Below are 121,896 nucleotides of genomic sequence, written 5' to 3' on the forward strand. Positions count from 1 at the left end.
GTTTTGATAGCCGACCAGTTTTGAAAGACTCAATTGTGACCTTTTCTAAGTCACAAAGAGCCTTGAGGCTGAATGATGCAGTGTAGTCATTCCTCGCCCATTCTTGGAAGACTCGTTGTTGCTCTGAAGAACTGGAGGTTTCTGAAGAATGTCTTGAAGATTTCAACCTCGTCTCAAGCCGCCCGAGTGCTTCAAAAAGTTTGGGCAACTTAGCAGGGTTTGAGGATGGAAAAGGAGGAGGATCCTGCACTGCAGCTTCCTCTAATGGAGCAATGCCCACTGGGGGGCAATCTCTGTCTGCCTGATCTTCTCAATTCCAGAAGGGGGAATCTCTGTACCTCCAGAAGATAAATGAGGACGAGAGCGCTTTGACTTACGGACCAAACGAGGGGGGAAGTCTCTTTCAGGACTTGCTGCGAAAAGCCAAAAGGACCAGGTCAAGACAAGAATACAGTTTGAGGCAAAAAGAGGCTTTGGAAAGAAGAAATGTACCTGACTTAGCCCTAGGGTTTCACCAGGAAGAGTACTAAATCCTCGTTGAGGGGAAGACTTTCCACCACCAGCAAGAGAAGAAGGAGGTTCATCAATATCAACTATCGGGCAAGCAGGCACCCGTGAGACTATTACCTTTGAGGTTACAGGAATCTCAGGGACTATGGGTTCATTATCTGATACCACTGATGGAGGGGGTGGCTCATATACTGGATAAGGCTGCAGAAAACGTGAGTAGGAGTTAATTTGGAAGCAATATACAGGAATTCAATTCGGGAATAATGGCTCACCAAGTTACTGCCCTCATCCACGAAGTGCAACATAACTCCTGTAGAAGGATCAAACTGAGAGGAATGAGTTGCATCCAGGGCAGGAGAAGAAATCACAAACTTCAGAGGAGGGCCATGACTAGGCAAGGAGGCAGATGCCCCAGCCTAAATACAGATAGAAGAAGAAGAAAGATTCAGGCATTAAGTCCAGAAACTATAGAGTTACCTAAGGGTTGAAAAAGGAAGAAAAGGTACCTCTGAAGGGTTGACCTGATGAGGAGAAAGGCTGGTTTCTCGGGCAAGTGATGGGGAGGCCTCGGGCGGAAGAAGCTTTTCCTCTCTTGCAGCCTGATTCGAATAATCAGATTTTGAGTTCTGTGAAAGCAAGAAGGGGTGTACAGATAAAAAATATAAATCATACCTCGAGTTCTTTAAGGGCGGTATTTTGCAGTTCTTCAGCCTTTTTGTGCATGGCAGCTCTTAACGGTTCCTCCTTAGAAGCAATGATTGGTCTCTTAGATGCTTGAGGTCCTGTTTTTCGAGGAAAACAAGAAGCAATTAGATAAAGGAGAAAGGTAGCAGTTTGGTAAAGAAGAACAGAAACTTACTTGAAGATTGTTGCTTCTTTCTGCCTGCCTCGAGGACTGGAGCAGATGGGGCTGATGACTTAGAAGGAGCGACAGTTCTTGCTCTCTTACTCTTTCTAGTAAGAGTTGGTCGTGTGGTTTTGGGTAGAAGTGCAGGATCAGGATCTGAAGCCTCGATCACAGCCGCTTTCTTTCGCTTGGGTGCTTTAATAATTGCCTCGGGTGTTTCTTCAGCTCCTGAATTTCCAAAGGATTCCGAAACATCCACACCTTCCCCAGCTTCTCGTCTTTCAGCCTCTGTTGTAGCTCCATGGAGAACTGCAGCATCAGCTGAGTCATCCTCGGACTCAATGGTTTCTGATTCAACATCCACTAGGGCTGCAGGGTCAAGCAAAAGTAAGGTTAGAAGGATTTCAGAAGGGAAACAGAATCAGGTTAAAAAGAGAAGTACCTATCAGAAGTGACCGATTCTTCTCTTGGATCATCTCCTTCCAATTTTCAAGCTCGCCCGAGCCGGGGTATGACTTAAGAGAAAGTTGACTGAAAAGGCGGTCATGAGTCTCTTTCAAATCTCCTCCATACTTCTTGGTCCATCTGTCTTTCCACCAAGAAGAGAAGAGCAAAGTACATTCAAAGTTGAGGATGATGGACTTTCGGGAAGCCTGACTCATTACGTCAAGACTGCGTCGGGCAGCTCGGAAGATCACCTCAGAGGGAGTTGGTAGTCAAAATGAAGTGCCACAATGGATAGAATCGAAGAACGGGACGAGAATAGCCTGCCTGAATCCTAACTGCCTGCTGCAAAAGTTAGGATGATACACCTTCAAACCTCGGTCATATCTATTACCCCGAACTCCCCAGCCCAGGTCTCTCGGTTGAATGCAGCTAATGAATTTCTCCCTGCAAGAGGGGGTAGCATCTTCACCAGGAGCATCTTGAAAGACTTGGTCAGAAAACCAAGGGTATCTCCTCAAGACCGACGCACCCCATTCTAAATCTGATCGAGTCCTACAAACTTTGAAGAAGTAGAAGCAGGCAAAGGTGGAGTGATCTATAGGGGCAACTTCAACCAAGATTCGGGCAGGGGCCACACCCTCTGGGAACTCCAAATTGGCAGCCCGAAACTCTGGGAAGTACCATTGAAGCCAGGTTTGTATCATCCAGATAGGCCCATTCAGGTTGGTCTCAAATGGCTCGCCTTGAGTCATTTCGAAAAGGAGATGATAAAGATGAGAAATGAGGAATGAGCCTGTAGCTACATCATTGAAATTATGAAGAGCTTCTACTAAGGGGATCCATTCAACCCTCACCCCTTTAGACTTGTTGGGGAAGATATGTTTGTTAAGCCAGTATAAGAGGAAATACATGTGTTCTTGATCTTTATTAACCCGAGGAGAGCTTGCCCCAAAATTCTCCTTTACGAAAGGAATGAAGCCTTTGAAGGAGGTCCCATAACTCTTGAAAGTTGCAGAGTTATAGTTCAAAGAAAGGAAAGTAGTGGATGAACCTGAGCTTCCAGTGGTAGAGGAAGGAACCAAGTCTTGTGTGACGTCCACTATCCTGCCTGATGGCCTTAACCCGAAGACCTGGGCCATGTCAAGAATGGTTGGTGACATGGGGCCCATGCGGAAGTCGAAAGTATTCGTGCCCGAATTCCAGAAAAGGAGGGCAGAAGCAAGCAATTCGGGCTTGGGAGTAATGGAAATTTTCGAGAGCATGATTAATTCGTAAATACCATTACTCATCCATTTCTTCTTAAATGTGGGCTCTAATTCATCAATCCACTGAGCCCAAGCAGGATCGTTCATTAGAGGAAAGCCTCGATGGTATGACGACCATTTGGATGAAGATATGCCCGACCTAGCCAAAAAGGGATTCGGGGAAAACCAATTATCCCTGGGCATGTTGCTTTCTACCACTGAAAGGACCCGAGAGATCCATGCGGGACCCAATGATTGTGCCCCATGCACCTCAAAGAAGAGATCGGAATGCAAACCTGCCCGAGGGCGATGCAGCCCGTTGAGTAGACCACGCAGAGTGGCGATTCCTTCGCCAGATACGTAGGATGGTTGGGTTGATGAAGTTTGAGAGGGGGATACCAAAGAAGATGACGATGGTGAAAGATATCGAGCAAAAAAGTGAAAAAAAATCTGAAAGATTTAAGAGAAGAGAAATAGCTGGGAGAATTAGGAATTTTTTAAATTATAGAGGGATTTCTTGCCGTGAACATAGGGGATTGGAGGGTTCGAATGCAAGGGATTTGTGGGTTTTAATAAGGAGCTTTTCAATCAATATTGGCGCCTGGAATTCTAGGCTAAATATCAATTGAAGGGGGCACTGTTTGGATCAAAACTAGAACTTTGGGCTCAGGAAAGGGGCTGGCCCAAAAGGATGCCTAAAGGAAGAGTCGGCCTAAGCCCAGCCAAAACCCAGAAAGCAGAAAAAGGGCTTTTCTGACTTGGTGCAGCTCATGAAAACCACTTGCTCACCTACCCAAAGGCCAAGTGGTATAGACTGACCAGCTATACAGTCCATAAAGTACTTTATAATGGCAGGACAAGTAAAATAGCTGATGAGTCACTGCATCTCAAGTTGCATTCGGGCAAGGCTGCTGCCACAAGAGGCCAAGCTGAGTTGTCTATAAAAGAAGAAAGAGAAATCAGGAATAAGGACACTCAATCAAACAAACAAATGCAAGCACAAACTCTGCTCAAAGCCAGATTTGCCTTCAAAACAAAGTTGTAGTCAGCCCAAGCCTTCATCCCTCTCGGGACAAGCCTTCACTCAAACCTTTGTAATAACTCTGCTACCCTGTTCAACCTTGCTGTAGTATCGATTTCTCTTTGTAAACTCCTCTCCTTACCTCTCTCTAAAGCTCTCAAACCCTTGATAAGCCACAAAGATAGGGACCTGCAAGACGACCAGGCTTGCCCGACAAGGTTAAACCTTGCCCGACCTTCTTTGTTTTTGTCTTTTCATTCATTAGCCTAGCAATATGTTGTATACTTCCAGCTGTATTCAAGTTATTTCTAGTAAGATGACTATTAAAAGAATCTCTCAGTAATTGGATCCGATTTGAATATATCTTCATTGTTCAAACCAGATCTAAGTTCTAAACCCTCGGGCATGTAAATTTGATCAGTTGAAAGTTCTTGGACTCAAGGCATAAAAAAGAACCTCATGTGGACTTAACCCATCCACGATAGTCCTTGATAAACAAGAAGTCCGAAGTTACTTGGGGCGCAAGTAATCGACCTACCCCTTAGTTTTATTTCTATTATATTGTGATTATCATAGAACGCTTAAGCATGTAATGGATTCTGATGGGAAGCCTCAAGGCCTACACCTAAGGCCCTACAAAGGCACCTATTTGGATTCATTCCGTTCCGTGGTCTAGAACGTTTGAATATAAAGAACGAATTCTGATGGGAAGCCTCAAGGCCTACACCTAAGGCCCCACAAAGGCACCTATTTGGGTTCGTTCTATCTTTCGGATTCGAGTAATCAGAAGTATAATAGTTGTAAGACTCCTGCAATCAATGGAACAAATATTATGTGTTCGAGCACTGGTTTAGTTATTGATGGGAAGCCTCAAGGCCTACACCTAAGGCCCCCACAAAGGCACCTGTTATAACTAACATGGTTTCTCAGGCATATATATATATATATATATATATATATATATATATATATATATACAACTAAAACTCGACATCCATTTTACATCTGCCATGCTAAAGATGGCAGTGGCACGCCTGAGTACTTAGAAGTTAACCTTGATTGTGAGCCTCAAGGCCTACAACTAAGGCCCCACAAAGACACCTCTCAAAGTTAACGCTGTCCTTCTCTTCCAGCCTTGCCTGACGAGTCTTGCCCGACAAGCCTTGCCTGACGAGTCTTGCCCGATGAGCCTTGCCCGACAAAGCCCGACAGTGAAGCAGAAGCTCGACAGCAGCCCTCAACCGGCGCCAACCTCCCGGGGAGCTGTGTGCTCGTCGGCTAGGAAACGTCCCCGACGGAAATTCCTGACGCGAACATCTTCTTTCCTTCTTCTTCACATTTATATTTCGTGCTTATTTGACTCAATTTCTCGAAAAACAAACTTAATTCTGCACATTTCAGCTTACTTACGTATTTTTAAATTATTATTTTGATTCTGTTTTTGAATAACTTATTACTCCTAAAATCAATCCATAATTCGTGAAACAAGTAATCAAACAAGTTTTCATTTTATTCAAATAACATACTATTTAAAAAAAAATCAACTTCTCATGCATAACTATTAACTATAATTTTTTAATTGGAAGCACACTAGAAAATTTGTGCACATGACCTTGATGAATATCACCGGTCCTATTTTTATAATGTATGTTCTCAATTTGTGTATCTGTGCAGGGAGTGTGATCAATCTTTAATTTCGTGTTTTAAATTAATGAGTGCAAAATTCTGATTCATTTCCCTTCAATCTAATACCTGTATTTTTTCTCATATGGCGCAACATCGAATTATGTTCCCCAGCTTCCTACTACAGTTGACTCATTTTGAGTGTAAATTTAAATCTAATTATGTGAAGAAAATGCCAGCAATTTATAAAGGACATTCAAACTGTTGAATCAGGTCTACCTTGATTCTTTACTGAAACTGGCTACTCTATGGTTCTCAGACATACGAGGAGTGAGATTTAGGCATGAGATTCATTTGATTGGTTGGACCTGTGTTCAACTTGTTTGAATATTGTAGTTATTCAAGGGTTGCTTTTGATTATTTATAAGTCCTTTACAACATTTCTAGCAATTAATTGTATTGAGTTCCAGATGTTTTAGTCATTAAAGTTTTCCTTTTAATTTGTAGTTAGTTGGGAAATTAGAATTCCAGCATTTTCCATTTGAACATTTCGAGCAATTTAATGCATTGAGTTCCAGATTTGAAACTATATTCTAAGTTGCCATTTGTTCTTCAGTAATTTGTTGCCTTTTACACTTTTGAACTGTGCCTCGTTTTTATTGCAGCAATATCTGAAACAAAACGATTATTGGAAGAGCAGATGAAAAATTCGAAGGGTCAAGTATGCTTGCTAAGTTTGGAAAAGCAGAGAAAGATAGCTTCTTTGGAGTCTGATTCGTCCTCCCTTATCCTGGTAGCCTTTGTGTGTTTGTGTGGCTCTGCTGGTGCATGATAATTAAGATGAGGTTAAAACTTAAGCAATCAACTTGGCACTAAACATATGGAAGTTGTGAGGTGTGCAAATTGTTGTAATAATCAATCAATTTTCATAAAATAAACAGGGAAAAATGTAAAAACATCTTAGATCCAAGTGACAGCTGCATCATCTTTCTCGTGTCTTCTGTTTTAACTTTTGAAAAAGTCATTTTCTTCCTTATGTCTGCTGTTTAAGATGGAATTTCTAATTGCCCACCAAACACGTGGCTTAAAATTTACTTGAGATAAAACACCTTGACCTGTTTTGAGTTGCTTCACATCAATGGTATGACTATCTTCTCATCCAATAGCAGCCTGTTTGATATTACGCTTGTGTAGGTGTTCCATTAGGTCAATACCTGGACTTCGGTCATTTTTTTATTCTTAAGTTTTGTTTACGTGCTTAACTCATAATCAGAAGCCCTTTATTCTCTATAATAGTATAATGTCAGGTAGCCTTGCTTATATTCAAGTGCGTATAAGCTATGCATTTCTGTACATTTTGTTAATACCATGTAGATAAGTTTTTTAATCTATTTTCCGGCCATGCATGTCTGATTTGCTGTAAGAAGTTAAGAACGCAAGGAGCATCTAACAAGTTAAAATTCGAAGTTCCGATGTTGACATTTGTATTTTGCTGATTACACTTCATTTGTGAGTCCGAGTTATCAGTTTTGTATAAGACAAAATTTGTTTCATAAAAATATTTCTTTTGAATCTTTAATGGAATAGTAAAGGGAAGTTGAATCATAGGTAGTGCTTATCATTTCACATCCCTGACTAGTATTCATTTTTACTTTTGACGAGAAATGAATAAGTTTATCGTATGTTTAATTGCTCAAGACAATAAATATTTTGATACCTATGTAGGCTCTGGAGCTTATAGATCAAGAAAGAATCAATTTATCTTCCTAGCTTATAGAAAAGAGGTAATTCAACACGCAAGCTGATTTGATAAACATGAAGCTGATATTGAATACCAACTTATTCCCAACAATGACACACATAAATCCAGAAAAAATACTTATCAACTTTCCATGTTTGTCATAACAGCACTTACTACATTAAGGTTAGGGAGGATGTCAATGCCAAATTGCAGCAGCAACAGGTTTGATTGGAGTCACCTTCATTTATATTATGCTCTATCTTCATTGCATTTATAGGTCCCTTTTTGAATTTTGGTTAGGATTGGGTCTATTCTCACTGCACTCACATGGAACTGGGAGAGCATGGAATGGCACAACTTCATATTTTCTTTTCGTCTTTCCTTATTTACATATATGATAGCTTGTTCAATGCTGTTGAATATCTTTCGAGTTTACTGTAATATGTATGTATACAATTGCCTCACTTCTTTGACTTGATGTCTTGACTTTTTATTGAAGAAAGGGTAATGTTTGTGCAATGGAGGTGGGACTCCTATGGGTAATGAGAAGCTTAAAAAATGAAGCCCAATTCTTTGAAATCCCACTATAGTAATGGAATAGATTTTAAGGGGGAGGCAGTACTGAACCGGAACCCCATAATAACGCATGAATCTGTGTTTCCAACTGTCCACTACATGTGGCGAGTCATTTTCCCCTTTTCTTCATCAAAAGCCCCTTATATCTCCAGACTTAGGCTAAATAAAAAATTTGGATTTTTGGAGATATGAAACTCATGCATAATTATGTGATTCCTGCTGGGTCTTTTGTATCTTTCTTGCTTTGCTTTTGATATAAATTTTAAAGCAATGCGGATAGAAGTTAATTGTGTCACAGGACTGATTAGAATTTATGCAGGTTAAGGATAGATCTGGTGAGAAAAGAGGTGAGTTTCAAGGTCCATCCCTAGACTTCTTAACCATACGCTCTTCTGGGTTTGGGGTCTCTATCATCAAGTTTATGTTGTGTATTTAATAGATGGCAATGAGAGCAAATAAAATGTGATCTGTTAGCAAAGTTATTTATGCCTTCTAAAGTGAAGTCCTGAAAGAAAGCTGTGATTTAGAAACCATTGCATTGAAATTGTTACTACTTTGCAACACAGTTGAACCTAAAAGCATCATGCTGGAATTGATGGGACCTCTTTATGTGTGCTGCCTTTGCACCCTACCTTCTAAATGAAAATATGTAATAATCTTTCCGTTTAAGAAAGAAGCAAAGCCTTCCTAGCCAAAAGAAATTTATCAATTATATTATGATGGGTTTTTTGTTTTAAAGTAGCATATAAATTGCGGTCTATAAAATGGGTTGTGAACAAGCTGTGCCACTACCAAATTAGGTATTGTAAGAGCAACTGGGCTCTGTTATACGCCAGTAAGGAAAATATATCAGGCTCTATATGATGCGAGCAAGGTGTCTTGTAATGCAAGACATGCCTCTGATACATAGTAAGTATATCTTGCCAGAAAGTTTGACATGCTACGTTATTAGACAGTCAATTTGGGTGATAATTAGACAACCTAAACAATAGTCTAGGCTTGCAGTGGCCACATCACATGTGAGAGTCTGACAAGTGAAATCTCTCTCTCTCAACATGTATATGTAGGAAAACATTCTCTGGAAGGCAGTATGATATACTTTGTCGCCAGATTGTTTGAACCTTTATTTAGATGGATTCTTGTTCTATGTATGATTCAGAATGACACTCTGGCAACAGAATATTTTATACTATTTGTTGATTAGAGTGGATCATGGTTGCACAAAGTTTGCTTTGTTTGGTTTTCTGTTTTTTCTTTTTTATTTGGTATGTTCAGGCTTAAGTATTTAGCTAAAACTGACAATGTATTTTCATGAGAACCTACGGTTATGATATACAATTTGACTTGAAAGGAATCATATTAAGTTTATTCCGCATCTCACATCACATCCTGCAGAAAAAACTTTCCTTTCCTTTGTTAAATTAATGTTGCAACTATTCGACATCTCTTTGAGATCTGCTTCACAGTTTGAGTTGTGATTGTTTCTTATGCTGCTTTCTTGTACCGATTCAGACGAAGCAGGCTATTGAGCAAGTAAATTTGAGGGAAAATGATTTTAAGGTCAGTTGTTTTGCTAATACAAATAGGTTGATGTCTTTGTGGTATACATGCATGCACGGGTGCTTTCAGTCAGATGCAGATAGTAATATATAAGCACATAGGATGTTAAAGTTCCATGCTAAGATATGCTCTGGGAAGTTGGGCTCACATGATTACTTTATTTTCTACTAGTGTGTGTCCTTGGTTTTACTGTCCAGAATATGGAGTTTTGATGGATTTTGAATTGAGTGAACTAATTTTCATTTCTCTTCTCATTACAGGTGATTCCAGCCAGAGCTAAGGGAAATGGACATAAAGAGGCTGGAAGAAGAATTCAACGCTCGTCTATCAGATAAAGCTGGAGAAACTGAGTACTTGAAGACTCTGCAGGACCAAATTGTGAAACTGAAGGTAAACTGTTTATCAGGTTTTTCCTTGGTGTTTAAAGATGTACATGGTTGCTACTTAGTACTATAGTCCAGTGGTATTCCTCTTCACTTGCAAATGAGAGATCTTAGGTTCGATTCTCGCTAAAAGCGAATTTGAACCACATTATTACTAGTCTATTGTGAGGCTAGCGCACCCTCTCCCCTTAGTGTAGAAAATATCGTTTGTTAAAAAAAAAAAAAAAAAAAAAAAAAGAGGTGTACAGGTTTTTCCTTGTGCCTTGTTCCCATGGAAATTTGATGGTTTTGAAATGTAGGATAATTGAAGTACATGGTCAGTGCACATATTTTCTGGAAAGAAAATGATTTTCTTTAAAAAAGTAAAAATAAAATTTGTGTCCCCTTGCCTTGATTGAAACTATGCTTATTACAGGGAATATCTCATGTGGTAAAATGTGCTTGCGGAGTGGAATTGGACATTTGTGCATAAAAAAACTTGAAACACACGAATGGATTGGGCAAGATGGAAGTCTGGGAAACGAAATCATCAGTTGGCTAATGGCCACAGCCTAGAATACTTGGCTTGCTTTTCTGGTAACTGTTCAAACAAGAATCGAAACCAAATCTAGTACCTTTCTTGCAACAGGTTTGGTACAGTGCAAGTTGAAATTAATTTGTCATTTTGTGCATAAACGTTGGTTGAAGTTGTACAAATTTCGGTCACAAGTGAGAAGTAAATCACCTAGATAAACAGTCTATCTGCTATTTACTCGCCACATGCACGTGTCTTGAATGTCTAGTAGACAGCAGTAATGAAATTAAAAGATATAGAGGGTAGCCTGGTAGGGTGGAAACGGAAACTTGAGTTATTTTATATGTATATGCTTGCTTGCACAAAGCGAAATTACTTGCAAGTGGTTGAGATGTATATTCCCTTTATGTGTGGCACTCAGACTTTTGCTTGAGTTGTCGAAATATACTCCCCATATAGACAAGTGAAGGAGAAATAATGGAAAAAACTAAAATCCCTTGATCCCACGTGCTTCAAGTGCCGCTGAGATGTCATGGGCTTGATAGCTCTCCACAAGGGCAATGTTAGGGCTATCTTGTGGGACTACATCTTCTCTTTTGAAACTATCTTCACCGTGAATAAGCTTCTCACTGCCATACTCAACAGAACCTCTTAGAACAAGGGTCTTGTGGAGGCCGGCCAGCAGGTCTTCAATGTCTGTATCTCCTTTTTCCCCAACAAGTACAACCACTTTTGACAGATCAATGGCCCACCTGACGGAAAGATATCTACATAGGAGAACAGAAGAGTAACTTAGTAATACCTCAATATTCTGATGGCTTTCATGAGTGTAGTGTTGCATAATAATAATGTAGTAAGTGAATGAGACCCAACCTTAGTGCTTGTACTCTTGATGCAACCAGGGGTACAACATTTAACCTTGATGCTACACGAGTGTAGACAAGGTTGCATCGGAAGCCTCTCATCCGCAGCCGTTGGCGCAGGTTGTCGACCCGCCGAGTCTACAATTGATACAGCAGATCATAGAAAAAAAAAATTATGAAACTACAAATATGTCTTAAGGAACCACTTTCCATTGAGGTTAGTAGTTTTTCTACACTATAGCAAGTTTCTCACCTTGGCTCCTGGCTTCACACTATAAGAGTAGCACCTAGAGCTACTTGATCCAGCATACTCCACGATATCATCGTCAGCCCCAACTTCTAGCCTGGCAAGCCTTGGAACCATGGACCTCACATTCTCGCCAGGCCATCTGTACTCAATATGGGTTTCATAATCTGCGTCAGCTGCCAAATCCCTCCACGGGTAGTACATTTCACTCCCACTTTTGCAGACCAACGCGTCAAAATCTTCAATGTTTACTTGGCAGCCTTTAAACGCTTTGACGATATCTTGTAAGCTGGAACCAGTTAACAACACAATGCCTACTCGACCCTGGCCATAGCCTAAGCTTGCTACTTTCTTTACATTCACTACAACTTCTTGAAATACTTCGGTGCCGTCTCCGTTCCGGTCATAACAATCCATGGCTATTACAAATAGCCTCTGCCTTCTGCCAGGACCATAAGTAGCACCGACATTGCTACTGGACGAAGACATTCTAGTTATGGCTTCAATCAGTTCCCTCTGTCTAGTTGCTGTATCGAGCTCTCCATTATGCTTGAAGTCTCCTTCTACAGAGAACCTCAAAGAAAGGTCTTCCACATCTTTTAGAGAGTCACTCAATGGTTCTTCAGGAATTGGCGTGATCTGAAGGCGGGTAGTGGGGTGACGGTTTCGGGAATGTTCAACATGGGAGAGGTAGTTCCGGCAGTGTTCCGGCCACGAAAAGCGGTGGATGTTCTTTAGGCCGTTCTTTCTGCATTCAAGCCACAGGTTTTTGTCTCCTACAAGCTTTAGCAGTGCCTCTTCTATGGCTTTCTGGTCATGTGGGTCAACTAGGAGGCCGTTGTTTAGTGCCTGGTAATACAGAGTCAGCTATCTGTTAGTTCATTAGGCACAAATCAGTACTACTTATTCCACCTCTCTGATAGTTGTGAAAACCACTAATACAAGTGTGCTCCACCTCTATTTGTGGAAACAATGTGGTATAAATAACATACTTACCTTCAGAATATCCACAGGTCCTCCATTTTTGGTGGCGACCACTGGTAAACCGTAAGCAGCTGCCTGGAAACGAAACCACAAGAACATTATATACATTTTTTGCAGTGAGGAATTTAGGACAAATAATTAGCGTCTCATAAGATTCTCTGCACCAGAGGCTAGAGCCTAGAAGTGAAGCAGAAGACGGTGAAAGGCTCACCTCTATAATTGTGAGCCCGAAAGGTTCCACGAGAGCTGGGTTGATGAAAACTCCCTTCAATAAATCCCCGTAAAATGTTACCCTTAGAAATTTAAGCGTTGAAAATGACCTTGTGAAGCCAACCAGGGCTCATTTTTAAAGACATAATTGAAGCCTGTATCATACAGTATGTATGTACCTTTGTTTTTGCAGCTAGACGATATATGTCAGGTACATCTGATTGCTTGTGATGCTTAGGATAGGCCACTTGCCCATACAGATCATACTTGTCAATGAGCTTGAGCACGGTTGTAAGAACAACCGAGCTACTATTTGACATTTCTTCAATGTCATCTCTGTTGCCAAGTATTAGTGTCTTCATAAGCAACAGGTGTAACCCAGTATTAGTGTCCGGTATAAGAATATATGATCCAGTTATCGGAGATCAAAGTATGAACTGTACCAAGTTGGCTAGCTCCCGAAGAGCTCGGCATTCCCCAAAGGCCTTGAGCAAGGTAGTAACATTTTTCTTGGGGTCAGGACGAGACAATGCAAGTATAGTGGGCTTGTGAGGGTTCGTAAAAAATCGCATTACCTGCATTACAACAAACAAAATCAGCCGAAAACACTACTACAGTATCGCCATATCCTTTTTGGTATCAGCAGGCATTAACATGCCTATTGTAAGTCGGTTTTAGTTTATTTATAAGAAGATCTTCATTCACTCTTTCCCTGGAGGAACGGACATGCTATGGAGGAGATGGGAGATTGTTTCATTTTCGGTGGACGAAATGCATATACCTGTATAACCAATTGAAGGGGATGGGAATATGTGAAAGGAGAAAATAGGTGGAAGAATTTGCAACCTCAGACCATATCGGAGGCAGATGCCTTTTGCTTTGACCTCTATCAGAGCCAATCAAGGATTTGAGATCTCCATCTCCTTCGGAATCATGGGCAGTAACATAGCTGAAGTCCATGCCTGGCGGTATAACCTAAATGTTGTCATCACATAGTGATTAGTCCGTACAAGACTTTGGGAACAAAAGAATGAAATCTGAGACATGACGTTGTTAAGTCATTAATCTTTCAGTTGGAAATCCACAATCAATGACAGTGAGAAGGAGAAGAGAATGTGAAGTATTGCTTACCACCATTCTTGGCATGTATCGCCCAAGGCAACTAACTCCACGACGTCTCCTAACCCTAAGCTTCCTCTCCAACTTGAGGTCAAAGCCATCGTAGAGTCCCCATTGCTCTTCGATCTCTTGCCTAGTGCTGGTGACCACCATTTCAGCAGAATCCAATCCCAGCTCCTCACCTTCGATCCTCCTCATGATCTTGTAGGTTGCGTTGATATCCTCCTTTGTCAACCTCCCTTGTTTGAGCAATTGTTCAAACTTGTTTCGGCCTAACGAATGCCCAGTTAGCACCATTGGCACGTTCAAAGCCCCAGACAAGTGAGCAGCCACATCCCCTGCATCAGCATAGTGACCATGAATCACATAAGGCCATGTGGGTTTCCCCCCATTGACTTCTTCACCAAGAGCTCTTGCCATGTTCACAATGTGGCCGAGAGCGCCATCGACGAATTCAGGTATGTGCGGCCAAAGTGACTCTTTGGGTATGTACCTGCAGGCAGCATGCCTCAATCAAATTAATATTCACATCTGGATTTGGACTAGGTCAGTAGACACTAGGGCAGTAGGATTAAGAAAAAAAAAATAGAAGAGTATTACTTATCGCGGGGTCCACAGGGGAGGCGGACAATGTAGGCTCCACAGCTGCCACTTCCATCAGGCGGACATATGAGCATCTCATTTGGTTCACCGTAGCTGGAGTCTACCTCCGGTGAAGTAATTTGTCTCGTTAGCAGATCAACTCGGTAGACACCCTTTGTATTTGCGAGAGCACGAGCAAGTTCCACCACATACTTCACCTGAATAAAGCAGGTACCATACGTAAATCCGTATACATTTCATTAGCATTAATTTCATACATGATATTACTTCTTGATGATCTTAGTCATTTAGTGTATTATCTTTCTTAATCAGTAGATCATTGTTCTTACCTGACCGCCTGTATCGGAATCTCTTCCGAGTTCCATGTTTTCTCCACGCACCAACCCATGCACGCTACAACATGTCAAGAACAAGAAACACACTATGAAAAATTACACAAGCTGATCAAATTGTATGACACATTTTGACTTTTAACTGCATATGTAAAAATATATACGTACCTGATTAGGACAATGTAAAGATGCCTAGACTTGTTAACATCATCGGACCATACAGGCATGTCGGATTTAGTTCTTAAAATATCCTTGACACTTGGTTCTGCAGAACTCATGTCCCCTTTTTCCTTCTCGCCTTCAGACAGCTCGGAAAGGTCATCCTCCGCGTCATTGCGCCCTTGCTCCCGCTCCAGGCGTCGTTTGACTAGCCTTTGAGCGTCATCCCATGCTATCTGCACTCATTCATCCACACACCAATAAGAACCAGATTCTTTTTTTTCCTTTGTTAAGTAGCTAGCTTTAGTTGTTCACTCACCTGCTTCTTTTTACGGGCGAGGTGCCAAATGCGCCAGCACATATTCTCAAGCCTATTGCTGCTTTCGCGGGTATTCCTTGTAGCTATTACCTGCACCAAGTTTACACAACCCCACCAGAACCGTTAATTTAATACTTCTCACACTAATTAAACTTTTAAACATAAGTTAATTAGCTAGTTAGTTTCTTCTTTTTTTTCTTTTTTTTGAAATGAGTTTCTTAATTAGCTAATTAGTTTTTTTTTATCAACACTAAACAAACACACAACAACTTTTAGGACTGGACCCGAGAACATATTTACTTATATTTATGGGCGCCAAAAAGTATACAGAAAAACCATTTGTTAATCATGGGTCTACTAAACTTTGGAGAATATCAGTGTAAAACACATATGTGGCCCCCACATACCTCAAATATGTGCTCATCGCTCATCGCTCATCGCATCCCCGTCCTATTTTGGAACCATTTTTGTGAATCAGGTTCTCTCTATTTTTATTTCCACAAGTGCTTTATATCTCATTCAATTTACTAAATCGGGAGAATTATATATATATATATATATATATATATATATATATATATGTATGTATGTATGTATGTGTATATATATATGTGAAATAATTAATTCACTGCCTTTCTTCATTTCTTTGTGGAAATGCATTGTTTTGAAGGACACGTGAAAGTTTGAGGGCCACAAAAAATGAACGTTAACTAAAGTTAGCACGGGAGGGGTATGAGCTTATGAAAAGCAGCCTGAACTGCAAAACCTTGATTACTGAATTAATTAGTATTAATTTTACATAAAATTAAAAACTTAGTACCTTAACCCATGTCCTGTGGAGTTCAGACTCATCAAAGCTATTGACTACTTCTTCCACAAAGTACTTGGTCGGACTGAACAACTTCTCAGCCTTTACTTGCTCTTCAAACTTTGCAATTTTCTGCCTCCCGTCGTTCCTCTTCCTTGTGTTATTTCCTGCATCCAAAATTGCTTCTAAATAACCATTTAGCCAGTCGTTTCCCGCCATCTCCCTCCCTCCCTCCCTCCCTCTCTCCTTTCTCTCTGCTTTGAGACGGTGGACGACTAGTATTGATTCGAGCTTCTGGTATGTGAAATAAGGGACGTTTGATGGTATATATATATATATATATATATATATTTCAGTTCATGCTACTAAAAGCAATGAGAACTAAGAATAAATATACTTGTAAAGTTTAATTCTTGGAATCTTGTAACTATGCAATAAGAGAAAATAGAATACTGCATATATTGGATTACAATATATATGTATGTATAATTCTATAGAATATATATAGTTTGATGCTGTCTTGAAATATATGCTCTATAGTCTAGAGAGAGAGAGAGAGAGAGAGAGAGAGAGATGGTTTCAAAGAAACTAAAACTTTTTGAAACCATCTTGGGTAAAGAAGCAAGGCTCCTTATAAAGGCTTCGCCTTACAACTTGGCACTAATTAATTTTCAGAAAGCATATATCTACATATATGTCAATATGGATTGGGTGGATTTTGGTTCTCACATTTGCTTGCAGATGGTTCACACAAACATCCACATTTCTTTTATTATTTTCTCCTAAACACTCAAAAATCATACTAAGAAATGTTATTTAAATTTACCAAGTTAATCCGGTTTCATTTATACAATAATACATTTACATCCTCCAATCCAATTTGAATTCAAGATGGGGGTTTAGTATAAAATTGAAATTGAAAAACCAAAAGATCGAAGGAAAAGAATTTAAGGTCTAAGGATGGGACCAGGATCCTCTCCTGAGCTAAGGATGAGGATCCTCCTCATCAAGGGATGTGGGCCGTTGGATGAAAATCCAACGGCTACAATTATTATAATTTTAAAGGGACCCCCCCTGTTTGTAACCGTTGGATTTTCATCCAACGGCCCACACCAATTGATGAGGAGGATCCTCATCCTTAGCTCAGGAGAGGATCCTGGTCCCTAAGGATGGGGAGATTTTAATTTGGTGACTTATTTAACATTGAGAAGCGAAATATTACAATACCAACAAGAAGTTAGTCAAAGATCAATAGTCTATATAAGCAATTTACTTTGACGCTAACAAATTTTTGCATATACACTAGAAACCAAATGTCCATATATATGTTAGTGTATGGAGGGCGTGAAGTTAATGTCCTATATTGAAGAATTAAGCAACCTTGCGTAGAGTTTCTGTTGAATATTTAAGGCTAGTGGGTCATGGCTATGTAGAAGAAAGTATGATAAAAGATTGTTTAAAGGCATGTACATGAAAGTGGTGGATTGTCTTAGTAGTTAGGTTATTCCTCTTCAATCTACTGTGTCTCGAGTTCAAAGTCTTCTTCTCCTCCTTAGTGTAGATTAATGTAGGGTATCATTTGTACTTAAAAAGGCATGTACATTATTATGCCATTTTGTAGGCTTAATTCGCCCCCACAATTTACGTGCAACAGGGAGTTGTGATTTAGCTTTATGGATGCAATGAAGCTTGGTTAAAGTTTTGCACAGTCCTAATACAAAACCTACACAAAGATAACAAGAACACTCAAGGTTAAACCAAGAACAAAAATTGCAGAATTTTGCTCTTGGTGCTTTTGGATTTCAATGAAAAGTTGGAGAGAATTAAAAGCTTTTTCTTATAGCACTTTTATTTTATATGATTTTGTACGGAAGTAAATGAATAAAAACTCAAAATCTGTCCTCTATTTGATGAGGTTTAAGTGTCCATTTCTAAAATGTTTTAACAATCATTCCAAGCCATATACCTCTTGGTTTGCACCCTTTCAAATAAGAGGCATCACGTCATGTGGAACATGTCTATTCATATATATGAATTTGATCTATAGCTTGTCGAATATGTTTCTAAAGTGTATTTTATATTTAAATACAGGGTATCAAAGTTTAAAATCGAATGAACAAATCTTTACCTTCAGAAGGGTATATGAAGAATTTTGAATTTCAAAGCAGAACCATAGTTCGACACCTCTGACCGATCGATTAGATTAGAGAACCCCTTGTAAGTTTTTTTGTTGTTTAGCTGGTAGGTCGACTTGATTATCCGATAGCACCTGTTACTTTTCTCAAAATCCGATTTCTGCTTCACTCATTTCAAATTAGTTTTGAGGTGTGGAATCTCATCTTTTATGATATTAGAGCAAGTTTGTCCATACACAAAGCCTATCAACCACATATACCCCATGCCCTCCAGTTAAATTGTTCACATGTTAGGACTCAAAAATTCGTCACACCTGAAAGGTGGGAGAATGTCACGTTAAAATCTATAGGGAATTAAGAAACTTTGCCGGGACTTATAATGAGTTGGACTATTCCTTAAATGAGATCGTGTAAAAATGTTAGTTAACGGCCTGCTACATCGAAGATTTAAGATACATTGCATGAACTTATAATGAATTAACTACCTGTTGGCCTAAAAATTACAAAGCCTACGTGACGCACATGCTGAATAAGTATTGCGCTAACTATGTCTTTTTGGTGAATACAGGCGTGACACCTTGGGAAAAAGCGCAGTCGGGCAAGTAGAATATATATGGTGGTAGTGGTGTAGAATGAGCTGCTGACTGCTACGCCTAAGCGACTACGTCCGAGGAAGGAATACCTCTCGGCTTAGGGTTCTAGAACCTGAAAACAAGGTTGCTTAATTCACTCGAAGTTCAAAATCTTGTGCACCGGTTCAGCTGCTTTAACTATATTTGTGAGAATAAAAGTGCGCCAAATCGGTATTAGGTTGTAGGAACAGAGGTACTCAAAGGAGATGAGTGTCTTCATAATGAACGTGGTTCAACCGTCTGAATGCTGAATTGTGAAATGCACCTGAGAGTAATGAACATAGAACACTTCACTTACCCAAGAAGCTAATAAAGTGATGTCTTTAGGTGAAAAAATTGAGAACTCTTCGTCGGTCGAGCCTTGGATAGATAACCAACCGACCATAAGTAGTGTTGTTTGAAGGTGCTTTTGAATCGTCTGTGTTGAGAATGAATCCCACATTGATGGGAAGAGGGACCTTGTATGGGCTTATAAGTAAGTTGGGTTACTCCCTACATTGCCAATTAGTTTTATGGTGTAATCTCAACTTTCTTCATGGTATTAGAGCAGGTTATCCCGTGTGTGAAGTCAAACGGCCACACGTGCTCCACGTCACCTTGTTGTGTTGTCCACATATTAGGCTTGAAAATTCGCCACACATGGGAGGGGGCTTGTTGAGAATGAATCTCACATTGATGGGAAGAGGGACCTTGCATATGCTTATAAGTAAGTTGGGCTACTCCCCATGTTACCAATTGGTTTTATGGTAGAACCTCAACTTTTTTTAGTTTGATTCTACAATTCCAATGTTGTTTACTTATCCAAACTAAAGATGTCGCCGGTTGTCAACACAATGTTGCTTACCTTATCCAAACTAAATGTGTGTTGACGGGAGAGTTAGAATAGTTAATGTTTTTCTTAGGGCTGTGAGAAGGGTTTTGCATAGAGTATTTTTGAGTTGTTTGTTGAGTTGTAGGGGCCTCTACGTGGCAAATCCTATTGTATTGATAGGGATGACTTCTGTGATACCCAACTCTATCAAATGTTATAATTATGATAATTTTTCGGGATATTCTCTTAATATATTTGGAATTATTCTCGGCCGAAATTCTATTGCCGCCAAATATCGCCACTTCGACCAAGACTTCGACCCTGGATTGGTTATGTCATTGATTCAACCTTTATCAGAAAACTAATCATGAACCTTAATATTTCTATCATCCAACAACTTTAGTGCAAAATCGGGTCCAAACAATACTCCCGTATTACCAATTAACTTTGAACTGAAACCTCAACTTCCATCTCACTTAACTTAATTCCAAACAAACAAATTACACATCCACACAATATATATATATATATGTCGTGTTAAAAATGAATTTATTGTATTTGGGTCACATATATCATGTCACGTAACATGTTTAACAATCATCTAAGTCCGAAAAGAAATTGACACAATAAGTGATCATGTCTTAGTCTAATTAGTTTCTTTAATTAGAAGATGGATAAAAAGGAAGGAAAGAAGGAAAAGAAAGATGAATTGTCTACAAGATGAATTGTCTACCTACACTGCACTAGAGGCAAAATAGTAGAGTAAGAGAATAATTTCCGAGTTTGCTTTACATGCACAATTTTGCGTTGTTGGTCTGTCTGTCAATTTTTTTTTGGCATGAGAAGACAAAAGAGAGGCACCGTCCTTAAGTTTCTTTTGTCTTATTCCGCACGACAGAACAGACAGTTGTTTCCAATCTCTATTGTTTGTCCGGTTCTAATGCCATATGCGTTGCATTGCATCCCTTCCTTTTGCAATCACAGCACTCACTAATCAAACGTTACACTGCAGAGTGCAGAGTATACAACATTCGTTATATACTTGCGGGCTTTTCCAACCACCCACTAGCTAGCTAGTGTTATATATGACATCATCACTAACGATGCAGGGACACAATGATATTCTTTCATTTCTTTGTATCGTGTCATATTCTTTTGTGATCATACACTGATTATTCTTGTTAATTTGACGTATTTCCATGTCATGTTGTGTCGTGTTCTCATGTCCGTGTTCTTGTCATGCATCGTAGATCATCACACAGCAATATACTACTCTTAGTGTTGTCTTTCCATGGTACATTGAAGCATGGTAGTGCATGCAGTTGCATGATCCCAGCTTATTGGTCAAACTAGAATAATGCTACTTTAACACACAAAATTGATGTATTGTTAACACACTTTTTAATATAAACTCGTATGTATTAGTAGGGGCTCATTGCTCACTTATATTATGAAGTTATAGTTTTGTGTGTCTAAATAGTATTATTATTTTTATATAAAATTAAAAAAATAAAGTAAAATTTAATTGTATGATATTCTAACACTTCATAGAAGATTTTTGCTATTTTAACCAATTTACTGACCACATTATTAATCATCTTTAGAATAAGGGTACAAATTAAATACAACAATGATCAATAGGACTAGACCAAAATAAAATAGATCACTATGTATAGCTTTTCTCTTTGGCGCTCAAAAGGACTGAAAAAAAAACTTAATTGCAAGAGGACAGTTGTGTGATGTATGATTAGTTAAACTCAATATGTCTTTTACGTATTTAATAAAAGTCCTAATACATAAAATACATACATTGGCAATATGTTACTATTTAATATAAAAATGTAATGTTCGTAGCATTATTCTCTATAGAATCATATTGTTTGGGTTAAATATTTGAACTTTGGGTTGAAGGAAGAGAAGCCCGAAAAAGAAGCCCAGAAGGCATGACTCTGCCCCGAAAGCCCAGCATCAATCCCATTCACCCAGCCTAAGGCAAAATGATGATTCCACATTAATGCAAGAGCAAGTAGGAGTAAATGGCCTACATGGAAGTGACACTTGATGGAAATCAACCTACTCTCAGCCCAAAAACACTTTTTGAATGGCAGAGTACGTAAATTGCTAATGAGTCACTACCCCTCATGTTGCTTTCGGGCAGGAACCAAGCTGCAAGCAGTTAGGCTAACTCGCTTATAAAAGGAGGAAGAGGGCCCAGAGAAAAGGACACTCAACCAATCAAACAAACAAATACACAAACTTTGCTCAAGCCAGATTTGCATATGAAGCTATAGTCAGCCCCCAACCTCAATCCTTTTCAGGACTAGCCCTCATAAAAGCCATCTTTTGTCTAGTTTAATAGCTCTGCTACTCACCAGTAGTATCGATTCTCTTGTGTAAATTTATTTGTCATCCATCCTCTTTTAAAGTCCTCAGATCCCTGTAGTTGCAAAGAAAAGAAACGACGAAAGGTCCAACCTTGCCCGGCAAGGTTCAATCTTGCCCGATTCCCTTTTTGATTTGGTGTTGTAATGAATTCCTTAGTATGTATTCAAATCATTTTAGGTCTTTTAATGATCCAAAGTTTAGCTCACTCTCAGACCTGGTTTTAGTTAAATGGTTTTACTATCTTAAGAGTGAATCCACTTAATGCCTTGATTAGTTCCGAACCTCTGCCCTTTTACCATACAAGATAAACAAAAGTCCTTGATCTTAAGGCATAGAAAAGAATCTAATGTGGACTTAACTCATCCACGACAATCCTTTGATAATGAGAAGTCAGAGTAACTTGGGGCGCAAGTAATCGGCTTAAATCTACTCAGTTTACATCTGCCATACTGAGATAGCAGTGGCATGCCTCAACACTTAAGTTGGTTTTGATTACGAGCCTCACGACCTATGTTTGAGGCCAAACAAAGACACATTTCAGAATTAACTCTATCATCTTTTTACAGCCAGACGAACAAAGCGAGAACCCGACAGTTAACCAAGGTGCCAACTCCGCAGGGAGCTATGTGCTCGAGCCAGGAACGCCCACCAGCGACATTCTTGCCCGAACATAGTTTTGGCACGCCCGGTGGGATCAAATCTTGTATGTCGAGAAGATAATGGAAGGAACAAACCTTCGAGTAAGGATCAATGTAAAGATTGCCCCACTCACACTAAGATCCAGCATGACAAATCTCCCCGAAGATTTACAATGACCTATCTTGATAGAAAGCCCGACCCCTTCTGAGAAATCAAATGAGAGGGTTACAAAAGAAGATCTACAGGCTACCCTGATGGCTATCTTGAAAAGCCTGGAAAGAAGTTCTCTAAATATGGAGAGAAACTTTGGGGGAGCTAAAGAAGAAATGGACAAAGGTTGTTCCATGAATCCACAAAAAGGGTCAGATCTGAAGCACTTTACTCCATAAAATGATAATGTTGGAAGGGCAGCAAACCAGACTAACCCTACGAAGGAACCAGTTGTTTCCTTGTTCCCTTTACTAACAGAGGAAGGGGATAAGGAAAATAATAAGGAAGAAGCCGAAGCCAGGCCAGTTAGCTTTGAATGAGATCAAGAAGCCCAAGTTGTCTGACCCCTTGTCGTTCTCATTGAATAATAGGGGGTAATACGGGCTAGAAATAACGCAAACATTGGGAGAATCTCAAACTAATGCAGTAACATGTGCTGATCCTTTTCTACAAGCCCCCGTAAACATGATCAATTTAACGTGGGCATCGAAAGGGAAAGAAAAAGCTACCGAGGAAGTAAGAGCTGAAAGGTGACAAATTGATAGGTTGACAGAATGAGCTATCAAGTTACCTAAAAAGCCCAAGGCAGCAATAATCAAAGGGGGTGGTTTTGTGCAATAAATGTCAATGTGAGTGCGAGCTGGAAGTACCAACTGCAAGAGCTATCCTCGATCAGGAATTGATCAAGAGAAGAGGAAAAGAAGAGCAGGAATCCCGCAGAGATATCATGCGGGCAGCCGACAAGGAAACCTCTCGGAGCGTCTTCCAGAGGTTGGGAGGAGACTCTCAACCAAAGAACTTGTTAGAAGTATTCAGAAATTATGAAGCTTCAGAAGAAGTAGAGGATAAGAAGGTCGAGACACCAAGGTGGGTAGACGTAAAGCCACATCAACCAAGTTATGCCAGTGATGTTAGAATAAAAGGAAAGACAGTGAACTTAGTCACTAAAAAAATGATGCCCGACTCGGGCGGAGATGGTATATAGTTGGAAGGGACGGAAAGCCTGTTAAAGAGATGGGAGTTTCCATGATCAGGAGAGTCCAAAGGCAACATAAAGCCCACATGAACTCATTGAAAGTCTCCACCATCTCAGAAACCTCTAAAAATTGAGAGGTAAACAAGGTACCTAATAAAGGAAATAATCAAATCTGATGGAAAACCAAGAAGGAGGAAGAGAAAGCCAATAGCAAGACTGAAGGGGAAGATATGGTAATGATACCAACACCTAGGTGGAGCCCAGGAAAATATGGTATCCTAAGAAGAGCTCAGGAAAATATAAGATCCGAAGAAGAGCTCAGGAAGATATGGTAATGATACCAACACCTAGGTGGAGCCTAGAACCAAGCTGTTTCGGAACAATCTCGTCCGAGAGAGGGATACCCTTACCATTGTTGGTTGATACACTCTGTAAAAGCCTAGTGTAGGTACAGAACTTCGGCATAACTCGAGAGGAGGCGGTGCCTGAATTAATATTGCCAGAAAAAGAACAAGCCTAGATAGATGGGTTTATAAACCACATAGGGGGCAAGGAGGAAGATGTACTTGGACCTAGTGACTTCCACCTAAACATGTTATATGTTTTATCAGCCATGTTTCACGCTGAGCATGATCAACCTCCCATCATGGAATGTGATTACTTGGCAACAGAACCCATGATGGCGCATGTTAGTGTTGAAGATACAGGACAATGAGAACCTAACCAAACTGGATTGCCTGAACCATTAATAAGGAAGCCTGAAAAGATATACTCAGACAAAATGGTTTTTGTCTGCCCGAGTTCAAACCTGGCCAACCATCTCAAGTCCATATATGTAACTGCACACCTGGAAGGAGTACCCTTCAAGAGGGTCTTGATCGACGGTGGGGCCGCAGTTAATGTGCTGCCATACAAGCAGGTGAAGAAGATGTATAGGAGTGAAGGGGATCTTATTCCCACCGATCTTACAGTTTCTAGTTTCTCTGGAGCTATCACCAAGACGCATGGGATACTGCCGTTAGAGGTGGATTTAGGATCAAAACAAATTATGTTGGCCTTTTTTGTTGTGGACATCACTTCCACTTATGGAGCTTTACTAGGCCGAATCAATACCATTTCTCCCTATAGCCAACGTTGCAGAAGCCAATTTCTATAATCCCAATATCGGGATTCTTCAATGTTCAGGAACTGATAAGAATGGCCACCCCGACTAAGGTGACGACCCAAAAGCTTTTAGAACAAGGGCTAGCTCTTATAAGGGAAGAATGGGATCGGCCCTATATCATCCCGACTCCCCAACACCTTTAAATGTCAAAGTAGAAAAGGAAGGACTAAGTGATTGCAGTCAGGTCCTTGATAAAAAGACTATTGGTATATGGGAGAGAGAAAAAACAGGAAAGGGAAAGCTCAAACAAAGAAGAAAATGACTGGAGCAGAGAAGCCTCAAGTGGCCAGATGACTAAAGATGATTGTTTTGGGAAAGAGCTAGAAGCGGCCATCCAAATGGCTGAGTGTATATATGACTTGGACGGCCCAGAAGATTTACTAGAAAGTCCAGAGCTGGTTGAGTTTTTTTGTGCAGAGCCTGATAAACCAGCCCTAGAGGTGCAAGAACCCTTGGAGACCATTGATAGGGACGGAGGAAGATCCAAGACCTATATAGATAGGTGGTTTGTTGAAAACTGAAGATCGGGTAGGGATTGTCAACCTTCTGCATGAATTCAAAGATTGTTTTGCTTGACATTACACTGAAATGCCAAGTTTAGACCTAACCTTAGTAGAACACATGATGCCTATTAAGGAGGGGTTTAAACCTGTCAAGCAAGCACCACGGAGAATGTCAAAAGCGATCGAGGAGAAGGTTAAAGAAGAGATCGAAAGACTGGTAAAGGCCGGATTTAGTAGGCCTGCCAAATATGTTGAGTGGTTGGCCAACATTGTTCCTGTATTAAAAGCCATAACTAATGCAGTTAGGTGTTGTGTTGACTATAGAAACATTAATGGAGCCACGCCTAAAGATGAATATCCCATGCTAATGGCCGACTTATCTATAAATGCAGTAGCCAAACACAAAGTTGTGTCTTTCATAGACGGAAATGCAGGATATAATCAGATAAAAATGGCTAAAGAAGATATACATAAAACAACTTTTAGATGTACAGGTCATGTCGGAGCATATGAATATGTGGTGATGCCATTCGGTCTAAAAAATGCTGGTGTCACTTATCAAAGAGCAATGAATGCCATTTTTCACGACTTAATCGGCCATAGCATGAAAGTATATATTGACGATATTGTGGTGAAATCCAAGAATGATGAACAGCATCTGGTAGATTTCAAACAAACCTTAACAAGAATGAGGATTCACAAGTTAAAGATGAATCCAAAGAAGTGCGCTTTTGGAGTAAGGTCAGGCAACTTTTTGGGATTCCTCGTTCATCATAGAGGAGTGGAGGTTGATGAAAACAAAGCTCGGGCAATAGTGGAATCACATTCACCCACCAATAAGGTACAACTACAAAGGCTGCTAGGAAAAGTCAACTTTCTAAGGAGATTTATTGTTAATTTAGCGGGCAAGATTCAGCCGCTAACTCTTTTGTTGAGACTAAAGGATAAGGAAGATTTTGAATGGGGCCCGCAACATCAAGAAGCTTTCAACAACATAAAAGCTTACTTAGCCTCTCCACCAGTGTTCATGCCACCTCAGAGGGGAAAGCCATTAAAACTTTACATCTCTAGCTCGGAGAGATCAATTGGAAGCTTGCTGGCCCAAAACAACGAAAGCGGAAATGAACAAGCCGTATACTACCTCAATAGAATCCTTACTGAGGTGGAGACAAGATATACCTCAGTGGAGAAACTATGTTTAACTTAGTACCTTACTGCTTGCAAGTTAAGGCATTACATGTTAACTTGCCATATCCACATCATCGCCAAGACCGACGTGATCAAATACATGCTGGCGAAACCTATATTAACAGGAAGAATTGGGAAGCGGATTCTGGCATTGTCTGAATTCAGTTTTCAGTATGTACCTCAGAGGGCAGGCAATTGCAGACTTTTTAGCCGAGCATCAAGAGTCCCGGGAAGAAATAATCAACATCTCATGAACCTTGGAGGTGGCTAACATCTTGATCCCACCAAACAAAGCTATCTCGGGCAGAAATGAGTGGATTCAGCAGGAGGTAGAAATGATATCCAACCTTTGGGTTACCCCCTGGAAGTAGTATTTTGATGGATCTTGTACCCAAAATGTTGTTAGAGCTGGGATCGTTATTATTGATCCTAGAGGTATTCACCATGGTTATTCATTCTTCCTGGATTATTAAGAAACTACCAACAATCGGGCAGAGTATGAAGCCTTGATAATTGGCCTAGAAATCTTGATAGAATTGGGGGCAACTGAAGTTGAAGTGTTTAGTGACTCAGAATTGGTAATCAATCAGTTAAATGTGGAGTATAGATGCAGACACATCACTATGGCCAGTCATTACTTGGCAGCCACCCAATTATTGAGCTATTAGGGTTCAAAAATATTAGCTAGCTATACACCTAGAGAAGCAAATACGATTGCCAATGAGATGGCACAATTGGCCTCGGGAGTACATATCCAAGAAAGGAAGTTTGAGAGAGACAAAGAAGTCCAGAGAAGAGATCTCTCCTCCATCATGGATAGGGGATTTAGCCTAGATGTAATGATTGAAAAAGTGGAAGCCGAAGACTGGAGGACACATGTCTTTCGGTATTTAAAAGATCTTTCATTCCCTACAAGGACACCTGCCAGAGTCCTACTTCTGTATACCACTTGTTTATAGCCAAAAGGAACTTTAAAGCTTGGACACCAAGTGAGGCAACAAAGAACAAGTTATGGAAGATTTAGGGAATAAAACTTATTGGATTTGGGGTAATATGATAGTAGTATTAATGATTGTTATGAGGAATTCATCTGGTTAATGCATATGTAATTGTTTCAACCATGAGGAATATAGCTGCTTAATTTGTAGCTAGCTATAGTATTGGTTTGAATTCTCTAATTTTATCTTCTTGCAAGTCCGATAGTGCTTTGAAGTATGGATGGTTTTTCTTGTTTTATTTGGTAAGTTAAAAAAACAGATGAAGTATGACTAAATATTTGTTCATGCGAAATGTGGAATTCTTATTACAAGTTTTAACAAGGCATGAATCTTGGCAAAGTATGCCAATGTATGTCAGTCCTTACTTAATAATACTTGGTTTACAGATCGTGACCCATATGTGCAATATGTGTAAAGTCTGTAAACTGGAATGTGCAATATGTGCAATATTTTTTCAAACTGCAATCTGTGATTTTTTCCATACTGGAATCTGTGTAAAGTCTGTAAACATGAATGTGCAGTTTTTTCATCTTCATTCGGCTTTTCAAACTGCAATCTGTGCTACTGCAGTTTTTTTTTTTTGCACAGATAATGTGCAGCAAACATGAAAATAAGTATCTCAAGAAAATAATAGTAGTCAAGTAATAAAATTGATAAGAAGCAAAGCATCAAACTTATTAGTAATCATTCTTACTGCATGTACATAATCAAATATTTCTGCTACCGTAAACTCTGTTATACCATTCATAGTGTACGTTTTCCCATTGCTTGTTTGACCATATGCAGTTTTTTCATCTTCATTCCACTTTTCAAACTGCAATATGTGCTACTGCAGTTTTTTTTTTTTTTTTGCACAGATTTTGTGCAGCAAACATTTTTAAACAGCAAAAAAATAAAAAGGACCCGTGTACCCGGACCGACCGGCCCGTTTCAAGTAGGCCTGGTAAGGTCCGATTCCTATTTTCAGAATTGTAATGTCCGGCCCGGCCCACCCCGTCTCCTTTAATTTAGGGTCCGGTCCGGTCCCTTAAAAAATGGGCCCGGCCCAGCCCGTGCCCAGCCCTAGCATGAGGGAATCTGTGGAGCTCATCAAGCTGGAACCAAGATGAGGTGGCTACTTAGGAGATATGGTTATTTTTTGCCCAAGATGGAGAAAGATTGCAAAGATTATGCCCGAGGATGTGAAGAATGCCAAAGACATGGGCCACTCCAACATGTGCCTTCGATGCCTTTGAACCCTGTGGTCAAACCTTGGCCCGTTAGAGGATGGGCAATGGACTTCGTTGGGCATATTCATCCAGCTTTTAGTAAAGGACACACATTCATAATCGTGGCCACATATTACTTCACCAAATGGGTGGATGCTTCAGCTGTCAAGAATATTACTTCAGCCACGGTTAAAAAGTTCATTGAAACCAAAATTTTGCACAGATTTGGGGTGCTCAAGGTAATTGTCACAGATCGTGGACCATCTTTTATTTCAAAAGAAGTATAAGAGTTTGCCGACAAGTTTAGAATAAAGATGATTCAATCTAGTCCTTATTACCCTTAGTCAAACGGGCAAGCAGAGGCCAGTAATAAAATTCTGGTGAGTATCATCAAAAGAACGGTAGCCAAGAACCTAGAAAAATGGCATGAGAGGTTGGGGGAAACTTTGTGGGAATATAGGACGTCGAAAAGGACGGCAACTGGAACAACCCCTTACCCTTTGACTTTCAGGCAAGATGTTGTGATTCCCATAGAGATTAATGTGAGTTCGGTCAGAATTCAGAATCAGTTCGGGTTACACATTGAAGAGTATGTACGAGCTATGTGTCAAGAGATTTAAGATCTTGATGTAGCTAGAATTGAAGCTTTAAACAAGATTCGAGAAGGAAAAGAAGTTGCCCGAGCATACAATAAAAGGGTAAATTGAAGAATTTCAAAGAATGACAGTTAGTCTGGAAAGCAATCCTCCCTTTAGGAGCACAAGTTAGGGGCTTCGAGAAATGGAGCCCGACTTGGGAAGGCCCTTTTATTGTTAATCAGGTATTGGGCAAGGGTGGATATTACTTGGCAAATGTGGAGTGAGTATTACAAAAGCATCCAATCAATGTTAAGTTCTTAAAAAGATATCATCTGACCTTATGGGATGTTAAAGATTGCTACATAGAAGAAGAATAAGCAAAGCCTAGGGTGTAAGAGGTCAGTTTTTACATTCATCATACGTAAACTTCAAGAAAAATACAAGATAAAGCAATCTAAGAAAATCTTATTCATTTGAGCGAAAAATAAAGGTTACATCAGATCTAGCTCAATGGCTTCATACTAGTACAGATCCCAGAAAATGGGTTTTACATTTTTGCTCAACCCTTTCCAAATAATGTTCCAACTCTTGTGATTCTCCTGCATCTTCATCCACAAAACCCGATCAAGTTGTGCGGCCAATAAAAGCTTGATGACTAGGCCCGGAACATACCCCCATAGAGGTGATGGTGAAGTCTGACTTGTGGGGGCAGCAGGTAAAGTGGTGATTACTTGACTAGCCTGCAAGGTTTCAACAGGCTTAATGCGAGTAGAGCACCTGACGGAAGTTGTTAATCTCAGTGATTGTTCCTTAGGCACATTGTTTCTAACAGAAATGAAGGTTAGAGAATACCATGTCGATCCTAAGGGATACAATCCACCATCTTTAGAAGAAAATTTAGAAAAAAAAAGGTTACCCGAGGACGATGAAGACCATCAAGAGGGAATGACTTAATAGCAATCCCTTCAATAAACATGGAAGAATGAATTAGGCTCATAGAGCTTCGAATATCATGGTGAAAAATTAAAGGAAGAAAGGATCAGGAGAAATTGAGAGTGATCACAGAACAAGTTGGGAAATATTCGAAGGCTTTGAGGGGTTTTTCTCGAGGAAATTCTAGGAATATGAAGAATCAATGAGTTTTAAAAACCCAGAAACTGAAATTCAGCCAGATTTTATAAAGGGGACTAGTTGACGATTGGAATTCGCGGGAAGATGAAGGGACCCAAGTTTGCATTAACTACGTCAAAAAATGCGAGTTCCGAGTGAAGTGTGCGAAGGTATAACGGCTATTCAAATCATTATTGGCGCCTAAAGCTTGAAGGCTTAACAATGATTGAAGGGGGCACTATTTGGGTTAAATATTTGAACTTTGGGTTGAAGGAAGAGAAGCCCGAAAAAGAAGCCCAGAAGGCATAACTCTGCCCCGAAAGCCCAGCATCAAACCCATTCACCCAGCTCAAGGCAAAATGATGATTCCACATTAATGCAAGAGCAAGTAGGAGTAAGTGGCCTACATGGAAGTGACACTTGATGGAAATCAACCTACTCTCAGCCCAAAAGCACTTTCTGAATAACAGAGTACGTAAATTGCTAATGAGTCACTATCCCTCATATTGCTTTCGGGCAGGAACCAAGCTGCAAGCAGTTACGCTAACTCGCCTATAAAAGGAGGAAGAGGGCCCAGAGACAAGGAAACTCAACCAATCAAACAAACAAATACACAAACTCTGCTCAAGCCAGATTTGCATACGAAGCTGTAGTCAGCCCCCAACCTCAATCCTTTTCAGGATCAGCCCTCACAAAAGCCATATTTGTCTAGTTTAATAGCTCTGTTGCTCACCAGTAGTATCGATTCTCTTGTGTAAATTTATTTGTCATCCATCCTCTTTTAAAGTCCTCAGATCCCTGTAGTTGTAAATAAAAGAAACGGCGAAAGTTCCAGCCTTGCCCGACAAAGTTCAATCTTGCCCAATTCCCTTTGTTTTATCTTTTGGTTAATAGATATGGTGTTGTAATGAATCCCCTAGTATGTATTCAAATCATTTTAGGTCTTTTAATGATCCAAAGTTTAGCTTACTCTCAGATCTGGTTTTAGTTATATGGTTTTACTATCTTAAGAGTGAATCCACTTAATGCCTTAACTAGATCTGGACCTCTGCCCTTTTACCATACAAGATAAACAAAAGTCCTTGATCTCAAGGCATAGAAAAGAATCTAATGTGGACTTAACCCATCCACAACAATCCTTTGATAATGAGAAGTCAGAGTAACTTGGGGCGCAAGTAATCAGCTTAAATCTACTCATTTTACATCTGCCATACTGAGATGGCAGTGGCACGCCTCAGCACTAAAGTTGGTTTTGATTGCGAGCCTCACGGCCTATGCTTAAGGCTCGACAAAGACACATTTCAGAATTTACTCTGTCCTCTTCTTGCAGCCCGACAGTCAACCAAAGTGCTAACTCTGCGAGAAGCTGTGTGCTCGAGCTAGAACGCCCACCAGCGACATTCTTGCCCGAACACATATGTAACACATGTATTGGGCACGATTTCTCCTTTTGTATAAGAATTTTGTTTGGGTTGAGTCAAGTCCATCATACATGCACGAGTCATGACTAGTAGTTATCCACCTCACAACTTACTTTCATGTATTCGCATATAAGTGAGTTTATTCGGTTTATTCATTAATAATGAAGCTCATTAGTTAAGTTAGATATCGATATTAATGAAGCCCCATCATTGGATTCTTGATGTTTTTGTTCATTGAGAGAAGAATGAAGGGAGCGAAAAGGAAAACAGAGAAAACAAAAATTAAAAGTGCATCTGATCATGATACTACTCGACTTTGAGCATGCATGCTTCATATCAAGTCACTATATATATATAGAATAAAAAGTTAAAAGGATTGAGAATGCTATCGCTTTTCCTCTCCTTTATTACTCTCGTTTCACTTCAATGAAAAACGTAGAAAGATAGAATTAATTTGCATTCATTCAAATAATTAAGAATCTTATACTCTACACCACAATCGTTATCGTTAGGAATAAATTTCTCTATCAAGTTGCTTAATTTACTTGTATCATGTATGGTTTCTATGAGATCTCAACTTTATGTTTTTCTTTTTCTCAAATGTTGTAACGCGAACATTCGATAAAAACTATTCATTACATATATAATGTATTTTTTTAATATAAACTAGCAATTGGCACATACAAAGTGTGTGAGAAAAAATTTTACTTTTGTTTTTGAAATAGAAGGAGAGAGGAAGAGAGTGATAGAGAATGTGGGAGTGGAAAGTTTATTTTTTTATTTTTTTAATTAAAGATATGTTAGGATTACATGTATGGGAGGCTTTGAAAGAAAAAAGCAAAATTTGGTTGTGTGAAATTACATTTCTGCCCTATATTTATTATTCATGTTCTGTTTTAATTAGAGTGTTAAACTGATAATTTCATAGAGTTTTAGTTGACAATGAGTGTTTTATTAATTAGTAGAGATACGAAGGCTTAGCAAATTTACTATTCAATGAGCTGAGGAAATGGTGGAGGGGTGTGTGTGTATAAACCCTGCCAACTTTTTATCTTATGGGTTCCACATGGTTTTTGCTTAAATATTGAGTTATAATATATTGGCCTAAAGGAAAATTTCAATTGAATATCAGAGTGCGCAATGAACAAGACTAACAAATAATAAGAATATTATTAAACAAACTGAGAATGCCAAAACGGCTACAAAACCCTAAGAGACTACATTGTGGCTAATTTATTGATTGAAACTAACTCATACAAGCACTACTATATATAGTGAAAACTAAAGCAAAATCCTAATCCTTAAAGGATATAGAAAACTCTAATAAACCCTAAATCCTAACCCTTAAAGGATATAGAAAATTCTAATATCCTTGTCCCACAAGAAAACCATAAACAAAAATAAACTAATAACTAATTTTCCAACACTCCCTGTCAAACTCATGGCGGAACACAGACGAGTTTGCCAAAGTAGATGTGGATGCAAGACTCCAAATTCCAGTGCTAATGTCAATGCCGATGCCGATACCGATGCCGATATCGATGCTGATGCTGATGCCGATGCCGATGCAAATTCCAACTTCCAAACAAACTTGAACAAAAAACAAAAAATCCAACTTTCGTAACGTCACTCGAATGATCACCAGTCCAAGCACTCGAGCGATCGTCGCGGTAAGAATGACAGACAAACCAAACAAATCATATTTCTTTCTCACCCGTGTGGGCCTAAGCCTCAAACAATCAACCAATTTTTTCTTTTTCCTTTTTCTTGTTTCTTCCTTTTTTTTTTACTCCCCCTTTAAATAGCACATCTTCTTCTTTTCCATTTTCATGTATCCTTCTTCCTATATCCTCTTCTATTTTCTTATTTTTGCAGAAACATTACTCTGCGATCTGACAAACACGACATAGAAAACGAACACAGATTGACTAGAACAAAAGCGGACAACTTTCATAAAACTCACCTAATTCAGACCCCAAAAAAACCAATAATAATCAATCTTGAGGAACCTAACAGATAACGGAGGCAATAGAGAAACGGATATCAAACAAGCAGATTAGATCCCGAAGGATCAAACCTGCTCTGATACCAAGTTGAATATCAGAGTGTACAACAAACAAGACTAACAAATAATAAATATATTATTAAACAAACTGCGAATGCCGAAATAGCTACAAAACCCTAAGAGACTACATTGTGGCTAACTTATTGATTGAAACTAACTAATACAAGCACTACTATATATAGTGAAAACTAAAGCAAAATCCTAATCCTTAAAGGATATAGAAAACTCTAATAAACCCTAAATCCTAACCCTTAAAGGATATAGAAAATTCTAATATCCTTGTCCCACAAGAAAACCATAAACAAAAATAAACTAATAACTAATTTTCCAACATTTTCAAGACTTAAAAACCTAAATTCTAAACCTTTACGATCATCCTAAACCTTTAAAGTAAATAGATTGTGTTCGGATGGAATCAAAGTCGAAATAATAACATGTTGGTCGACCCGAAACTTAATCATTCAAGTCCGCAAAAGAATGGATTACATTTATATGTGCTATTTTTTTTAATAGAAAATTTCATTCTAATTCTTGTCAAATATGACTTTTAGACTAAAATAATGAGTAAGATCACAGTCTAATTTTAGTCCTTGATACATTAATCACCTAATTTATTAATTATATTTTGATGTTTTAAGTATTTCTTCTTTTTCTTCCAAATTTTAATGTATTAATTTCATTTCAATATAATCATAATTTTCATTTCATTCATCGTAATATATTTTGTTGCAAAATTTAGATAAACTAATTTTTATTACACAATATATTTCGATATACTTGGTCTTTTTCATTTAGGTACATTAAATTCATTATAATACAATTCAGTGCATACATTTAGGTACACACATTTCGGTACATACGATACAAACATTTAGGTACATTAATTCAATATAATACATTTTGGTGCATACATTTCGGTACACACATTTATGTATATTAATTCAATATAATACACTTCGGTGCATACATTTTGGTATATACATTTCAGTACTAATATTTCGGTACATTAATTCAATATAATACATTTCGGAACTAACATTTAGGTATATTAATTTAGTATTTCAAGTTTGAAGAATGTTAAATAAAATTAATAAATTAATAAAAAAATTGTGATTAAAAAATAAATTGACATGTATTAGTAAATTTAAATATTATAATGGGAGACATTAAATAAAACACACATTAATTAATTTGAATTAAGGACACATCAAGATACTATAATCAATATGTAATCTAACACCAGATTTTTATTAAATTTCTATCTTCTTCAAGAATTAAAGTTAGAAAACCTTTTTTTTAGGAATGTGCTATCAATACACCTTTTTCTTTTTTTTTATACAACTTTTAAATACCCTTTCCCACTATTCCAAGATGTAAATTTGCATGAATAGTTGAGCGAAGTAGGTATTCTTGTTAGGCATCAGATACCGTAAAGAAGGCAATAGGCATCAAAGGCATGCACACTCCACTTACTAGCGTCGATGAGGCTTTTTTTGTTTTTGTTTTTTTTGAAAAAAAAAATTAAAAAAATGAGATAACTGGTGGCAAATCACGGCTATCCACTTTTTTTAAAGGCCGAAAAAACTCACAAAAACATTTTAGTTTCTCTCTACCTACTTGCTAGTGTCGAGCCTAGCTAGGCTCAAAATCGCCACCCTCTTGCTGAAAAATGATTCAATTAATTTTAATTGTAGGCAAAAGAAGAAATAAATCTATTGGTAAATTAAATTTTTTAGGTCCACATGTAATATTATTTTGTTATATCTTAGACGCCTGTAAAAAAGTTGAATTAACTGTAGCAGTTAGATAGTTTAACTTTCACAAAAGACTAGATTAATAGTAAACCTCCCAACATAAATTGTATATTATTTTATTATATGCCCCACATATAAACTTTATTCTCTAATGTCTATCACCGTGACTATCTTAAGAGAGCGCAAGAGAAAGAAAAAGAAAAAGAATGTGTATATATAAGGCCGATTGAAGGAAAGAAACAAAAGAAAATTAGAGGTTACTGAAAGAGTTGTATAGCATATGAAGATAGGAATTAGAAAAATTACATGAAAAGGATAAAGAGATGATGGAAGTGGAAAAATATGTGCATGAAACGATGAGCATAAAGGCCATATGGGATTATGGGGCTCAAAACCGATGGAAAGGAAAAACCCCTTTAGAACTTGGAATTTTTGGATATTACAAAGAATATACGATGTCTTTACGACCCTATCATATTTCTTGCCATTCAATTCTTCCCTTGTTTTGTCTTTTGTTATCTTCCTTCCCATCCCATGACAACATCTAACCAACTTGCACTTATTGACATTACAGCTGCTTAATAATTAGGCTTCAGTTCTATGATTTGTGTGGATTATGTTCGGTGATATCTCGCCTTCTTTTTCTTTCTTTTTTTGTTAGTGGAGAAGAAAGAGATTTGATTTTAGAAACTTCGGTTGAGATCATCGTGACCGCTACTATCCAAGATTAGAGATTGCATAAGTATTTTGCTTAGCTATCAGCTCTGTTTAATTTAATCGGAGCAACAACTAGCAAAGAGAAAACAACATAATTAACTCAACTGGCATACCTCTCAATATCTCCCTAGTAACAACTTTTAAGCAACCAAGTTTAAGAAACTAAAGTTGAACAAAAGGGGACTTGCGCCATAACCATCCAGCAGTAAAGGTAAGTCTTCCATATAACTAAACTAATCTAAACTAAGGGGCTGGCCAAGATAACTTCTGCAATTCTTAACCTGCCTCTCATTGGCTGGTGTCCACCACGGAAATCGACCTGACATACTCCAACCAAACATATAAGACTTCATATCACTACATGATTGGGGTTTGGGCTTGGGGGTGCTTGGAGGGCTTGGGTGCGGGGCAATTAACCTGGAGATGGACATTTAGGGTGCGTTTATTGCATCGGATTATTTCAGACTATTAGTTTTAAAGACTAAACGGGATTAGCTTGGAATGGACTAAGGGCTAGTTTGGTATTGTTGTGCTTTGAAAAAAAACTGCTTCTGCTGTGCTGTGAGAATAAGCGGTTGTGAAATAAAACTGTAGAGTGTTTGGTAAACTTTTTTGTAAAAATGCTTTTGAAAAAAAAAAAAAGTAGTATTATAGTGTTTGGTAAACTTTTATGTAAAACAAATGTGAAAAAAAGCCGGTTTTTCAAAGCTGGGTTTTGCAGCTTCTTGTTTTTGGCTTTTTTTCATCCAAAACTGTGAAAAAAAGCTGAAGCTGAATGTTTACTAAACACAAAAAAGCTGAGCTTTTTTCAGAATCACCTCATTACCAAACCAGGCCTAAGTAGTATAAGAATAATGAAGCGTTTGATCCAGTGTCGGATTAAATTTCAAATTAAATTATTTCTAAAATTTAGATTTTTTTTTTTTGGTTTTTTTAGCTCTCTCCTATCTCTACCGTTCTCTCTCGTCGCACCAGAAAAAACTTCTCAAATTTTCTCGAATTCTCATAAACTAGACTAAACCAATTGTTCATCTATCTTCGCACCAGACAAAACTTCTCAATTTTTCTCCAATTCTTAGAAACCAGACTAAACCATGCCCAACGAAAAAAATCAAGGGGATGAGTAGTGCAAAGAAAAGAAGAATCGCAAGAGGGAATTGAGATTTCCTGTGGGCGCCGGTATTCGACGGCGACAGAGGATAAGTATTCGACAGAGGCACGATTTCTTCCCACTGGATGATCCATTGCTGCTTGACTTTCTCTCTTATCTATCTTCCCACTCTGAATTTTGAGACTTAGGTGGTGGGGGCTGCTTATGGCCGTACAGGCATGAGTGGGGATCGGAGTTGCAAACAACACGGTGTGGGGATCGAAGATGTACATGGCGCGCAGTCGTGCATGACAAAGACGAGGACATGGCGGAAAGACCGTATTAGCTACTCCCAAGGTATTTGGGGGGTCTCGCTAGGGCCGGCTCAGTAAGGTTTTAGTCAGAACGAGTGAATGTTAGTTCTACTAAAGTTAGCTCCTTGCGGGTAACAAATATGAGACTGGGCTAAACTTTAGTCTGTTGGAGAATAATTCAGAAATAAACAAAAATAACATAAATTCTAATATTTTATTAACCAAAATATACTTGCTATACAAAACGAAAATTACATAATAAATACAGAAATTAATGTTACTAACTTGATTACATAAGGTAGAGGCTAGCGTAAAAGCTATGTCCTTCGAACAATATTTTCATCCCACTCATGTGCTTGTGGTTCTATAACGTCTGCTCGACCAGGATTCAACTACCTAATTCTACAATCCGCACCAGATTCTAGAACTGTAGCGAATTTGCTTTTTGTGTGTTTACTCTCTAGAAAATTCGTACAGAAGGAAAGAGCAAGAAAAGATGATCCATTTGGAAACTGTGATTGCAGATATATAGGCCACCCTTTCAAATACACTGAGGGTACACAACTCTTTCTAAGAGCTGTGTCTTTGAATCAAAACGTTTTTAATTAATAAATTAATTAAAAACTTAATCCAAAAATTAAAATAAATGAATCAAATTAATTAATATTAATTGTATTTAGGCTATATTAATTAAGCCTAATCCACACAACCATAAGGCCTAAGCCTTCAATCCATTTCCAAACGGCCCATGTTGTAATTACTAGACTAAAGCATTAAATCTATATAAAGGCTCTTGGGAATCTTGTTTTCCCCAATGTGGGACAAGAGTCTCAAAACTTCCAACATAGTCTAGTTTAGTCCAGTGAGAGTTAGTGAGAAAAACAAATATTCTCTAAGGCCATCTCCAACTGAATGGTCCAGAGAGCCAAAGGACCGAAAATAGCCCGAAAACCTTCTCCAACCGAGGGCTTGGCCAGAGGGCTTTGGAATCTGAGAGGGCCCCACGGAATCGAAGAGGGCTGAAGGGCTTGAGGGCTGGCTGGCTGGCTATTATTTTTTTTAATGTTTTGTTATTTCTGTCGATTATAACCGACATAATTTCTTAAGAAAAAATTCAAATGCAACTGCTAGTAGCCATTGCATTTGTTTTTTTTTTTTTTTTACAGTTTTATTATTATTTTTTATTTACAAAATTTTTCATATAACTTCTATTTTTTCCTATAACTTCTATTTCACAAAATTTATTTCATTATTTTTTTAAATTCCATTTTTTTTTCCTATAACTTCTATTTCACAAAATTTGTTTCATATTTTTTTTAAATTCCATTTTTTTCCTATAACTTCTATTTCACAAAATTTGTTTCATATTTTTTTTAAATTCTATTTGTTTTGCTATAAATTCCTAAGCCATTATACAACATTAAATTAAATTATGTTTGGCTCTTTGGCCCTCGGTTAGAGACGGTTTTTTGTGAAATGGCTAAAACGAACCCTCTGGCCCTCTTGCCCTCGGTTGGAGAATGAGGCAAATATGGTCCTGTATTGTTCATTAAAATATTAATCTCTTGGAGAATCTTGGAGGGCCAGAGGGCTAAAACGAGCCCTCTGGCCAGCCATCGGTTGGAGATGGCCTAAGATCTCAGCACCAGCAGGTCTTTATCTGGATCTTTGGATCTTAGGTTGTCAAAGACGAATTTGAATCACATTAAAAGAAACATAAAAGAAAATCCTAATTAACTAGAGAAATGGAAACATAATCCTTATGGGACAAGAAAATATAAAATTAGTCAATACTTATAAACCCGAATATTCCGATGGTTGTAGCGATGGGATTTGGATCCTCTCCTGAGCTAATGGAGAGGATCTTCCTGACCAATCATCGTGGACCGTTGGATTTTTATCCAACAGCTATAATTATTATAACTTTAAAGGGATCCCCTATTTGTAACCGTTGGATTTTTATCCAACGGCCCACGATGATTGATCAAGAGATCCTCTCCATTAGCTCAGGAGAGGATCCAAATCCGTAGCGATGGTTGAACATGAATTTTCTTTCTTGCGTGGCCTCTTGCCAGCCGTCCATCGTTGTATTTTATGTAATTTTAGCCACTTTAATCGACCCCTATTTTGTCCTACATTAGCCTCTCCCACTTGTAAAAAAGTCGTCAAACAAGATTGAAAGCACGAAAACTTTAACATGATCCCTTTGAGCACTGGCATCTTGATACACACCAAGCCACAATCTCTGGAAAGCACGAAAACTTTAACATCATCCCTTTGAGCACTGGCATCTTGATACTCACACTTCAAAGTCGGCATAATTTTCTTCTTGCATTACAAGCTCGCATGAATGGTTAACCTTGAAACACACCAAGCTACACAATCTCTGGAACCCACCACAGATTGAAATAAAACTTAAAAAGTTTAATTGATATAATCTGAAATCTCAAAGTTACAGCAGAGAAGTAGACTTTATATATTCTAATAGATCTAATAAAGTACAAAAATCAACTTTTATTCCTCCACAACAATAAAAAACGCCAACACTTCCAATCTGAATCCCTTCTCTTCAGAATAGTACCTGAAACAAAATTTTCATATTTCACATCCAACAAGATTTTGAGTACAATACACCTACCTTCTTTTGAGAAAATAAAACTACAACAGCAATTTTGATTGTTGAATTAAATGCTCAATGAATCTTGGACAATAAATCACATCCGTGGTTTCAATAACAGTTTTCAACTTAGTTTTTCTGAGACACAAGCTATTAATGATAAACTTCAGAAAAGTGTAAATATGCACCGCAGTGGCTCGGTGTTGAACTTATCTGAATACCAAAAAAATGAAAATTTCAATCAAACAACTTATATTGAAGACAAAGTACCAACTGCAGCAGATCTATCAATAGAAATATCGCGTAAAAAACTACCAGAAAAATTTATCAAAGATATCATAGGTATTGAAACAACTGAATGCATGATTGTCAATATAAATGCTGAAAGAGAAAAAAATTTAAAGGAAACATCAGGAGCATAACATCATTTATTTTTATTTTTATATCAATCTACTAACAGGAGTCCAGGACTACCATTTCTCATCATGAAAGTAGAAGTAGTTATGAGTCTCTCACAAAGGCAGCATGCTATGGCAACTAGTCCTTGCCAACTGTTTTTGGTGTGTGGAATAACAAGGGACAATGGATATCAAAATTTAATGTGTACAAACAAACAAACATAATCATAAAACAGAAACACAAAAGACCAAATCACACATCACATATACAAGAAATTACTTATTAATCATGGGAAAAATATGAGAAATATGAAAGCAGACACAAAGGTGAGGACAAAAGGAAGAAGAATACATAAAATTAAGTTTAAAATCTACTATTCCCTTTTATTTTTTTACATTAAAACTTTACTTTTTTGTATTTTATTCTTCTTCTCTCCTCTTTCTATTACCATCTCCATCTTCCATTTCCTCTATCTGCTAATTAGAACAAAAGCACAAGCATAACTAACAAACAGGCTCCTAGAAACTGAATCCACTCAATCAAGGCATTAATAAGAATGCTTTGCCCTACATCTCTTTACTACCATCAAGAAGAGTCAAGTATACTAACCTCTCTCATCTCCTGGTTTTATCAAGAACCTCTATGTATCTCTTTGGGATTCCATATTGTTCAATCATATGCTTTGCCAGATCATCAATCACGCCACCTTGAACCAGAACCTCATGCCCTTTCTTACCTGAAAAGAGAAACATGTGTTCATAAGAAAACCAAGGAAGGAATCCTTGAAACATCACAACAAAATACTATTTCCAGACAACCAAAACTGGCAACAGGATTTATTACCGTTGGAGAAAGGTTATAAGAACTTTAAACAGTAAGCAGCAGTATTCATTCATTAAGACTAACGTTGCCAGGCTACTAGAAAATTTTGAGGGAAGAAGAGAAAAGAATACACATCACTAATATCAATTCAATTAACACAACAAAACGCTGCACCTGGTAGTTCAGACACCGTTGTGCTGCAAGCAAACTTCTTCTGTAGCTCTGATGCCAAAGCTTCAGGATCCACCAAAAAGGATTCCAGACCTGATAATTTGGTCACTTTCTTGTTACCTTGCCGCCTTTCTGTCATTATCTGTATTGTTTTCAGACCACCTTTACGAACAACCGACTCACTTCCCCTCGTCACAACGTGATGGGCTTGCATCCTGTTTACAAATGCTGCTCCTAAATCTCTCTTATGAATTTCTGTTGGGTACATTGCACCTTTTTTTATGGCTCCCTTGAATAGTGCATCACATAATATTGGATCCAACACCACAATGGATTTATCTAAGGGCTTAACCAGGTTTTCTTTTTCAACATATGTAAACACAATATCTGTGGCATCTGAAGCACTGTAAAGCTTTCCTGTGTCGGCCCCAACAGAAGCTAGTATGGGATTGACATGTACACTTGATTTATAGATCTCAGCCACTTCAAGCATTTTGAGTGACCGCCCTTCACTGACAGTAGCAACACCAGTTTGAACAGTTTTCTCCACTTCTCGTTTCTCAGGCTTAAAAGATGAGTAATCTGAATGCTTGCGGTTAACCGATAACAATACAGACTCCTTTTTGTATTTATCTTCTTTCACTGAAATCTGCATGTTTTGGAGCCAACATAGTGCAAACAAAGAGAATACAGATTAATCTCAGAAAACTGAACTGCTAAAAAGCACAGAGTACAGGAACACCAAAACTTAATCACTTGCTTGTTTTAAATTTCCTACAAAAAGGTTACATCTCTTTCCGAATGCACTAGAGTTTCTGTTTTTATTTTGGAAGCAAAACTTTTTTATTTTTTTTCACACACCAAGGGGCATATCGCCCACGTACGCACTGTATATAGCAATTGAAATAGAAACAGAACAAGACTAAGAGCAATCACCATACAATGCTGAAACCCAATAAAGAAAGACTATATAACCGATTTACTGAAATTCAAGTTTTCCTTTTATGCTAATTGTGTATTGATTTTGCCGAGAGCTCATAGAAACCTAGGATAAAAATATAAGTCTCTCTTCCACTTGATAATGGAAATTCCGATAAACAGAGCTGAAACAAATAATGCCAATGCTCAAAATCATTTTAACACATGTGAATAGATCTGAAAACATTTAAACTTACTGCTTCATCTATACCCTGAATACAATAATGCAACATCATTTATGCATCCTATTCAATACGATCACTCGTTCCACTTCATGGATCATACAGCACCTCTTAGAAGTTTAAAACTCGGTGGTTTGCATAACAAGCTCCCAAAAGTGACAAGGTTAAAACACACAAGGGTTCTCTTTCAAAAAGAAGAAAATGAAAGAATTACGCACCAAGCCTGTAGAAGATTTAGCTTGTAACCACTTTGATAATTTCTTGTATGATGATTTCTTGATGTCGAGTGTGATGCCTGAAGGCCTACAAGGTAGAACGTGGTTTGACCTGCAGAAAGCAGAAAGCAAATGAGGAAATTTCTATAAATAGGGCATTTGCCCCAGAGAGAGCATGGAGACCAAATATCATATAACATATTATACCACAGTGTGCTGCCAGGCATAGGAAGGTCTTTATCCTTAATAGTTGTATGCAATGCTTGCAAAAGGCATTTTTCCAGAAGCATATCCACATCCTCAGTGGAAAGAGGATGTTGATCCTCCCCATTAGACTGATCAGCAGAATGATTATCTGTTACCTTCAGATCACCTACATGTGCAGTTATTTCTTTAGCAATCTCGTCCCCAACCTCGATCTGTGCCTCTGAAGTGGAACTAGGTTCAGAGTGCACGTCCACATCAACAGGTTGTCCAATTTCTTTTTCATTACTTCCATTCTCTTGGTCATTTGAACCTTCAGTTGTGCTAGCATAAGATTCAGAAATTTGCGATGATGACAAGGTAGGATCCTCAAACACAACATCTTCATAAAAGCCTGCATTTGGAACATAAGGGCCCTCAACTGATTCCCTGGAAAGAAAGAAAAAAAATCTAAAAACATTACTTATAGAAAACTTTAATTATTGACCAATCATTTAGTCAGTAACCCCCAATACTTGCCAAAGTAAGTCACGATAATAGTGAGTAATCTTTAAAGCCTTTCCTCGCAACCCGGCTTTTAACGCTTCAGTGCTGCTCATAGTGGTAGTCCCCACCTGTAGTGGTTTTCAAAATAAGAAAGTCCCTATCTTTATTTGAATAAATAAATGAAGTGAAGGTTTGTCCGACAATCTATGAGGAAGCTTACAGCGATGGGAGCTGGGTTTCCTGGAACTTTTACTGCCCAGGTTTCTCCTGCTGTAAAAGAAGGTAGACCTTCAGCAGGTATGCTGATACCAGGGAACATCAAATCCGCCCCTCCAATGATATATCGGGAAACCTCACCCCCTTTCAGCATGAAAGAAGGCAAGAGCTCAGGGACCTTCCAGAGTGCATAAACTGAAACGGGAAACCATCAACCAAAAAATTGTGAATATCTTGCATAAAACCTGAGCATAGCGTATTTTTCATGATTGACCATTGTCTACCACAGACTCCTCCAATTTTTTATTAGTCCAATTACAAAGTTAAAAATCAAGGTCAGGGGTTTAAACTTTTGAGGTTCCTATATTCTTTAGAAGTCATTGCTAAACATACGGCAAATTTCTTTACTCCTATTATTCCAAACTGAATTAGGGGGCAAACTTCTCAGCTATTTTCTTTTATTTCCTTTATTAGTGTGCAGGTGTGGTGCATTCCGAAAAATCTTTGAGATACAAACCCACATAAGATTGATTCCCAATCAAGCATCAACACTTTGTTAAAAGTTAAAACTACGCAAAGATTCAATTATTGGAAACTTTACAATCATGGAAGACTTTTGAACGCTACAACTTAACATCCAACCTCAAAAACCATGAAAACAAGCCATCCTATTTCTAAAGAGAAATAAAATATAGTTCTTTGAATAACAAAAATTACACTTTCGAACTTCAATACAATAGTTTATTTAAGAATGTCAGAAATAGGTTTCACTAATGGAAATAGGGAACTCCAGTAGTAAATGCGACTGCACAAAAAGCAGTGACATCAAATTCATTTGCAACAAGTTTACCCAAATAAAACCTAAACTAAGCACGATGTAATGTCGGACAATTAAACTTTCAAAACTTACAACAAGAAAGAATATATGTTACATTAATTGATTTGTTTGATTACATCATGTATTGAGAATGATTACAAAATCAAATTAGTGTGTCTGCTACCCATGCTTGTCTCAAGAAGGAAATTATCAATTATACTGTAGATACTTCATTAGTGTCAAACTAACATCATATTCATTCGAGAGAGCGCTACGTAGTCAGGTGCGGTACATACTAGAAAGAAATATGAAAACCCAGAAACCAAACTGCAGTTTAAAGAAGGAATAATTGAAAAAGATGATACCTGTGGGAAAAATGTCTGTGCCGCGCCCATCAATATCAAAAAATATAGGAAAGCCCCCCTCCACCCCATATACATGAACACGATTTTGAAACTTTGAAACTGATATCTCCACCTAGAGAAATTTAATAAAAAATATTCAGTTGTCGGTAGCTAATAAGATTTTATCGTGAGTTGAAGCACTCGCTGCAAATGGCAATAACTAGTAGTAAGAAAGTCAGATTTCAATTGAGAATGACAATAACCAGTCCAATACGAATGACAATAAAAACAATCCGAAAAGAAGTCTAGAGTCTGCAAAACACATAGAAGAGCTAATCTCGGAATAATCTAAATCCGAATGAGAGTGATTTCGTTATCAATTAATAGAAACCACTGCAAGTATTGAAATTGGATCGAAATTAATCAACTGTACAGTCTACAACTCAAGGCAGCCGTAGCACACAAACATTAAACGGGTCATTTGTAAAATATAAATACCCAATTAATCGACAAACAAAATACAAAACCACCAATTTAAAGGGACCTTGGGAGGGAGTAAAGAATCGATATCGGAGTCGGAAGCTCGGGGAAATTTGTCTTTGAGATTCCTCTTGAGCTTCTTCCTGTCAGCCCCTGAGAGTCTTTGGTGTGACCTTGCTTCAACTGCCTTCTTGAACATCTTCCTTTCCTTCTCTCTGAATTCTTCAAAGAGTGGGCGGTTATTGTTTCTGTGTTTTCACAATCGACTTTAGCAAACAGTAGCCAGTCCCCCAAAAGTAAGTTTGTTTATTGGGGAGTGGAAGGTACTGGAAATTTAGGGCGGTACATTGGCTTGCTATTAAATTATTAATCACCGCCCCAGCCCAATTCAGGGAAACCTATTTAACCTGTTTACGATTCTGTCAAAATGGTACGTGTGACGGACGGCACGTAACGCAGTGTGACGGAACGGGCTGATCCCACCTTTGGGGTGCGTTTGGTACGTGGGATGGAACGGGACGGAACGGAACGGGACGAGTCGTTCCGTCTCGCGTTTGGTGTGCCTAAACGAGTGGGACGAGGCGTTCCATAGGACAAGTTTTGGATGATTTTTGGTTCCACCTCCCCCCCGGATCAGATTCCACGTCCATGGGACAGAAATTTTTAACGTTTTAGGACAAAAATGCCCCTTGTCTTTTTCAAAATTTACAGCATCAAAATCATGTAACAAACCCTAAAAACTATTTCTCTTCTTCTCAGCCGCTGACACTCTTCGCAACCTTCCTCCTCATCTTCTTCGCATCTCCCCTTCGCAACTCTTCCGTGTAGCAGCTCTGCATCTCCCCTTCGCAACTCTTCCGTGTAGCAGCTCTGCGATCCTCTTCCGTGTAGCATCTTCAGATCTGCATCTCCGTTCCAGGTTCGATTTATTTTTGTGTACCTCTCGGTCTCTCTTTCTTTGTAAAAAAATTTCTTTGTAATTTGATGGCATTACAGTGAAAACCAATTGTTCAAATGTTTTTTATTTGTTCTTTGTTTACCCTATACGTAATACGGTAAGTTCTTTGTTTACCCAATTGTTCAGATCTGCATCTCCCTATCCGGCCGCCATTGAAGCTCTCTCTTTGTTCACCCTATACGTAATACGGTAAGTTCTCCTCAACATACCTCCATCCATCTTCGTAATACCATAGAGAAAATTGAATCTGATTTTTTTGTGCATAAATCTTTGAATTTCTCTTCCGATTCTCATATGTATATGCGTGTGTGTATGTGTATGTTTATATGTGTGTGTGTGTCTGATTCCTTGTGATGTTTGGATGGGCAGAGATGAAGGTTGTTGCTGCATACTTGCTCGCTGTTTTGGGAGGGAAGGCGAGCCCCTCAGCTAGCTGCTGACTTGAAGGACATTCTTGGATCAGGTAACTTTTATATTAAAAAAAATTCTTTGTTGCTTCAACGACGTGCGATTCAAGTTAAAATTGTTATTATTGTCATTGTATTGTTTGTGTTAAATTGGGATTTCCGTTTGTGGGCTTTTCTTGGTTTATTTAAATTTATGTTTGATGGATTTTTTCGGTTTGTTATACGGATGCTGATAATTAGTATATGTAGTCTTTTATATACAGGTTTCCTAGTCATGTTAGTCCTCTTAGCTTGAATTTGTTTTGAACTCTTAACCCCTACACCATTGGCAAGGGTTTGCATGTGGAACACAACATATACCTATTAAAATTTGGACCAAGAAAAACAAATAATGGATAATAGTGTTCAAATTTGAACCAAAAAAAAAAAAAAAAACTGTCCTGTTCCGTCCATGCGTTACCAAACGCAGAACGGAACATGGGTATTTTAGTCATTTTAATCTTTTGGTTCCATTCCGTCCATGCGCTACCAAACGCAGAACGGAACAACTGGCCTGTTCCGTCCTGCGCGTACCAAACACAACACAGAACATCCGTCCCGTCCCGTTTCGTCTCGTCCCGTCTGCGTACCAAACGCTACCTTGATGCACCAAAAATAATTCAACAAAACGAATTTTGAATAAATTTCAATTTCATCTCCGACTCATTTCACCCCGTGAAACACAATATAAAATTTTAAAACAAAAACACCCCTTATCTTTTACAATATTTACATCATCCAAATAATAAAACAAACCCTAAATCATCTTCTTTCCATCTCTGCCGCTGCCTTTTCCCGTAGCCGGAACCTCATCCACCCTCATCATCCTCATCCTTCCTCCTCATCCTCATCCTCTCCTCATCCTCTCCCGTAGCCTTGCTCCTCATCTTCTTTCCATCCCTCCCGTCTGCACCCATCCAGCAAGCAGCAGCACGGAGCCACTTCATTGTGTGCGACTACGATTGACCCAGGTATCTATCTTTTCTTAATTCTTTATTTTTCTTCTTTCTAAGGTCAGAATCAGGCTTTAATGCCTTAATTTGAAGATTTTGGTATTGTAATTAGATTCAATTTGGAAAATTAAATTAGAAATTGGGGGTTTTAGTGTTAAATCGAATTTTAGGGTTAGGAATTAGGAGCATATATTTCAGCGTGATTCCTCTGTAAATACGAGCAGTCTCATCTTCTACTCACAGAGGTCTATATGCTATATTTTCTCCTCTGTAGAATACTATCTTGTTTGTTGGCAGACCTTCCTTTATTTGTTTTTCCATTGCCTTCGTTTTTGTTTTTTTATTCTTCTAGCTATTTGCTGCATCATGGTGTATGATTACCAGTACTTTCTCGAAACTTGTAGAAGAAAAATTCAAGCATACAAAGCGTTAAGTAAAAAAGGAAAACCATAATACGCATTTGCCATTTGACAATAGTCAAGAAACATGAATATCAAATTGATCATTCATTAATAATAGTCCAAGTCCAAAGTTTTCGTAAACTTACGATTAGCAAAGTCCAACTGTCCAATGTTCTTACAATGCAAACCCTTATGTTCAACTTTTTTTCACAAGAAAGAATCTTTTATTAACAACTGAAAGATTTATGAAAGTTGGATATGATATCCGCCAACTAAAAACAAACCTATAGTACCACACCAGACCTCTCAAAAATGACTCATTATTACAACAAAACTTACAGCTGCTAGCACATCAATCATTAAGAAGAATGAGAATAATCCCTGAACTCATTCAAAACCCAGGGCTGCCCAGTATATAACTCTATCCAATAGTTTATCTATTCCCACTTTGTTATAATCCTCAAAATTCTTCTATTACGCTCCAACAAATGCTCAACTTTTAAATAATTGACGTATAATGCCCATATATAAGTTGGAGGCATTCACATTAAGCTAACTCCACAAGAATCTCCATAGGAACCTTAATAAATCTACAAAATCCCACAAGAACCTGTAAGCTTCCAGTAGTAAATATTTTCTAATATAGTTAATACTCCATAATTGGGAGCAGCCTCTCCATAAATGGGGGTAAGGCTAGCCGACATTCACCTCTCCCAGACCCTGCGTAAAGCGGGAGCCTTGTGCACTGGGTACGACCTTTTTTTTTTTTTTTTATAGTTAATACTCCATAAACCAACTAACGTATGCGATATTAAGCCAGCAGTCATAAAAAATATATACAAATAGTTATGAAAATGACTTAATGATTGATGTGCTGTAAGTTTTGTTTTATAAATGAGTCCTTTTTGAGGGGTTTGGTGTAGTACTATAGGTTTGTTTTTAGTTGGCGGATATCATAACCAACTTTCATAAATCTTTTAGTTGTTAATAAAAGATTTTTTCTTGTGAAGAAAAGTTGAGCATAAGGGTTTGCATTGTAAGAACATTGGACTTTGCTAATCGTAAGTTTAGAAACACTTGGACTATTATTAATGAATGATGAATTTGATATTCCTGTTTTTGTTAATCAATAAGAGATTCTAAATGTTTAAGACTTAAAGGTTACAAGTGAAAAATGAATTTGAGATTCGCTTTAGTGTTTAGACTTGAATTTTTACAAGTTATGAATTTGAGATTCTTTTTAAGAGTCAAATGTCCCACCCATATTGTTTCTTCCATAAGTTCTAAATCTCTTACTGTAAGCTCCTAATACCCGTGTCTTGGTCGTCCCTTAGGGTACACCCGTGTCTTGGTCGTCCCTTAGGGTACACCCGTGTCTTGGTCTTCCCTTAGGGAACTTTCTACCAAGTTGAGCTCCGTTCCTTCTTTAGACATTCCCAAGGGCTGAAGAAGCCAAGAATCACTGCTACTGAAAGTTTCCTAAAATCCCAAAAAAAGTATGGAAGGATTAGAACTATTGAAGGAACTGGCAGTACAATGGAAGAAACAGGCAGAGCAATGGTCGTCTCACGCCCTTCAATACTTTCATCAGGTTCCGCCCGAGCAGATTTATGCTGCTATAGCGATTTTGCTATTCACCTCATTCTTACTCTTGTTGGGTATGTAATCTTGTAATTTGTTTATTTTTTTATATAGCCGACCCCACTTAGTGGGAAAAGGCTTTGTTGTTGTTGTTTTATTTTCAAAAGAGTGTAATATTTATATTCTTTATCTCTGTGTTGTAGTAAGGTTGTTTAAACGCCCAAAAGCTAATACCATACTGCTGAGTGGGCTTAGTGGCAGTGGGAAGACTGTTCTTTTCTATCAAGTAAGCGCTGAGATTATTGGATTTTGTTTTTCTAAACATCATATGAATCACTGCTTTGTAGACTCAATAGTTGATCTAATTTTCTAAATCATTCATTAGAGTGACTAATGTCATACTTAGTCTTGAATATGTAATGCAAACGAAATTTATCTAGACCTTATGACTCTGGTTATTTTCTCTATGTCAATTAGAAACTTGATTGGGTTGGTCCTGTGCTGATGTTGTATCCCTATCTTTTTTCTGATATAATTTGGAAGTCTACGTCTGTTTGAGACAATTTGTTGTTTAATGCTTGGAAAATAATATATATATAGAAATTCTAAATGCCTTTTATTAAGTATGTCCATCTTTCCCTGTTTCAAGTTACTTTGGTGATCTATTTATGCCTTAGAAATGTTCATCTAACCTTTTATGCCATGATTTGATGCGCATGCCAGCTTCGGGATGGCTCTTCACATCAAGGTACTGTCACTTCCATGGAACCAAATGATGGATATTTTGTGCTCCATTCGGAAAAATCAAAGGTATATTTCAGCCTCTTGTGCTCATATGCAAATAACTATGTTCAAACAGTATTGCTTGTCTTGTTAAATGAGGGCAGAGTTTAACTTCTCTGTTTGCTTTTGATATGTAGAAGACATTAGCCGCATCATTTTCTTCCCTTTCTTTTGTACTGTTGTTTTTGTTGATTGTCAACTTGATCATGCTCACCCGTCCATTGGTTTTTAATGACAGGGTGGAAAGGCAAATCCTGTTCATCTTATCGATGTTCCTGGGCATTCTCGCCTTAGAGCCCAACTAGATGATTTTCTGCCTCAAGCAGCTGGGATAGTATTTGTGGTTGATGCTTTGGAGTTCTTACCTAATTGCCGTGCTGCTTCTGAGTGAGATTTCCTCTTTTCAGTATAAAAGCTACAATATGATATTGAAAATTGGCTACTCTGTTTCTATATGCTTACATCCATTCTAGAGTAATAAAAATGCTAGTAACAAATGGAGGACCCTGAATTTGGGATATGTGCATCTAGATGGATGATTTGCATGCAACCTAAGGTTTTCACCTGCAAAGGCTGACCCGTGGCACTTTATTTGCTAAAGGTACCTATATGATATTTTGACTAAGGCGACTGTGGTGAGGAAGAAACTTCCAGTTCTTATTCTCTGCAACAAGACAGACAAAGTAACAGCACATAGCAAGGAATTTATTCGGAAACAACTGGAGAAAGAAATGTAAGATTTAAACTCTTGTAAATTATAGGTTTCTTTACTCTGATTGATTATAATGTTTTACTCAAAATTTTCAATTTCGTATGGGACTAAATTAACTGGTAGTTATATGCACTCATAAATCATTTCCTGCATCTTCATTCTTTTTATGAGAAATATCCACTGTCTTCATGGTTTCCGAGGAAGATAATTTCTTCTGATCAACATCTATGATTTCCATAAGTACATTGGTTGGACTTTAAACTGTTTTGCTGTGATTTTCTAACTTTCATCCATGATGCATTCAAGACAATTTTCCATACAATTCTCTGTTGGTTTTGTTTTGTAAAGTGTTCATTCGCCGACAGAGCTCTATGATATGGTGATTTGCATTCATTATTCTGTTTCTACTTCATAAATCTATTTCATTGTTCATTGTTCTGATACATTTGACATATAACATCCTACAGTGAGAAGTTACGGGCATCAAGAAGTGCAATATCAGCAGCTGATATTGCAAACGACTTTACCCTTGGAGTACCTGGCGAAGTATTTTCGTTCTCTCATTGCCAGAACAAAGTTACAGTTGCAGAAGCGTCTGGTCTAACGGGTGAATATTCTCAGGTGGAGCAGTTTGTGAGGGAGCATGTGAAATCTTAGGATGTGTCATCTCCCCCATTTGATGAATTTGTGATACTTTTTCTTTGAGGTTGGTTGAACATTGTCTCTTGATGATTGAAAAAACTGACTAGATGTGCAAAATGGGTTCAACTTTTTTTCCAAGGAAAGTGAAGGGAGGATGGAAGGAATTCAACAACAGAAAGGAAGAGAGAGCAATGACCAAATAGATTCTTGAGACGTAATACCGACGACTGTTTATGGTTGATTTATTGTGCTTAAATTGATTGATTATGATGCACGGCTCAACTTGTGCTTAAATTGTTTCGTTGATTTTCATACTGTATTTGCACGTTGTCGAAATCAGCTCAGCTCGTCGGAAATACAGCATAGTTTTGCCTTTGCTGTTGTTTCCGACCACCATTTCACTGTTTCGGATTTCCAAAGAGCCATTGATATGTGTTATGCGTTCATTTTAAACCATACACGGGTGAGTATAATAAGGATTTTAGCTGGTGAGCCACTTTGAAGAATGAACAGAAAGAACCCCAAAAGTGTCGATAAACTCTTACAGTATTTTCTCCGGTCCTTTAACTTATCCCCAAGTTGCACGAATGAAGTTTGCCTTATGTTCTATCGAATCCCTCACTCGTATGGAAAGGACTACTCGTGCAACGCCAAATCCCTCATCCTCCCAGAATTCAAATACCTCGTACATCTAAGGAGTTCAATTCTTCCAATTCAGGAGTTGGATTTCTTATTTCGCGTGGGCACCATCACTTTCTTGATTTCTTCAAAGTTAATAAACGCTTTACTACTTTGTTATCAGAATTTAACTCTTTGTTTCAATTCTGATTACATAAACTCATCATAAAAGTTTAGGGATGAAAGCTAAACTCGGGTAAAGTTTAATCAGAATTTTTTTTTAGTACAACGATATATTTTACATTAAGGGGATGGGGAGTTCGGCTAACCATACAATAGGCAACCTAATTTCGTATCAAATTCGTCATCTACGAGATTCGAACCTAAGACCTCTCACTTGCTAATGAAGAGAAATATCACTAGATCGTAGTACTTTTCAATATGCATTGCTTAAAGTACATTTCAGTATGTATTCAAGTCTCACTTGTCCCAATCTCTTTGTTTGTTCTCTAAATTAATAGATATATTGCTTAAAGTACTTTTCAGTATGTATTCAAGTCATTGCCACCTGTTTTGCTATTTTGAGAGTCTCGTTTGCATCTGAATCTGGTTAACTTAATGGATATGTTTTCATTAAAAGCAATTTGGAACTAAACAAATGATTTAAGAGGCTCTGGACTCCCTCCATTTGAACATACAAGATCATGAACTAAAAGTCCTTGTTTACAAGGCAAGAAAAAGAACTTAATGTGGATTTAACCCATCCATAACAATCCTTTGATAACAAGAAATTTGAGTAACTTGGGGCACAAGTAATCGACTTAAAACACACTTGTTCTACATCTACTATACCAAGATAGTAGTGGCACGTTTAGCACTTTGTTAGTTTTGATTGTGAGCCTCAAGGCCTACTCCTAAGGCCCTACAAAGACACATTTCAGTACTAACTTTGTCATCTTCTTGTAGCACATCAACAAGCAAGAGTCCGACTATCAATCATCAAAATGCCAATCCCTTGGGGAACTGTGCTGAGGTCCAAAAGCCTTCTCCAAAAAAATCTTTGCCCGAACACTGTGGAAGCTACTCATTCTTCCACTCTTTCTGTCCAAACCCATAGCCATCTCCTCTCACCATTTGAGGTTTTTGAACCACCATTCCAACCCACGAACATGTTGTTCACAAAGATCCGCCACTTTTGGTAGCACTTCTCTCACACTTCTCTAATTTGAATTCTCATCTCTGAGCCCTCTAAATAGCTCTCAACCAACGGACTATTCTTGAATTTACTGCTCGTCTTGGACAAAAACTGCCCTCCACAATCTTAACGTCTTCAGAATCTCAGCCTCATCATTTCCCAGTGTACATTCTTCTATCTCCATCTGGGTTTTTGAATTTTGGGTCATTTTATTTTATTTTTCCCAATTTGGGTATTGCAGGTTATCAAGATTGCAGCAATACCTTATTATTTTGGTGCAATGTCTACATCCGCTCCCATGACGTGGCTATTCAAACATGAACTAAACCTTTCTGATTTCAATCCAAGAATTCTATTTGTGATTTCATTGCTTCATAATTGGGAATGGGGTTTTGGTAATGAACCGCTAAACTGATCGATTAGTTATTAGGAAGCTAAACTGATCAATGAAATGACTATCTTACCTTTACACTAACGGATGAATAACAGAAGTTTCAATTTTGGGCATAGATCCTAACAGACTTCACCACAAGAGTTTAAATTCGAATTTTTTTAGCACATAGGCTATCTTCCGAATACCTTTTAACCACGAAGACCATTTATCCGATTTGGCGTATATAGAAATAGAATATACACTCTTTTAATTTTTTTAGAGAATTATCTCTGAAATTGTTTATGCAATTTGGCTGTATAAACCAAATAAATGAAAGGTTAATAATGACCATGCCACTTGTTAACTGTTATCAAAATCATCACTTTGTTCGACATATATAGAGGCCTAAATTATGTTCCCATGGTGAAACTACATTAATCTAAAGGCGAAGCTAGAAATTCAACTAAAAGATAGCATTTTAAAATTTAAGCCCATTTTTTCTAAGACCATCTCCAACTCTTGTGTGTAAATTTAAAATTTTTAACCCAATAACAATTTTCTGCTCCAACTTTTTTGATTAACTTTTTAGCCCTAAATTTTAAAGAATGAATTTAGGATAATTTTTTTCTTCTTAAAGTAACTATTTAAAAATAAAAAAATTATGTAGACTATCCTAATTTAATTTTATGAACATTTTAACCTAAAAATATTTAAATTCCAATAAATATGAAAAAATCACTAAACCGACACCATGAAACTCATGAAACACTATGAAAAAATATGAAACACATGAAAAAAAAAATAATTTTAATTACTTTAGCCGTTGGATTTAAATATGGACGGTTAAATTTTTTTCTTTTACCGTTAAATTTGATTATATTAAATCTTAGTCGTTGAATTCAATAAATTTATAAATATAAAACTTAAAAAAATAGACTTATATGATGGACCAGCCTACTAACCCAACCCAGGAGAATCTTGGCCCAAATTTGTCTCATAAATGAGTTTTTTCCCAAGGAACCTAAAATTTGAGTTTTAATAAAAAAAATTGCAGTAGGTCAAGCTAATTTTTATAAATGAAAATAATATTTAATTCAAATACCTAATTTTGTTAATCTATTTTCTAATTTTCTCTTTAATTGTTGTAATAAGAATTTGATACTCAATTGTAATAAACAAAATTTATGCAACTTAACAAGATTAAACATGAGAGCGAGTGACAAACAAGGAAGACAACTTAATCGATGTCGTTCCTTTGTGTTTGACTAGTGAGATTGGTCCGTCCGGTTTCAAATTCAGAAATTCCAATATCCAGCCCGGTTTGTTCAGTGGCATCTTAAAACAAATCTAGTCCGCTCCCTTTGAATTGGGGCCTGACCTGGACCGTGCCCAATGGCATGTTGACAACACGTACGGATGTATTAGCAATTTTGCTGCTCACCTTTGATTAAGAAAAGGACTTGCATTGTTTCAATTCCGTTTCAAACAGCAGCTGCTTTCAAAAATGCCATTGAACCGCATACAAGTATAAGCAACTAGAAGCTTTTTTCTTTGGTCAAACTAGAGGCTTTTAAATTTTTAATTGGTCCTTTTTTGATTCTTCGGTTTGACTTTGACCGATGAATGCCATTTTATCAGTTGATACAATTTTTCCCTTCCCACCAATATTATATTTGTGACTTTTGATTTTGTTCAAACGCTCTAGTATGCAGAAACTCTCTATGTACATTTTTAAGAGTGAACAGTTAATATTTAATTAAATGTGCTTTAGTTAAATCTCAGACTTTCACTCGAGAAAAAAAATGTTCAAGAGAACAAGGCTCTACTAACTTGTATTTTTATACCAAAGGAGGCCGTTTTGATTAAGAATATACACTTTTACAATTTGAAATCATGTGTTGGAGTTTTTCTTCCTCCATTGCCATTTCTCTTCGGTAAAAGTTGAGTGGTGGTGGAGCACCTTAAAAATTAAATGGTTGTGAGTTTGTGACTTATGAGTTACGAGGTTGGTTACTACATAATCATCTAAACTTGTCGCAGCCCATAATGTTGAATGGCTCATTTTCTAATTTTCTAATAGAGCAATGCATAACCAACCTTTTAGGTAGTATTAGTAATACGTTTTCTCATAAGTTTATTATAAGTACCGATCCACTATATATTAAAAATCCCAAGGAAACTTTCATATTCAAGATTATAAGGTTTATAGTTGCTATTTTTTTTTTCATCAACAAACTGTTTCATTATAAAGTTATGCAATCAAATGGGTTTTATAAAAACAAAACATTTTGAAAGCAGTTATCTCGTGATATCATTTTTACAAGAGCTTTATAAAGCTACTTTCGTAACAAGCGAAGTTTGAAAGAAATCACTTCCTTTACCCATAAAAGAGTGAAAGAGAGAAAATAAGGAGGTCCTTAAATCATTTCTATTTGTTTCCATATACTAGAAAAAGATCAAAATAATATTAAAGAGACGAGTCAAGCTGCAGCTTGTCTAGTATAACGAGGAGACGAATCTAACAAAATACAATCCAAGACTAACTGATACCCACAATTAAGTAGGATTTTAGATATCCCTTCCACTAAAATCCTCTTGAAACTAACACATTTAGCATGAAAAGTGCCTTAATAAGAGCGACAACTTTAGCCATGAAAGTATTCATATGGCACAACGACACTTGTAATGATAAGACAACTAACATGATTTTTGATGATGACTCCTGCTGCGGCCAAAGTATCACGAACAGAGCCCATCAAAGTTAAACTTCAGAGTGTCTTTATAAGCATTTTTCAGTGAATGTAAAGGTTTGCACTCGGTCAAATAACCTTTGACTGAACCAACTGAACCAACTGAACCAAGGCCACTGGTAGAAGGTGAAAACTTTCAAAACTTGGCTGCAGTCTTGGATCACTTTCAATGGGTGAGGGATGATACTTTTATAGACAAGGTAATTTCTAGCCCCCAATCATGTCAACACAAAATAAAAATCTTACACAACATAATTTGACAATAGAAGGGGGGAGGAGGAGACCAAGAATAAAGCGTTAACAACGGGTAGAGGGGTAGGGACTAGGGAGTCAATCAATAAAATTACAATCTAAAAACAATAATATTTTTTTTATTTAAATTCTTAACCTATCTTAATTCTAATCCATTACTCTCACTGTTTAAGTTTAGGGTAAAATATTGTTTACTACCCTCATGTTTCGTGGTTTTCAACATTTAGTACACCAATTTTTTTTCGTCCCAGACTCATACCTAAAGTGTAAATTTTGGGACAGTCTCATACATCCGTTAGTCAAACTGTTAACTCTGCCGTTAAATGATGACGTGGCGCCCACGCGGACAATGATTAGGCGCCACGTGTCATTAATTTTTAAAAAAAAAATTAAACTATTAAAAAAATTAATTAAATAAAAGTTATAAATAAATTTTTAAAAAAAATCTTCAGATTCTCTCTTCCCTACCCGATCCCCCTCCCTTCTCCCTCTGCACATCTGCACATCCTTCCCCCTGTGGACCTTTGCTCATCCATCCTTCCCCAAGTCCCTCTGCACCTCCATCCTTCCCAGAACCCCTTCGTCTTCCGCGACACACACACCCACAACCCTTCGTCTTCTTCCACGGCTCCACCCCTCCACCTCCTCCTCGTCTTCCTCCACGGCTCCACCCCCTCCACAACCCCAGCGTGGGCTCGCCCTCCAGCCGCAGTGAGTAGACCACTGCACCTCCTCCTCGTCTACTCACTGCGGCTGGAGGGTGAGCCCACGCTGGGGTTGTGGAGGGGGTGGAGCCGTGGAGGAAGATGAGGAGGAGGTAGAGGGGTGGAGCCGTGGAGCTGTGGAGGAAGATGAAGGGTTGTGGGCGTGTGTGTTGCGGAAGGCGAAGGCGTTCTGGGAAGGATGGAGGTGCAGAGGGACCTGGGGAAGGATGGATGAGCAGAGGTCCACAGGGGGAAGAATGTGCAGAGGTGCAGAGGTGCAATGGGAGAAAGGAGGGGGATCGGGGTGGGGAAGAGAGAATTTGGGGAATTTTTTTTAAAATTTATATATAACTTTTATTTAATTAATTATTTTAATAGTTTAATTTTTTTATATTTTTTTAATGACACGTGGCACCCAGTCATTGTCCGCGTGGGCGCCACGTCATCATTTAACGGTAGAGTTAACAATTTGACTAACGTATGTATGAGACTGTCCCAAAATTTACACTTTAAGTATGAGTCTGGGATGAAAAAAAATTGATGTACTAAATATTGAAAATCACGAAACATGAGGGTAGTAAACAGTCTTTTACCCTTAAGTTTAATACAAAAACTATCACTTAGTAATCTAGTGATATTCCTCTTTGTTTGTAAGTGAGATGTCGTATGTTCGAATCTCATCAAAAATGAATTTGAACAGTTATTATGGCTAGTTCATTGTGAAGTTTAGTCCACTCCTCCATCAATTTAGTGTAGATATTATCGTTCGTTAAAAAGAAAAGTTTAATACAAAGACTAAAACACGTAATTTTAGGGAATTGTAGACAAATCTCATTTTGCACTCCAAACTTTCTATAATTAGAAAAAAAAATACACTTAAGAAAAGTGTGAAATGAGATTTTTGGAGTGTTAATAACAGTTTCATAATTTTATCATATTTTAAGTTTTTTAAAGAAACAAGTTATGTGATAATTGATGTGTAATCTATATATATAATAGTAATTAATGTCATAAGTACATCTGACGTGATAATGTGGTCACAAATAAGATTAAGATACCTATTACTCAAAATTCCTTTTAAAAAGGGAAATTGAAAAGAGAAGGCTTGAAATTTGAGGGGAAAAAAGAAACAACAGACAGAAAATAGTGGAAGCAAAATCATATTAGAAAAAGAGTTTTATTTTTATTTTTATTTTTTTAATAAATGATATTATATTCAGTTTACTAAGGACAGACTAAAGAGGGTGAACTTAGCCTTATAATGAGTTAGCAATAATATGATTCAAACTCGTCTTCATCAAGAATCGAACCTAAAACCCCTAATTTATAAGAAAAAAGTTTTAAAAATTGAAAAAATTAAAAGGAAACGGGTACCCAGCCCCACCCAGCTACAAACATTCAAAATAAAAGAAAGAGGAGAGAGAGAATGGCGAGAGGAGTCTGAGATTTCAAAACGCAAGAGAGAGAAAGTTGGAAGAAAGAAATAGATAGAGAGACAGAGTCTAGAGAGAGAAAGCGAGCTTCTCCCACATTTCCTCTTTCTTTGTCTTCCTTCGCTCGCAGTTTCTTTCTGAATCCCCCAATTTCAGTTTCCCTCAGGTGGAAACCAACGATAGAGAGAGCGAAGAGAGACACACCCACACCAGACGAGATCGATCGTTTTGGTTCCCGAATTCCCAATTCCTAGGGTTTGAATCAGATCCGTCGGTCTCCCCCTCAGATCTTTGATCCTCAATCCTCTGCTGCGATGGAGGCGATCGAGGAGTTGTTGCAGCTATCAGACTCGATGCGGCAAGGCGCCGCTATACTTGCCGACGAAGATGTTGACGAGAACACAACCTCCTCTCGCAGGGTTTCCAGTTTCCTTAACGTCGTCGCTCTCGGCAATGTTGTAAGTCAACCAATCCTCTTTCGATTCCATTCTTTCGCAGTTTGATCTCTTTGAATCGGCTTGCTCTGACGCAATCGGAGATCTTTGAATCTACGTAGGGTGTTTTGATCTTCTTAATTCGTATTTCTTATTTGATGTGGGTTAGCCTGAATACTCTGTTTGTTTGTCTCGCTAACTGATAACTGGAAACCATGTCTCCCAGAAAACAGGATATATTGAATCTGATATTGAAATGGTCAATGGAGTTTGATTTGAAGAATGACCACCAAACACGATAATGATATTAAATTTTCGGGCAGTTCTTGGCAATCTGCATCTACTTTGCGTCCATGACTCGCCTTACTTTGTTGCACTGCATTAACTGAAGAAAGTTACGTTCAGCAGTTTTCACTGCTGCTGCTATTGTAATTTGTTACAGTTTCCTTATGAATAGGGAATAAACTCTCTGTTATTTGACTTGTTCTCTTGCTGTGCTTATAGTGTGCATTGTCATGCGTGTGTGGATATGTGCATTCTGCATGTGTGTCTGCATACGATTTTATTTCCATGGCTTATAAGCTACGATAACAGCTTGAAGATGAATTTACATTTTGAAAAACAGTATGTTTGAATATCATTGTTCTTTATGTTTGGAATTAATCTTCTACTTGTCCATACTGAGCTCACTATCTGGAGATCCTGATATATTTTTCTTTTTCTCATGGTTGTTATTGTCAGGGTGCGGGTAAATCAGCAGTTTTGAACAGTTTGATTGGACATCCTGTTTTGGTAAGTAGGATATAATAGATAAGTTTTGCGTGGTATGTGACAAAATAAAAGCTCTATTTTATTCTAAAGTATGTTTCTCTTCTCCTTCCAGCCAACCGGTGAAAATGGTGCTACTCGAGCTCCCATTAGCATTGATTTGCAGAGGGATGGTTCTTTGAGCAGCAAATCTATTATACTGCAGATTGACAATAAATCTCAACAAGTTTCTGCAAGTCAGTAACTACATTTTTGTGTTCTTACATTAGTTCAAATTCATGTTTAACTGTTGCTTGTTTTTGGATATCTTTGGTCAACATTAGGAATCCCCTTTTGAATGGCCTCTTAACTCATGCAGGGCTTATACTCAGTTGAAGCCTATGTGATATTAGGAATACCTCATGATGTATTGGATGCATAATGTGTCATAACCATGATAATCTCATTCTTATTCTGTCAACTTTAAACTTTAATGTGCTTGTTGTTCTGCAGGTGCTTTACGGCATTCACTGCAAGGTAGGCTGGGTAACGCTACAGGAAAAACCCGAGATGAAATTAATTTGAAACTGCGGACAAGTACAGGTTAGTTCAATTAATACCTAGCTTCCAGTCTCTTCACTCAGTAATTAATGATACGTGGTTGGTTGAAATTTAATGGTTACTAACATGATTTTTATTGCAGCCCCACCCCTCAAATTGATTGATTTACCTGGGCTTGATCAACGGATTATGGATGAGTCTATGGTATGTAATTGTTTGCAGTTTTAGACCGTTAGTTGCACTAGGACTTTTGTTTAGGATTACTTGATACTGAATTTAAACTTGGTACTGAAAATGAAATTGTTTAACTTTTGTAGATTGGTGAATATGCTGAGCACAATGATTCAATTTTGCTTGTTATAATACCTGCATCTCAAGCACCTGAAGTTGCTTCATCTCGAGCCCTCAGAGTTGTCAAGGAGTACGATGCAGATGGTAAAAACATTGCTATTTAGTTTGTAAGACCCTTTTTCCCTACTCTAGGGAGTGGGTTGCTGAAATGTTGCTTTTATTCTTTGATCTCTAAATGTTTTAATAATTATCAGGTCCTGTTGGTAATGCTGCATGTTAGAGTTCCTGTACATTAATTGAACCCCCTCCAATATCATTCCTTCAACCCCACCCACCCCCACCCCCAACAAATTATTTTATTATGTTCTGTTTTGTTGTTTGAAGTGATTGAACAGACGATCAAATGTGGATTACAGGTACCAGAACCGTTGGTGTTATTAGCAAGATAGACCAAGCTGCTTCAGATCAGAAAGCACTTGCTGCAGTCCAGGCACTTCTGTTAAATCAAGGGCCATCAAGGGCATCTGATATTCCTTGGGTTGCTTTGATAGGTCAATCGGTTTCAATAGCTTCTGCACAGTCTGGAGGTTCTGAAAGTTCCCTAGAAACTGCCTGGAGGGCTGAAAGTGAAAGTCTGAAGTCTATTTTGACCGGAGCTCCTCAAAGTAAGCTAGGCAGAATAGCCTTGGTGGATGCTCTGGCACAGCAGATTCGTAGCCGTATGAAAGTTAGACTTCCAAACCTCCTTTCTGGGTAATTTTTCTCGAATTCTGTTTATCTTGTTTTATAATATTCTTATACATATCTCATATTATTCAAAACACACAACTTTAGGATATGTTTGGTCCATTTCACAAAATGGTCTCTTCTGAACTGGCTGTTGTCGAAGTATCAGAGACTTGAACCTAGCTTCCACAAGAAGAAAAATCCCTGGCATCTTTAAAAATGAAGAAAAACTTAGCCCACCTACCAATTGCCACCCGTTCCCCTCTCTGTCCACTTCCAGGGAGATGGGCCCAGTCATTATCATATCATACCTCCTATTATTTCACTGTGTGTAGATTTTTTGCTGCTGTTTGGTCAGGGTTATTTTCTTCTTGTTACCTCGCTCTCTTTTTTGGGATATATCCGGAGTTGTGGATCCGTTTTTCTACTGATCGACTCCCTCCCAGATGCTTTGTGGGGATATTTTCTAGTACCTTTACTAATTATGAGATCTCACTTGGCCATTCCACTTGCATTGACCTAATAAAATTAGCTCAATCTACACTTTAATATATCTGTAAGTGTAGGACATGAAAACCTACTGATCAAACTACTACCTTGAATAATATCGTTCCCTGCTTCAACTGTGGTAATTTCTTTTCCTTCCATATTAATTCGTCAGTTTCAACTTAATAGTTCTTGTTACTCTTTTTCCAGGTTACAAGGGAAGTCTCAAATAGTTCAGGATGAATTAGTGAAGCTTGGTGCGTCTATGGTGCAGAGTGCTGAGGGCACCAGATCTCTAGCTTTGGAGCTTTGCCGTGAGTTTGAGGATAAGTTTCTCCAACACATTACATCTGGTGAGGTGAGTTCTTTTAGTTAAATGGTTGACTTGTGCATGCCAAGTATTTTTGTGATATATACCTTTTTATTTCCTTCAAATTATTGATTACAAAAAATTAAAAAAAGGAATTAAATAGTTCATAACCCCCTATAAGAAAGGTAGATGAATGACAACAAGATAAAATTCCTCTGAAGCTAAAGCCCCACCTTAAAAGTGTGTATTTATTTTAAAATCTTGTCTGATCATTGTCGGACTTTGAGACCTTCTTGAAGGTAGGCTTCAAATCTCATAATTTACTCCTTTCTTTGGGTTTATAGATGCAGTCCCTATCAGTTGGTCATTCAATTTGTTTTTTTTTTTCCATTGAAATGGATCATAAATTCCATTAGGTTCAATTTTTTTTTCTTTCAGGTTAAACTGGTCTGTTTGTTAATACTTTAGGTGGTTTATCACATTTCATTACGAATTTGTGAGTAGTTGAATCTTTTAGGGTATATAGTACTTTTTAGTTTCCTATTATGAAATATGTTTCTGGTTTATGAAATAGAATGTTTCTGGATTATTAGTTCATGTGGTTTTAAAACTTTTTATGCAGGGTTCTGGATGGAAAATTGTTGCAAGTTTTGAAGGAAATTTTCCAAATAGAATAAAACAACTCCCATTAGACCGACATTTTGATATCAATAATGTGAAGAGGGTATGTTTTGTCATGGTCTTGTTTTTCTGAGGTTTAAAGTTTCTTAACTTCACATGACCTTTTGCTATCATTCTATATCAGATTGTGTTGGAAGCAGATGGTTATCAACCATATCTCATATCCCCTGAAAAGGGGTTGAGATCTTTAATAAAGGGGGTCTTAGAGCTTGCAAAAGAACCATCACGTCTTTGTGTGGATGAGGTATCCTAGCTATGTCTCTGCTTCTGCACTTGTTTGAATTCCATGTACCTTTTCTGTTTTCGAGTGTACAGAAGGCTAATCTTTCCCTTCATTCTTTCCTTCGCTTCTTATTGAGTTAATTATAATTTGATTTTCTGTGGCAGGAGCCATTGAAATGATGAAATCTTTTATGTTGACCCCGTTTTTTGTCTTTAAGATTGTATTTACAGTATGCTTTCTGTTGTAGACATCATTCGCTCCAAACTTGGGTTTTTTCTGATATCAAATAATAATGATGACACCTGTCTTTTATAATTTGATATGAATGATTGGAGGGCCTACAACTAAAATCATCCTTCACTGCTGTTTGATCATATGGACAATTGTCTGCCATGTCTCCAGTAAATGATTGATGATGAGTTCTTTGCTGATTGATTAAACAGGTACACCGTGTCCTGGTAGATATAGTTTCTGCTGCTGCAAATGCTACACCAGGTCTTGGAAGATACCCTCCTTTCAAGAGGGAGGTATGCTACCTTAAATATTGTGCAGTCTTTTGGCGTATAGCTCTGTATTTTACACAATGATTAATACAGTGAATAAATTCTGTACTGCTTAATTTCTTTTCATCAATTTCTTTCAAGGTTGTGGCCATTGCAAGTACTGCATTGGATGCCTTTAAGAATGAATCAAAGAAAATGGTGGTTGCACTGGTAGATATGGAGCGTGCTTTTGTGCCTCCTCAACACTTCATCCGCTTGGTGCAAAGGAGGTAGTCTTTATTTTTTTGTTAGACTGTTGATACATAATACCAGTTTCAGGCACAAACTGTTTTAAGCTTCTTGCATGTGCGGTCAATTCCTTTTAATTGCAGTGTTATGGCATGTTTAGTAGATTTTTGCATGTGCAGATGGATAATCAAAGTGGACACCCTAATGTCGTACAGTTTTTAAGAGTTCATAGAAAGTCTGGCCGCTCATGTTGGCACACACATCATGTCCCCATGGACTAGTTTATTAAAATTGTTTGTTTTTAGTCAGTATTGTGATGTCTATTTATGCAGCTTGTTATATAATATATTTATTCTTGGTCTATTACAGGATGGAGAGGCAGCGTAGAGAGGAAGAAGTGAAAAATCGATCTTCAAAGAAAGGACAAGACGCAGAGCAAGCAATAATGAATCGGGTATGGGACCGACTCTTTGTATTATGTAAACTGCCATTAATGAAATGAAAATATTAAGTAGACATGAATTTCGTTTACATATAGAGTGCTAATTTCTCAACCTTGAATTATCTAAGCTGCTTGTTCATACTCTCCATTATCCACTTTTTCAGGCAACTAGCCCTCAAACAGGAGGTGAACAAGCTGGTGGTAGCATGAAATCAATGAAGGATAAGGATAAATCTGGTAAGGACGGCAAAGATGTACAGGAGGCAACTGGTTTGAAGACTGCAGGTCCTGATGGCGAAATAACAGCAGGTTTGTATGCAAATGCTTGCACCTGTTGACTTCTTGGAACAGGGTTTGTGTGAAACATTTTTATTTATTAATATCTTTGGGAAACAGTTGGTCTGCTCCTGCCAATTTTTTTCTTGAGTTTTCCTAATTGAATGCCCTTTTAAGTGGTATTTAAAATTTTTCATTTAGCTAAACGCCAATACATACTATATGTAAACAGTTATTTTATTTTGTAACTTAGAATTACCCATGGTAACGTTTCATGGAGGTTTTCTTCTTCTATGCATGTTTTTAGTGCATTGTGCTGAACTTAGAATCCTTGATAAATATTTGGCAATTAGCAGGGCAATTACTTAATTTTTTGTCTAAAGTTTTGCAAAAATGCATGAACATATTCTTTCGAGACATTTGAGGGTCACCCAGGAAATGTTGAAACATACATGGCAGGTCTTTTATGCTCAAATTCAATCGCCCGTTTCTTAATTCGTAATTGATGAAAATGATGATATTAACTGTGATAAATTTGAACTTTGAAAATCCCCTGTACTTCAAGATATTGTGTAATTAATCAAGGAAATGTACTGTGTGGTTCTGGTCATGTATTGGTTTTTGCCTTTTCTTTTCAGTAACTTTACATTAGTATGCTAGGTGAAAGAAATGACTAATTTTTACTTTGGACACCATCTTGGGTTGGTTTTAATTGACGGGGGTTTGCTTAACCATGTAGTTCTCTGAAGTTCTATAAATTGCATGTATTAATGCTGAAGTTTCCAACATCTGCAGGTTTCTTGTATAAAAGAAGTGCCAAAACTAATGGGTGGAGCAAGCGATGGTTTGTTTTGAATGAAAAGACTGGAAAGGTTTGTAAAATTACAATCATATGCCTGATAAATCCAGGCTTATATAACAAAAATGGATTATGGTGTTCCGATGGATATGATGCATCAAATAGACGACATATGCCTTTGTATATTTTGATATGCATGAAGTTTAAGGCAGTGATCATTTTGAGTTTGTTTAAACTATTATTATTTTATTTTGTGGGGTTTGTACCATTTTGGTACATTGTAAATCTTCTGTTTACAATTTCTTGATAAGTTAATTGAGTTTGTTGTAAAAATGCTGAGGTATCATCTTTTAAAAAGCCCCACGCCGGTTTACATCTATTTCAAAGAAATAAAGAACAAAATAAAGTTAGGCGTTAGTTATGCCTCATATCAGTGAAGAAAATAAAAAGAGTTGTGCTTTGTTGGAGTCTTGATCTCCATCAGAAATTTTTATATGCCTTCAAAATTTCTTGTCTCTCTCAAGTCATCAGTACCAAAAGATCTTATTACAACCTTCCTTGTCATCCATTCAATGACTGATTGAATTTGGTGGCACCCAACCAACCTCTGGGGAGAGAAAAGTGAATAACATTCATTCGTGTTGTTTTTTTTTATTCAATTTTTTATTTAGTTTATGTATATATTTTTATTTTTAACATACTACAATTCTTGAAAAGCAACTCACCTCCTTACTGGGAACAGGGAAGGCGTAGTGGTCAAAATAACCATTTTCTTCATCCTACTTTTCTCGTAATGCATACGTTCATGTTTGCCTGATTCTCCTTAGTGATTGCACTTGTTCTGATATGTTCTCAATGCTTTTGTTTTTTATTTTTAAAGTCCAAATAAGGCAGTGTCTTCCTCTATGCTAGCTTGCAGATTATATACATGTCGCAAGATGTTGGAAATGGTGTTTGTTTGCTTCTTACATTATGTATCTTTATTGCACTTCTGAATTCTGGATTGTGAATGTGTGGATGTTATTGAAGCTGCTTTTACACTTGCAAATTGTTGTGTGGATATGTCTTGACCCTTCCTTTATTTCATAGCTTGGCTACACCAAAAAGCAAGAGGAGAGACACTTTCGTGGTGTCATCACTTTGGAGGTATTGGAATCCCTCAATGCCTTGGCTCTTCAAATTTCATATGATTTAGTTATCATACTGCTATCTGTTGTACTTGCATAGGAAGTCCCCTGGAAGGCATATATAGTGTAACCCAATGACTAGAAAGTGGTGTTTTGATGCCAAATTTTTTCTTTTGAATGTGTTTCCATGAGGTTCAACGCTACCATTTTAACTGGGCTTGAGATTAGCATATGCACATGGTTTGAGCTTTAGGAAACCAAGTTAATCCCTGAAAGTATAATAGAAATTCGGAATAGTGAAATCGTATATATAGACCTAAATGCTTGCCGGAGTTAACAATGTGACCAGCATTTATGGTAATGTAAATTTTATCGTCTCTGTAGTCTTCTTATCATATGAGCAATACTGATGCACTTCGCATATCAATTTTGTCATCTTGGTGCATGCACAAAAGCATTATATTGAACATGTCAAAACACCATGTATGTGCATGTTAACAGTAGCCAGCACACCATTCAGTATAACAGTATGGTGCTGCAGTCCAGTTGCGGCAATGACCAAGCGCATGATTGTTTTGCAGGAGTGTAATATTGAAGAGGCTTCAGATGAGGATGAACCACCTCCATCAAAGAGTTCAAAGGACAAAAAGTCAAATGGACCAGAAAAATCACCCAGCCTTGTGTTTAAGATAACTAGTAAAGTTCCATATAAAACTGTTCTGAAAGGTAGATCCCCGTTTTTGGTCGTTGTAGTCGTCTGCCAGTGGCTTCACCCATTCTCTTGCATGAGTTTGTTATCTTAATCCTAAAATCCATTTTTCTTGCAGCACACAGCGCCGTTGTGCTAAAGGCAGAGACTGTGGCAGACAAGCTAGAGTGGATAAATAAGATTGGAAAGGTTATTCAACCTTCTAAAGGACTACCCAGGGGTGCATCAACTGAAGGTGGTCCTACAATGCGACAAAGTCTTTCTGATGGTTCTCTTGTGAGTTGTTGACTTCAATAACTTTTATAATTGTGATATTATGAATGGATGCTTGTGTATGTGTGAATATCCGTTGTGAATTTTGTTATTCTGTTATTTATTCTTTTGGTATCTTCAGAGGCTTACCTATATCTTTGTAGTTGCGATTCCTTATGGCTACGTTTGGGTGGCGGATTTCCAAGTTCCAAGGGATTGGGCTCAAATAGCAAGAAATGGATTGCAAAAAATTAGATACTAGGGATTAGAAAAGCCCTCCATCAGCAATGCAAAGGCATGTAAGAGGGATTTGCAAATGACACCTTCCTGTAGGGGTTTTTGGCTATTCCCTCTCATCTACCTTGTAATGCTCATGGAGGGAGTTTCAAATCCCTCCTATCTAATTTTTTGTGATTCATTCCTTGCTAAATTGACCTCGATTCCTTGGGGCTTGGAAATTTCTCACGCAAACATAGCCTGTGTCAATTTTCCACTGTAATATTGTGCACATAGAAAAATACGGGAATGGGTATGGTATGTGTATTATTCGGCAACTTTGTTAAAAACGTACCTTTACAAAGTTGGCTTTTTTTATTTTTAATTTTCATATTTTAGTTTTTCAATAATATGTTAAAAATACGTAAATTTTATGTGTATTATTAAAAAATAAGCCTAATAACTTGTATTAAATATGAAAAGTACGTGTATCATACGGTGGAGTTCTTAAAAACATGAAACGTGCATTTTATGACCTGTAGCCTTAGCTTTGTATTTCTGAAGCGTCAAGTTGTCTTATCGACCTATTTTTAGGATACAATGACTCGAAGACCTGCTGATCCTGAGGAAGAACTCCGGTGGATGTCTCAAGAAGTTCGGGGTTACGTTGAAGCTGTTTTGAATAGTTTGGCTGCTAATGTCCCTAAGGTAAGCTTGGAAGGTCGGCTTTGTATTTGTCGTGCTTATGATTGGACATTTGGAAAATGCTTTAATGTTATCGGTTGAGCAGGCGGTTGTTCTTTGCCAAGTTGAAAAGGCGAAGGAAGACATGTTAAATCAGCTATATAGCTCTGTCAGGTTAACTTGATATTTTCTTTCCTTTTCATCTATCTATTTATTTTTAAACGTGGACTTGCTAAGCCTTGATAGGCTGCTTTTCTCATGTTATTTGTGTCAAATAGTAATTATGTTTGATAAATGTTTTCATTTTCTGTGGGTAGTGCTCAAAGCACAGCAAAGATTGAAGAGCTGCTTCAAGAGGATCAGAATGTGAAGGGTAGGAGGGAACGCTACCAGAAACAGTCACTACTCCTTTCCAAACTAACACGCCAACTCAGCATTCATGACAACCGAGCAGCTGCTGCATCCAGCTATTCTGGTGGTGGTGGTGCACAGGGTATGCAATAGCAAATGTTATTATTTTGTTTTTGTTTGATTATAAAATGGATAGTGCTATTCACACACCCATTTTTACCTCCCACACACCTTTGTTAATTTTTGGCCATTGATCTTCCATTCATTCGATCCAACGGCTGGAAATTGCGAGGGGGTGTGAGAAGTAAAAATGGGTGTGTGGATAGCTCTATCCTATAAAATTATATAATCTCGAGACTTGCTTATTCTTGAGTAGATGAATGTATAAATGATAGAAACTGCTTATAATTGGTAAGGTATTTGGCCAACGTGACCTTTATAATTTTAGATTTCTTTTCTTTACTTCTCACCTGGAAAGAACCGAGAGTATTCGACTGCGAAATTCTTATGCAAATACTTGCCTTTTCTAAGTTTATAACAATGGGGGACCTTAATGTTGATCTAAAGTTTACCTTGGTACTTTGACTTTTATTTACATGGCAATTTATGGAAATTGTATGTTAATTTTGCAGAAAGCATCTCAAGATCTTCATCCAGTGGTGCATCAGGTGATGACTGGAGATCCGCCTTTGATGCTGCTGCAAATGGTCCAGTTGACCGTAGTTCTTCATTATCTAGATCTTCGTCTAATGGTCACAGCCGACATTATAGTGATCCAGCACAAAATGGTGATGTGAACTCTGGTCCAAACTCTGGTAGCCGTCGTACTCCAAATCGGTTGCCACCTCCACCGCCAGGTTCTTCAAACAGCAGATACTTTTAGATGTGCGACCAGACTGATATTAATTGATGATTTATATATTCCCTTGCATTCTTGGTGGATGAGGCTGCTCCGCCCTACTTCATGATTTTTCTGGTAGAATATCCATGGGCGAAGAGAGGGTGTGTACATAGAAGATTACATTCCTATCAGGTTCTTGCGGCTTTCCCGGGTATCACAAGGATGGATTCAAGGCATACTTGAAAACACTTATCGTGTATTCCTCTATTCAATTTTTCTTTCTGCTCGTAGAATTTTCCTTTTCCTTTCTTTTTTTTTTTTTTTTTGTCCATTCATTTTTGGATACTAAAGCTGTATTTGCCTGTCATGATTTTGATTTTTGATACGTATGTTCAAGCTTTGATGGGTTTGTAACATTTGGATCATGATTGTCCTCTAGTGTAGGATGGATCATGGATATGCTAAAGCTCAACGTTATATATTTGGTCTCAAGCGCTTCAGCCTTTCCAGTTTATGATCTCTCTTCCCATAATGGAAGATTGGTCCAATTTATGATATTTGTTGCCAGTCTCAGACTCTTAAGCGCCTGAGCCTTACGATATTTCAATGCAACTTTTTTTAACCAAGTTTCCGAGTGAAAATCCACAAACTCCCTTGACCATCTCCCGGCTTGTTGAGGGAATCTCCCTCCTAGCAATAGCAATGTGGGATCTTTTATGACAAAGGGTGCCTGTTGGAGGTCTTTTTATACTTTTTTGTTCTCTCCTCACTATTAATTTAATCCATCGACTGTCGATTTCTTTACCATTTTTTTACTGTTACCCTTTGCCATTATTACTTTTTGTGGTCAATTTTTAAAAGTGTTGCCTATTTTACTAAAGGGACGCGGCACATAGAGAAAAAAAGAGATGAAAAATGGCTTCAAGAGTTCTCTATGTTATTCCATATTTCATGTCTTTATTTATATTAAACATTAAGGAGAGAGAAAATTACTCTCCAAGTTGTATAACTTGTATAAGGAAGGAGGTGGATTGTCTGCCCTCTCATTTCCATATTCTCCCCATCCTCTGCTGTTTATGTGGTCACGGTTAAGTCACGTTAACATTTTATATTGATTTTTTTTGTAAAAATAATAAAATAATGTTGACGTGGCTTAACCGTGACCATACAAAACAGCAGAGGATGAGAAGAGTATGGAAATGGGAGGGCAAACAATCCATCTCCAAACAGATCTTCTAGGTCTCATAGAATTCTATACCAAGCCTACTAGGGATTTGCACAATAATATCACATAAAATATATTCACAACACTACCCTTTGAGTGGAAATACTCAAGTAGAAACATCAGTTCTTTAGGCAAACGCAGAAGCACTTGATGAAATCCCTTCATCTAGTCAACACAATGAGCGAAAGCCGAATGCGAGTCTAAAAAACAATCAGGAGAAAGCATATGTGGTAAAACCACAAAACCTGACTATGTTAAAACCTAAGGTGGGATAAAACTCATAGTGTAAGGGGAAAAGTGAGAAGTTGCACTAAGTTAAAACTAAACGCCTTCAAGACGCAAGTAAAACATGCACCCTTGCACACAAGGGTATGACTAGCTTAGGATAATGCCTCGCTAAAACCTAGTCAGGTAGCAAAAATCCAGTGGGAAAATTGCTTCTAATTTTAAGGAAAAAAGTACATTAAGGTCAAGTGAGTATATTTTTGGATACTCTCCCTGAGTTTGGCATAACTTCCAAGTGAGAACTACAAGCACTGCAAATGAGATAGTTATGCATACTAATTCATTGGATAAGCTTCTAGAAGGTAAACTTCGGCAGTGACTTCGTGAAGAGGTTGGCAAGGTTCTCATGGGATCGAATTGCTTGACTTCAATCTTGTGATGCTTTACTGATGTGATGAGAGTGCAATGTGCTTGGTGTTGACTTTGTTGATGTATCATGTATTGTTGTGGTTGATTCATGTGGCATTGTCTCCATATATTGTCGTTGGGACTCATTGATGGGCGAAAAAATCGTATGTACTTCGAATATGCTCAACAAGAGCTTTGAACCATGTCTTTCACGTGTAGCTTTGTGAGGTGCGGTGAGTCTTGGAAAGATTCAAAGATTCACAACTAAGGTCTACACCTGAACCTCCAGAAAGTTGTAGTATCTCTAACGTTAAAGGCATAACCATTTCGGAGTTTGTCTTGTGTGGGTTTGATAAGTAACCAGTGTCAACACAACAAACAAGGCAAGATTCATTACGAGGATCATGGGGGTTCAATTTGCTCGAGATGCATACAAATAAGCCTAAATCCCTAGTACCTTCAAGGGAGCGGAAAAATGTCTTTAGTGCCAATTCAATGGCTAAGTGTAGGCGCAATACTGTAGCTTTACCAGCAGATCAACAACGAAGAAGATGTCTTGTTTAATGCAATGAGTTGTATACATCAAAGCGAAAGTTGAACTTAGATATGGAACTTCGAGTTCCACAAACTCTTCAAGGTCTTATTTGCGTCCAACGCATGGATGATCATGGGTGTACTCAAAAGTAACACCTTTTGGATATGGTTCGACTAATGGACTAAGACACAAACGACTTTTCCCAAGATCATTCATCTCAAATTCCTTTTTCAGGTTCGAGGTAGTTTTCTCAAACTCTTCTAGAGTCTATGCGAGATTCATGTTATTGACATAAGTTGTAACTTTAGCAATTCGGAGTATGACGTTTTAATTTAACACGCCACCATAGTTTATTCATATCCTTGAATGATTAAATAATCACTTAGACAGGTATACCACATCCGTTCGAATTGTTTCAATCCGTAAAGTGAACTCCTCAAACGAGTTGAAAGGTGTTCCGTGGTCTAAACAAGTTGAATCAGTTCATGTAACTTTTTGAGAACTTACATGTAAATCTCCATATCAATATTCTCATGGAGAAATGCTATAACCAATTCATATGCTGCAATCAATCACAGGACGTTTAAGAGAAACCTTGCGCCATAAGGCGTGTGTTCCATTGCACTATTTCATTTATCTCATTACACTTCATTTCCCACTTATAATACAACATGATTACATTGGGCAACGTAGGAACGACATATCCAAACAAACTTTGATAAGGAACCTAATTCAACCTGGATTGTAATTTTAGTTGGGTCCAAACACACTTTGATAAGGAATCTAATTTCAACTTGTATTATAATTTTAGTTGGTCAATCAGTTCTACGTCATCATTAATCAACGAAATGTAGTTTGATATCGTCGTTTTTCATTTATATTGGTAGCAACCATATAATTGAAACATCATCAATGATAATCTCACTCTAATTTCATATATTGCCCCCAAACTAGTATATTGGACCAAGAATTTCAATTCTCGAGAGTAATCCAGATTAATTTCATGAGATGAAAATAATTGATACAACGATCGAATATGGATTCATTTTGTACCTTATTCTTCCTCTTATAAGGAATTGATCATACAAATCAAGTGATATGTTGCGCGTTAGACCATTGATAGGTTGATTGGTTATCCGTCGGTGTACCAGGCCATCCAATAAGGATGACCAATCGTCCTTTAGGGGTAGCACACCCCTTCGAGATGTTAACTCGATGTCTGTTAAGTATGTCTATTCTTGCAGGCATGTTTGCACTGATATATGATCTCGTCTCTTTAGCTAGTTTAGAGAAATGCTAATGGGGCAACATTCTCAAAGTTAAAATACATCGCACTTGCTAGAACACAAGATCAAGCACTTGAGTACATCCAACAATCCAAGTAAAAAGACAGGTTGACGTCAACTAGCTGTTAGATCGTTTGTTCTATTTTATTTTAAAAAACGTAAAAATAGGTATTAAAAATGGGAGTCTTAATGAAACACTCCTGATACTGTTCACTTTTAACGTTAAAGACACTTTTACTCTAAAAAGTCACTCTTGGTACTATTCACTTACAACACATTTTTGTCATTTTGATTAAAACTCAAAGTTTTCAAGTTATTTTTATTAGTTTTCCTATTAAAAATACGGCTAATTGGTTCCACCTCAACACAAATCTCGCTAATTGGTTTACAACCTTACACGTGTCATATCCGAAATATTTGTTGATATACATCTTAATAAAATTGTCCCATAAAATAATTAGATAAGTGTAATAATAGTTTAATTAATAGAGTAAAACCTCAAGAAAGTAAGTTGGGACCAAACCAATTTTATAACTTTAGGGAGGTAACGCTTGATAGAGATGTAGTTAAAAAAATATTATTTGTTGACTTATATATTTATATCCTTAATGAGTGTTCTATTTTCTGAAAAGGATTCTTGAAATGACAGTATGGAAATACCAAAAGTTTCATGATAAGGAGCTATAAACATGTTGGAGAAGTAAGAAACATTTTGGCTTCAACAAGATGGTGTCAATATTGACGAAATATTACGTACATGCAAACTCAAAAGCACATCAATTCTAAAAACTAAAGCGTTGTTCCAAACAACTTTAAAGAAATATTTTAGTCCATCTTAAACTTTTATTTGTCATATTCCATATCGTTATACCCATTCACAACTATTACTATGCGAATGTGTGTTTCCTTAAGACATGATTATAAAAATTATTTATTACGATGTGAAGTGTGAAGTTTATTCTTATACATAATTGGTACCAAGTTGGGATATGAATTTTTTTATGAATTTAAGGAGGTTATTATTTTATAAAGTATTACTGTATAAATAATACATAATAGTTGATGTGTGAGTTTTGTACCATAATATGCCTCAATATGCTAAAAAGTAATTAAATGTTGAGAGGAACAAAATAGTCTCTGCACCATTGGAGATGACAAATTATAATCCGACACATTCTTTTCAATACTATATTTTTAGTGTGCTATATTTAAGGATGAGGGTTAAATATAGGAAATACCATTGGAGATGACCTGAGTAACTTTACCCACTAACACGGGAAGCTATTGTATTTAACGAAAAAATTTCGTTTGTCGAATTTTATCCATAATAGTTTTACTTGGGTGTTGTCATTATCACTCTAAAAATTCGTAGTGCACTCCTCACAATTGTGTTTTTGTTACAAAGTTGAGGAAATTTGAAGTTCATACTAACTTTTTGAAATGTCAATAGCAATACCCTTTTATTTATGTCCAAACATATTTGTGTACACATATTTAGTTGCATATGTGAAAAACAATATTAAGAAGCGTTTTGACTTGTTGTGTAGCTTACAGTTACAACCCACCCAATAGAAAATTCCAAATTCCGTCCCTGGTTGCACCTCTATTTATACGTTAGTAAGCAAAGTGATAATTAAAAATCTGATGTTTGCAAGAATAAAGTAAGAAACTAATCGTCTTACATCATCTCCAACCTTTGGGGATAAAGCTTAAAAATTAAAGCTATAACCCATAAATTGTTTTTCTTCTCCAACTCTTTTTGGCTTAAAATTTTAGCTCAAGATTATTAAATAATATTTTTAGCCTAATTTTTTTTCAGTAACTTTTTTGAAAATAAAATTTAAGTAGATTATCCTAATTTATTTTTATGAACATTATAATCTAAAAATATTTAAATTCCGATAAGTAATAAAAAATCACACAAATAAATAGGTACTTACAAAGTTTAGACGTTAGAATTAATTTTGGGCCGCCAAATATTTTTTTACCACTAGATTTGATCTCATTTGATCATAGCCGTTAGATTATAGTAAAAAATAAAAAATAAAAGGTTTGAAATAAATCAATTTTGTGGGTCCAGAATAATTTAAATCAAACTTATATCCTGAGGAGAATAGCCTAAAGATATATTTTCTCCTCAGGGCTTATTTTAGCCCAATAGTTGGAGATGGTTTGGAGTGGTTCTAAAGCTTATATTTTAAGTTTTATCCCATGTGTTGTAAATGGTCTTAGAGATGTAACTTTATGAATCGGAGGAGGATTCTCTCCCCTCCTAATCTCTCTCCCTTTCCCTCCCCTCCTATTTGAACGGTTACGGTTTAGCCACGTTAACATCTTATATTGATTTTTTTTATAGAGACAATAAGACAAAGCAATATGTGAGAGGAAGGAAGGGAATGAGATGGAAATAGAAGGGGAGAGAATCCTACTTCTTATATATATTTATTACATATATATTTATTATTTTTATTCTACTTTGCCCCAATTGGAAAAGCGAAAAATTGTTATGGTCCCATGCCATGTACCATACTACCATGCATGTAATATATAGGACTGAAGTAAAAAGATTCTACTCAACTCGTTCATCCTCAATGCGGATATTCAACCTCCTGAGCCAAATGGAGTGAACAATCATATGGAAAACATCGAATCTCTTGGAAGGTCCATTCACCACAAAATGCCTCTGCACCTGCTTCACTCTCCTCTGCATTCTCAAGTACTGACTTTGTGATATTCCCATCAGTATCCTTTTGATGTTTGGTATGTCCTTCACTTGCACTTGCACAGAAAACGACTTCCACTCCAGAACATCGCTGAACGGTGGGACATAGCTGTCCGAAATCAACACCGGAACACACTCTGCGTATATGGCTTCCACCACTCTCGGACTTGCCACTTCGTAACCGCTAGGGCACAAGCAGAACCTGCTCTTCTTCAACATTGATTCATAGGATACACCGTTGGGGAGTTGGTCGTAAACTTGCACGTCTTGATCTTTTTCTTTCCATTCGTTTAGAAGCAGGTACCTTATGTGGCCATGAAGCCGGCCTGCGAAGAAGGCAAGAATCGACCTTCGGGATGGGGAGAGACCACCGAGAAGTCCCTTGGTTTCCCCCGTTCGGAGATGGATTTCTGGAAATGAGACATCTTTTGAAGGGTTGAATCCTTCGGATGTGTTTGCGTTGCATAGTACTCTTATGGAGTTTTGGTATAAATGAGGAACATATGCAGATGTGCTCGGCCCCTGTATGTGTACATAGACAAAATCAATTCATAACTAACTAGTTTGGTACCATTATTTTACACTGTAAGCTAGGGAACGAGACCAACAACATATATCAAGCGAACATCAACCCTCATGTGCAATCTCATCCGTAGATAAAGAGTTAGACACATGTTGGCATAAAAAAAGGGTTAGACATGAAAAAAAAAGGGATAATATCATGTTGTACAACTATTATACACAAAAGTTTAAGTTGTCACCAAAAGTGCAAATAATTATCACTAAATTAATCAAGTGATCACTAATATATATTGGACTATATTTTACAAAAATGTAGAGACAATCAGAAATGGAAAGAAAAAGAACAAAAAAAGAGAGGGAAAAGGTTGGGAGGAACATATAAGATTTGTTGTTACCCAATCATGACAAGAAAGCATAAAGTGATCAGCACCAAGACTTCGATTCCAAAAGGGATGCTTATCCGAAATGACATTGACATAGTCGACGACAGCTCGCCCGATGGGCTGAGTGTCGTGGGAGTCGGCCACGTACAGGTACTGCACCAGCATCACCACGCTGAAGGGAAGAAAATAAACGAGGGCCTGATCTGGATCTCTTGTTCTGTAAATATTCTCCATTTCCATTTCATGAATAAATCTCCCTTCTGTCGAATATATGCTTTTGCATGGACCGTTGTGAAATATTGGTGGCTCTCCTTCTTCGTATACATATATCTTGAAGTGCTTTTCCATCTTCAAGTAACTCCTGCAGTGATACAGATATAGTTAGATGATAATAAAACTATTTGTACCATATTTCATCAGTGATCATCTTGCGGATCAATTTTTTAATACAAGTAGTCAGCAGTGTAGTCTAGACAATAATACTTCGTCATAAACATTAGAGAAATTTGCACAAACACCCCATGGACTATTAAAGGTGTGTGCAAATGTCTCCAAAATTCGAAGTCTTGCCAATTTACCATACAAACTCCACATTTAGTGTAAATGTACCATCTCTGTCAATATCCGTCAAAAATTACATCAAAACGGCTATGTGTTGTGCGCGTGAGCACTTTTTCACGCACCAATTCATTAGCCCTAGACAACTTGTGATAAGAATTTCATTAAACACAGCTTGTCTTTCAAGGACGCATAATATATTGTCCCACCCACGAACTTTAATCAAATACATTTTTATCTTAAGCCATCTATGGGTCTTTTAATTGGTAAAAATAGCCTTGAAAAAGACTCAAATGTGTTGCACATGAAAATGTTTGAACTAAAATTTTTTAACTAAAAATGGAGGTGGAACATTCACTCTAAAACACAAGTTTAACTGATAGATTGACAACATAATGTTACACTTAACATAAATTTGTAGTATTTCTCTAATAGAAATAGGGCCACCAACACATGTATGTCTCATCTCTATTAGAGAGATGTACAAATATGTGATAAGAGTATCATTTGTCATATTGACAAGATTTTTAGTTTAGATGGTATATATTTACGCACACCCCTAATAGTTCACAGAGTATTTGTGGAAGTTTTACCTAATTATTTATTAGTACCATTACAAAGAGAGGTAGAGATTATATATGGAATAATTATTAAGATTATACGTACCTGTGAAAAGCATTTGCATTCCTGTAAATTGGTCCACGAGGAACATAGTCTGGATCTTCATGGGTAGAAGTTAGATTTCGGACTCGAGCAGCTTCTCTTATGGAAGCCCGGACTCCGGCCAAATTTGCTTCAAGTTTCTCCAACCTGCTATATCTCTTTATTGATGTACTAGTTATTATAGCCGATGTCCCATTAATTTCATCAGATTCTGTAATCCACACCATCCCTTGTTTTTCTCCCTGCGGTACATTCAATTAGTGCCGTTAGATAAACAGGAAATTCGTGTGAGCTTGAAGAAAGACATTAATTGCCAGTGGTGGTGGATAGAGCTTTCTCTTCAACCCATTGCATCTCGGGTTTAGAGTTCAGACCCTTTCACTCCTCTTAGTCTAGCTTAGAGTAGTAGTGTCGCTTGTAATAAAAAGAAAGACAAAGTACAAAGAAATCTTACGATATTTTGACGAGGGACAACTGTTTCATTTGATTTTGAGGAAGAAGTGTTGTTATGACCTTGTTTAGCGGCTTTAAGAACCTGAGGAGGCCTTGGTGGTGTTGCAGTTGCAGAGAAAGCTGATGAAGAAGAAGAATAGTCTTCAGTCTCCAATACGTTGCCGAATCCCCATGACCACGAAAGCGAACTCGTGACGCCCAAACTGCAAACCAGCACTGATATCACAAAAAATGGCACCACAAAAGCTAGAAGCAAAACAGAATAGGAAGACGACGACAACAAAGAATTCGGCTTCTTGTTGCTGAGAGGAGGTTTCATCTCTGGATTCTAGATCACTCTCTCTCTCCACTGTCTCTCTCTCTCTCTCTCTCTCTCTCTCTCTCTCTCTCTCTCTCTCTCTCTCTATATATATATATATATATATATATATATTCTTCCACAAGTACTAGTCACAATTAATCACACTCACTAGGTAGCTAGTAATGTTATGAATAATGCGCATATTTTACAGATTGATTCATAACTTAAACTGATGGTTATTCCTTGCTGCTCATAAAAGTCATTCTTTGGTAAAGGGTTGTACATATGGAAAAGCTTATATAGATGTATATATACGAGTGTGTAAGGACACGACCCAGGAAAACACTCGACACACACCAGCATAATATGAGGTGTTAGAATCCCCCCACTTAAATGCTGCGTGACCAAGTGCAGTGTTCGCCACCTTCGCGCTATCCTTTAAAACGACTAGACATTAATTAGACAGTTAATCATCCAAATTTGTTGTGAACTTTTACAGTCATTGTTGCTGCCGGCCAATTATTTTTACAGTCAATCATCCAAAAGTTTTGTAAATTTTAAGGACGTTGAGTTACTCTTATATTGTCAATCAATTTTATGATAACTTTTATCAATATTCTTCGAAAAAAAGAGTACGAGCTATCATGTGTATAGAACGTGTTTATTATGGTTGCAGATAACAAGGGTCTCCAAGTATATCAATTCACACTGTCCAATTAATATAATAAACCAAGTAAACTAAGTAATAGATGCAGTGATTCAGTGAACAAGTAATTAATTAACCTAAGACAACCAAAACAATGCAATATCGAATTCATATGTTCTTGCATATGGTCCAATATTCAAGTGAATGAAGTGTTGCGTTTTCTTCCATATGTTTCGAGTTTGAAACTCCTATCTCTCCTAAATTATTGTAATAGTTTCAAACTATCCCCCTCTCTTTAAGAGTAATAAATTAAAAAAAAATTGTATTTACCTCGCTCTCCTATGAAACTTGACTTTTATTTTTAATTATCATCTCTTGAGCTAGGCACAATTACTTCTTTCTTTTTTTATCTTTTTTTCTTTAGGTAACTTGGAAAATTCCACCGCCCACTTTCACTCCTTTTTGGTGAAAAAAGGTTCGAAACATCAAATAAAACTCACTCTAACACTCGGAATTCTGAATTTGATTCCTTAGTTATCTAAAATTATGGGCTCTGAATATGGGCAATCATTCAAAAAATAGCACGTAGTAGATAAACTCAAATGCTTTGGTGCATGTGAAAGATTCAAATTTAGAGATTTTGAGTTTACAGTCTGTCTCGTGGTCATCCTTTTACTATTGGATGAAGGGTAATGCTAGGGAGATCAAAATTTTAAACCTAATTTGCAAATCAAATGATGTGTTACCAATAGAAAATAAGCACGTTAATCAACACTTAAGTAATAATCCACTCATCAACGTCTACATTATTTGGTTTAGAAATTTGGTCTCCTTAGCATTACCCTTAGATGAAACTTGAAAATGTGAGGTGCATTTTCGCTCACCACCTTCAAATAGTGATAATCCTCACCACTATATTTATTACCATTGGATGAGTTTGAATTTTGAGATTTACATACATGTAGAAGGATAATAATAGATTAGGCGAGTTGAGTTACACATAAGGCTTACCCTCCAAACTAGCACAAGACGGTCAGAAAGAAACTAGGACCCAAGAATTAGCCATCAACTACAAAATTAGCTACTTCCTTCCCGCTTAGAGCGATTAGAAAAGACTAACTCTCTGATAGAACGACCCCATGTCCCCTATCTTTGAAATTTTATTGATTACGTATATGTATAATCAATTTGATTCATACAATAGAAAAGGATTGGTAATTAGTTTCTAAAGAATATAATCATTACATTGTCAATAATAAGTTGGTGATGCCATGCCAACAATCATGGATATCGGACATTCTTCGTGCATTGCTATATAATCCAAAGCCTTCCATGTTTCTTTCATCAATCATGAAGAACGACACTTTCTAATTGATATAAAAATATTTCTATTTTGCGGAGGAGATTTGTTACTCTAGCATTATATGTGAGGATAATTTAACCACTAGAGCTACAAGACCGATTTCTACTTCTCATTAGTTTTGAATAAAAGGAAATGGAGCTCATTTCCTTATCATCTGGACAACAGATTGGGGAAAGGGTTTGCCGTGTGTAGGAAGGTACTTCCCATCTCTATCCATATAGGAGATTAGAGACAGATGGGAGGACCCCCATGCCATCATCTTGTCCAAAGTCAAGAATCGCTTCTTTTCTTACTTGTTAGTACAAACCATCTGACAAATAAAAAAAAAGTACAAACCAAAAGGTGCATGACAAGAAAAATCCTCCTCCCTCCCTTTACTTTGGGGGAAGTGATTTCCGCACAACAGAAGATAGAATAAATCAAAGAGGAGTCAAGAGGCAAAATTAAAGTGAGCGCACGGCGACAAAAAGAGAGCTTTGGATTTATGACAGCATGATAAGAGAGGGCTTAAACCCATGTTTGGACACGCAAACAAAACTGATACCCCCTAATACGAGTCCCTCCCTCATAAAATAATAGGACTCCACCTCTTAAAGAGTTTTGTGTGTCTATGTAGTTGATCATGTAAACAACCCTATTCATTTTGCAATTAAACTATTTGACTGAGGGGAATCCTATAACTCATGCTTGCAATTCTTTACCTTCTTATCTTTCCCACGAATTCAAAATATAAATCGCGACGAGTTACATACAAACTGTGATTCATAAGAAACATAAAAGCAAAGCTGTGCGGGGTTATTGTTGATAATCGACGTTCACCAACAAATCATAACTCATAGACCACTCCCACCAACAGAATCAAATGGAATGTTGGATGCGTCAACAAAAAAGTAAAAGCGATTACCACAAGAAAGCCAAAAAGCTCCAAGATTATAATGATAATATAAACAGGACAAGGATACAGCTCACAAGTAAAAAAAGCCAGGAAGAACTCATCCAACAAAATTTCCTCGGCTTTTCTGTTGCTCTATCAACACTCAATACCATATAAACACTAACCGCCATTTCTGTGAAAAGCCTCACAAGAGCTAACAAAGAAAATATTATGCATATAAGAAATATTAAGATACCCTTATTATCTACAGATATCTGCTTCTCCCTCACCTTTTCAACCTCAGATCTGCAAGGTCAATAACAACTTTTATTAGGTTCAAATTATACAACCACCTACACACATCGTTCGCTAGCAAAAACAAGTAGATGAAACCAAACTAAGAATCCTTATTCCTTAAAGTACACCTCATCTGCAATAATATCTGTTTTTTTATATTTGCTTCCCCTTGCATAGATTTGGTGAAAAACACAATTGAAAAACAAGCACAAGGTTTCCTACCACTTATATATAAATTAACTTGCTTAAAAAATAATTCACTAAAATAATTTTCACACTTGACTAATTCACACTAAATATTTACTTAAATTCAAACCAAAAAAAATTACTGTTTAATGTCTAAAAATATTTACCGATTCAAAACACAGTTTTCGGAATTTTCTTTCCTTTTATTTTTGTGTTAACTTTAAGGAGGTGCTATAATGGCAGTCTTTGTGGGTTTTATGGGCAGGGCGAAACAAGAGGATTTCTGAGGATTCGTCTGGTAATGAATTGGACTGTTTATAGGATAAGGTTTGTTTTTGGGCTTCCTTGTGGGCATCTAGTGCTTTCGAGCTTAAAGAGTATTCCTTTTCTTTTCTTTTATCAGATTGAAGATCATTCTTGTTGTATGTCTTTCAGCGTAAGGCTGATTCTGTACTTTCTTGACAGTACTGGTGGACTTCTTGTTCATTTTTGTACTTTTGGCTTTTAATTTTTTAAATAAAACCGTTACTCTGTCAACTCAACACTGCACGGATTCACAAACAAAATATTCAAGAAAAAAAATCTGACCTGAGGATAGCATTGTCCCTGACTAGATTATTCAATTGCATGGTAACTAGGGACTGCCAAGATATAAGATTGTGAACATCTTTAGCCTGCAAGGACAACAAACCATTAGAAAAGTAAAATGCATAATACTACCAAAAAAGACAGACAATACCATTATTAACAAGAAGCATAACAAATCTAATAATAGTCAAAATTCTATGACGTAGAATTTCACATACAATGACTTCCTGGCTTTGAACGAGATTCCTTATGTCTTCTCTGATCTTCTGTAAATCCGTACCTTTCTCTCCCAAATCCTTGTCAAATTCTCCAAAAATACTGCCATATTTTGAAGTTGATTCCTCCAGGTATCGCTCCAGAACTGATAAACTGAAATCTAATGAACGAACTTTCTGCATTAAAATTTTCAGAACTGTGTCCCCAGGCATCCTATTAACTTGTTGATGACGAACTTCTTTGACAGGATCAGGCACTTCACTATTCATCATATCATTATTCACATTAGACACTCCAGCTGCATATTGGGGTTCCGATTCTTTAACAATATCATGAAAAAATTCATCAACCTCAGGGGAGTCCGGGTGTGAGGGTACAGGTTTCTGGTCAACTGTTGCTCCCTCAGAAACAAACGAACTGCTTTCAACAGAAATCAAATCCTCAAGCATTCGCTCAACAGCATCGACTCCATAAAGTTCAATAATACTAAGTGTGCAGTAGAATTCTGAACCATAATGGCTCAAAAGTTTCAACTTTATATATCTCACCCACTTGGGTTGCTGAAGAACAAACCTTTGTACAAGTTTATTATTTGCAGCAGTAACATTCCCAAGAAAGACCCATTCATTTGTTGGATAAGTCAAACTGCCGAGCACCTCAAAATCTTTTAAATTAGACGAATAGTGCTCAAGATTAGCTATTTCAATTGTATCTACCAAGGTTTCTTCAGAAAGCTCTATATCGACAAACTTTCCTTCTGCAGAACATGGATTGCGAAGGTACTTGTCTTTGTCTTTGCCTAAGATATTAGAGGCACCCTTAGCTTCCTTGTTGAAAGCCAAGACCTTGGCTCCCTTTGCAGCTGACGCATAATTGTACTCTGCACCACCAGGCTCCACTCTATGTTTTATGCCTCCAGCCTGACCATTTCCAGATTTACTTTTGGAACTAAATGTTTTGCTCTTGAATTCATCAAGACCAAGAGGCACAGCACGAGGCAACCGACCATTCTTTGGAGCATCATTTTCAAGTTTTACACCTGAACCAGCAGTCACCACCTCAGGTTGCTCATCCACAGCTGAGTCATGAAAGATACTTCCTTCAGTTGAGGCATGATGTAGACTTCCTTCAGCTAAATCTTGCTGTCTACTTCCTTCAGCAGAGGCATGCTGTTTACTTCCTTCCATAGCAAAGAACTCACCATTTAAACCACCGGTTTCAACCCCATTTGTGCACTCACCTCCAGAAGAGTAGCCCAAATCAGATTCTTTTTGTATATCATAGTGTTCATCACGATCCAGCTTAGCTTCATCCCAAGTTGATATACCAACTGGAGATACAGTGGATCCATCTACACAAACAGAAAAATAGGAAAAAAAAAAACTCATAAGCATGCATGACCATATATAATATCAAAAGTATAAATAAAAACAAAAATAAGTAAGATCAATACAAGGCCATAAGAGTCACTCTCTTATTTTAATCTATAGCACTGCCAATGACACAAAATAATGTTCTGGTTTTGTCTCTATAAAATCAACATGGCATTCAGGCTATGCCTTAAATTAAAAAACTGCAGGCAATAATTCTTTAATGAACTCACTTGTTCACAAAGGGAGGTAAAAAATAGTCCATTTATGATTTTATCAGAGACATTTTCAGCTACAATTTCGCTAAGAATATTTCAAAGCTTGCTAACACTGCAAGCCATCTTAATCTCAGGAATATTCATGCAATTGCAATATGCATAAACCTTCCACAACATTTCCTTTAGCACAAAAATACTGAAGTTAAGGGGAAATGGGGTTTCAAACCCAAGACTTCATTGTCTTTATGGAAGAGCAAACGAGCTTGGCAACAATTTCTTTGATTAAACTAACCATGTGCATTACCTATTTGATCAGAATAAAAATAGACTTGCTCCCGATATTTGCAAAAATTGAAAGTTCCAACCTTGTGCAACATAAGATATTTTATTTTCAAACCCATTCTTGCTCACTCTTTCTCAAATGCAAAACTATTACGGAGATTTATCATTTGGCAATTAACAACATACCACTTCTGCACATAATTTTGAACCCATAGAACCTCTACTAAGTTGACAGAGTCTATTAAAGAGTTCCTAAGCAACACTGTATTTGCACACTATATTCAACAAAAATCTGTTTTTTCAACAGCTTTTTTCAAGACGTGCCTTAAAATTTTAAGCAAAGAAACACCAGAAACTGAAACAGTATTCTCAGTCAATCACAACCAAGATCATAGCTAACCAATTAAACAACAGAAGCAGAATGTAGCTCACAACACCACAACATATAAACTGTTATGCTGAATCGTTGACCCAAACAAAGGAAAATAGAAACGAAAGATTGATATGTTCTGTAACAACGAGCTAATTTTCAGGTAAACAAGATTAAGTGAGGCCATAGATTCTGAATTATTCCGAGCATCAGAAGAGGTATTGCAACCCAACAAAAAAAGTTGATCCAACACATTAGCGCTTGAGAAATCATTTCAAACACTCCGTAACAGGTTCTGAGGGGAGCCAACAGAAGAACCTAATAATATTCAGTAAAGAGGTTACCTTTGTATCCATGTCCACGACTGAACCATAAGCTGAAAAGGAAGACAAGCCCCCAAAGGACGAAAACTAAAGACAGAGACACCTTATACAAGCGGTTCCTTCCACTGATCCCTAAAGCTCTTCTGTTCAGAAGAGCTCTACGTGATCTCTGCATCGCACATCAAATCCACTACTAACTGCTAAAAAGCCAGAGATAAGAGTACACCCTGCATAAAAGAAAAACAAAATTTGATTAATCTTCTACTCTCCAAAGTAACAAGGAAATGAAAGAACATACATTTCACCACAAGAGGAAACAAAGAATAGGTTACGATGCTTTAAATGGATTTTAAGTCAATGAAGCAATCACAAAACAATAACTTGCAGATTCAGCTACATGTTTCTACATTTTCTAGCGAATCGAAAATACTTAGATTGCAAATGGTGTTTAGATTGAAAACGAAGATAAATGCCTTCACAGTTAAGATAAAATCTTAAATGGTAAAATTCCAATAAAAACCGAGAGAAAAAAAATGATACAAGTCACACCCAGTTGAGAAAATGGAAAAGGGTAATCTCCAAAAGAGAAAAATTCACCTTAGCAACCAAGCAAAACTCCCTTTTAATCCTAAAGGAAACACAGTGTGTCACCAAGGCTCTGTTTTACAAAAGCTGCCGGATAAATGAGTAAAACTGACAAAACCCATTTAAGCTAAATTAAGGGGCAAGCCAAAGCAAACGCTTTTCCATGGATGCCAGCCTGGTTCTGCCCATCAAATTTCCAAAAAAAAAAAATCTTTCTTTTTATAATTAATAAAAATCCAATTATTTATGCTACCAAGTAATTCCTCGAAAAAGAAAAATCCAAAATACATACACACACATTTATATACATGTATGCAGATCTTAGTCCAATAATTCCAGCTTCAAATGGGTAGGTAACCAAAGATCGGATCCAAATTCAAATTTATTCAAGAAAATATTATAAATAAACAAATAAAAAGCAAGAAAGAAGGAGAGAATCACATGCAGATGCAGACCTTCTGGGTTGGTGGAAGCAGTCGGCAATCGTATCGATATGATCAACAAAATTAAGAAGAAAACAAAACACAAAATGGGGGAAAGTGGGGGAATTTTGGAGATTAGCGAAAGCAAATCAGGAATTGAAGTTCCAAGTCATCGTGCAAGAAGCAGAAGAGCAGAAACAGAGCGCTGATACGGCGTAGTTTCAGGAGATTGTCATCAGCGCCTTTGCCTTTGCGTTGAGGAACGTTAAACGTCGTCACCCTTTTTATATACTTCATCGTCCTCATATCACTGTGCGTGTTGTCTGTCTCTTCCTCTCGTAACGGTTTTGCTTTCGATTTGATTTGGCCGAATAGTTGCGGCGTAGTAAAACACTTTTTAAGTTTTACCCTCTCTCTCTCTCCTGTTTCTCTCTCTACACAGCTGTCTCTTGGATTTTCTATGTTGTTTGAAATCGCACTATCCTTCCCTCTCCTTCTCTAATTTTTTAATTTCTTTTTAAAAAAAATTAACGAAAATAACTTAAAAACTTTAAATTTTAATGATAAAGACAAAATAAATAGTAAAATGAATAGTACCAGGTTTGGCTTTTTAGTGTAAAAATGTGATTTTTCGTTAAAATGAACAGTACCGTGAATTTTTCGTTAAAACTTCCGATAAGTTGAAAGCATCACACAGTTACAAATCTAAATGTTATAATATGAGTGGACCATATTGATAATAAGTTACAATATTTATATTTCATAATATAGTGAATTGGTAATGGTATGTGGCAGTATGACTCACACTAAAAAACTTCTCAACCACTTATTTTTACTTATTTTTAAATTACAGTTTAACACATATTCACATATAACTCATTAAAATCATCGTTTTTTTTTTGTTTGTAAATTGTGATTTGTTTGCAGGGAGTAACGAGGCATATAACTTTTTTTTAAAGAAAATGAGGCATATAGCTACTTAGTAATACGGTATAGTGATATTCTTTTCACTTGTAAGTCAAAGGTCTTAGATTCGATTTTCGTCATAGACAAATTTGAATCGCATTATTGCGCCAGAGACGAATTTAAATCGCATTATTGCTAACTCATTGTAAGATTAAGTTTACCCTCTCTCTTAGTGTAGATAATATCATTTGTTCCTAACAAAAACAATGAGGCATATATATATATATATATATATATTAAAAACATAAAAGTAAGTTTGGATGGGATGTTGAGATTTTGGATTGGTTTTTTGAACTTGGAGAAGAGAAGTAGAGGGAAGTTGCGTCCCTTTGTCCAAACAGTAACTATTTGGGATTTGTGGGAATTTTGAGGACTTCAGACGAGGAAATCTAGAGACTTCAATCCCTATTTTTATTGTAAGTCATCATAAAAATAAAATAACAAAAAAGAAACATTGTTATTTTCTTTTACAAATTTACGACCGTGAACCAAAAAGCAAAACATAGGGAAAAGAAAAGAAGAATGAATAAAAAAGAATGAAAAGGGATTGTTGGGCAGGAGGATACTATTTGTATTTGTATTCGTATTAGTGGGAATATAATATATAAAACTGACAAAGAGATATTAATTATATGTTAAGTAACTCCACTAATAGCACCAAAGGATTTTAATTATAAAGTTACAATTTCTACATTTTCCTTTTCTTTTTATTTTTTGTCAAGCTAGATTTTGTTCTATTTTTGCATCTATAACAATAAGCCCAAAATTCAACAATTAGAATTCGTTTTTTCTGTAACAAAAAATGATCATCAAATAAATAAATTACTTGAAAACGACGTTTGAAATTAAAAGAAAATGTATACAAAAGAAAAATGTTAGTGAATCATTTTCTCAAAAGATATGAATTTGACGTATTTTTAGTATTTTATAAATATAGAAATAGAAATAACAACATTCCTTAAAGATAATAAACTAATTGAAAAGCTTCCATGCTAGTTAAAATGATGGGATTCATGCTCCATGAATTGCATATTACTTTCCAATTCCATGGTTCCAAATGTCAAATTAATTGGTATTTAGGTGTTTTGTCAGTGGTGAGCTGTAACCTCACACGTCATTGCCAATGCCAAAATCTAGTTAGTACGTGGCACGTGGCAGAGCCAGTACTTTTCTTACACGTATGCTGCATTGACAATATGACATGAGCTGGCCCTGCTGCCTTCGCTCGTAAGTCTCAAGTCTCAACTAAACTAAACTCCTGCCGTGTTAGTCGGGTTTTTTTTTTTTTTTTTTTTTTTTTTTTTTTGGTTGCAAGTGCCGACGTTTGATTGGAACATAAAATAAAACAAGTGCCGACATGTCACGAGGAGTTCATTTGTCATTGACTACCTACCTGTAAATTAGTAATCTCATCTTTAATGCACTGAAAATGTTTCAACTCTTTTTAAATTTGAGTTTCCTTCATATTGCTCACCACGTTTCAATGGGTGTCCACATTGTTTTGCATTATCAATTATCATTGCTCGTCACTGTCTTTAGAGTCGGGGTCGATGAGAGTGAGTGGCGTATAAATTATATTCACGATTGTATGATTCATTTAAAAATATTTTTAGAATATTGAGACCTTTTTTATAGAATGTTTTTTAAATCAATTCTTAATAAAAATTTAAGTAATTTTTTAAAAGAATACTTAAAGTGCTTTATGCAAGAAGTATATTACTGATACTTCTTGTAAAAATCTCTTAACTTCAAGTGCTTTTGGAACTCAAAAACAATTTCATCAAAAATCTTTTAGTCATTTCAAAATTATTTTCAAATGACCTCATTTTTTTTTTCGAAAGGAGTCTATAATCTATTGTGAAGTTGTACACCTCTACCATTGGCATGCGGGCATCTTTTTCTTTAATCGACATTTCTTCATGTAGTTTTACTCGGATTAAATTTGTAGATAAGATGAGCCAATATTTCTGGCTGACAAGGCTAATTAGCTAGTTACTTATTTAGTATGTAATTGAGTCTACAGCAATGTAGTTGAGTTCCTATACCGCTTCAATCGTCATGCTCTTGAAACAACTTTTTTTTCTTAACACAAACCAAACATCCAAATAAAATTCCACTGCGATGAGTCACAGTTCTCCTTTCAAACTTATAGGTGATTCACCTAGATCAAAAATTGTTGTTTAAAACAATAAAAATGCACTGCTCGTTCGCGTTGTCTGGAATGAGACCAATTATAACCTAATTTTTCACCTCTTGGAGATCTGAATTGCTACTTGTAGCAAACTTGGGTATAAACAACTCGACTAACTAACTATTTGCAAAGTGAATGGTCTGTTAATCAACTCGATGACTGTCGAGTTAATGAAATACTACGACATATTTGATGAAACCCAAGGTTACGAGCTAAACAAGAGGACTTTCACACTGAAACATAATGGAAGGTCCTCATATTTATCCACCTTATGTTTGCAGGGTATTTTTGAAGCATAGATTGTGTGTTTTATGAATGTGTTAATGATGTACTAATAGGATTTTTACTGTCTACACAAATCAAGTTAAAATCGCATAAAATACTTGCAAGAGTACAATGATATTGTAGTATAGATGCTCATGCAAAGTCGTTCTCCACAAGTTCTATTTTAATAATTTATGTAAAAACAATTTCTAATTAACTACTTAAAACTGAAAATTGAGAAAGGGGTTTTTGAATTTGGGTAATATTAAAAACGAATTTTAATTAAAAACAAATATTAAATTTTCCCAAAACTAATACCATAAAAGAAAAGAGTTTTAAATACCAATTTATAAAAGCATTAGGGTTCCACCATCACCGAGCAATCCTATGTATTTTTACCAATGACTTATGATCTACAAATGCCACTTTGAAGGTTACGTTTTCCTAATATATATTCTACTTGGAACCTCCAACATAGGACATATATCTAACATGCAATCCATCCGGACCAGTGGCGAAACCAGAATTTCCCGAGGGGAGGGGCGAAATTCAAAAGAGTGCAATGTTCGTTGAAACGGTTGCCTTCACATTAAAGAGTACAAAGTTTTGAGTCAATATTCATAACAGAAAACAGTCTCTTTACCAAAAGCGTTGTAAGCGGTAATATCAAAGTCATGTAAGAAGCTTAAATTGGTTAGGATTAGATTCTAAAAAACGTTAGGCTCTAGTTAGGCAGCGGATTGAGGCCTAGCAGCTAGGCGCCTAGGCGAGATTTAGGCAGGAGCCTAGATGGATTTAAATAAATTTCTTTTATCGTAAAATAAGCAGTAAACAATATTTACATTATTTTTTTAAAATTAATACAATATTTATAGATAATATGAGAGTTTAAAATAAATACGATGGGGTCTTAAAAGAGGGAAAAAATACATACAAGAATAATTATAAAAAATAAAAAAAGAAGAAGAGAGAAATGGGTTTACAAATCACAAAAAATAGGTGGGGTCATAAGGAAAAAAAAAGGACAATACTTGAATACTGACTAATCAGTACTCAATTTACTCACTATGATTGGTGGCCTAATAACATTATAATACCTATCTATTTAATATTTTCCCAGGATAATATTTGGGTAATCAACAATGAGTACCCAATTTCATTGACTGTTTGGTTATATGTGCAAGGTTATAGTTCCATGTTTGGTTATAGGTTTAAAGGCTTTAGTAAATTACACGTGGCTATATGTAATTAGACCACATAGCAATGTTAGTATACTGGGTCTTCGTAACCAAACACCTCCTTTCTCCTACCATTACCCCTGCCATGGCAAATCTGCAAACTCATAAGCCCTTCATCAAACTCATCGCATCCTTCTCCTCCAACCTCCCTCCTCCGTCGAATCCACCCTCGTTCCCTCCACCCAACCTTCTCCCTCATCGCCCTTCCTTTGAAAATCCGACGCCTTCGTCTGCAAATCCCGACCGAACCAACACCTGACCCTCAATTTCGACGAGAGCGGAGGGGCTGAACTAGCGCTCCTAGGCATGTTTTCCGGCGAAGGGAGGAGCAGCCGCCACTCCTCGCCCTCACGTAGCTTCGCCACTGGTTCGGGCGTTCTGATCAAATATGAACATAAGAGACTCATTATGTTTTATGAAAACCCCTTGAAAAACCATGCAATCCTTAAGACGTAGTGTTCATCTTAAGTAAAATTACAATTATTAACCACAAGAAGTCAGGTCAATTCCAGGGAACCTTCTGATCAAAATTACATCAATTTACTTTTCTAAAGATCCTAATGGTGATCAAGCATTAAAACAATTAGATAGTTTAAAACGGTGATCAATAATTCAAAACATGCATGCAATCAATCATAAACAATTAACTAAAAATGACATATTCATACTAAGACTCAAGGTTTCACCCTAGCAAAATGGATTAGCTACGCATATTCATAATTAAAATAATAGAAAATATTATTATGAAGAAAATGAATGAAAACACCTTAAAGTAAAAGTCTGAAAATGTTCAAGAACCCTAGCCAATTTCTCTGTCTTCAAAGTCGCATAAAAGAGAAGGTAGAAAAACTGTGGCTGGCCAAAACCTTAAATCCCCATCCTAAACCATCGCACAATCCCTAAAAATTAGTCTTTTGTTCCAACTAGGAAACCAAATAATAATAAAATATCTTATAAAATAAAGTCCTAATTAAACTAGGAGAATCTGCCAGGTAACTGTCCAGTCACATTTTAGCCTCAAATATCCTTCAAATCCAGCCCATAGTAGCTCATTTTAAAGATCGGAATGTTCTGAACACATCTCCAGAAGGCCACGAACCCATCAGAGGTCAGCCTAGGCTCCAAAAAAACAATTCAAGCCCAAAACGTCAGTTTTTCAGCACCGCGCAATGCTCATTTATTATATTGCTAGAAAATCACATTGGTAGAAAAATTCCAAATTTTAACATAATCAAACCAAGTGACTCACAAACGTTCTCCAACTGGAATTACTCTAAAATTCATATATTTGATCATTTATTCAAAAGTTCTATATTGAATATACAATTCAAAGTATCAAAATTCTTCCAAGATAATAACTAAAATATACTAAGAATATGGTTAAATATATAATATAAAATCTACTCATCATGTACCCACTTACAGGAAGACAATAGTTATTTGATTCGGTTAGACCGGTTCAGAAAAATGAACCAGAGACGAACTGATTCTAAACTTGTTTGGTTCGGTTCAACATTCTTATTTTTTTATTTTTTTATTTTTTTTATTTAGGTTGGGGTCAGTTCGGCCGGTTGGTCGATTTTGTTTCCAACTCTATCTCAATTCTCAATACCCAAGTAGCCCCCCTAGGACTTTGATCGGATAGAGGAACCAAAGTAGCTTCTCAGAAGTTTGCGTGTTCCTATCAGACGGACACGCAGACCATGAAAAATGGAGAAAAATCTGAAGCTTTCAGCTTATTAGAAAGAGGTAAAATCTTCTTCTTCTTCTGTTTTTCCATATGGTTTGAATAGGGAGCAAGCTCCTAATTTTTGCTCCTGAATTCCAGGCCGCTGCCGAATTGGGACAGAGTGATGATAAATTGAGGGATTCCTGAATCGGAAGGCAGCGTGTGTGTACGTATGTATTTCAATTTTATTTAAATTATTAATTTACCTCAAGTTTAAGAGCATTGCCTATATTAGATAATCTTGTATGTAATGCAACAGTTACCATGTAGTACAGATTAGATTCTGAACAGTAAAGGCCCTGAAGGGATTGTAGATCATTTGTTTATGAGCATGAACTCGAGGTTCCGAGTTTGATTCTCCCTCCCTCAGTAAAATAGAGTAGATTCTGAACCATGAAGAAGTAATAACGAGGCCGTAATGCTACTGAAATTCATGACTAATGTGTTTGAGCAGATGATGAAAAGCATAAGACATTTATGATTATGTGCGTTTTAAGTTTTTCATTTTAGTCGTCGTAGATTTGTCATTCATCATGAGCATCCCTACACGCATAAACCTTATTGTACCAAGTGATGTCAATTGATAAATAGAAGAAGAAAATAAACAGTGCTATTGTTTTGATTGAAGCATTTGGTGTTTTCTTCTAACTCTAAGCAGAGCGGTTTCATCTTTTCGAAATGGAGGATCAGAATCAGATAGACGGAAACAAAGAAAACAAAAAACGTGCTTCATCAGGCTCTCTTTTGCAGCAGAATCAATGGTCACTGCTTGAATCTGACCTCCCAACAGATCCTATGGACGTAGACAGAGAAACCAAAAAACGTGCTTCATCGGACTCCTCCTTACAGTGGAGCCAATGGCAACTGCTCGATTCAATTCTCCCAACTGGCGGTTTTGCTCATTCTTTTGGTCTTGAGGCTGCAATCCAAGCTCGCATAGTCTCCGGTCCTGAAGATCTCCAAACTTTCATAATACATCTGTTGGAGAACGCTGGAAGCTTACTGCTTCCTTTTGTGTATTCTGCAACAGTATCACCTGATTCGGAGACCAGGCGTAGACTCGACAAAATCTTGGATGCAATGCTGACTAATGAAGTGAGTAGAAAGGCATCAATTGCACAAGGGTCGGCACTGATGAGGGTGGCTGCATCTGTGTATTCAGAAATACCGTATCTTAAATCTATGAGGGAAGCTTGTTTGAGTACTGGTGTTGTTTCTTTTCACCATGCTCCTCTGTTTGGGGTTATATGCGGACTGCTTGGGTTGGATAGCACTACTTCTCAAAGGGCTTACATGTTCATTACAATGAGAGACGTTATTTCTGCTGCGACGAGGCTCAATTTGGTAGGACCCCTTGGTGCGGCAGTACTGCAGCATCAGATTGGTCCAGTTGCCGAAGCTATACTGAATCAATGGAAGGACCGTCCTGTTGAGGAAGCATGCCAAACTGTTGCTTTGCTTGATATCGTGCAGGGATGTCATGGCTACTTGTTTTCTAGATTGTTCTGTTCTTGAAGGCCTAAATAAGTGCATCAACTGGTGGAGTCTGCTTGAACTTTTTAAATCAAGATGCAAGAGTAGTGCCAAAAATCGTTGACATCAAATTTCAGTCAGCATAAAACTTGCTAACTTGTGCAAATTAGGGCCATTATATTGGAATTGGAATGAAAGCACTTATTGGATCACTTTCAAGCAACTTGCACTCCCCTCCACCATTGACTTCTTAACCACCGTTATACAAGCTGTAACTTGTTCACCTTGATGGCGCCGCAGCTTGTCTCCATGACTCGTGCGTGTAGAGTGAGTGAGGGAAGAGGAGTAATCTTCGTTTGTTCTCCTTTTGATTTCCAATATGTGTACAATCACTGAATCATGGAACTTGATCATATATATTATGTTTCTATGCATACGTTTTCCTAACACTACGAAATTACTGATGGCTAAGAGCCTAAGACTCATATTCCCGCTGAAATGAGGATTTTGTGCCGACTGATATGCTACGTGGCCGGCAACAAACTAGGTGCCCTCAAGGAATAAATGCTTATCCCGTCTCCTCGTCAACTGTCCGTCTGGAATATCCTGCATCCTCCTCTTCTTGAATTTGAGCTTCGGCGTTGCTGTCAGTGCCATGGATTGATTGCTGTATTTGCCTCTGTAGCCTCCACACTTTCCACTTATTCCAGTTCCTGAAACGGTAATTGCATATCAATTTATTGAATCTCATTTCCAATCGCGGTCGGGAATCACAAGCAGAATGGAGCACAAAACTTTTAACGTTTGAAGTCAAATTCATATCGTACCTGGAAAAAGCATAGCCGAGGACTCCAAATGAAATTGTACCAAGCAAAACCCCAGTTCAGGATAGTGCGTTTGTTTGTGGTGTAAGATCTGCAACCATCTCATCTTTGGACATCTCGAACGTGCAAAAGATACCAACATCAGTTAAAGAATATGCAGCTGTAATAGGAAAGATTCAAGCGAGCAGACTCGAGAACAAACCCAACTTACAGAAAATAGGAAAGATCCTTGCAAGACTCGATTTCCGGCACTCCATTTTTGAGACTGCAGAGACCAACAGCAGTAATTTCCTTTCTCAAAGGAAGAATCTTGTCTTGGTCGAGCACACCACCCTTCAAAACCGCAAACAAAATACGTCATTATTATCCCACATTTCGAATAAAAATGACAAGTTAAGAGATGGAATAGTACTCACTGGGTATTGATTGCCAAAAAGTGCCAGTAGGGAAGAGTAGGGGGAAGCAATGACAGGATACAAATGTTGATAAACTGTAGTGAGAGGCAAGGGATGGGTTGATCCAATTAAGCTTCACAGGGCTTACTCATCTCAAGCCAATAGGACAAACTGACAAAGGGAAAAAGCGCCTCTTTTCTTTCTTATTAGATCAACTAGTGTTGTATTTTCGGCTGCTGCAATAGCTTCTCTAGTATACCCTTTTGCTACTTGCACCCACAAAAATACTAGGTGATGATGTAAGTCGTTGATGTGAACATTAGCACGGAAGAAGAGTTTGAAGTTGAATTTAAATTTGAAGCTGCCTTACCAATTAGAGGTTGTGACATAATAAATGCTTTGCTTCGTTAGTTTGTTCTACATTTTGAGTGCTTCTCGATTACTAACCGTTGTTTGTGTGACGACTCTGCATTGTTTTTCAAATGATTCAAAAAATAAACAGTTGTTGTGTTTAAAAATAAAAGATTTAACAAAATTTTAAATTAAATTTAACGGTTAAAACACTCGTATCATTGAATGGTACGTATCATTGAATTGTATTAATTTGGTTTTGTTGGGCCTTGGGCCCACCTATGTACCGAAAGAAAATTGCTGAATTAAGTGGCCCAACCGTGTCTTTTCCTTTCCCGGGGAAGGAAGGAGAAGACGACGTGTCATTGAGTATTACAGACTGGAAATTCAACGGTTGCAAATTTGCAATCAGAAATCCGACGCCAAATCAGAGTCGGTAATCTCAGATTTCACTGTAGTTGACTATATAAAGCAGAGTCTCTTCAAACGAAGAAGCGGAAGGTCGTTTTTGTCTGCGGCTTTACTGCGTCGTTCGAGCTAGGGTTCCTCCTCCGATCTGCGGAAGTCAAATCCACCATGTCCACCCACTCAAAATCCAGCGTTTACATAGGTCTGTCATCCTTCCGTTCTTTCTAATTCGTCGCACAATATTTGCTTCTGATTTATTCAATTCAAGGAAAATTGTTAGTAGCTCAAAGTCCCTAAATAAATTTAAAAACAGTGTGGTTAAAATTGTGGTTTTGGGCGTCGCTGAAAATTTCCCAAATTTAGAATTTAGTTTGAAAGGTTTTGTTGCTGAATGAATCTTGCAGGGAATTGTTTTGTCTTATATTTGATGAGGAATTAACTTTTCAGAATAATTGGTGTACCCCTCTGCGTTTATTTTGTTTATATAAAGTTTGATCGTGATATGCCTGATTAGATGAGTTTTATTGTAACAGGTAATTTGGACGAGCGAGTGAGTGATAGAGTTTTGTATGATATTCTCATTCAGGCAGGGAGGGTGGTAGACCTGCACATTCCGCGAGACAAAGAAACCGATAAGCCTAAAGGTTTTGCTTTCGCAGAATATGAATCTGAGGAGATTGCTGACTATGCTGTTAGGCTCTTCACTGGTCTTGTCACTCTCTACAACCGGACACTCAAGTTTGCGGTACCTTGTTTCTCTCCCTTCAAATGCTTCCGTGATGTTCTTTTGCTGTGTTGAATTCCTTGTTGGCTTTGATAAGTTGTGTGAAATTAGAGTTATATAGCATGTTAGCGTCTCCGATACCTTGACGCTCTCTCTGCTAATTGTCTGGAATATTTCTTTCATTTCACCAAACCAACCTGATTATTTTCGTTGTTGCCGTTATGATCCAAAGGCAGTAATGTTATTGTTAGCTCATGCTATGTGGGGTGCCTTTATGTGATTGGCGGCAGACCAGCATTTGCAGCTTTTTCTCTGCAGGATATTTAACTTATTAAGATTCTTGACACTGACACATGGTTTTTGGCTCACAGATCTCTGGGCAAGACAAGCCCTCGCATAATACTACTTCTATGGTGACATCCACACACAATTTTCCTCACAAACTGAGGTCCACCCCTGTACCAATTAACAGTATGGAAAACTCTCCGAATTCCGTGGGTATATTGACACCCAGAATTTCAGACTATCCCCCAGGTGATGTGTTTTCTCTCTTCTTTTGTTTCATTTCCTTGGGTTTCTGTTTTTTTATTTTTATTTTTATTTTTTAAGTCAAAATTTCTACCGGCTGTTTTGATTATTTCATACTTGCTGAAACATTCTTTTTTATTCAGAGCCCACTCCCCCTGGTGTAAATAACCAATCTAATGGGTATGGATTACATTTCAATGGCAACAATTACGATTATAGTCGAAGAGTTATTGGGGCAACACTGGATACCATTAGTCGCACTAGGTCACGCCGCTATGATATGAGCAACCCAATCTCCTATCCTTCTTACTAGAATTTAATACGAAGATGAATAGGTATCTGACCTTTTCCATGGGTAATACTTCTGGTAAATTATCCACTTCAGTCTACTTCGCGTTGGGGTATTTAATGGGTAAATGGAAGTAAGCTAGTTTGTTTTGTCAATGCTCACTATGCTAATTCATAGGTGTACTCAGGTATGTATATTTGTTGTGCTTCATATGTTTAGACTTGAGAAGTGGTAGTTCTGTTTGCTGTAGTTGTAGTTTCATTATTTAATAGTACGATGCTTATCTTCAGAACACTGACACTGAACTTTGGGATTCGATGATTTGTTAAAAAAACCCCTTCAAAACATCTTTACATTAATATCTTCTTAATGTTAGATTTTATTTCATGTTATTTTTTCATATTTGTTCTTAGTTCTTGTATATAATCGTTGACATTTTAATCAAAGTTTGATGGAGTTCCATTTAGATTGTGAGACTTGTACACTGTGTTCTAAATAACGAGTTTGTAGGAGAGGTAATTTGGTTTGCTGTGCATATATATGCACTCCATGTTCATGCATGTGGGCCCAATATCTATAAACAGTGATCCCATATTGTGTTGTATTGGTAGTGTGTATTTTCTCTATAGAACGCAATGATGCTTGTTAGATATTTGCTGGTTGGTGTATGATCTGACTTGTGGACCAATTGACTTTACAAAACTCACTGAGACTTTCAAAAGCAATGGCATGTCTCATTGTGCTTTGATCAATCTGTGAATTTTTTTTCTTTTCCGTAGCTTTATGCTCTGCAAAGTAGTTACAGTGTGTTAATTAGACGTAGAGTAACTGAGTTTAGATTTCTGCTGCTCCCATTCTCTGTATTTTGATTGTTAACAAGGACTAATGTCGAGGCTGTGTTTTAATGAACTAATATGAAGGCTACATTACAGTAGACGCATATTTTTTTTTCTCAAAAGGTGCTCCAGTTTTTTGAGTGACTGCACTGTAACCTCCAAAACCTACAGAAACACTACCACAGCAGCATTAAGGAACTGTAAGCTCCTTGATGCTGTTGTGGTATCGTTTCTGTAGGTTTTGGATATGAGAGTTTCCGTATACGAAATGCTTCATTGGTTACACAGCAGTTAGGTCTAGAAGGGAATTCCTGTTGAAATAGCATCCTTTGGTAGTTTTTTGCTGCTTCTGAGTGTATTTTGTTTGGGGTTTAAGCGTCTAGGTTGTTTACTTAGTATTTATATTCAAATTAATAGTAAAGGATCCGGTTTCTCATATGGGCTGTATATTTGTTGTACCCTCTAGTTGGTCATAGGTTTTTCACTTCTCCCCTCTACGTGCCTTGAGGTCGGCAGCTTTTCATTCCATTCCAATCTTACATACCAAATGAGCCCTTAATGTGGAGCATATGCGTGGGTTCTCTAGCATTTTTCTTTCTCCTTCCTCTCTTGCGCTGCTGGTGGCATGGCGCCACTTCCTAACAGAACAACAACAAAAAAATCTTTTTCCCACTAAGTGGGGTTGGCCGTGTGCTCATTGCAGATTGATCAAGTGACTGGACGCTGTAAAATCTGATGTGGCATTGTTGATTTTGGATGTCAAAGCATGCATGTTCACATCAGTGTGCTAAATGTGCTCATGCATACCATCGTAATCAGAAGAGGATTATGTAGAACGGTAGACAAGCACGCCCTTTACCCGTGCATAACATGTGCACGTTTATATCACTGGGAGAAGTATCGTTTACATGCTATGCTTCTCTCGTATAAATGATTATCACAGAAGAATGATAGAATGCTAGTGAGAAACACTGGCTGTTTGGTACGAGGGGCAATATCTTATCAACGGAAATAAGAGGCAGGGTGGTGTTATCAATAGGGGTGGGTTCGGTTTCAATCAGCGCGGTTTTTTGTCAAAAATAAAATTTTTCGGTTTGGTTCATTTTTTTTCGGTTTTTATTCAGTTCGGTTTAATTTCGGTTTTGTTTTTTTCGGCTCAACTTCGGTTTGGTTCGGTTTTTTTATAAAACTTAATTTCTATTTTTATTTTTAAATTTGAAATTTGGTCTATGCTCTACAGTTTTGCTAACAGTTTTTCCATTTCAAAGAAAGTAAAGGAAGAAAAAAAAAGAGAGAGAAGATGCAAGAAGAAACAAAGAGAAAAAAAATATGCGGGGAGGGTCAGGTGGGGAGAAAGAAAAAAAGGAAGAAAGCAGAAGGTCGGATGGGGAGAACAAATTGGAAGAAAGAAGAGGGTTGGGTGGGGAGAAGAAAAATGACTTGGATTATGGGTTAATGGTTGGCCTAAAACAAAAGCTTAAAACTTAGGGTCTAAATTTAAATTGGACTTGGAATATAAACATTTAAATATTAAATAAATAAATAAATATAATTATATTTAATTCGGTTCGGCTCGGTTTGATTTGGTTTTTGAATCATTGAAACCGAAATCGAACCAATAACTTTCGGTTCTGTTCAGTTTTCTTACTTTGATTTGGTTTTTTTTTCGGTTTGGGTTTTTTTCGGTTTTCGGGTTTTCCAACCCACCCCTAGTTGTCAATCGCATGAGGCATGGTGCTTTTCCAGTTAAAATATAGCATGTCATACGATGATTCATGTTATCGTGCTATGTGTATGCAAAAGAATTTGAATGTGTGTTTTTACGAGTCGAGTCACGAGTGGTATGTGAATGAAGCACTGAAACCTAGCTGTTATATTGAACTTGATGGTGCAGGTTCTCCATGAAGATTGTTTATGCTATCTTGACACGGAAATGCAATCAAACTATTAAAGTCTTGAAAGTTTGCAAACTGCCTGGGACTGGCAAACTAAGAAATAATAACTTATTCCTCGTGCGACCGGATACGTGATCAATTTATTTATTTTCCTTTTCAGCTGACAAAAGATATTTTACAGAATAATTTACATTTTGTCTTTAGTTTTTGTCCAATTCCAAAGCCAATACATCTTTCAAAATTTTCAATTTCATATGACAACTCTTCCTTTTGCACCGGTATCGTACAATCGTTAGTCAATCTGCGAGATTGACAGTTAAGTGTTGATGTGGCAAATGTAGAGCTCACATTTAAGAAACAAAAATTATTTAATAAAGTAACAATATTATTACAAGAACCGTGAGCCACGCTGCAACAAATTGCCGTCAAATATAACACATCGTTGCGAAGCTCACTTTACATTATTTTGCGGACTTGTGTATTGACATGAATGCAATCACTATCGGATAAAATGACTGTCAAGTGTCACAAAATTAGCATAAGAAGCTGTTTACATAAGTTTTGATCAGAAGTATCAATTACTAACATTTCACCCTAACCTACGTATACGACACATTTGGATTCAATTCTCGTCCATAGAAAGTCCCAAGCAATCTGTGTTCATACTTGAAGCAAACTTTTGTTTATCGGGTTGCAGGAAACCTGAAAAGCATTGATCAATGCTCTAACTAGTTGGAGATTTTATCAGCAGATGGTGGAACCTTAACAGCTGGGGTGGAAGAGCTAGCACAAGCCTCTTCTGCTGCATAATGTTTGCGTAATCTCTCCTGAAGGGCACGTACACGATCCTCAGTCTTGCGAAGCCTTCTCCATCTGTAGGTACCCCAGAGAGCAAAACCACCGTATACAACAATGTAGGAAGCCCAAACATAAGGGTAGGTCTCTGCATGCTCTTTGATTTGCCGGTACTTTGCTTCCACAGCTCCTCTCAAACCGGCAGCATCTTGGGGACTTGTGGTTTGTTGCAATTCTTCTCCCTTTTCCTCGGTTGCCATTCCTCAATGTTTACACGCTATTTCGCAATCGAAATCACTGCAACAATGAACATACAACAGAGACTTTATACATTGGATTCGAAACTGGAGCACCCTGACTGAATAGCCATCTATATTACAATACCACGTTAACACGATCAGAAGAATAATGTGAGCATGTTAATCAGCACCGATTATCTTTGAGAAACACCCACAAATACAACCGGTTACAAACTCCGAATCAAAAATAGAAACATCACACCAACAATAAGCCGAATATAAACCACGATTAGTCCCCCTTGATTGACTACTTAGTGTCCCTTAAGTACTATTTCTTATTAAGCATTCGTAGTAGAGACGAAAATGCTTTGTTGGATGTGTGGGGTGGGCACACGAGAAAGAACATAATTAAGAACGAGGATAATCGAGGTAAAGTAGGAGTGGCCGCAATTAGAGATCAGATGAGAGAAATACGGTTAAGGTGGTGTGGACATGTGAATATGCTCTAGTTAGAAGATGCGATAATGAGGTAGAGGCTCAGGGAAAAGGGGTTGATGAAGACTTAGAAAGAGACTCTAAGAAAATACATGGAGTACTTGGAGCTAACGGAAAATTTGGTGCAAAACCGAGGACAGTGACCTTCTAGATTCGTAGAGTCGAACCCACTTAATGGGTCTATCAGTGCGTGTTTCCCATTACCTTTCTAAACAACTAAGTCCACAACCAAAGTAGAAGATAACAATCTGAAATTCACCAAATTACAAAATCAAGTGTTGAACATCAGACAATCAGATCAAGCTAAAGAAATGAAAATATATATTTGTTCTATTCGGATCACAAACAAAAACGAAAATTCCAAATACTGCAAGTCGAGACATTGCAATTGTCAATATATAATGAGACTGCAGCAGAGAACACAACCATCCAGATTGAACAATCCACCAATTAGCTTAGAAGAATAAAAAATTTGAAGTCTGTAGATATACCCAGATGAAGAAATCCAATGAAAATGGAAATCGAGTTCAGAAAGTGAAATTAAAATTAAGAGCTTACCAGGCAACGGTGGAAAAACGTTGAGAATTTTGAGAGATTTGCAAACGAGAAAGAGGAGGAGGAAGCCGAGGGTTCAAGACCCCAAAACCCCAGAAAACAATCTGGGCTTCGGATGAAACGACATGTCGTGATGGGCCTCTTGCTCAGTCAAAGGTTTGGACCCAACGTGTTAGTGAATCTCACTAAAGGTGCATCCGGTTCCGATCGGTTCGGTTTTTTTTGTCGAAATCGGATAGCAAACCGATTTTTTGAAAATTATAGTTTTGTTTTAAAAATAAAATTTGAAAATTGAGAGAGTCAGAGGAGAGGTGGTTAAGCCATGGCTGAGCTGAGCAACATATACACACACATCACAGATGGGCAAGTTTATGGTGTTGTGTAGAACAAAGCCAAGGCACTTAAGGTGTTGTGTGCAAAGCTTTATGGGATAGAGAGGTCTAGACTTCACGCCAATCGGACAAGACTCCGATCTCAACAGGTATGCGTGATATCTGAAAATTTTAGTTGAGAAAATTTGTTTTGGCTTTGCTTTCATGCACCTATTCAACGAGTAAAGTAGTGCAACCAAATATGATTCTCAACTTACGTTTGCTAACCATTTCTTCTGTTTCCCTGGTGATATGGGGTATCGCGGATGCCTGTATCACGATGGCTATGGCAGTTTAAATTTTTTGCTAGCGCATTGGACTTCAAATTGAATATGTTGCAAGTTTTGCTTATTTTGAGTTCGCGCGGCGGCGATGAAACAAGTCAGTCGATTGTTAAGGAAGGAGAGAAGATTAAATTGATTCAGGATGGTTACGATGAGAATTCGAGTTCGGATTCTTTGGCTCATGTGAGTAGTAGTAGTCAGAGCATTAGCAGAACTGAGGAGTTGAAGACTGGAGTAAAGGATGATATTCATCATGGTAAAAATGAAGCTGTGTTGGTGTCGATTGGACTCTCCGTCGGCCGCGCTCTTCCTCTCAAACTTCTGGGGAGTTATCCGGAAAGTATCTGATTCGCCTCCAATGGCTCTGTCCATCTTGATGGTAATTCTTGAATTAAGAAGTTCAGATCATCTAATCCCCCCAATCCAACTAAGAAAGGAGAAAATACATACCAACCCCCCGATTACTTAGAAAGAGAAGTATCAAAGAGACCAATGCATACATACATGCACTAGCTTTTAAAAATTAGGCGTCTTTTTTTTTTTCAATGTTATATCTTAAAAAATGACACGCTCCACTATTGATGTAGTTATTTTTTTTTCCATGTAACTTTTATTATGGATAACTAAGTCAATATGTTTTTTTTTTAACTACAATAATAATCTCTCTAAAATTATAAAATTGGTTTGATCCGAACATTATGACTATATAGAGAAAGAAAAAGAAACGGAACCAAATAGAGAAGGAAGAGAAACTCTTTGACACTGAGTCTAAAAAGGTCGTATCCAGTGCACAAGGCTCCCACTTTACGCAGGGTCTTTGACACTGAGTCTGACACATGAAAATCCAAAAGCTTAATTAGATCTTACAAGCTGCTCCTCTTTGTGAGCCTGAGATCATCATCTAATTTTTCAACTACGACCATCATCTAAATACCACATCAAACTAGGAAACCAGAAACACACAGAAATATCCCTTCCATTTCGTGGTGAGATATATCATACAGATAGACCACCCTTTCCCTTCGGGAACAACAGAAATAGATAGTTATCTACAAGTGATATAAACCCCCTGATTAATGAGGTCCCCATTCAACTTCTATAGCTCCCTGCAAAGAATGCCAAGGGTCCTACTATAGCGCCATTTATGTACGTTGCAGGCTCCGAATGGCTGTAATCGCCGCGATCATCTGGAAATCCATCGTTCTGGTTTGGACCTCCAACAACGGCTCCAACTAAGATGTTGGGATTTGGGTTTAGCGAATAGAAGAATGGTTGGAAACCACCATCGCAACCTATGCTCTGGCGATGGCTTGTCAATGAAGGCAATGAGGATCCTCTGTGGTGAATTCTCTTGGGATAGTAGGGGCCATACCCTACCATGTAGGACATCTTCAGAGGGTTTACCCCTAATATGTAGTCCACCTAAAAATTTCAATAAAATATCAGCCCCTATATAAAATCACAAATGTATCTGTCTATTTATACGATAATTATTTTTTGCTAGACTTAAGTATCATGTCCCATTGAAATTGTAAGTAAACACTCGGACGTAATTAACATGATCATTTGTACAAATTTACAGTACGACATTGTCACGCAAGATTAAGTGATGTACCTGTTGTTTTGCAAGGTTTCTTAAGGCCATCGGAGTGACAACGAGGTTACCACAGTCAAATGTGAGCTTTCTAGCAGCCATGTACTTGGAATAGGTAGTAAGCAAGAATGTTATTGAGGTCACATATTGGAGGTTACTTCCAGGCAGCTTGTATATGAGCCCTCCTATATTTTAAACGGTTATGCATGGTTAGGAAAAAATGTATTTTACACTCCTCTGTAACGGAAAAACAAGGGAGGAAAAATACACGATAACTATTTTATACTTGTTGAGATTTTGGCAGGCCGAGACTTGGTTGAAGTGATGAAACCAATAGTGAAAACAACTATGTTTACCTTGTGTATATTGAGTACTTGAAGAGGGTGAGTTCGGCAAAATCCGACACATAAATTGCTCAGCTTCTTGTTTATATGGCTCAAAATTCTTGTCGTTATTCAACAGTGCTCTCTAGAAATAAATAAATCACTTTATCATTTTAAAGTTAAAACAAAGTATTAAAACTAAAAATGAATCGTTATCAAGTGGGCCCCTGATAGAAAAATTCTATTATAATAAGGTGGAAAGATGTTGATGATGAGTATGGAATTTTACCCTTGATAGTAAAACATAAGCACCAGCAAATTTGTTGTCCCAGCTGAAAATGTCCGTTGAATCACTGGCTCCCAAGGATTTTATAAAATTGTAATAATAAAGTTCATTAGTTGCTCTAAAAAGCCATGCAGCTCCCCACAGCAGCTCATCCTGAAATTAAATTATTATTTTTTCACCAAAGTAGAAAGATCAATAAATAAACAAAAGTCGACAAAAATAGAAATAAATTAACAAATAAAAAAGTAACGCAAAATATAGTAAGGATAAATATGTGACCTACATTATATCCAGAATACGAGCAATAAAATGGGCAGACTGCAGACCCAAGGGAATCACTGTATGCACCTCGGTACTGAATTGCAAATTGCATCACGTTCCTGGCCGTGTTGAGCAGCAACTTTGAATATTTTGGGTCAACCCTCCGGAAAACTAAAGAAGCGGCCGCTAATGCAGCGGCTGTCTCTCCAGCAACATCCGAGCCCGGGTTGCTTGGTGAGACTGAGTACACGGTTCTGGTAGTGTCCATATCTTCGGGCCTCTCCCAACATTTATGGTCTACATTAGGGTCACCGACCCCAACATAGAGTCTGCCGGGTGTTTGCCTAGCACACTTTATAAGGTAATCTGTGGCCCACCGGATAGCCGCGCGGGTTTCTGGTAACTGAGGGCCCATGCGCTTGCCATATTCAAGTGCTCCCCATGACAGCATTGTGGTGGTGAATGCCATTGGGAAGTTGAACTTGACATTGTCTCCAGCGTCATAGTATCCTCCAGTTAAGTCCACCTGCAAAAATTGATGCAAATATTTTCATATAGGTAGAATGTTCATGTTAGTCTCCAACCCCAAATTTTTGTCTGACACAATAATATTTGGTACTCGAGACACAAAATAATATATCGTTCCTGACTTTTTATAATTTTAAAAGGAATCGACCTTTTTTTATAATACGATATCATCGATGTGCCGATATCTCAAATCAATTACACATTATTATGTAAAAAAGATTTACAATATATAACAATGCATCGCGTGATTAATTTGAGATACCAATACAATACACATGTTAAAATAATTTTATTTTGTACAAACATAGTAGATAAAAAGAAAAAAGGAAAATCAAAGAGCTTGTTTTCATTACATCCACTATTCCTTTTCCTTTTACATCTACCTTTTTTGTTAAGAAATCATTTGAGCTCCCAACTTTAGTAAAATGAAGCTTAAACCATAAGCTTTCTTGGGATATGCATATACCATCAAAGAAAATTATATTGAAATTCGGAAGGTTTTATTTGCACTCATATTTTTCTTTTCTTTTTGTTCGTATAATTTGCATATGCCTAGCTTATCAACTTTGCACATATATAGCTAGCACAAAATCAGTTGATGATAGTGATACTCCAAGCATTATCCATTGAAGCAATACTTTCAAATCAAAATTTTAAATCACATGATGTAAGAGCATATTTATACGTTTCACGTCACTTTAATATATATGGTGAATGTCTTAATTTATTAAAAGTTATTATTTATCAATAAAATCACTTTAACCTAAAAACACAGTTAAGCCTTTTAAAGTTCCCGCCGCCTTGCCACCCATCCACCACATTACTACTTACTGGATTTCTCACATGTGCGGCTGATTGTATCATCATCTTCCCTTCCCTCCCTAACTTACAGAGAGACCACATTACAAATAGTGAAAATAGGTTTGCATGCATGAGAGGTAAGTTAATATTCCAGAAATTGAGCATCTCTAGTGAACTTAATTTAAAAAAAAAAATCATATAAATCAAAACACAATGCAGTAACTAAATATACAAGTACAGCATATTTACATATGCCTGACGACCATCGGAGAGTCCAGAATTGGACCTCCATGTGATTTGTTGGGCAGCGCCGGTGGGGAGCCTCCCTGATCTTTGTCCCTGGAAGAAGAGTATGGACTTTGCCAGGGCCTCTCTGTAATTAGGGTTGCCTGCAGCTAGGACTTGGACGCTACTTCTAATACTACTGCCCAGTATTACAAGGAGAGAGATGAAGATGCTTAATGATAATCTCATTGCCATTGGTACTTAAGTTTTTTTTCTTTTCCGAAACGTAAATTGAGATTAGTTCATGACTTTGTGTCCATTGAGATGCCTTTAAATAGGGGCGGGAAAGACCAGTCACCATGCCGCAAATTCTGGCCTTTTCTTCTTCCTTCATTCCCCCTTTCTTTACGTGTATATATATATATTATATTGCACATGGTATTAAATATAAGGAAAACTAATGAAAATGATTTGAAAACTTTGAGTTTTAACGATAAAAACAAAATAAAGGGTAAAATGAATAGTACTAGAATTGACTTTTTAGTGTAAAAATGTAGTTTTTCGTTAAAGTGAACAGTATTAAGAGCTTTTCGTTAAAGTTCTCTTAAATATAACATTATGTTTACACAAAAGCATATATTTGCCATATAATTCATTATCCAAAAAATTCGATATTAAGACATCCTTACAAATGAAAAGAAATGTCACTAAACAGTAGTGTTAAATGAAATATAACATTTTGCTTATTTCGTTTCCTTTTTTTACCTTAAAGAATTAAACAAGATTTATAAGGAGGAACAAAACGGTGGCTCATGTTGCAAAGTAATATATCTTATTCAACCTTTCAAGCACCCACCAAAAAAGTAAAGGAGTTTTAACAAAACACTCTCTGTATTGTTTGCTTTTAACAAAAAACCACATTTTTACTTTTAACTGGCACTATTCACTATACCTTTAAAAATGACTTCATTAAAAGAGAAGTTTTTTTGGACTTTTTGTTAGTTTTCCTAAAAAGTAAGGCCCTATGCACACCTCCTTAAGCTATAAAGGTTGCTAGAGTAAGCCTCATTGTGAACTTTTAAGTGAGAAACGTTATGTTTCTCTTGTATAGATAGTGAGTTCAAAATTTAATTATTTTGACAGATTTACTACGTAAATGTTCTACTTTTAAATAAAAGATCGTAGTATAAAAAAATAAAACTTAAGTCATTATTACCCATCTTTTGGTAGTGTGATGCATATATAATTTATTTTTATTTTTAACAAAATTACCTGATTAATTAGTCTACTCCAAATCTACGAGAAATTGAGTGTAACACTAATGCAGTCAAACATGTTATTTATTTGATCTTGTTCCTTGTTTCGGGTGGTAACCCACCATTGGCCCATTGAGCATAAAATGTGGATTCATAATAATTTGTTGAAGCATAACTAAGTCAGCAGATGAATTCCTATCAATGCTCCTAAGTCCTAACCACTACTTTACCATCATTAACTATGATTAAATTTACAAACATCATTATCATGCATGGCATGCATTTGGCCCCAGTTTCTCTTAACCAGTGGTCCAATGGCCATATATATAGTTTTTTTTTTTTAATGTGTCTAAAATATTACTAAGCGTATTTGACACATCAAGCAGCATGATTTTTATCGCAATGTAATACATGTACTAAATATTTTTACTATTAAAGTTTTGGGTTAAATATTAAGTTTCCATGTTTAAAAATTTGAGTGAGTCGATCACATAAACATTATCAATGTCATAGTCTGTGAATGTATCGAATACACATAATAATTTTCATCATCAAGTGCAAGTAAATCAAATATAAGACCTCTTATCATTAGAACTAGTACTAAATAGTTAGAGTTGTATATTAAATTGCTAGTTCATCAAGTTTTGTGGAGAAATTTTTAATTGTGACGAGAATACAAGTGGTACACCACGTGTTTTAAAATAGAAGTGATGAGAAATTTTATTTTTTAAGTTATTAACTTTTTAGTATACATAGCACACAATTTGTATAGGGACATGTGGTGTACCATTTCGTGTACCGATCACACTGAAAAATCTCTGAGATTTGTGAATGCCCGGCAATTGTGTACAAATGCCTCGTGGATGGAGAAAGCAGAGTCCCTGATTTAGGGTCATGTGTGAGGGGTTTAGGGTTAGGCAGAGAATCCACATACGATGGAGCAAAAATAATGGTCACTTTATTGAAATTCCCGGCATTTTCCAATATTCCATTCACATCCCCATCCATATGTGTTTCCTCTTTTTGTCCGTTTTATGAGGGAAAGTGGAGGCGCTAATGGCGCCCCTTCCGTCAGTCATTCAACTTCAACCCCGCGGATGGCGCTAACAAATCGACAAGGATTGTTTGTCCCTCCCACTTCCGGTGCCCTCCATGTCTTTTTGTTTTGTGTGGTCACGGTTAAGCCACGTCAACATTTTATATTGTTTTTTTGTAGAAATAATAAAAAAAAAAGAATAGTAATATAAAATATTAATGTAACTTAACCGTGACCACACAAATAAGAGGGCACGGAAGGGCACCGTTGTTTTGTGTGATCACGGTTAAGCCACGTCAACATTTTATATTATTTTTTTATAGAGATAATAAGACAAAAATAAATAGTAATATAAAATATTGACGTGACTTAATCGTGACCACACTAAGAGAGCACAAAAGAGCACCGGAAATGGAAGGCAGACAATCCTTGTCCCTAACAGATAGGCGCCGATTACTTTCATAATTCTTTTTCGTAATTAATTAATTAATTTAAATAGGGATTTGAGTTTGGAGATGATTGATTCATGCATGTTATGTCTTCCCATGTGTGTCGCTTTTGTTTGAATCTTAAGTTTCTCAGATAAAAGTTTTGTGTGCGGGACTAAAATGCTTATCGCGTGGTTATATGTATACGAGTAGGCGCCAGAGTCACTTTGTCGTATTTTAAGACATAGTAATAAATAAATAAAAATTTAAAACTAAACACGAATATTGAATTATAATATAAATAAAATTGTAACACCTTTAAAACTTGATGGGGAGCTCCTTAGCTACTTTGTTTCCCTTGCTTTAGACCTAGTTTGGGAGTGAGGTGCTTAAAAAAAAAGCACATGTGAAAAAAAGCTGTGAGGGTTTTAGGTGTTTGGTAAACTGAAAAAAAATGGCTTATTTTGGAAGCTGCTGTGAGAATAAGCTGAAATCAAAGGAAAAAGCTGAAGCTGCTATTTGCAGCTTTGGAAAACTGGTTTTTTTTCAAAGCACACGGAGCTACAGTGCTCCTTTAATGAAAAGACCCACTATCAGACTACTTTTTTTTTCCAAAAGCACTTTTACAAAAAAGTTTACCAAACGATCTGCTGATTTATTTCACAGCCGCTTATTCTCACAGCAGCTTTTTTTCAAAGCACAGCAATACCAAACCAACCCTTAGGACTAAGCTCGTTTTATAATGTATTTTACTATTTTTGTAGACTTTTTGAACTAGTAGTTTGAACAGAAAGGAACAAGTCCAGTCACACACTCTACTTACTTTAGGACTAAGCTCGTTTTATAATGTGACATTTGGAAATCATTAGAAGCATATTACAAAGGTCCTGTAAGAAATGAGGCTTGGTAACATGCATTACTCTTGGTTGATTAATGATTATTTAACTAGATAAATCATGCCATGCGATGAGTCAGACTCAGAGACTACAAAATCATATCCAATTAGCAAAATTCCATTAGCATTTAGCCACCCACAATCTCTTTTATTAATTTCAAACCCAGTCATTGAAGCTGGGCCTGCAACGAACAATACGCTACCCACAATAATTGAACCGAAAAACCTTTCAAATTACCAATGCAAAATTTGGTGCCAAATCACAACAAAATACAAACTAAGCACAGAAAAGACCAATACATAACAAACCTTGCCATCCCCGAGAGCTGCTGCAGTCACTCCTCCATGCTCCAAATATGACACTTGTATCCCAAAACCATTTACAAAATCTATCTCTCCACATAGCAAGGCAGGCCTACTCCACATGGGCCACTCCCAAATCTTTTGTTTTGCCCTTTTTACATCCAACGTTAATCAAGGTACCAACCATGTATTAAGCTTTATAGCAGATCCAAAAGGGGTGGCTGTTCAGTTGCCGATTTGGCATGGCTGGAGCGTGACGCTGAACTAGCACCCTTCCCTCTACCTCTTCCTCGACCTACAGCAGTTGATGGGGGAGGAGCAAGCCTAAGTGCTGTCTGCCCATTGTTTCCAGAAGCAAATATGGACCCAAGATCAGCTGATTTTTTATCTGTGTAAGCATTTGAAGCTGCTATCGGTTGATTCTGTTTCATAAATCCAATAGAACTCTGGGGGTTAAAACCTGAGCTACCCAAACCACCACTACTCGATGCATTGCCTTGATTAAGTCCTATTTGCTCAACAGAACTTCCAGTACCAAAGGCCCAACTGTCATTGCTATTGTTGTAGAGGTTCATACTGTTTGATGTACTGGACAGTGAACTAGGACCATATTTGTTTCTGGGAGACTCTATCGTACCATTGTTGGAAGAGCCCGTTCCACTTACTTGGCCACTAGGCCGTGGGGGCCAGTTAGCAAAAGGATCTATGTCATCAAAACCGGAACTGGATGAGGTTCCTGCATTTAATTGCTTCTCAGCATCAGCAACAGGGTTAACTCCAGAAGATGCTCGAGGAGGCCATTCTATATCAACTGGGGAACATGACACGGGTGTTTGCTGACTAGATACTGCAGTTCTCAACAAGGAATTTGGCTGTGAAGAAGTTACTTGAATTGGTTCATTACCCAGAGTGGGATAAGTGGAGGTAATGGAATTTGTAGAATTTTGGAGGGAATTGGAGGGCTGCTTTCTGATGGGACCCCAATCTTCATCCCATGCCGGACTGCTGTTTGCAGCGGTGGCAACATTTCCGCTAATTTTGCTTGGGACTTGGGAGTGGAGCCCATTGGCAGATGGAGATGGTTTTACCTCTGGAATTCCAGAATCCGTCACAGTAACTCCTCGTTTTTCCTCTATCTTCCTGCCACAAAACCAATAGGTCCAATACATAAAAGGAGAGTAACACTCAATATTAGAAAAACTAAACATGAGAAAGAATTATATAATGCTGAAACTATAAGAATGCATGTAAGCATGCAGACATTAATGGGGTGAAGAAGCACAACACGTTACCTCAGAATATCCTTGACAAAGAGCATGTATTTGGCAAACTGCTGAACATTTAATTGCTGGGCAGTAAGGAGAGGTATCAGCAGTGGGAGGACATGCTCTGCAACAAATTCTACCCCATGCTGAAAATCATAAAAGCAAAGACGACGAATTATATCTTGCAACTTTGTAATAATACATTGCAATATAAGGGTAGAATGCTACAGAAGCAGATAAAACGACTCCAGAACAAGATTCATTATTGGAAACTGTTACCTGCTTAAGAATTGAGTTTGACACCCCAAGAGTACACATAAGGGTAGGAGCAGAACGGTCAACTGCAGTACAACGCTGAATTGTTTGCAGAATATCCAAAATAGCACTCTTATCGAGTGTAGGAATCAAATCTCCTAGACAAAGCAAAGCATTGACTCTCACCTGCCAAAATAAGCACATTTGAAATTCACGTCCAATTCTTACATTAAGGTTAAACCGCAACAAAATAAAATAAAATTCACCCAAGTGAAGTTCATTCAAGAGACACCTCGAACTACCAGTCTCATGGAATTAAGAGCTACAGTTGAACCCACATACCAAGAAAAAAAAAAAGGGCAACATTCAGTTCATTCATCTTGAACTGTCATACTACTGACCGTCAATTCAGAAAAACTAAAGAAAACTGTATTTTGGGACTTTAGTTTCTTATGAATTCACGGCCACAAGCATTCCATTGTCCCAAGAAAAATACACAAATTGATGATATTGGAGAAACCAACTCAGGCCGAAGATTCACGAGGCAAATCGCAGGGTGACTCCCACGTTATGATTTAATTCCTCTATAATTTTCACAATGCCGAATCATGCCATTTTTTTTAAGTTACATGTTCACTAATGAATGGCAGTTTGAAGAGTCAATTTCCTCAGAAGTAGAAACATGGGCAAACAATCAAATGGTTTAATAATTAGTGGAATCAGAAAAACAGTATATGCTCTGCAAATTCAACAAAAGAAATAATTATGCTTCAATAAAAATTTAGGATGTAATAATTACTCAATCAAATAATTCCGGCAGCATTCAGGATCAGAAATGCAAAATGTCAGGGGCATATATGAGGAGGATGAAATATACAACTAGCACACGATGCACAAAATAAAAGCGTGTGATTTAAAATTCCATCTTGCTATGATTAGGTCAATCACTCTTTATTATTGAGTGCTACGTACAATCAATTAGTCTGCATAACAGAAATAAAATATAATAGAAGTGACAGTTGTAGGGTGTCATTTAAGACGGATGCACAATGAGAACTCGGCGGAGCCAGAAATATTATAGTAGGGCGTCATTAAGATGAATGCACAATGAGAATGTTCTTAAATTAAACTTAAGAAAAGAAAGCCAATAAAGCAATCAATACATACCGCGGCAACAGTTGTCTTAAGAGCTAAGCCATGAACACGAGGCAGAATAGCTTGTTTCACTAGCTGGAAAGAATGAAAATATAAGACAACAAATACTAGTAGTTCTCCCATAAAATGTTCCTTTAGAAAAAAAAAAAAGGTCGTACCCAGTGCACAAGGCTCCCGCTTTACGCAGGGTCTGGGAGAGGTGGAAAGAATGAAATATAGCTTTTGTTTATCTTCAACCATGTGCTAAACACAGTTTTGTATTATGGAAAAAAAGCCGGCGGTATAATCCAAAACTGTAACACATCTTCAAAAGTAGCATTCAAAATTAAATTTCTACTGCAGACTTCTGTTCTCCACCAATAGGAATTTAAACTTTTTTATTCAGTCCTGTGTTGTTTGGGTTGCTGTTTGAAGTACTCATTAACAAATGTTTTCATTGCTTCAAGAATAATGTTTATGTGTGTGTACGCTCTTCTAAAGAATGTAAATGCATACTCACCTGAACATCAATTTTATTAGCAAGGAAAGAAGACTTTCTCAAAACCTCCTCCTGTATGCGAGCATCGGCATCACCATATGCTCGAACAATCATGGGCAGGACGTGTGATATCAAGTAATCTTGCATAGTCTAAAATAAAAACATAACAGGTTAAGTGTATAACTCAATAATGAGAAAAGTATCTACTAGCAACATAGTAATCCACTGGAACCCGGCAGATATAATTAAAAGGTTCACGACAATTAGCCTAATGTATCAATATAGAAACTAACTTCACATTCTTTTTCTGGTTTTATGTCTGGGAATCAGCACCCTTTTCCACGCACTGAACATCCACAGTACACAAAGAGTGCAGGGATTGAAACACAGAATGCAATAATATCTTACACTACCAAATAAAAGAATCAGCATACTATTTTCACTTACCTTGTTGATTATAAGTTCAGCATGCTTCAAAAGCAACAACAATGTGTCTCCCACAGCGGTGCTCAGGACAGGAACAAGGGCTGGCAATGTTGATAACTCAAAGTCATTCTTATCCTACATTATGTTGAAGACATAAACTTAGTTAATCCAATTGAAAAACCAACTCATGGTTATGAAATGTAAAGCATTCACTGTCACCTGATGATGTGCATAAATTCGAACACTAGAGGAGTGTGTGCGTGTGCGTGTGCATGTGAATAATCGTGCCAGTTTTCAAAAATAAAGTATCATCACAGTTTTTATGAGATCATCACATATTTGTTTCTTGTATTTTTCAAAAACTCATATACTTTTTGAGTGATTCTGTGGGAACACCTTATTTGCTCAGTTAACCCTTCCATTGTTTGGACAACGGTAGCTGACAACAATTTTCTTTTAACAGAAAACCAATATTTTCTTATGAAAAACAACATATATGCACACCATGGACAAGGCTCCATTTTCAAACTACAGCGACAAAAATAAAACTTTCCAAACTGCCTAAACTACCCCCAAAAAAGCATCCATCATTGCTACCATCTTTTTTATCGGAATTATGATATAATCTAAGACATCATAACGAGCCTTGTTTGATTAGTTTACAAACACTCACAATCATTTACAAAGCTCAATAAATTCACAAAAGCTTTTTTTTGTAGGTATACCAATGACTCAATTCCAATCACAAAGGCAAAGCAATTAGTACCTGGGACTCTGCAATCGTGAGAACCATGGGCAGAATCATTGGTTGCATAACCAAATTCCTAAGTTCTGCACAAAGCGGCGGTAGTACCTAGAAAAACATAATAGAGACCATGTTCAATCATTCAAGTGGTCCATATCTTCAGCAGTTGGCTGAATAAAACTATGAAATCCAATATAGTGAAATACAAATTACCAATAGGCATAACCAGATACCTGAGGGGATCTTTCTTTATCAAACCCAAAACAAAAATCATCATGTGGTTTTCATTTCAATAATCATGTGATCTTTTCATTAATCCATTTCCAAAATTCAAACACATATTCAAAACATAAATCAAACCTTATATCGCAATACTCGAGAATCGAAATCTTTCCACATATCAGATAATGCTTTCAGGAATTCAGACTTCTGCATGTTATCTCTTTCCTGCAAATGAAAAAATAAAAATAAAAATAAAAAATAAATTGATTTATGATTTCAAAGCTTTTTTTTTTTCTTAAGACATTAATCTAGGGTAACAATATCCCAGAAGCATGCACTGATTAAGCGGAAATACAAATGCATACAAGCATGTGGTCGAGAAAGCGAAGAGCACGCAACCTAGTGTCATCCCGGAAAAATGGAGAACCTGCAAACAAATATTATAACAAACCCGAGTATGAGACTAATAGCAATCAAAGTACACTTAATATGTAACAAAACAATAATAACCAGGCCAAATGTGTACGCATTTTATACTGTAGACATTAAAACAAAAATACAAATATGACCAAACGAATTCTAACCATAATACTACATTACTTTTGGCTTCCACGAAGATTTGGGACTGATTTTCATGTATCAGGATTCAGGACAGGAACAACCCGAACTCCACATGCCTTCTATTTGTATAAATGATGGTGGGCTTAGATATTTTATTATTATTAACTTTTAATCAATAAAACCTGGGAATTCAGTTACTCATTTTAATTATTTCAAAGTTCTTAAAATCTTGGACTGCTTATATTAAATTATCAATAGGTTCCTAGTAATAGTTTTTGAGATTCTGAATATTAATACATACTTGATTTTACCATGATTTATCACTCCTTATCCTTCTCTGTCTCTTTACACATATCATCCTTATTCTGTCTCTACATTCTACATTGATAGGAAGCAGAGAAATGTTTTCCTACATTCAATGATTTACCTGTAAATTCAATTGCTGTTGGCCTGAAAGCCTCATTTGTAGAAATCATCCTTTGCAAGTCAGGAACTAACTCCGAAGGAATAGAGGAAAAGGCTTCACTAGATAAGTAACTTAAGGTATTCATGTACTGCAAAAGAAAAACTTCAGTATTAACAATAACACTAATACACAAAATCATAGATCAAGGATGAGGATGACTCAATGAAAATGAAGAAAAGTATTAAAGACCAGTACACATATCCTACTTTCCATGACCTATTTTATTGTACGTGCAGGGGAAGCAACAGCTAAAAGTTGGAGATCCTTGCTAAAGGAGATGAGCATACCACAAGCACTTTTTGTGTTTCCGTACATGAACAAGCTATCAATTAAACACTTGCATTTCCATGAAAGAGGTGAAGAATTTGAATGAAGGTTACCATCTTGACATTGTTGTGGCAGTCGAGCAAGGGCTTGTGAGCAATCAAGTGGTAGGCAAGACAACCAAAACTGAAAATATCAGAAGAACATCCAACTGAAGATGCTTTGCTCTTAGCAATTTCAGGAGCAGTGTAATTCAGTGGTGGCTGAATGGGCAGCACAGAGTCCTCAACATCATATTCCTGTGCAACCCGTATCAAATTAGTTAATGATAGGCAGATATTGCTCATGGGGAATTCTCAATGGATATAAATAAGCTTAATAACCTGAAAAATGAAGGACAACATTTTCACATGAAAGCATCATACTGATCATAAAGAAAATGCTAAACTCTTAACTATTTGTCAAGAGTCCAGTGTGCAGGAATAGAAAATTCAAGGTTGTTGCAAAAGCAACTGCATAGATGGAAACAGTTGGATAAAGACCAAGGAAGAAAATGAAGACATTCATAGATTCACGAATGTAAGTACATGCAGAACGTAAATGCTATAATAAGAGATATCTACAAACCAAATGTGTAGTAATAATGTTTCTGCAGAACAGAATGGCACATTTTCATGATTGTTAAAATGTGCAGGTGAAGTAGAATTCTTTGTATAATAAGATTATAAAAGAGGCTTCACTCACAGCATAATGGAATGCCTGAACATTAGTCATATTTCCTGAGGCTTGATCTGTTGAGATTGCAAAACCAAATCCACCAAGCTTCCAAGCTCCACTTGATGTAATAAAGACATTCTGCAGCAATAGGTTTCGCATTAAATTGACATATTCAATATGCAATGAACCTCTAACTTGGAGGACAATTATGATACTAATTGACAAGAAACATGCTTCTTAGATTGGGTTAGGGATTGATTCATAAAGATCAAGCAATAAAATGAGAAAGTAGTCTATTCCTTGGTAAATATATCTCCCCGTTAACATGGACAAGAAATAAACTTAATAGGCTAGATATTCTAGCCTCCAGATAAACAGAGATAAAATAACTACAAATGAGTTTAAATTTCGACAAATTTCACTTCTACATATTTCAAATGTTGTGGAAACAAAGAAAGAAGACGTTATAACCTCAGGTGATATAGCCCGATGAATGAGACGCGCATTGTTATGGAGAAAGTCTAAGGATTCTGCTAACTGGAGCAAACCATGCTTCACCTCCAATATACCCATTTCCTGCAAAGCAAAAATCCTTTTGAGCAAGTTATTATATCACAGTATGATTCAGAACATAGCACATGACAGATGGGAGATTGACTAAAGAATGCACTTTCCGCAGAAGAATATTTTCCACAACATTCTCCCCTTGGGGAAGAGAAAATTTCTAGCCCATTACAAAATTTACAACTAGATCAATTTAATTAGCTATAAAAAATTACTTTACCACCAACAAATTTACTGTTATTTGTTTTACTAAATTCGATATAATAATCCCAAGAGCATTGAGGTTGCTCATAGCGTTTTGATTTCCTCAGTCAAAATAAGTATGATATGCATTGAACATCAATGTGCAGAAATTCAAACTTGTTTTCAAGTTCGAGAGTTCATATTGGACAATGAGTTATACGGAAGACAAAAAATAACTCTGAAGAAGAATTAGAAAGCTAAGCGTCAAATAGCTTGGCCTATCCAATACAAGCAAACCGCCAAAAGCAGTGACCTCCATCTTGAAAACTAAGATGCCTTAGAGAAAATAATAATAGATGTGTTCCCTGATTTCTGATAAATGGGCATAGATCTAGAGACAAGAATGAGCACATCGTATTCAGAATACAAACAACTTGCTTGTTCTACAGAACATCCGCTTATTAACACCAATAATGTATCATTCTCAAAGGCTCAAAATCACACAGCTACATTCGAATTCAAGTCGGTTACTTTACTGATCCACATGAAAGAAACTGAAGCCGACCAAGCATTCACTGATTTGAACTACATTCCAATAATTACGGGTTGGCATACGATGATGCGAATCCAAACATGCATTCACTAATTTACTAAAATTACACTATCGAAACTCGAAACTTGCATTGAAAGAAACAATTGAAGGCCACTAGAGCCTACCTACCATTCCTTTAAGCTCCTTGGGCACCTTAGCCACATTCTCCACATTCCCAAGCGCATTTGCCACAGACGCAAACAATGGCTCCGTCACCATTGCCATGGCATTCTTGTTCTCATCCAGCGCCTGCACCACGTGCACCACCCCGGGATGCCTCAGCCTCACCAGCCTCGCCGCATCAGCCCGAATAATCTCCAAAAACCCATCTTCCGCCGCCTTGGTCAATCCGGCGCGCAGGCGCGCCTCCGACAGAGCCTTCTTATCCAAAACCCAGACGCAGACGGTGGGGTACTGGTGCGCGCGCGTGGAATCGCGAGCCGCCTTGGCCGAGTAGAGCTTCCAGACCAGGCCCGGTCCGGCTGACCCGATCTGATCGAAGAGCTCGTAGTCCTGGAGAGGCTTGGGTCCGGCGACTTCCTGGACCGTAGTCTGCACGGTCTTTTCGATGGCTGCAGCGGTCTTGGCGAAGGCTTGGGTTAGGGTTTTCATGTTGAGAGACATGCTCGGACGAATGGGAATTGCAATGTGTATGATACAAATTAAATCATAAAAGCAGTGTTCGTATATGTGATATGTATAGGTGTATGTGATCGGTGGAATTGGGTAGGAAGTCTAGGATTTAGGGTTGACGACGACGGAGAAGACGGTGGAGGGAATTTGGAAGATTTCCTCAGATCATCGCTGTGGGTTTCTTCTCCCTCTAGTTTAGTTTCTTTTAATATTTTTTATTAAAAAATGATTTTTTTTTATATTTGGACAATTTCTCTCTGCGTGCAGTTTGTTGCTATTTTCAGTTGGCTTGTCTTCGGTTAATTAATTTTGTTTCTGATAATTTAGGTGAGATGACTGATTCACACGTGGCGGCCAGCTGACTTGGATAGTCGGTGGGTGGGTTGGGCTTTGTAGCAAGTTAAGCGTAATTTTGGATCAATGATATGATGTTATTTGGAAAAATGGTCCATTTAAATATGCTTCAAAAGACAATCTCATAAAATTATGTTATTTGGGAGTCTAATTTTCTCTTTTTTTTTTTTTAAGTACATCGATATTTTTACATTAAAGAGAGAGAGAGTTCGGCAAAACCACACAATAAGCAACCTAATTTGATATCGAATTAGCCATCCACAATATTCGAACTTAAGACCTCTCACTTTTAAGTGAAGAGGAATACCATCAGACCGTAGTACTGAGTGACAATTTTCTCCTTGTTTGCTGTCACTAGTTTAGGACTGAGGACACTTGAGTTTGAGATAGGACGTATCATATTGGAATTATGTGTTCTCGTGGCTTCTCGTTGTAATTGAATTCTAGTTTTTCGATAAAAAAATGCAAATAAGCATTGTCAAAAGCGAATTTGAATCACATTATTACTAGCTCGTTATGAAGCTTAGCCCACTGCCCACCCCCTTAGTGTAGAGATAATATTGTTTGTTAAAATAATAATA

General features: G+C 37.2%; 12 protein-coding genes and 2 long non-coding RNA genes across 24 annotated transcripts in view; 5 read left to right on the forward strand and 9 right to left on the reverse strand.

Moving 5' to 3' along the window:
• The window catches only part of LOC114827332 (uncharacterized), a 5,860-nt gene extending 475 nt beyond the window's left edge, over positions 1 to 5,385 (reverse strand). The window contains exons 1-7 of the mRNA XM_070807336.1: positions 1,800 to 5,385; positions 1,370 to 1,726; positions 1,183 to 1,292; positions 1,017 to 1,109; positions 783 to 926; positions 493 to 711; positions 1 to 413 (exon numbers count right to left, since the gene is read on the reverse strand). The exon at positions 1 to 413 is cut by the window's left edge and continues 475 nt beyond it. Coding sequence (XP_070663437.1) covers positions 210 to 413; positions 493 to 711; positions 783 to 926; positions 1,017 to 1,109; positions 1,183 to 1,292; positions 1,370 to 1,726; positions 1,800 to 2,019 — 1,347 coding nt within the window. The 5' untranslated portion in view covers positions 2,020 to 5,385 and the 3' untranslated portion in view covers positions 1 to 209. The remainder of the gene's footprint in view (positions 414 to 492; positions 712 to 782; positions 927 to 1,016; positions 1,110 to 1,182; positions 1,293 to 1,369; positions 1,727 to 1,799) is intronic.
• LOC108174417 (uncharacterized) overlaps positions 1 to 10,567 on the forward strand; it is a 15,279-nt gene extending 4,712 nt beyond the window's left edge. Inside the window, exons 3-8 of the mRNA XM_070805685.1 lie at positions 6,358 to 6,516; positions 7,418 to 7,476; positions 7,563 to 7,655; positions 9,522 to 9,569; positions 9,840 to 9,959; positions 10,368 to 10,567. Coding sequence (XP_070661786.1) covers positions 6,358 to 6,516; positions 7,418 to 7,476; positions 7,563 to 7,655; positions 9,522 to 9,569; positions 9,840 to 9,959; positions 10,368 to 10,424 — 536 coding nt within the window. The 3' untranslated portion in view covers positions 10,425 to 10,567. The remainder of the gene's footprint in view (positions 1 to 6,357; positions 6,517 to 7,417; positions 7,477 to 7,562; positions 7,656 to 9,521; positions 9,570 to 9,839; positions 9,960 to 10,367) is intronic.
• A 215-nt stretch (positions 10,568 to 10,782) lies between these two features.
• Positions 10,783 to 16,765, reverse strand: LOC103444513 (sucrose-phosphate synthase 4). Its single transcript, XM_008383448.4, has 14 exons — positions 16,123 to 16,765; positions 15,303 to 15,392; positions 14,993 to 15,219; positions 14,822 to 14,885; positions 14,490 to 14,689; positions 13,902 to 14,382; positions 13,617 to 13,745; positions 13,214 to 13,345; positions 12,950 to 13,126; positions 12,772 to 12,825; positions 12,573 to 12,635; positions 11,583 to 12,425; positions 11,340 to 11,467; positions 10,783 to 11,233 (listed from the first exon to the last, which is right to left on the reverse strand). Exons 1-14 carry the CDS (start codon positions 16,327 to 16,329, stop codon positions 10,954 to 10,956), a joined length of 3,075 nt encoding a protein of 1,024 aa, XP_008381670.2. The 5' UTR covers positions 16,330 to 16,765; the 3' UTR covers positions 10,783 to 10,953.
• A 23,647-nt stretch (positions 16,766 to 40,412) lies between these two features.
• Positions 40,413 to 46,323, reverse strand: LOC103444514 (uncharacterized). Its single transcript, XM_008383449.4, has 9 exons — positions 46,005 to 46,323; positions 45,482 to 45,593; positions 44,304 to 44,494; positions 44,117 to 44,211; positions 43,601 to 44,026; positions 43,397 to 43,505; positions 42,022 to 42,667; positions 41,635 to 41,761; positions 40,413 to 40,590 (listed from the first exon to the last, which is right to left on the reverse strand). Exons 1-8 carry the CDS (start codon positions 46,137 to 46,139, stop codon positions 41,640 to 41,642), a joined length of 1,836 nt encoding a protein of 611 aa, XP_008381671.1. The 5' UTR covers positions 46,140 to 46,323; the 3' UTR covers positions 40,413 to 40,590; positions 41,635 to 41,639.
• LOC103444515 (uncharacterized) lies at positions 46,289 to 52,752 on the forward strand. 5 transcript variants are annotated; one of them, XM_070806674.1, is made up of 10 exons: positions 46,674 to 46,859; positions 47,025 to 47,087; positions 47,268 to 47,361; positions 48,146 to 48,315; positions 50,033 to 50,356; positions 50,483 to 50,565; positions 51,003 to 51,089; positions 51,301 to 51,449; positions 51,664 to 51,795; positions 52,242 to 52,752. In XM_070806674.1, the coding sequence occupies exons 5-10, from the start codon at positions 50,197 to 50,199 to the stop codon at positions 52,429 to 52,431; spliced, it is 801 nt and encodes a 266-aa protein (XP_070662775.1). In that variant the 5' UTR covers positions 46,674 to 46,859; positions 47,025 to 47,087; positions 47,268 to 47,361; positions 48,146 to 48,315; positions 50,033 to 50,196; the 3' UTR covers positions 52,432 to 52,752. The 5 variants fall into 5 exon arrangements, with proteins under 5 accessions (XP_008381672.2, XP_070662775.1, XP_008381673.2 ...); XM_008383450.4 differs by lacking the exon at positions 48,146 to 48,315 and having other exon boundaries at positions 46,289 to 46,859; XM_008383451.4 differs by lacking the exon at positions 48,146 to 48,315 and having other exon boundaries at positions 50,062 to 50,356.
• Positions 52,753 to 59,694: 6,942 nt separating this feature from the next.
• LOC103444512 (dynamin-2A-like) lies at positions 59,695 to 71,120 on the forward strand. The gene is made up of 22 exons (XM_008383447.4): positions 59,695 to 60,199; positions 60,917 to 60,967; positions 61,059 to 61,179; positions 61,436 to 61,525; positions 61,626 to 61,687; positions 61,801 to 61,918; positions 62,191 to 62,527; positions 63,197 to 63,344; positions 63,919 to 64,020; positions 64,102 to 64,221; positions 64,644 to 64,727; positions 64,845 to 64,972; positions 65,301 to 65,385; positions 65,538 to 65,682; positions 66,445 to 66,521; positions 67,538 to 67,594; positions 68,157 to 68,301; positions 68,403 to 68,560; positions 69,347 to 69,460; positions 69,543 to 69,610; positions 69,754 to 69,929; positions 70,420 to 71,120. The coding sequence occupies exons 1-22, from the start codon at positions 60,056 to 60,058 to the stop codon at positions 70,668 to 70,670; spliced, it is 2,781 nt and encodes a 926-aa protein (XP_008381669.1). The 5' UTR covers positions 59,695 to 60,055; the 3' UTR covers positions 70,671 to 71,120.
• Positions 71,121 to 76,691: 5,571 nt separating this feature from the next.
• LOC103444511 (probable glycosyltransferase At5g03795) lies at positions 76,692 to 80,045 on the reverse strand. The gene is made up of 4 exons (XM_008383446.4): positions 79,610 to 80,045; positions 79,159 to 79,397; positions 77,947 to 78,295; positions 76,692 to 77,551 (listed from the first exon to the last, which is right to left on the reverse strand). The coding sequence occupies exons 1-4, from the start codon at positions 79,925 to 79,927 to the stop codon at positions 76,877 to 76,879; spliced, it is 1,581 nt and encodes a 526-aa protein (XP_008381668.1). The 5' UTR covers positions 79,928 to 80,045; the 3' UTR covers positions 76,692 to 76,876.
• A 2,773-nt stretch (positions 80,046 to 82,818) lies between these two features.
• LOC103444510 (SUN domain-containing protein 4) lies at positions 82,819 to 88,129 on the reverse strand. Of its 4 annotated transcripts, none has more exons than XM_008383442.4 (5): positions 87,683 to 88,129; positions 86,664 to 86,869; positions 84,082 to 85,430; positions 83,864 to 83,949; positions 82,819 to 83,098 (listed from the first exon to the last, which is right to left on the reverse strand). In XM_008383442.4, exons 2-5 carry the CDS (start codon positions 86,815 to 86,817, stop codon positions 82,849 to 82,851), a joined length of 1,839 nt encoding a protein of 612 aa, XP_008381664.1. In that variant the 5' UTR covers positions 86,818 to 86,869; positions 87,683 to 88,129; the 3' UTR covers positions 82,819 to 82,848. The 4 variants fall into 4 exon arrangements, with proteins under 4 accessions (XP_008381664.1, XP_008381665.1, XP_008381667.1 ...); XM_008383443.4 differs by having other exon boundaries at positions 87,669 to 87,909; XM_008383445.4 differs by lacking the exon at positions 87,683 to 88,129 and adding an exon at positions 87,240 to 87,408.
• Positions 88,130 to 93,800: 5,671 nt separating this feature from the next.
• On the forward strand, positions 93,801 to 95,957 carry LOC103444509 (urease accessory protein F). 4 transcript variants are annotated; one of them, XM_008383439.3, is made up of 3 exons: positions 93,801 to 94,057; positions 94,137 to 94,207; positions 94,696 to 95,957. In XM_008383439.3, the coding sequence occupies exon 3, from the start codon at positions 94,716 to 94,718 to the stop codon at positions 95,550 to 95,552; it is 837 nt and encodes a 278-aa protein (XP_008381661.1). In that variant the 5' UTR covers positions 93,801 to 94,057; positions 94,137 to 94,207; positions 94,696 to 94,715; the 3' UTR covers positions 95,553 to 95,957. The 4 variants fall into 4 exon arrangements, with proteins under 4 accessions (XP_008381661.1, XP_008381663.1, XP_008381662.1 ...); XM_008383441.4 differs by having other exon boundaries at positions 93,861 to 94,057; positions 94,137 to 94,203; XM_008383440.4 differs by having other exon boundaries at positions 93,871 to 94,057; positions 94,693 to 95,957.
• Positions 95,044 to 96,933, reverse strand: LOC114827330 (uncharacterized). Its single transcript, XR_003776501.2, has 4 exons — positions 96,751 to 96,933; positions 96,546 to 96,667; positions 96,338 to 96,440; positions 95,044 to 96,223 (listed from the first exon to the last, which is right to left on the reverse strand). It is a non-coding gene; the product is annotated as an uncharacterized lncRNA (long non-coding RNA).
• Positions 96,934 to 97,406: 473 nt separating this feature from the next.
• LOC103444508 (uncharacterized) lies at positions 97,407 to 99,388 on the forward strand. Its single transcript, XM_008383438.3, has 4 exons — positions 97,407 to 97,690; positions 98,022 to 98,233; positions 98,584 to 98,746; positions 98,884 to 99,388. Exons 1-4 carry the CDS (start codon positions 97,657 to 97,659, stop codon positions 99,051 to 99,053), a joined length of 579 nt encoding a protein of 192 aa, XP_008381660.2. The 5' UTR covers positions 97,407 to 97,656; the 3' UTR covers positions 99,054 to 99,388.
• Positions 99,389 to 102,264: 2,876 nt separating this feature from the next.
• Positions 102,265 to 104,016, reverse strand: LOC108174420 (uncharacterized). The gene is made up of 2 exons (XR_001791244.3): positions 103,848 to 104,016; positions 102,265 to 102,852 (listed from the first exon to the last, which is right to left on the reverse strand). It is a non-coding gene; the product is annotated as an uncharacterized lncRNA (long non-coding RNA).
• Positions 104,017 to 105,238: 1,222 nt separating this feature from the next.
• On the reverse strand, positions 105,239 to 108,808 carry LOC103444507 (endoglucanase 3-like; the record flags this gene model as incomplete). The annotated part of the gene is given in 6 exon segments (NM_001293850.1): positions 105,239 to 105,921; positions 106,115 to 106,278; positions 106,450 to 106,561; positions 106,706 to 106,855; positions 106,986 to 107,489; positions 108,542 to 108,808. Coding segments are annotated over 6 exon segments (1,494 nt in total). The 3' UTR covers positions 105,239 to 105,588.
• A 3,421-nt stretch (positions 108,809 to 112,229) lies between these two features.
• Positions 112,230 to 121,249, reverse strand: LOC103411874 (SCY1-like protein 2 A). Its single transcript, XM_008350489.4, has 14 exons — positions 120,458 to 121,249; positions 119,461 to 119,565; positions 119,017 to 119,127; positions 118,389 to 118,571; positions 117,970 to 118,096; positions 117,347 to 117,408; positions 117,120 to 117,206; positions 116,781 to 116,867; positions 116,036 to 116,149; positions 115,610 to 115,738; positions 115,123 to 115,185; positions 113,980 to 114,141; positions 113,728 to 113,846; positions 112,230 to 113,575 (listed from the first exon to the last, which is right to left on the reverse strand). Exons 1-14 carry the CDS (start codon positions 120,950 to 120,952, stop codon positions 112,633 to 112,635), a joined length of 2,787 nt encoding a protein of 928 aa, XP_008348711.2. The 5' UTR covers positions 120,953 to 121,249; the 3' UTR covers positions 112,230 to 112,632.
• Between the last annotated feature and the right edge of the window lie 647 nt (positions 121,250 to 121,896).

The sequence above is a fragment of the Malus domestica genome, chromosome 10 (assembly GCF_042453785.1).
Source record: "Malus domestica chromosome 10, GDT2T_hap1".
NCBI classification, from domain to species: Eukaryota; Viridiplantae; Streptophyta; class Magnoliopsida; order Rosales; family Rosaceae; genus Malus; species Malus domestica.

Excerpts from the sequence above, each read along its gene's own strand:
- LOC103444513 (XM_008383448.4), bottom strand. The coding sequence starts at position 16,329 with ATGGCGGGAAACGACTGGCTAAATGGTTATTTAGAAGCAATTTTGGAT. Across the intron at positions 15,220-15,302 it reads TCGCCCGTAAAAAGAAGCAG|ATAGCATGGGATGACGCTCA; the intron begins GTGAGTGAACAA and ends GAATGAGTGCAG. Across the intron at positions 11,234-11,339 it reads TCAAGAGTACAAGCACTAAG|ATATCTTTCCGTCAGGTGGG; the intron begins GTTGGGTCTCAT and ends TCTCCTATGTAG.
- LOC103444514 (XM_008383449.4), bottom strand. The coding sequence starts at position 46,139 with ATGTTCAAGAAGGCAGTTGAAGCAAGGTCACACCAAAGACTCTCAGGG. Across the intron at positions 44,495-45,481 it reads CACAGACATTTTTCCCACAG|TTTATGCACTCTGGAAGGTC; the intron begins GTATCATCTTTT and ends TTCCCGTTTCAG. Across the intron at positions 44,027-44,116 it reads TATTATCGTGACTTACTTTG|GGAATCAGTTGAGGGCCCTT; the intron begins GCAAGTATTGGG and ends CTTTCTTTCCAG.
- LOC103444515 (XM_008383450.4), top strand. The coding sequence starts at position 50,197 with ATGGAAGGATTAGAACTATTGAAGGAACTGGCAGTACAATGGAAGAAA. Across the intron at positions 50,566-51,002 it reads AGACTGTTCTTTTCTATCAA|CTTCGGGATGGCTCTTCACA; the intron begins GTAAGCGCTGAG and ends TGCGCATGCCAG. Across the intron at positions 51,796-52,241 it reads AAACAACTGGAGAAAGAAAT|TGAGAAGTTACGGGCATCAA; the intron begins GTAAGATTTAAA and ends AACATCCTACAG.
- LOC103444512 (XM_008383447.4), top strand. The coding sequence starts at position 60,056 with ATGGAGGCGATCGAGGAGTTGTTGCAGCTATCAGACTCGATGCGGCAA. Across the intron at positions 61,688-61,800 it reads GGATTATGGATGAGTCTATG|ATTGGTGAATATGCTGAGCA; the intron begins GTATGTAATTGT and ends TAACTTTTGTAG. Across the intron at positions 68,302-68,402 it reads ATATAAAACTGTTCTGAAAG|CACACAGCGCCGTTGTGCTA; the intron begins GTAGATCCCCGT and ends TTTTTCTTGCAG.
- LOC103444511 (XM_008383446.4), bottom strand. The coding sequence starts at position 79,927 with ATGAAACCTCCTCTCAGCAACAAGAAGCCGAATTCTTTGTTGTCGTCG. Across the intron at positions 79,398-79,609 it reads TTGTCCCTCGTCAAAATATC|GGAGAAAAACAAGGGATGGT; the intron begins GTAAGATTTCTT and ends AATGTACCGCAG. Across the intron at positions 77,552-77,946 it reads TGCTTTCTTGTCATGATTGG|GGGCCGAGCACATCTGCATA; the intron begins GTAACAACAAAT and ends GTACACATACAG.
- LOC103444510 (XM_008383442.4), bottom strand. The coding sequence starts at position 86,817 with ATGCAGAGATCACGTAGAGCTCTTCTGAACAGAAGAGCTTTAGGGATC. Across the intron at positions 83,950-84,081 it reads TTCAAAGCCAGGAAGTCATT|GCTAAAGATGTTCACAATCT; the intron begins GTATGTGAAATT and ends TTGTCCTTGCAG. Across the intron at positions 83,099-83,863 it reads AGGGACAATGCTATCCTCAG|ATCTGAGGTTGAAAAGGTGA; the intron begins GTCAGATTTTTT and ends TTGACCTTGCAG.
- LOC103444509 (XM_008383439.3), top strand. The coding sequence starts at position 94,716 with ATGGAGGATCAGAATCAGATAGACGGAAACAAAGAAAACAAAAAACGT.
- LOC103444508 (XM_008383438.3), top strand. The coding sequence starts at position 97,657 with ATGTCCACCCACTCAAAATCCAGCGTTTACATAG. Across the intron at positions 97,691-98,021 it reads AAAATCCAGCGTTTACATAG|GTAATTTGGACGAGCGAGTG; the intron begins GTCTGTCATCCT and ends TTATTGTAACAG. Across the intron at positions 98,234-98,583 it reads ACCGGACACTCAAGTTTGCG|ATCTCTGGGCAAGACAAGCC; the intron begins GTACCTTGTTTC and ends TTTGGCTCACAG.
- LOC103411874 (XM_008350489.4), bottom strand. The coding sequence starts at position 120,952 with ATGTCTCTCAACATGAAAACCCTAACCCAAGCCTTCGCCAAGACCGCT. Across the intron at positions 118,097-118,388 it reads GCCACAACAATGTCAAGATG|TACATGAATACCTTAAGTTA; the intron begins GTAACCTTCATT and ends TTTCTTTTGCAG. Across the intron at positions 116,868-117,119 it reads CTCGAGTATTGCGATATAAG|GTACTACCGCCGCTTTGTGC; the intron begins GTTTGATTTATG and ends ATGTTTTTCTAG.